This window comes from Spinacia oleracea, chromosome 3 (assembly GCF_020520425.1).
Source record: "Spinacia oleracea cultivar Varoflay chromosome 3, BTI_SOV_V1, whole genome shotgun sequence".
Taxonomy (NCBI): Eukaryota; Viridiplantae; Streptophyta; class Magnoliopsida; order Caryophyllales; family Amaranthaceae; genus Spinacia; species Spinacia oleracea.
In genome coordinates, this window is record NC_079489.1 from 149,061,233 (window position 1) to 149,205,411 (window position 144,179).

The 144,179-nt window shown below is 38.9% G+C and overlaps 5 protein-coding genes across 7 annotated transcripts; 1 reads left to right on the forward strand and 4 right to left on the reverse strand.

Moving 5' to 3' along the window:
- Positions 1-13,926: 13,926 nt before the first annotated feature.
- On the forward strand, positions 13,927-24,901 carry LOC110790343 (BTB/POZ domain-containing protein SR1IP1). Of its 2 annotated transcripts, XM_021995128.2 has the most exons (6): positions 13,927-14,165; positions 19,018-20,858; positions 21,024-21,093; positions 21,212-21,826; positions 22,788-23,327; positions 24,126-24,901. In XM_021995128.2, exons 2-6 carry the CDS (start codon positions 20,761-20,763, stop codon positions 24,699-24,701), a joined length of 1,899 nt encoding a protein of 632 aa, XP_021850820.2. In that variant the 5' UTR covers positions 13,927-14,165; positions 19,018-20,760; the 3' UTR covers positions 24,702-24,901. The 2 variants fall into 2 exon arrangements, with proteins under 2 accessions (XP_021850820.2, XP_056696890.1); XM_056840912.1 differs by lacking the exon at positions 13,927-14,165 and having other exon boundaries at positions 20,800-20,858; positions 21,207-21,826.
- A 26,088-nt stretch (positions 24,902-50,989) lies between these two features.
- On the reverse strand, positions 50,990-51,427 carry LOC110790335 (uncharacterized). Its single transcript, XM_021995118.1, has one exon. It carries the CDS (start codon positions 51,425-51,427, stop codon positions 50,990-50,992), a length of 438 nt encoding a protein of 145 aa, XP_021850810.1.
- Positions 51,428-56,246: 4,819 nt separating this feature from the next.
- Positions 56,247-59,575, reverse strand: LOC110790342 (uncharacterized). Of its 2 annotated transcripts, none has more exons than XM_021995126.2 (3): positions 59,016-59,575; positions 57,671-57,845; positions 56,247-57,220 (listed from the first exon to the last, which is right to left on the reverse strand). In XM_021995126.2, exons 2-3 carry the CDS (start codon positions 57,755-57,757, stop codon positions 56,501-56,503), a joined length of 807 nt encoding a protein of 268 aa, XP_021850818.2. In that variant the 5' UTR covers positions 57,758-57,845; positions 59,016-59,575; the 3' UTR covers positions 56,247-56,500. The 2 variants fall into 2 exon arrangements, with proteins under 2 accessions (XP_021850818.2, XP_021850819.2); XM_021995127.2 differs by lacking the exon at positions 59,016-59,575 and adding an exon at positions 57,957-58,314.
- A 27,811-nt stretch (positions 59,576-87,386) lies between these two features.
- On the reverse strand, positions 87,387-89,129 carry LOC110790334 (uncharacterized). Its single transcript, XM_021995117.1, has one exon. The coding sequence runs from the start codon at positions 89,127-89,129 to the stop codon at positions 87,387-87,389; it is 1,743 nt and encodes a 580-aa protein (XP_021850809.1).
- A 43,862-nt stretch (positions 89,130-132,991) lies between these two features.
- Positions 132,992-135,067, reverse strand: LOC130470168 (uncharacterized). The gene has a single exon (XM_056839794.1). The coding sequence runs from the start codon at positions 135,065-135,067 to the stop codon at positions 132,992-132,994; it is 2,076 nt and encodes a 691-aa protein (XP_056695772.1).
- Between the last annotated feature and the right edge of the window lie 9,112 nt (positions 135,068-144,179).

A 144,179-nucleotide genomic window follows, 5' to 3' on the forward strand; every position in this document is an offset into this window, starting at 1 on the left:
CTTCCTTGACTGGCAAAGGAACTTGCAAATAGTTCTTATGCAGGAAGAAAAGGAGTATGTCCTAGATGAGGCGATGCCCGAAGCTGCAGGCGACGGGGTCACTCAGGCAGCCCTCAATCGTTGGATTGATGCCAACAAGGATGTGAAATGTCTAATGCTCGCCACCATGAGTGCGGATCTGCAGAAAACGTTCATCAACTCAGATGCTTTCACAATCATCAGTGAGTTGAAGAACATGTTCCAAGATCTGGCTCGAGTCGAAAGATTCGAGACTCATAGGCAAATTCTTGAGACCAAGCTTAAGAAAGGCGAGCCCGTAAGTCCACATGTTCTCAAAATGATTGGACTCATTGAGAATATGAGTCGGCTGGATCAGCAATTTTCTCAGGAAATGGCTATAGACACCATCCTCCATTCTCTTCATAGCGGGTATGATCAGTTCAAACTGAACTACAGTATGAATAGTCTGGACAAAACGCTCATTGAGCTTCACGGTATGCTGAAGACCGCTGAAAAGACGCTCAAAAGTGATAAGCAGGATGTGCTTATGGTGCGTGGGGGCAAGTTCAAGAAATCTGGAAAGAAGAGGAATGCTAAGAAAGGTGGCAACAAGGCCAGCCCAACTAAGCAAACTGGCGCCAAATCTGCAAAGAGGAAGGTCAGTCAACCCACTTCTGAATCCGAATGCTTCTACTGCAAGAAGAAGGGGCATTGGAAGAGAGATTGCTTGAAGCTAAAGGAAGATCAGAAGAACGGAACAGTCGTTCCATCTTCAGGTATTTTCGTTATAGACTGTATACTTGCTAATTCAACTTCTTGGGTATTAGATACAGGTTGTGGCTCACACTTATGTTCCAATCCACAGGGACTAAGAAGAAGTAGAAAGTTAAGCAAGGGTGAAGTCGACCTACGAGTGGGAAATGGAGCACGGATTGCTGCATTAGCCGTAGGAACTTACTATTTGTCGTTGCCCTCCGGGCTAGTTTTGGAACTAGAAGAATGTTTCCATGTTCCAAGTCTTACTAAAAACATCATTTCAGTTTCTTGCTTAGATGCTAAGGGATTTTCCTTTTTAATAAAAGACAATAGTTGTTCGTTTTATTTTAAAGAGATGTTTTATGGATCTGCTAGATTAGTCAATGGACTTTATTTATTAGATCACGACAAACAAGTATATAACATAAATACCAAAAAAGGCCAAAAATGATGATTCAGATCTCACCTATCTGTGGCATTGTCGATTAGGCCATATAAACTTGAAACGCTTAGAAAGTCTTCAAAAGGAAGGAATTCTAGAACCATTTGACTTAGAGGATTATGGTAAATGCGAATCATGTTTACTTGGCAAAATGACAAAGCAACCTTTCTCTAAAGTTGGAGAAAGAGCAAATGAACTATTGGGTTTAATCCATACAGATGTATGTGGACCAATGAGTACAAATGCTAGAGGTGGTTTCAGCTACTTTATCACTTTCACTGATGACTTCAGTAGGTATGGTTATGTCTACCTAATGAAGCATAAGTCTGAATCCTTTGACAAATTCAAGGAATTTCAGAGTGAAGTAGAGAATCAATTAGGCAAGAAGATTAAGGCACTGCGGTCTGATAGAGGCGGTGAATATCTGAGCTATGAATTTGATGACCATCTGAAAGAATGTGGAATTCTATCAGAATTGACTCCTCCTGGAACACCACAATGGAACGGTGTGTCGGAACGGAGGAACAGAACCTTGCTAGACATGGTCAGGTCAATGATGGGTCAGGCCGAACTTCCATTAGAATTTTGGGGACATGCACTAAATACAGCTGCACTCACTATAAATAGAGCTCCGTCTAAAGCTGTCGAAAAGACTCCATATGAATTATGGTTTGGAAAGCCTCCAAATGTGTCTTTTCTTAAGATTTGGGGATGTGAAGTATACGTCAAACGATTAATTTCAGACAAACTTCATCCAAAATCTGACAAATGTATCCTTGTGGGCTATCCAAAGGAAACAAAGGGGTATTACTTCTACAATACATCTGAGAACAAGGTGTTTGTTGCTCGAGATGGTGTCTTTTTGGAGAAGGATCACATTTCCAAAATGACAAGTGGGAGAAAAGTCGAACAACAAACTCTAGAGAATGCTCAAGATGACATTCAGGATGAAACTCAGAGATCTTTAGAAGAATCTGGTGAGAATCATGGTCAATCTAGAAATGTTACCCCGCGTAGATCGCAAAGATATAGATCTCAACCGGAAAGGTACTTAGGTATTTTGACGAACGAGAGCTATGACGTTCTATTACTTGAAAGTGATGAACCTGCGACTTACAAACAAGCTATGACGAGCCCTAGCTCCAAGCAATGGCAAGAAGCCATGCAATCTGAATTAGACTCCATATCTGAAAACCAAGTATGGGATTTGGTCGATTTGCCAGATGGCTACCAAGCCATTGGAAGCAAATGGGTTTTCAAACTGAAAAAGGACAAGGATGGGAAACTTGAAGTTTTCAAAGCTAGATTGGTCGCAAAAGGTTACAGGCAAGTCCACGGTGTGGATTACGATGAAACCTTTTCACCAGTTGCAATGCTAAAGTCTATTCGGATAATGTTAGCAATCGCTGCATATTACGATTACGAAATATGGCAGATGGATGTCAAAACTGCTTTCTTAAACGGCGTTTTAACAGAAACTGTGTTTATGACACAGCCTGAAGGTTTTGAGGATCCAAAGAATGCTAAAAAGGTATGCAAGCTAAAGAAGTCAATCTACGGATTGAAGCAGGCATCCAGGAGCTGGAATATACGTTTTGATGAAGCAGTCAGTGACTTTGGTTTCATCAAGAACGCGGACGAATCTTGTGTATACAAGAAGGTCAGTGGGAGCAAAATTGCTTTCCTAGTATTATATATCGACGACATATTGCTTATCGGAAATGACATTCCTATGTTGAACTCTGTCAAGATTTGGCTTGGGAAATGTTTTTCGATGAAGGATCTAGGAGAAGCACAGTACATATTGGGCATCAAGATTTATAGAGATAGATCTAAAAAGATGATTGGACTTAGTCAAAGCACTTATATCAATAAGGTGCTTGATAGGTTCAAGATGGCGGACTCCAAGCGAGGCTACCTACCCATGTCTCATGGAATGACTCTAAGCAAGACTCAGTGCCCAAAAACACTTGATGAGCGTAGACGAATGAATGGGATTCCATATGCATCATTGATTGGTTCAATAATGTATGCTATGATATGTACACGCCCGGATGTTGCGTACGCACTCAGTGCTACGAGCAGATACCAGTCAGACCCAGGAGAGGCGCATTGGACTGCTGCCAAGAACATTCTGAAGTACCTGAAAAGGCACAAAGATGACTTCCTGGTCTATGGTGGAGATGATGAATTAATTGTTAAAGGCTATACGGACGCAAGTTTCCAAACCGACAAAGATGATTTTAGATCACAGTCTGGGTTTGTCTTCTGCCTCAACGGAGGAGCAGTAAGCTGGAAAAGTGCTAAGCAAAGCACCATTGCGGATTCTACAACTGAAGCGGAGTACATTGCTGCACATGAAGCAGCAAAGGAAGCTATATGGCTAAGGAAGTTCATAGGAGAACTTGGTGTAGTCCCCTCCATTAAAGGACCAATAGCCCTGTATTGTGATAATAACGGAGCTATTGCACAGGCAAAAGAGCCTAGACACCACCAGAGAGTCAAGCATGTACTTCGTAGATTTCACCTTCTACGAGAGTTCGTTGAAAGAAAAGAAGTCGAGATAAGCAAAATTGGAACAGATGACAACATATCAGATCCATTAACTAAACCTCTGCCGCAGGCGAAGCACAACTCGCACACTGCAGCTATGGGAATCAAGCATATTGGAGAATGGCTTTGATGTCTCTGTTTAATGTTTTAAAGTTTTAGAGTTTAAATCTTTGTAAAACATTATTGGTTAATCATTCACAATAAATGAAAAGAATTCATTTTTCCATTTAATTTGTGGTTTATTAAATGATGAGTCCCTTCAATTTGACGATATATTCAAGATAGACTGTCAGGACCAGTCCTGTGACTAAGAAATGTCTATCAAGTGAACTTGAATGTCAAAGGTTGAAAATGGTCCCTAATCGGAGTTTTCCATAAAATTGGACGCATAGAAAACGTTAGACGATTAGAATGCAAGATGACTAGTAGTTCTGTTTCTTGAACTATGTGGACATGGCAATGTCATAATCATTTGCATAGATACTTACTTTGGGAAGACTAGTATCGGACAAGACCTATGAAACTTTACTGTAAGAGATGAAAATCTGTCATGAGTAAATTTCATTAAATTATTAGACACTAAATCCTCAATACCTGAGTGATTTGAGATTACTTGTTTGAGAACTGGTTGCTTTGACGTTGACCAACCGTCGCACCGTAAAAGGAGGCTATAAAGGCAACGCTCAGGTAATCACCTATCAAACGAAGTCTAATCTCCAGATCGCAAGATTGGGATTGTCCTCCCATAAATCGGGATGAGATGCTTAAAAGTTGTACAAGGCCACTCGGAGAGCTAGAAACTGTGAAATGCATGGCCGTGCTCGGATGAATCATAGTCTATGATTATCTGTTTATTTGATCAGTTGAACTCTGAAACCGAGGAACACCTCTGGACGTAATAAGGATGACAACTCTTACCTTATGTTCAAGAGCAAGCATCGAGCGACAAAGGAATTAGGAAATGCACACTTGTCCCTAAGGACAAGTGGGAGACTGAAGGAAATAATGCCCTTGGTCCAAGTATGCATTCTATGTTAAGTCTAATAAATGCGGTTCAGTATTAATTAACAAGTTAATAATTCAGTGAGATCAAGTGAGCTGAATGCCTAGCTAGAGGCCGCTTCAGTTCAAGTGGAATTAATGATATTAATCCACAGCTTACTCTTGACTGAACCCGTAGGGTCACACAAATAGTACGTAAACGGATCAAGTATTTAATGGCATTAAATACTCCATCTATGAATATTCGGAACCGACGGATCTTGGTTTCAGTGGGAGCTAAGATCGTCACAAGCAAGAAATGAATACTCCGGAAACGATGATATTGCCGGAAACGGAAATATGGATCGTATCGGAAATATAAATATTATCCAAGTCGTAGATGTTGCCGGAAACGGAAACATGGTACGTATCGGAAAATATTATCGGAAATGGAAATATTGCCAGAATCGGAAATATTGCCGGAAACGGAAATATTGTCAGAATCGGAAATATTACCGGAATCGGAAAATAATTCCGGAAACGGAAATATTAAATATTGTTCGTATCGGAAATGAATTCCGGAATCGGAAAATTTAATCGGAAGCGCATCGTACGAATAAGCATCGGACGAGGCCTGCCGGACGAGGCCCAGCACGAAGCCAGGCCATCGCCCAGCAAGCCAAGCGCGCCGCACAAACAGCCACGCCAGGCCCAGCGCAAGGCCAGGCCCAGCAGGCTGCGCAGCGCGCACAACGCGCACAGCACGCGCAGCGCGCAGCGCGCGCGGGCGCTGCGTGGGCTGCTGCTCGCGCGCACGCATGGGGCCCATCGTGGCAGCCGTGCGTGTGTGTGCAAGTGTTTGTGTTCGTGCACGTTTCCTAAAACATGCAGAGTTCGGTTAATGATTAAATTCCTAATTCTATTTGATAAATTAATTAAATTAGAGTTCTTGTAGGATTCTAGGTTTAATTAATTTGTATCTGAATAGGATTTCGATTCCCTTTCCATACCCCTATAAATATGAGGCTAGGGCTCACAATTTATAACAAGTTTCAAAGTATTCAAAAGTGAGTTTTTTGAGAGAAAATTAAAACACACATCTTGCTCATAAAGTGCCGAAATTTTCTAGTACCTTAAGGGCGATTCTAGTTGGTCAATCTTAAGGCGGATCCGGACGTGCTGTGGACTATCTACGGAGGGACGACACTTGGAGTCCTAAAGACTTGTTCTTGTTCGGTTCGGGCGCAGCTAGGGAGGGCACGCAACAAAGAGTATGCATCTAAATTATGCTATATGATTATGTGTAAATAATATGTTGTCCTGGGTTAATGGTTGTTTCCGCATGATTTATGTAATATCATATGTATCATAACCTAACAAAGATATCATACCAAGTTATGAGGATAACATACCATGATCCAGTACTACAGCGTTCTCCGCCGCCCTGCATCAATAGGGACATTTCTCACAGAACTTCCAGCTATCCAATACCTATGTCGACTTTTGCAGAAGTTTCTTGGTTTATTGACATTGTAGTCATTGAAGTAGCAGAATTTAATATCTGAATTGTTACATTGTGGACATGGAAGGATTTTTTCCGGTCTTCTCATTATTTTTTGTTCTCCTGCACAATTAGAGTCCTGTTGGTGATCCTTCGGCTTAGTTGTTTGTGCAGTTCGAATTTGCCAAACAAGAGTTACCCAGTTGTCAAAATGAACCTTGCTATTCAAATTACCAGCAAAAATAGCGTAAATTGAATACCCACCAACATATTTCACATCAACATCAATAAAAATTACATCTTTAAAATACTCAGTGTTCTAAGAATAATTTCAACAACCAGTTGGTGTGAAAAAAAAAATTAATAAACCTTTTTACTCAGAAGGGTTGAATTTAACCTTTGAGTGATTTATCGTGAGATCTGCACAATAATGGAAACGCAATTAAATTTTTATTTGGAATCAGGTTTGTCAAAATATTATACTTACGTTTGAGAAAAGGAATGAGAATCTAGCTATTGCGCTACCACCTCTTGTTGTTGCCTCGTCGGAATGTTGTCGGGAATTGGTGAGCCCCGGCCCAAAATCGATTGTGTGTTATTTCATCTACAAAAAAAATAAACGAAAAATAATATAAAAACAATTAACAGGAGGAGATGAGTACAAAATAGCGGTTGTGAAATAAAAAAATTCAAACTCAAACCCTAACTTAGAAGGTTGTTGAAGACAATGAAAACAAATCAGAAGGTTGAAGATGATTGAAATAAACCAAAAGGTTGAAAATAAAGAAGTAAATTAGGAGGATAGGAGCTAAGATGAAAAAGAAGAAGAAGCGCCATGGGGGAGATGAGGAGAGTGGGCGAAGAAACCAGAGAAGGGTCACCGAAGACGAAGAAGGGCGAAGAAACACGAGAAATATAATGTAGAATCAAGTCGTATAATAGAGGATGTGTAAGGCAGCGTGGCAAGATCTGGAAAGGAGGGAAAACCATGTAAAATAGAGAAGAATAAAGGGTATTATAGTTGCTTAACTATTACATGAATAGTAACTAATGTTTAAGCCTTTCTATGTGTTATGTTCCTAATATGAAATTTAACATTATTACAAGATAGTTAAAATGAACAAATCGATCTTCAATATCAACCTCCTCCGCCGCTAACTCAGTGTCGAAGAGCGGAACATCATCACTGTCTACTATAAAACACATCGGGTCTCTAGCCACCTCTTGGAGAATCGTTTGTTCAAAATCGAACTAAAGGGAAGGGCTAAGATGGAATTTGAATCCTAAGCGTCGTGTCGTTGCATAGATAAGGAAGAGGAAATAATGAAAGATGAGGAAGAGATGAAACAAAGATCCGAGGACTGAGAGGGATAAACAGATCGGAGAGAAAGAGATCTAAGTGAGGAGAGAGGAACGGTGAGGGAAAATGGGGAGGTTTAGCGTTTTAAATTTTATTTTTATTGGAGAAAATGAGTAGGTTAGGAGTTGGGCTATTAATTTAGGTTTAGATTTAAGTTTGGGCCTAGTTTTAAGAGGGATGTTATTAAATTCCGATTTGGTTCACTTTTATTGGATCTGGATCTCTTCAATCTAAACCGAACCGGAAAACCGAATTTCAAAAAAAAATGGAGTCCAAACTACACCGAAGTAAAAAAAAAAAAAAATAAACCCAAACCGAATTGCTAATTTGGTTCGGTTCGGCACGGTTTTTCTCTACCAAACTTTCAGTCCTAGTACAAGTGATATTTGGTCGGTTCGGTTCCGTAATTTTGGTTTCATTAACTTAAATTTTAAAAATAATCAACCTAAGGCTATATTCCCTTCACCTGGTTTGATCTGATCTTATCTGATTTTTTCAATTTCTAATCTGGTTTGATATGCATTTTTATGGTATGGATGTGTCTTTTTTTTTTTTTTTGCTATTATATGTTTTGTTTTTCCTAGTCTAGTCTGGTTTGATTTTAAAGCAAATATTTTCGTACATTGAATCTGAAGTTGTGCGTCATTTGTTTCAAGTGTTCTGCATTGGTTTCGGTTTGGGGTGTTACTATTCGATGCTCACTTTTACTAAAAACGTCTGCCTTAACTTTGTCCCACCGAGCCACCAACGTTGCATCATCACCACCACCTAGAATAACATTACTAATAATAACTTCAACAACATAATCTAATTTTAGATTTTTTTTGAACATTTAAATAAGTTCTTAACATAAAGAATCAAATTGGCAAAACATAAATTAATTCATAAAAAAACTAATAAACGCTAACTAAATTAACATTAATAGACGAACTTAACAAAACCAATAGAAAAAATTATTTCACAAATATAATTGTACTATTTTTGGTCGGAAGATCACTAGAATCGGGTTAGATCTCCACCTGGTCAAGGCTAGGGGTATTCAATTTCGGATCGGATCGGATTCGATATCAGATTTGATCCGATCTGATCTGATCCAATATCGGATCCGATCCAAAATTTCAGATATCCGAAATTTTCTCCCTTTTGTTTCGGTTTCGCACTCAGCCAACACCACCACCGTTCGTCGCCGCCGCACCGCCAGCCACGCAGCGACGGTTAGCCACGCAATCGGTAACTCCTCCCCTTCCTCTCCTCTTTTTCTTTCTCTGTTATCTTCGTTTTCCCCTCCTTACTCGTGTGTGTTTGCAGTCAGCCACCACCGCGAACATCCACCTTGCTCGCAGCCGCCCTTGCGACCACCTGCCGTCGTGACTCAATCCGTCGGCCGCTCAAACCCACCTCTTTCTTGGTTATTTCTTGAACTCTAAGTAATTGAATTACGTATTTTAATTTAAATGTTATTAATTTAAGTTATAATTTAATTAAATTGAATCTATGATTTTATGATTTAATTAGAATTCAGAATTTATATTATGTTTAAATAATATATTTAATTTTCAGATTATATAAATACATTGAAATATTGATTTTGATTATTTAAAGTATGAATTTCAAGGTTTTAATGGTTGTAATCATGATAGGACAATTGTGGATTATTAAATTTATTGTTTCGATGTTCTAAGAACGTAGATTGACCTTGGTGAAGTTTTTAAACGAGTTTATATTGCTGAAAATTAAAGTATGATGTTTGCGAAGAGTTTTCAACAAATTTCAATCTTTAATTCAAGAATTGTTATGCTAGTAAATCAAATATTCAAGTTTTGATATTGGGGAAAGTTCTAAATATGTTTAGGATGTATTTAGAATGCTTTATTATAGTCGTGACTGATTAGGAATTGATTGGGAGTATTTGTTGGTTGTTTTAGGCGGAGAATTCTCGATCTTTAGGAGACTTTTGAAAGTGTTAAAGTGGCCTATGAGTTTGTTTACACAAGGTACGTACATACCTGTGTGCTTGGTGATGTGTGTGATTATTGAAACCATGTTGAATTGGTCGGTGGACTTGGTTATGTTGAAATTTACATGTTTAATATTGTTGGATGAACATGTTGAACATATATTTCGTTATGAGGATTATAACATGTTAGTATGGATGATTGATGCAAACATGTTGGTTGGGAACACTGGATTATTATATATATATTTGTTTAGATCGATTGATCGTTGTTCCCTTTTAGCTTTTCACTACTTTATGAGGGTCGAGGACCTTGTTTAGTAAGTTGAAACCTTATACCCATATACAGGGGTTGATCATTGTTAAAGGAAATGTTGAATTAATTTGGAATGAGTCTTGATTGATACCTTTGTGATCACTTGCTTAATTCCAAGATAAAAACAGTTGTGAATAATTGTTGATTGTATGACTTATGTGATTGTTGAGTCATAACAAAGTTTTAATCTGTAAATCATGTAAGTGAAACTGGGTAGCAATAGCTTTAGACTGTGCACGTCTGAAGTGACGGACAAACATGAGTTGGGGTTCATGGTGGTAGCCCATGGCCTTTTCTGGGACCGGATTGATCACCGTGTTCTATTTTTATTCAAAAGTTCCTCGATATCACAGGTCACTGATTTTGCGGAGTCGCGCCCGTACCTTGTCTTCCTTAGTGAAGCTTCTAGCTAGACAACTCGGTCCATTGACTAAATCCATTTAAAATAATATTATTGTTATAAAAGTCTAGTCCAGTCTAGCCTAGTCTAATCAAGTGTGTCTTCAGATTAATATGTTTTGTTTGCCCTTACTTATGTTTTATTAGTATTATGTTAGGATTGTCCGTTCAATAGAATCATGTTAGGATTATTATTGTTTTAGTATGTAGTACTCAGTTTTGCTGATTACGTGCTTTGTTTGTGTGTGTTTAGTATGTAGTACTCAGTTTCGGATATCCGGATTTTTCGGATCGCATATTTCGGATCGGATATCCGAAAATCAAAAAACTATCCACTTTTTTAAAAAAATTAAAATAATCACGTTTTAAACTAATTTTTCCGGATATCCGATCCGAAATATCCGAAACCTTAAATCGGATCGGATTATCGGATTTTTCTATTGTTTTTTTTAAAATATTGAAATACTTTGGATATCCGAAAAGACAAAAATATTGATCCAAATCCGATCCGAAAATTCGATTTTTTTCGGATGTCCGATACAAAATATCCGAAATCTTAAAACCAGATCGGATATCCGAAATTTTGGATCATCGAATTTTCGGATCGGATCAAACGGATCAGATATTTTCGCACACCCCTAGTCAAGGCAGAATCGGCCGGAATACTCGGTTACTTGCCTAGCCAAACCGGTAACCCTCCTCGATTCCGCCTAGACCAGATCGGGTTCGTAACCCAATTGCACCTAGGCTGATTGAGTTCCTAGCTCGATGAGTCGATTCCAAGAATTTTCATTTTATTTTTTGATTTTTTTTATTATTCGTAAAAATAAACAAATTCGATGATTAGTTTGTTATAAAGAATTTGCGAGATTATGTTTATTGCGTTTTACTGAAATTTAAGGATGTTAGGTTAGTATTTTCATATATATTAATGTTAACATTTTCGTGAAATTATTTTTAAATAAAAAATGTGAAATTTATTAATAAAAATTGTGTACAATTATAATTTTCCTGAAATTAATTTGTTAAAACATATTTGTGATCGACGTGTGGTGCCAGAGTCGGTAGGGGGTGGTTGTGGTGGTGGAGCCGTTAAGGGGTGTGATGTTAAAGAGAGAGTGAGTACTACCTCCGTTTCAAAATGATTTTTACACTTTCCATTTTAGTCCAATTCATAATGTTTTTAACGTACACTTTGCTGTATTCTATTTTTGGACATGAAAATTTACAACATTACCTTTCTTACCCCCACAATATTTATAATTTTTCCATTTACTTGTTTTTAATTTATACATTTATTACTACACCCACCTACATTTTCACACATACTCTTACTTTATCCATATTTTATTTTATTTAACCAACTTTTTCTTTTTGTCTTAACTAGAATGTGCCCGTGCAAAAGTACGGGATACATATAATGTTGCAAATAAAAAATATGGTTATTGATTAGACAACAAATGAATTTTAAACAAAAACATGGGATATATAGAATGTTGTAAATAAAAAAGGTATATACAGAGTATTCAATTTTAAAATGATAATAAATTACAAATAAAACCTCATACAACCATATACTCCTATTTAAATAATTCAACATTTTTGTCTTCTGTCTCCTCAAATAGTAGAATTTTTTTTCCCATCTTACTCGCAAAACCGATGCAACTACGATATCATCACTGTTTAGCTTGGGAACATGTAGTATAAAAGTGAAGGAATTCATCAATTAAACGCTCTTTCAAGTGGTCCTCCAAAATGATGTCTCCAAATTCCTAATTATGAATAAATGGTCCGGTTAGTATATGTTGTAATCCAAATACAATACATTTGAAAAAAAAATTAAAATTATACTTACATGATTTTTAAATTCTTTAATATCTGAAACTTTAAGACCGATGATCATCTCAGCATATTTTCCAAAAAGTGTAACGCGCTTTGCACTTGTATGATCAATAATTCTTACGTTTACTCTTAATCTGTTATTATATAGGATAATACAAATATTATAATGTTTGTAGTTTCTTACAAAGTTTGGAAAAAAATATAATTACCTTGTCTTACTAAAGGAGGGGTCACATTGTGAGCATAGATCGACTCTCGTTGAGTGCCCAACACATGATTCATACCAAAGAGGCTCCGAAGAATCAATATCTAGTATTCATACTAAGTTGCTAGTACTCGAAAGTATTTCACCTGAGAGATAATAAATGTAATTATTAAAGTTATAAACAATAACCAATTTATTTTCTTAAAAGGATATATGTAATACATTAGGAAATGGTGAGTATTGATGTAACTTGATTCTTCTGGCATTAAACAACATTTCCATCTGGAAGATGTCATTTGCTAAGGTTTGAGTCCAGTTTATATGTTTTTGTACATATCCATCATCGGCATACTTGTGTGAATTAAATACATACTTGTAACATAATATTCTAATGGTTTGTTGAAGTACGTAAGACTTACCATCCATAAATATCATCACTTCCATCAATATCTGGATCAATAAAGAGTCTACTACGTTCAACTGTCGAAAGACATGCACCTGTACAACAAATAATACAAACTAAGTATAGGTAAAATATTAAGTTATTGCAATATAATTACGCCAGTCATATTTTATTTAATTTTTACCATTATAGGAGCCGATTGATACCAAAGATGCACCTAATACATGATCCTGATTAAGCTCGTGGAGTAAGAAACCACCTTGATTGTGAGCAAATTTTTCCCATAAAGTTTACCTTATTGTTTTCATGCTGCACAACCAGGTATTATAACAAATTTATATAGTCAATTTAACAATGTAAAAGTAAACTAAATCATATTGATGAGTTTCTTACTTTGTGTTACATAGTAATACATTTCTCTTTAATACTTGCCCTTCAAGGGCTCTAACACTGTATGTTTGGGACACGTAAATAACCAATCCAATAACATCTGTATAAAATGGATTGGTTAAGATGATTGACCCAAAAAAATTAACTTAAATATAAAGAAAATTAATCCTATATGTATAAAGAAGTACATACCAATGCGAGGAGAATCTTTCATGTTCATGTATTGTGGAATGGTAGCAAAGTCTACAAATCTAAAATTGTACTTTGGTGTTTCATCACAATCATCAAGAATGTTCAAGATATTTGTTTTTCTTCCAAACTTAAGTCCCTCTTAATCTAAGTAAATTATGAGTGTCGAGTAGCATGACACCTGGGTTTTCAAGATTTTCTGTGGAAATAGATACGTAAAAATCTTTCAAAAGGTCTTGCGCGCACTAGGTGTACAATAAATTTATTGTACACCAAGATAACTTTTACCCAATTTTTTGTAACTTTAACCTAATTTTGATTAACTTTTATATTAGTAATAAAAAATTTGATAGATAAACATTTTAAAGGGTTAAATGATTAATTTTATACATTATTTGTCATTTTAAAGAAATAAGTTTTACTAAAATTAAAAAATTTAACACAAAAAAATACATAACTTTTACATATATAAGCTTAACTTTTAAGCATTTTGAGTTAACTTTTACTTTGGTGTACAATATTTATTGTACACCCATTGTAAATAAGAATTTGTGAAAATCTTTATGAAACGAGGTAGTACTCCGAAAATCTAACTAGGGACTCCGTGGGGGCGTGGGATTTATAGGGTTAGTAACGGATTTTCACCCTTAATTCAGGGTGACATAAGTAAATCATGAGTGTCGAGTAGCATGACACCTGGGTTTTCAAGTTTTTCTGTGGAAATAGATCTATCTCCGGCTGCCTGGCGACACAACAATTGCAGATTGGCAGTTTCAACATATAGTGTTAGAGAGAGGAGCAGATTTGTGGTTTTCCGATGACTTTCCCGCGTTTCATTGGTAACCAATGGCATCCTCAGTTGAACCCTTAGCTGGTATGAAACCGCACTGTTTCCTTTGTTTTATCAATACTACTATAGTATTATGCATACGATCAGATATCCAGCTTCTTGGATTATGTTCTAGGTTAATTTCAAAACTGGAAATCAATTCTGTGGTGGTATAATTACTCATTATTTCAACTGCATTTCGTTGTTAAATTCAGGATTTTCATTGTACAATTTTCAAATTTCAATTTGTAGGGTTAACTGATTATTTATGGTGGTAAACCTAATTGCATTTCGAGAAGAAATGAACTTAGCAGTTGATTTTTTGTGAAATAAAAGCATTGTCAAAGTTGATGATGTTCCCCACTTTTTTGTTGTGATTCAATTAGGGCAAAACTTAAATCAATATGACAAGGTAGGATCTTAAGTTATTAACCTTATTCCGATTCTCCAATTACAAATATTGGCCTCCCCGGAATAATTAAGGTGGGATTTAGAGTAGTGATTATGAAAATTGCCCCACGAGGTCAAGTTTTGATTACATTCCTCCGGAAGTTTCGCTAGACTATAGTCACTATACTATGTATCTCACTTCACACCAAAAGAAGTTTTGTATAGACTCTTGATTGAATTAGAAAATTATATAGGTTGGGCGTTTTTTCTTACTTTTTTTGACGATTGGCCTACACTAGGGTTTTCTTTCTTTTTCTTCGTAGCGAAAGAGATGTTTTGCTCCTTTCATACCGAAGCTTGTGGACGTAAAGAAAAGTACCCTAAAATATTTCCTTTAAATTATGTTCAATTATTAAACCCTTCATAGAATTTGATCACAATGATGAAGCCACATAAAGTACCAACCAAAAGATGAACAAGGAGGGCACATTGCACCAATTATTGTCTTAGCAAAAAAGGAGAAGTTATGAGAATAGGCCAACAGGGTAGATGTTGAGGTTTCATGTGACTTGACGGGGAATTGTATTGTTACATGATGTTAAAGGGGAAATGGCCTCCTTAGGTTAGAAATCTAAATCAAGGTTGGAGATACTGAATTGAACAACATTTAGGAGATATTTGACACCGACTTTCGGCACTTTGTAAGAGAAAGAGCCATGTGAGAAAACCTTTATTAGACAGTAGGAGCAATCATTCTATAAGACAAGTGCACAATAAAAGTGAACTGACATTTACAGGAACTGGTGAGTTCGACCTACTGGTAATATTTTCAAGGAGGGGTCGGGAAATGAGGTGATTTGATCATCTATGTATACTCCTATTTTGTACAAGAATCTGTAGGGAAATAAAACACCCACCCACTAAGGATATGTCAATGTCACTTTCAAAGGATCTGATGGAAATTCTACCTTACATCCTCACAACTCCAAAAGTAAGGCCATGTTTAGTTTGTTCGTTATAAACTAATAATGTGATTGTGTTTGATTATTTCTGTTCAAACATGGTAGATCTTGTGTGTTTGCTTTTGTTTGATTATTTCTGTTCAAACACGGTATAGTGATATGATCTTACGTTATCTTGCATTATTTGCTTTTGTTTGATTATTCATGTTCAACCATGGTATAATGGTAGATCTCATGTTATCTTGTGTGATCTGCTTTTGTTTGATTATTTCTGTTCAAACATGGTATAATGGTATGATCTCATGTTATCTTGTATGATCTGCTTTTGTTTGATTATTTCTGTTCAAACATGTTTTTTCTTTTGTGGGTGCGAATGAGCTAAACCTGAGCCCATGCCCCCAGTCTTAACCACTAGGTCAAGACCTCACTGGGTGTTCAAACATGTTATAATGGTATGATCTTATGTTTATCTTGTATGATTTCATCTGATAATTTTTTTTATGGGTCTTGTATGTTTCTGAAACTTGAATGGTTTTGAAGTTGTTTCCGAAGTTAGGTGATTAGAAATTGGGACTAATGTGATTTTGTTACTTTCCACCTGATGTACTAAGCAATAAAGACCTAAAATAAGGTGAACTGACATGCCATGACAAGGGATAATATGGTGGACAAAGCTTCTTAGGGAAGCTAAAACTACTTTGGTAACATCTGTTTTCTTGCATAGGTAAAATGCACCATCCTTAGCTCATGTACTGCAGCAAACACCTGCCACGTACGTATATATGTACCCACGTGAGTAGACAATGACAGCCTGTGTGCCCCTTACCGTGTTCAATACTTATCAAGACGTGTTCTTTGTGTCCACAATGAAGAATGAACCCATGTTAAAGCCCATATGAAAAGTTGAAGCGCCATAGATGTGAGTCATATAGGAACAGTGATAGAGAAATAGCAATGATCGCTCAATCGGGAATTTTGTCCTGACAGAAGTGGGGCCTACCTCATTTTCCCAACAATTTGTCCCCAATGTGATAGTTACTAGTACTATAGTAAAATAACTAAATAAGGGGGGTGGCCGGGGGCCTGGGCCCCAATATATTTGGAAAAAAACGTATATGATTGCTGGTGGCTGTAAGTTGTCAATCATGCATAACAGACGTGTGTTGAAATTATTGCATTGAAAATTTTGCCCTTATCATATAGACGTTCCTGCAACTAGTGTACCCTGTAAAATAAATCCTGCTATTCAGCTGTATTGAGAAATCATATAGTAACGTAGCTTATATGTTGTATAGCCCTTGTGGTAGTTAATTAGTTATCATTCAAATGCCAACTTGGTATTATGTTTTCTGAGGCTGTCAGGGTTGGTTTTAAACTTATTAGTACTTTGATTATTCTCTCCTTACGCTTTGTCTGGTGTGTGTTAAAAAGCTAGCAATACATGGAGATCTTAATGTCTAGTGGCAAAAGAACAACAAATTATGAGTTCTATGCTAGTCATTATGTGGTGGATTAGAAAGTCCAATTTGATAGCTGGACTTAGAGTTAATCATTTTAAGAATCCTCACTCAATCTCAACAAAAATATTGGCAGTCAGAGTGTACTGGATATTTTGATGTGGTGAAACAAAATTTTGTAACTACATCTGGTTTGGTCCTGTTTGTCTGCGTTTTTAGTCTTTAGTTGCTAACATTTCTAATTCAGAAAACCTAACTCTGGATTGTGTCATAGTGAAACTGTTCTGGGAACTGGTCACCATATAGGTGTAGGCGTGTAGGTGTTGTATCATGCATGTTTATGCTCTTGTTAATAGGCTAGAGCCTAAGTCTAATGTATCACACATTCGCTTACTTTATCATGGGAAAAATTTCTTAATGTTTAAAGACTTTGAGTTTGTATAATGCAAATGTTGTTATTTGCAGTCTTTCCAATTTTGATTACATTCTTAAAGTCCCGCAGCTAGGAATTAGAGCTCCTAGCCTCCAACATTTTACAGTATATAATGTTATCAACATCACCAAACCACGAAATAGTGTGGCCTTGCTGATGCAGGATTTTGGATGGGTAAGATATATTTTTCACAGAGTCAGAGAGGTACCTCATTGTGCATCGAACATATGTGATGCTGTTGGCATGCATGTCTACACATGTGAAATTGTTGCTGCTGGTTGATTCTACTAAAATCTTTTTTTTTTCCCCTTTGGGTTATTTGCAGTTCTAGTTAGGTGCCGTTTTTTCAAATGAGATAGGTAACAGTGTAGCACCTAGTGATTTAACTTTTGAGTCTTCTTATTACATAGAATGTCTAGCTTATTGTAGTAGTCACTCGAGATGTTTAGGACTCCAGTTGCATCATCTTTTGCCTCATTCTTAGAAGAGGGTTCTTCTTTTCAATGCAAGTTTGTTGAAACATTGGTTGATGCTTTGTGCCACTTAGGAAAAGATGATGAGTAGCAATAGTTGTTGCCTCTACTTTTAAGGTTTGCGATATATTTTATCAATTCTGAAAGGCCCAATGTTCAGTGCAGGTGAAAATTTAGTGTCTTATGTGCTTTCCCAGTTCCTGCTTCAAGGACTGATATTGTAGGTGCATGATTTTTACTTTCTCTTATCATGTCAAAGCTGTGCAAGGCCCTTCTCTCCAGTTATAATCCTTCTCTCCTGTCACTTGAAAATTGAAATGCCCATTTAAAACATAATTCTGCCGGATTCAAATGATTAATTATTAGTACTCCATAGCCTTTTGTGCTTAATTACACGAACTTGTTGTAATTCCAACACATCTTTTGTCATCTTTGGCAGTCTCTAGTCATTTATATGCTTTTTGTCTTGGTTGATAAATGGCATTTGGGATTGTGAAGGGGAGGGAAAATATGCATATATAAAGTAGTAGTTGAGCTTTTAATTTCATAACTTTCATGGAATGAGAAAACACAAACTTAAATCTTCATGCATTTGGCCTTGTTTGTCACAATAATGGATGTATATTAGTGTTCTTAATTGGATGTATATTTTTCTGTATGGGTGCATACCAATAAAATTCATGCTGGTAGTAAATAAGAAAAGCACCTTGCCAATTAAAAAGAAAAAAGAAAAGCAGTTAGCCTTTTTTTTTTCTTCTCTTGCTGGTGCTTTTTGGAACACTTACAGCCCCTTCGCTTGGAGCTGTTGATGTTAGTAAATAAAAAGTGATTGTATCCACTTGCTCTTGTGCTAGCTGGTAGCTATTTAGACGGTGCTTTTCTCTCTCTCTCCCCTCTGGATGTACTAATTCTTTTCTAGGTGTGAAGAATCCAAAAACATTACGTGACACACTAGTAAATTTACAGGCTTACAGGCCAGCATATGATTTATTTCTGTATCTGTATAATTGAATAACAGCAATGTGTCCTGAAGGACCCCATATATCTGCATGATGTGATTTGACTCAAACAGGATTTTTTTGAGCTTTAATATCATTTCACCCCCTCTTTGTTAACCACCAGCTACTCCTTTTCCCTGTTGGTAATTATAAAATTTGACACTCCATACGTTCTAATTTACAGGTACATGGATTAATCCAGAAAAATTGACAGCATCAAAATAGTCTGCGAACCTGAACATTTGGTACGAGTTGGCTATGGTATGATGTTTACATTTTACCATGGCTATTTCCTCTTTTGGATTGAGTGGTGGGGGATGGAAGGATGCAACTGCTGATTATTTGTGGTTAGGCTTGAAAATGATGAGTTTGGTTGTTTCAATACAGACTGCACCGAAGTACTGACCCTGCATTTTGTTATGTCGGTTCTTCGATCTTGTTCAGGAAACCCCTCTGATAATGTGCGTCATCTTGATACCTGTAATGGGAGAAAAATACCCTAATTTTTATCTGGTGCTGGATTTCCTGTGGGGCAATTTTCGAATTGGGTCACTTTATTTGTGTCTCGTAGATTTTATAAACGAAAATGAAAGAAAACCTTTTTTCTGGAGAAACCTGCATGATTCTATCAATAATTATTTCTAGAAATGAAAAAAGTTCTCCGGTTATACCAGATCTGGGATATGCAATCAATTCCAGCTTATATTGATCGAATTATGCTGTTTTTCCTTGTCCTCTACCTTGCAAGGAATTTTTAGTGTTTGTGAAGATCCAAACAAATCAAACTGTGGAATGTGGATGCATGTGGATACTCAGATCGGTAAACTACAAAAGTGGGGTAAATTATTTCATGCATCCGAGAGTATCCCAATCGGTGCTTATGGTTTGACACGTGCACATCACGCATGCCATGGAGAGGCGTTTGTTTGTGATGAATAGAGCATGTTCATGTTGGTATAACGTAGTGATTGTCTGCATTGCTGCTGCGACTATTTGCTAACTATTACATGCATTTCTGGAGCCTATCTGCCACTATATGCGGAGAAATAAATGTCGACTGAGACATATTTTCAATCCAAGATTCTGATACAGTCATATGTGTAATCTTTCTGCAAGGACTTTTCCGGCTTATCACAATCATTTTGTACTTGAAACAATCTCTTTTTGATGTCCTTGTTTTTATACATGTAACTTTGTAAAAATCTTTTAAAGGATATGATGAAACCAGGTTTCTACCAACTAAGCTACTTGACATTCACGTCACATACCAGAGTGATGTGAAGTTACAACTAGCTTTTTGCGTGACGGTACTATACTTCTAACATTCTTCAAATTTGATTATTAAGACAGATGAATATGGGTAGTACTTCTTTGGATTTGAGATGTTCCCCACATGGAAAATTCTGAGTAAGAATTTTACATACATGGTCTTATTCAGCAATCACCCTATCTGATCCTATTTTGTTATCTTCCCCAGCTTACCACCACACATTTATGGAGGGATTTTGATGGACACCCTTCATTTGACATATCTGCCCCTTTCATTATCTTGAATCCCCACCAAGATGTGACCCTTCCTTTGGTGGCTTTAATCCTCATACCAGAGACCCACATGAGTAATTTCATAGCTTTGATTATTGTGTTATTATCATACATTCATACTCCACAATTATTTCTTTCCTGACAGATTTCTTCACTGCAGCTTAAACTTCTACTGTCATAGAACTAATTCAGTTGCAGGACTTTACTGGAAGGTGAAAAAAAGAGTGTAAAAAACATAGTAGTACCCAGAGAAGTAATCATAAGAGTTTGATTGACTCTTTTTTAGTTGTCTGCTTTATTGGTACTTTTATGGCTTTATATTATAACACGGGTGCAGTATTATGTAATTTATTATAAAAGATATCGGTTTCCGATCCTTTTCACGATGGGACTTGATCAAGAAGAAGCTGATCTTATTACTGTTGACATGTCCTCTAAGAAGAAAGAGCTGCTCACTTCTGCCATGAAGAGAACTAATGAATGGTTTGCCTCTTTTTCTCCTATATATCTATTTATGAGAATATATTTGTAATTGACAAAAATGTAACACCGAAAATTGAAAAATGTTTGTCTCTTGAAACTGTCATAAGAATGATAATTCTTAACCAACAGTAGATTATTTACTGATGTACTTTTTTGTTATTGCAGGATAATCTCTCAGGAAATTCCTAGTGATGTAACTATTCAAATTGGTGATGCTTCCTTTACCTTGCACAAGGTAACTAGTCTTATACAACAAAACATTCATGCTTATTTCTGTAAGTAGAAATTTGGTACTTATTAATTTGAAACATAAGCAAAGCTGAAAATTTATATTCTTTCAATGTCAAGTGCAGTTCCCACTAGTATCAAAATGCGGATACATAAGGAAATTGGTATCAGAATCTAACGATTCTTATATCTGCAACGTTGAAATCCGTGACATTCCAGGAGGAGCAGAAGCTTTTGAACTTGCAGCAAAGTTTTGCTATGGGATAAACTTCGAGATAGGCACTGAAAACATTGCCATGATTCGATGTGCAGCAGAATATCTTGAAATGACAGAGGATTTTGCAGTAGAAAACCTTGTTGGAAGGGCTGAAGCATACTTAGATGGAGTAGCATTAAAGAGCCTTTCTTCCTGTGTTTCGATTCTACTTACATCAGAAAACCTGCTTCCTATAGCAGAGCAAGTAAAAGTGGTGAGCCGTTGTGTTGATGCTATAGCTTTCTTAGCCTGTAAAGATAGCCAATTCTCAGGGATTAACAGGGAAGATGGGATTGAAAGTGGATTCTCCTCATTAATTCCTCAGCAAAAACCTATTGTGGAGTTTTGGTGGGCGGAAGAATTAACTACGCTTAGAATTGATTTGTTTCAAAGAGTTCTTATAGCAATGACTGCCAGAGGATTTAAACAATTTGCTCTTGGTCCACTACTCATGCTCTATGCTCAAAAGTCTCTTAGAGGTTTGGTGAGATTCCCTCCTCAACTATAAGTTTTTCGTTTTCTGTTTTCTTTACTATTATTATTATAACGTGTAAACATTTTACATAAAGTTGGATGGGAGTCTAGAAGCAAGCTGTGCTCCCACCCCCTTCTGAATGAAAAAACTCAATCAGTGAAAGATAAATGCACTACTCTTAGCATTGTTATCTTTATAGGTGATTAACTTCCTTCCATATGCATTGTTTTTTTTTTTCGGTTTTCACTTTCTGTTATTTGATGGTATAAAATGAGAAAGTTGGGAATAGGATTTCCGTGTTATATTTTATGATGTAGTTACATCACTTACATGCTCTGATTCAAATCAGAGTTGTATAGTATATACCCTTCCACTCAGATAAGTGTTTATGCCCTTGATTCCTTTAGTAAAAGTTCGTGATAATCTTATCCTACCAACTATAAATGTTAGGATATTTGTATCTCAAGAAATATTTTTCACCCAACCAAATGAAGTACACAAGGGGAAAACATTCTACCAGATTTTCAGACAAAAACGAGCCATATGATAGTAAACCAATTAGGAATATTATTCTAGGCATTGTATTTGATAATTCACAAATTTTTGTTTAAAGGTGGTGTACAATAAATATTATATATCGGCTTAGGGTTAACTCAAATGCTTAAAAGTTACCTCAATATAATGTAAAAGTTATCTAACTTTTAGTGATAAAATATTTCGTTTTTTAATAAAATATATTCGTTCAAAATCAAATGTATAAAGATAACCATTTAACCTTTTAAAATGTTTATCCATCAAAAAACAATCACAATATAAAAGTTACTCAAAACATGATAAAAGTTACAAAAAACTGGGTAAAAGTTATCTCGGTTAAATAAATTTATTCACCTTATGCGTGCAAGACCTTTTGTTGATTATTTCCCCCTATCTCTTGTAAAAGCTCACTCAAGGTTATGATCTTGTGTATCAGGAGGTGACCAATAAGGGGAGAAAGAAGTTGGAACCCAAACAAGAACATGAAAAGAGAGTCATCTTAGAGACTATAGTAAGCCTTCTTCCAAGGGAGAGAAATGTATTATCAGTTAGTTTCTTAGCCACTTTGCTTCGAGCTTCCATATGGCTCGAGACAACAGTTGCTTGCCGCCTTGATCTGGAGAAGAGGATGGCCTTACAACTTGGTCAGGCAGCCCTAGATGACCTTTTGATACCTTCATATTGTTTCACTGGGGACACCTTGTTTGATATGGATTCAGTAAGGAGAATCATGATGAACTTTCTTGAGAGTGAAGTGGAGGGAAATCATCTGGGTTACGGTGCAGGAGAAGAACATGTTTCTCCTTCATCAAACGACTTGGAAAGAGTGGGCAAGTTGATGGAAAATTACCTTGCTGAAATAGCCTCTGATCGGAACTTGACAGTTTCTAAGTTTACTGGTTTAGCTGAGCTTATTCCTGAACAAGCTAGGGTCACTGAGGATGGGATGTATAGAGCTATTGACATTTTCCTCAAGGTATGTTATGTTCTTTTCGTTATACTTCATTTTTCTTTTTCTGTTCTGTTTTAGTCGCACCCTTTACTGTTCACCTCAAGTTTTGTAATGCATGTGGTTATGTAGTAAATTATATTCATGACCCATTTTTAGATATATATTATGGGAAAGGTGGGTTGTTGAATATGTATGAGCGTAGTTTGGTAAAGTCCAAGTGGGTAAAGTTACCAAAATAGAAAGATTGCAACTAAAAAGAAATGACACAAAATAGAAATGTTGCAACTAAAATAGAAAGGAGGAAGTACATACTTGTGTGGTAATATTATCATCTGCGTATCTATTGCTATTCTATTGATCAAAAAGCTGTTAGTTCGAAGTGTTATCTGTGAGATCAACTGTTCCTCACAAATTTATAGTCCAAGTATTCCAAGTTCATACTTCTCCTCTACTCGAAGAGTAGATCGTAAGATTAATCATAAATGATACATCCATCACCTTCAAAACCAACACAAGTTGGTGGAGATCGTGGGAAACTCACCTTGTGACTTGGAAGTCATAACTCACAAGGTCGAGGCCCATCAGCTGCGAATATGCTCGGGAGTGGCTTAAGCATTGACCTGCGTAGCTGGCTGACTAACCTGAGATAAGTGTTGTCTTAAGTTAGCTCTAGATATTCAATATATGAATCAGAATTTTCTTGATTATCACATGGTAATCTAAGAATTACAAGAAAAGAACTCTGACCATAAACTAAAATTGCATTTTGATTTTTAATTGGAAGCAAAATTTGTGTAAGTTGTTCTTGTCAAAATTTTGCAGGCTCATCCTACACTGACAGACATAGAAAGGAAGAAAGTGTGCAGCTCAATGGACTGCCAAAAGCTATCACGTGAGGCATGTGCTCACGCTGCTCAAAACGACCGCCTACCTGTCCAAACGGTTGTTCAAGTCCTCTACTACGAGCAGCAACGCCTTCGCGAGTCCATGAATGGCAATTCTTTCTCCTCTGAAGTCGCCGCCATTGTCCCTACCAAAACTCTGAACCCTTACTCCACAAATACACCCTCTTCAGATGAACTCTTGAAGCTTAAACGGGAGAATGAGGACCTGAAATTAGAGCTACTTAAGTTGAAAATGAAGTTGAAGGAAGTTGAAAAACCTAAGATTATTACTGACAATAATAATAATAATACATCTGTTACCAGTGTTACCAGTGTTACCAGCAGTCCTGTAAAGAGTGTTGCATCAGTTTCTGATCAGAAGCCACCATTGCCTAGGAAGTCTTTTATGAACTCTGTGAAGAAATTTGGGAGGCTTCTTATTCCTGTTGATGGTGTGCTTACACCACCTCGTCGTGTTAAGGCCAGTAAAGGTCGCCGACATTCAATATCTTAAAAGCTCTTGATTCTGTCTTGTAGGACTTTTTTTTGATAATGTACAGTTTGAGCATAAACTTCAGTTGGTGTTGAGAGGGTTGAGGATTAAAAAAAAATGCAGTTTCTTTCTTCAGGTTCTATTTGCTGATATTGTTGTATTTGTATATTATGTGGAAAATTCATCCGATATTATAAACATGGTATAATTCATTATTAGTAGGATTGTTTATCTTGGCTCTTTTTTTTTTTTTTTGCTACTTCCGCATATAATAAATTGTTGCACTTCACATAATCGGCCGTATTCTTTACTAGACTTTCACAAAGTTTGGTCTTCTATTTTCATACTTTGACTACGGTTGTGTTCTCTTCACCTCATTCTTATAACTTGTTAAATCATATCAGAAAATCAGCTTAGATCAGTTCAGAAAAAGCGAAAATCACTGGCAGACCAGATCAAACTAGTTGAAGAGTACAAAGTTGTAAGTCCAATTAGGTTTCATTCTAAAATCATTTAGCACTTTATATGTTCTCGCCGCGATTATTCTAAAACCACTCGCTTTCCCTAGATCAGAAGTGGCATTTGACAAACAAAGTAGTGGAATTTACAGTCATAATTTTCATATTTTTGACACATATCTCGAAGTTTTAAAAACTTTCGGGAACGGAGATATTATACGTCTACAAATAGTCAAATACCAGGATAGTGGGATACCAATTACTCCCAGCCCAGTTTACTGATCAAAGTAATGTTGGGCTGAACATGTCTTTGGATCAGTCGTGTAGCAGTTTAACGGTCAAAGTGATGTTGGGCTGAACTTGCTAAAGAACTGTAAGGAATAGTTAATCCTTTGGGCCTGATAAACGGCCCAACTTATTCAATAGCCCATCGTATAGTCATTTCACCCATTTGTTTGATTCGTCGATGAAGGGTTTTTGTGTGATCAAAACATATTCAATTTTTCGGCTACAAAGCCTACAATAAAACGAAAGAGATGAAAATAATATTCACGCAAAACAAATATATTCCATCTTTGAAAGATGTAGGAAACAAGTGACAAGCAACGTGATGAAATCATACAAACTCCATGAATGAAAGCTTAGAAGGAACGCACCAACAATGGACCTCAGCAACTATAAACTGAGTTGCTGAGGGGAGAGAATATTTTGTATTAAGAAGTTGCTTACAATTCAAGCAATTAGCATAAAACGTAATAATGAAAATAATACATGAGATAAGCTTATATAGGGAAGCAATGAAGCATAGCCTAGTTGTCTTAACCAATCAGGAATCAGCAGTAGTACTAGCAACCAATCAAAATACACCGCTCTAACAACCTAGTTGCTGAGTTGCCACATCAGCCAAAGCAGTTGCAAGGGGAAATATCATGTGAGGAATGGTGTATGTATACTATGGTGAGCCTGCACTGTACTTGTGTCTTGTGATCCAAGCCACCATCACACTACAGGATATTGTATTAACCAACACCCCCCCCCCCCCCCCCTCAAGCTAGGGGTTGCAGATGAAAGACCTAGCTTGGAGAGAAATTCAGAAACTGAGGAGAAGGCAAAGCTTTGGTAAACACATCAGCAAGTTGAGAGTGAGTAGGAAAATAAGTTAGTTGGAGAAGACCTTCCAAAACCTTGTCTCTGGTGAAGTGACAGTCTATTTCAATGTGCTTGGTACGCTCATGAAAGACTGGATTCTTCCCAATATAGATGGCTGATTGGTTGTCACAGTGCGTGTAACTAGTTTGAGATTAGTAACCCCAAGTTCCTCTAGTAGCCTAACAAGCCAAGTAATCTCAGAAGCTGCTGCATGAAGGAAATAATGCCCTTGGTCCAAGTATGCATTCAATGTTAAGTCTAATAAATGCGGTTCAGTATTAATTAACAAGTTAATAATTCAGTGAGATCAAGTGAGCTGAATGCCTAGCTAGAGGCCGCTTCAGTTCAAGTGGAATTAATGATATTAATCCACAGCTTACTCTTGACTGAACCCGTAGGGTCACACAAATAGTACGTAAACGGATCAAGTATTTAATATGGATATTCGGAATCGACGGATCTTGGTTTCAGTGGGAGCTGAGATCGTCAAAGGCAAGAAAAGAATACTCCGAAAATGATGATATTGCCGGAAACGGAAATATGGATCGTATCGGAAATATAAATATTATCCAAGTCGTAGATGTTGCCGGAAACGGAAACATGGTACGTATCGGAAAATATTATCGGAAATAGAAATATTGCTGGAATCGGAAATATTGCCGGAAACGGAAATATTGTCTGAATCGGAAATATTATCGGAATCGGAAAATAATTCCGGAAACGGAAATATTAAATATTTGTTCGAAACGGAAATTAATTCCGGAATCGGAAATGTTAAATATTGTTCGTATCGGAAATGAATTCCGGAATTGGAAAATTAATCGGAAGCGCGTCGTACGAATTAGCATCGGACGAGCTTGCTAGACGAAGGCCCAGCACGGAGCCAGGCCCACGTCCAGCAAGGGAAACGCGCGCCACAACACGCCAGCCCAAGGCTGCGCCAGGCCCACCGCAAGGCAGGCCCAGCGCGCGCCCAAGGCTGCGGCAGTCGTGGGCTTCGCGGCAGTCGTGGGCTGCGTTGCTCGGGCTGTGCGCGCGCGCGCATGGCGCCCCTCGTGGGCTGCTGTGCGTGCGTGTGTGTTTGTGTTCACATACGAAACCTAAAACGTACAGGATTCGTTTAATGATTAAATTCCTAATTCTATTTGATAAATTAATTAAATAAGAGTTTCATTAGGATTCTAATTTAATTAATTCGTATCCTAATAGGATTCCAATTCTCTTTCCATACCCCTATAAATATGTGGCCTGGGTTCACAATTTATAACAAGAGTTTTCAAGTATTCAAAGTGAGTTTTTGAGAGAAAAATTCAGTCACATACCTTGCCTAAAAGTGCCGAAATTATTAGTACCTTAAGGGCGATTCTAGTTGGTCAATCTTAAGGCGGATCCGGACGTGCTGTGGACTATCTACGGAGGGACGACACTTGGAGTCCTAAAGACTTGTTCTTGTTCGGTTCGGGCGCAGCTAGGGAAGGCACGCAACAAAGAGTATGCATCTAAACTATGCTATATGATTATGTGTAAATAATATGTATTCCTGGCTAAATGGTTTTTCCGCATGATTTATGAATTGTCATATGTATCATAACCTAACAGTGGTATCACGAGCCTCTTATTATTTTCATAATCTAAATTGCATGAACATGGTTAAATATTACAAATTTGCAAGAATTAAAAGGGGTGATTAATTTTCGTAATTGTTAATTAATTGCAAATTGCGTTTATTTAATTATACGTACGCAGTTTTTCGGCAGTTTCTTCGTTACTCATCCAAATCGAGTGATTTTTGTGTCAATTCCGCATGTAAAAGGCATTCTAAAATTTTGACAAAATTAGTATTTTTCTGCCGAACCCAGAATTCTCAAATTCGAAGCCTAACTATGACTTTTCGAAGGTTTTAGTTTTTCGAATGCAAAATTTCGTAAATTTAAGATGTTAAATTAAATATTTGAGATTCTTGTTGATAAATCTTGAATTTTTTATTGACCTACAGTATATGTTTAACAAGTTTGAATGCCTAGCCTTGTTAATTATGCAATCTAATTTGTAATTATGATTAATTTGTTGAAAATTAGAATAATTTAGAATTAATTTGATTTTCATAATTAATTATAATTTAATTAGATACCTATGATTAAAAACCACCATAAAAATTGTAAATTTATGATAAATTTTAAATTTTTATGACCTAGACTTGAATCCATGTTAATCGGAAATCAATTGAATAATAAATTTTCGATTTTTCGCCCTAAAATTATGAAATTAATATTAATTTATTAATTTGTCATTAATTTTAAATATAAATTTTTTTAAATTTTATGCGATTCGTTCATATAACTTGCACGCACAAAGCAATAGACGCTACGTGTTACCCTTAAGGGGTGTTGTATAGTGCGGGCATGCGACGACGAGCAAGGGAGCTCGTCGCCCATGCGGCACGAATGCAATGAGCAAGGGCATGGTGCACGAGCACAAGGCAGCAGCCCTGCCTTGTGTCGTGGGCTACGAGCAATGGACGAATGGGCATGGGCGAAGGCAACGCACGGCAGTCGCGTTTGGGCAGCAAGCGAGCTGCGCCACAACGCGCACTGCCTCGCGCAAGCGCGCGCAGCCTCGCGCGCAGCGAGCGCAAGCTCGCGTGCCACGAGTGCTGCGCCCAGCGTCGATGCCTCGCGCATCGAGCGCTGGCTCGCACAAGCAAGCGCTGGCGAGCGCGCGCAGCGAGCGCTGGCTCGCATCAAGCGAGCGCTGGCGAGCGCGCACATCGAGCGCGCACAGCGAGCGATGGCTCGCGTGCATCGAGCACTGGCGCGCGCGCAGCGAGCACCAACTCGTGCGATGGCTTGCTAAGGGTAGAAGCAGCAGCTATGCGACGCAGCGCATGGGCTGCGCGCACATGGCCAGCGATGGCTGTGTGCGTGTGGCCCATGGGCGTGCGATGCGTAGGGTGTTTGCGTTGCGATTAGATCGTTTTGAATGTTTAATTTGAAATTTTCAGTTTACGTAATTTTAATTAATTTTAAAATTAATAATTTAAATTATTTTCTTGGATTTTAATTTTGAATATTGTAATTATAATAAATTTTATTTATTCTAATTATTTTACTAAAATTAAAATCATGAATTAATTTAAATGCGACTGAAATTAAATTAAACTTTTTGGATTCAATTATAAATTTATATGAGCTTTAAATTTTAATTAAATTTGTATGTTTCCGGTTAGACTAGAAATACATTTTTATGTTTAAAATTAGTAAAGCATATGAATTTATTGGTTTGAGTGGGAGCCCTTTTTAGTCATAAACTCTTGATTAGGTCTACAAATACTTAAGGTTAAAACAACTTGATTAGAATTAATAAGGACTGAATAATTGGTAGATTATTGGTGCCCTTGATTAATTGTTGCAAATGTTTACGTGATGCATAATGTGTTTTACTAACCAGCTATGTGGGCCATTCATGATAATGAATGGGTGAATGGTATATATTGTATATGTACTGTTTTGCAGGTTATGAAGTGACTAGTATGGCCCAAATAGGATAGAAAATATGGTCTGCGTACCATTAATTTGAATGTAATTGGTCTAAAGTACCAAAGTTGTTTTTCAATTCAAATATGGTCTGCGTACCATCAAATAGTTGTAATTAGTTTTAATTATAGCTTATCCTATTTGAAGAAAATGGTGCCTCCCACGGAGATTTTCAAGACGGACTTTGAAGTTAAAGCTTCAAGATGAAGTCGGGCCATACTAGATCACATTTATCTTATGCATGTTTTAAGTTATTTATTGCTTTTAAATATGTCTTAAAATGCATGAGATCAAAAGCTTGATTGTGTTGCATGATTAAGGATTTTAGTTCACTTAAAATCTAACCAACATAGTAAGAGCCTTAAGTTCCAAACTTAAAAATTGAGTTAAAAGGTGCCATGCCAAAATATACACTTGCTTGGATATCCTTTACATCAATCTAGTAATAGTTTTCGCTCAGCGAGGTGTTACTTATTGGTCCTAAAGGGGCAAGGTACACAAATAATTGTGAGTACATGTTAGTTTTGGTGAAACTCAACGATATAAGTAAGGAGTCCTTTTATGTCGTGGCAAAATCGATAGGTTTACCTAATAAGTTCTTAGACGTACCTATCAACCAAGAGTAGTTTCTAGACTATTAGCAAAAGGCTTTTGCTTACCTAAAATGTTTTAGAATTGAGTCGACAAACTGTGCTTAATTCTTCAATGGTTTTAGGGTCTTGGAATCATTTTATTCACACCTGCCGGAACACATAATTCGAATAAAATGCTAATCACTTGTTTAAATTGCATGATTGCTTTCATTTTCAAGTTATTATTCATGATAAATGTTTAGACTTTGCATGCTTCAATGTATGTTTTAATTATTGTTTATAATTAAATATCTTGCACTGCAATAAATCCTTTTAGAAAGGTAACAGTAAATTTCCTCGATTGGTAGTGAATCCAAGAACGATTCACGGAAATGAGAGAAAATGAGCAATTTAAAATGTACGTTTCTTATAGCGACTCTTATGGTTGTTTTCGAGTATCAAAATCGAATGGCAAACCAATTGGTGCTTGTGAATTCAAAATACACTGTAGTTTTGAGATCATAAAGCATTGAGCTTAAACGCTCAGCTTTACCAATGGTTAACAACCTAAACATCTTTGTCCATTTAATTCTCGAATGAGTCTAGTCCCTAGACATTCGAATAGATCGATGCTTAGAGAACTTTAGAAGCTTCTGGTAAGATCATCTAGTTGAAGCAAAATATTCAACATAAATTAAAATGGTAAAGAACCTTGTTGGTGACATTGGACATGTCTAACAAAGTATAAAAGTCAACACTAAAGAATTCAATTCTTAAGACTATAAGAAAGGGTACAAGAAATAGGAAAACAAAGGAACAAATGAAAGGAATTTATAATTCCGTTTCTACCTATAAGTTTATGTTTAAAGAGAAGTGACCTAGCAATCAAACTTCCTTGGTATCATATACCGCTTGAGGTTCTTACTTCAGTAATAACTCAAACAATGGAAGCTAGGATACACAAATGACCTACAGGTGGAAAATGAAGCATGGCAATGCTACATTAGTTGTAGGGTCATCTAGTTTGTTTTAAGTCCTTTCAAAGGCTGGAACTTAATGGCTATTTTGTTCCATAATCAAAATACCTAAATTTCTGTTTTCAAACACAGAAAGACTCACATTCAAGAAAAACAAAAACAATGTTTGTTTGTTTATTTGAATGAAATGGTCAATTACAGATGAGTCAATATGCTTGATTAAAACAAACAACTCTTTAAAGAACTTTACTAGGTTCAAATCAACCCCTTGATTTGAGTTCCACTAATCTTTGGCATTGTTGCTTAGACCATATCAACAAGTTAACATTCAAAAGCTCTATTTTGATGGACTTTTGAAAGTTGATTGATTTCTAGATCATTTTATGACAACTAGTCTTACTTGTTGAAAGTAACAAAAGATATGAACTATTGTTAGAACGCCTAGATGATAGAGTTCAAAGCTAAAGAAAGGTTTTATGACTTTATTATTTCACATGGATTTGAGTGAATATAGGTTTATTTACTCAAATGTGATATAAGTTGAATCTGTTTGGCTAGTTCAAATATTCAGAAGTATAAAATCCACTTGGCAAGAAATCATAAAGATCTAGGTTAGATCATGTTGATGATTACTTGGGACCAAATATGATCATCAATGATTGTGTGTTGTAATTTCACAATCTAGCTCCATAAGATATGGCATATCTACATTGGAATAATCGAAGTCAATTAGTACTTGATTCGATCAATGATGAATCATAAAGACTTTTCCTATAATTTCTAAAACAAAATGCTCAACTACCACCAAACTAAACCAAATTCGTCAAAGCTATTGAAAAGTAATTTCAGAATAACTTTTCATAAAATATATCTAAAGAGTTCCTAAACTCAGTGGGAGCTTAGTGTTTGTTATTCAACAAACTAAGGCCCCAAGTATAGATATATGTTTCATTGTGATTTATTCAAATGAGACACAAGGGTATTGTTTCTACCACGAATTTTTGAGAACATAATGTTTGTTTGCTCGAAATAATGTCCTTTTTGGAGATTCGTTTCCAAAATGACAAGTGGGAGAAAATAGACCTCGAAAGTCTTCGAGGCGAACAACAAACATAGACGGACATTCCGGAGGCTTTTCGAAGTTCTTTAGAAAATCCGAACACGTATTCTTTAAGGACTTTAGAAGTGGCTTTTAAAGAATAGACATCTCTTAGAAGACTTTACAAGTGCTTCAAGGAGAACAGAATATTCAAAGGACTTTCAAGTGGCTATTGATATTCTATTGTTTGATGTTCTATACCCTAGTAGGCATAGAGTTCAAGTCACTGGAACTATGAGATTCTTCTATTAGATAGTGAAGAAACATGGAGTTCAGGTCATTGAAGCTATGCGATTCTTCCATTAGATAGTGAAGAAACCTACAACTTGCAGTCAAACTATTATCATGTAGATTAATGAGTTTGTGACTTGTAAGAAAGCTATGACGAAACCCAGATTCCCTAAAATGGTTAGAGGCCATATATAGACTCAAATGTTTTAAATGGTTAGAGGCCATAAAACATACTCAATGTTTTGATGACAAAATTGAAATTTTGTTGATTTGCAAGAATAGTTTCACACCTATTGGTTGCAAAGTTTGTTTTAAGGATAAAAACCATCAAACATGAAATTGTGTTCACAACACAAAGCTAGATTAGTTGCTAAAAGGTTACAAGCAAATTCATGGCATGGATTGTGTTGAAACCTCATGCATAATCGTAATGCTCAAGTCTATAAATCAAGCAATGATTGCATATTGGTACATATGGCAATTGGATGACAAAACATATTCCTCAATCAAATGTTGGAAGAAAACTATGTACATGGCATGTCATAGGATTTGTGGATCCAAATAATGCTTGAAATGAATGCCAGCTTAGGAAATCTAAGTACAGATTTAAGCAAGCAATTGGGAATTGGAATTGTATTTTAGTGAAGCTAATAAGTATTTTAGTTTCATAAAATATACATGATTCTTATAGATATATAATAAGTTTAGTGGGAGTACGTAAAACTTATTTGGTCCTATGTGTATCACACATATCTCTCTATTGTGAAATAACATTCAAATGCTAATGACTTAGGTTTGAAATTATTCATCAATGATGGACCAAGGCGAAACTTAGTACATACTGGGTACTAAGATCTATTTACAAAGATCTTATAATATTGTTTTGGATTAAGTAATGACATTTACTAAATCAAACACGAAATACTCCATTGGAGATATTCGACCCATGTGAATAAATCTAAGTAAAAGAATATTTGAACTATGTATAAGCATTTACTAAGTTAAAACATCAAAGGATCTAAGTGAGATTCTTGACCTATATTATATGTCAAAGAATTTAGCTGGATTCAGTATCTACTGAAATTGAATGAGCTAAAGTTACATGAATACAATTCAATTGAGAATTATTCTGCAAAAGAATTTATCATGTATGATATAATATGAGGATCGCCAAAAACGTATCGTATGACTTTAGGCATGACGAACATATACCAATCTCTATTGATCTAAGTGAAGATCAACTAGATTGAGATCAAGAACACTTATGGTACTTGAAAAGGTACATAGGAATAGTTCTTGATTCAAGAAAATAAAGATATGCTAAATATTGATGCTACACGCATAAACACTGGCAAAGGATCAAGCAAGACCCTTTGGAGTTAACCATTGACAAGGACGAGCTAAAGAGCATCGTGTTTTGAAATGGCAACATGGATTGAAGACCATGAGTTGTTGCGTGGGAAATTAAAATATTAATTTCTATGTTCTAAGATACAGCTGGAAAGTCTTCCACATATCTGTGAACTGCTTGGATAAGCAAATCCAAACAAAGCATCACTAGCAACCTAAACAGTTGAAGTAAAAGTACATATTGCCTAAGAAGCAATAAAACAGAGTTGTTTATATTAATGAGTTCTTCATTGAACTTGGGAAGATCACATGTCTGTTGACTTAATGGTTCTTCATTGCAAAATGCATAGTACCACTAATGTAGCAAGAAAGACTAGATCACAAAATAAACATACTCAAAAAGATCTTATCATCCTATCTCGAATATCATTCGATGAAAAAGATATTAAGATTGGCAAAGCATGATAACTAAACCTATGCAACAAGTGAGAAGCAACACTCACGTTGTAGCACTGGAAATCAAGCATAGCTTTGAATTCCATGAACTGTTTTAAAGATGGGTTTGAGGCCCATGGTTGTAAAACAATGGGGTTGAACATTTATCATATATGAAATGTATTTTCATATTCCATTTAATCTTGGTTTAGTATTAAATGATGAGCCCCTTCAATTTGACGATATATTCAAGATAGACTGTCAGGACCAGTCCTATGACTAAAAAATGTCTATCAAGTGAACTTGAATGTCAAAAGTTGAAAATGGTCCCTGGTCGGAGTTTTCTATAAAATTGGACGCATAGAAAACGTTAGACGACTAGAATGCAAGATGACTAGTAGTTCTGTTTCTTGAACTATGTGGACATGGCAATGTCATAATCATTTGCATAGATACTTACTTTGGGAAGACTAGTATCGGACAAGACCTATGAAACTTTACTGTAAGAGATGAAAATCTGTCATAAGTAAATTTCATTAAAATTATTAGACACTAAATCCTCAATACCTGAGTGATTTGAGATTACTTGTTTGAGAACTGGTTGCTTTGACGTTGACCAACCGTCGCACCGTAAAAGGAGGCTATAAAGGCAACGCTCAGGTAATCACCTATCAAACGAAGTCTAATCTCAAGATCGCAAGATTGGGATTGTCCTCCCATAAATCGGGATGAGATGCTTAAAAGTTGTACAAGGCCACTCGGAGAGCTAGAAACTGTGAAATGCATGGCCGTGCTCGGATGAATCATAGGCTATGATTATCTGTTTATTTGATCAGTTCAACTCTGAAACCGAGAAACACCTCTGGACATAATAAGGATGACAACTCTTACCTTATGTTCAAGAGCAAGCATCGAGCGACAAAGGAATTAGGAAATGCACACTTGTCCCTAAGGACAAGTGGGAGACTGAAGTAAATAATGCCCTTGGTCCAAGTATGCATTCAATGTTAAGTCTAATAAATGCGGTTCAGTATTAATTAACAAGTTAATAATTCAGTGAGATCAAGTGAGCTGAATGCCTAGCTAGAGGCCGCTTCAGTTCAAGTGGAATTAATGATATTAATCCACAGCTTACTCTTGACTGAACCCGTAGGGTCACACAAATAGTACGTAAACGGATCAAGTATTTAATGGCATTAAATACTCCATCTATGGATATTCGGAATCGACGGATCTTGGTTTCAGTGGGAGCTGAGATCGTCAAAGGCAAGAAAAGAATACTCCGGAAATGATGATATTGCCGGAAACGGAAATATGGATCGTATCGGAAAGATAAATATTATCCAAGTCGTAGATGTTGCCGGAAACGGAAACATGGTACGTATCGGAAAATATTATCGGAAATAGAAATATTGCCGGAATCGGAAATATTGTCGGAAACGGAAATATTGTCTGAATCGGAAATATTATCGGAATCGGAAAATAATTCCGGAAACGGAAATATTAAATATTTGTTCGAAACGGAAATTAATTCCGGAATCGGAAATGTTAAATATTGTTCGTATCGGAAATGAATTCCGGAATCGGAAAATTAATCGGAAGCGCGTCGTACGAATTAGCATCAGACGAGCTTTCTAGACGAAGGCCCAGCACGGAGCCAGGCCCACGTCCAGCAAGGGAAACGCGCGCCACAACACGCCAGCCCAAGGCTGCGCCAGGCCCACCGCAAGGCAGGCCCAGCGCGCGCCCAAGGCTGCGGCAGTCGTGGGCTTCGCGGCAGTCGTGGGCTGCGTTGCTCGGGCTGTGCGCGCGCGCGCATGGCGCCCCTCGTGGGCTGCTGTGCGTGCGTGTGTGTTTGTGTTCACATACGAAACCTAAAACGTACTGGATTCGTTTAATGATTAAATTCCTAATTCTATTTGATAAATTAATTAAATAAGAGTTTCATTAGGATTCTAATTTAATTAATTCGTATCCTAATAGGATTCCAATTCTCTTTCCATACCCCTATAAATATGTGGCCTGGGTTCACAATTTATAACAAGAGTTTTCAAGTATTCAAAGTGAGTTTTTGAGAGAAAAATTCAGTCACATACCTTGCCTAAAAGTGCCGAAATTATTAGTACCTTAAGGGCGATTCTAGTTGGTCAATCTTAAGGCGGATCCGGACGTGCTGTGGACTATCTACGGAGGGACGACACTTGGAGTCCTAAAGACTTGTTCTTGTTCGGTTCGGGCGCAGCTAGGGAAGGCACGCAACAAAGAGTATGCATCTAAACTATGCTATATGATTATGTGTAAATAATATGTATTCCTGGCTAAATGGTTTTTCCGCATGATTTATGAATTGTCATATGTATCATAACCTAACACTGCAGCCATGGCTCTGTACTCTACTTCAGGAGAGCTTTTAGAAACAATAGTTTGTTTCTTAGATTTTCAGGAAACAAGAGAATTCCCAAACAATAAAACATAACCAGTGATGGATTTTCTGGTGTTGGGACAAGCTGTCCAATCACTATCAGAAAAGGCCTACAAGGTGAGAGAATCTGTAGCTTGGAGGATAATGCCTTGTCCTGCAGTGTGTGCTACATATCTGAGTACATGATGCAAAGCTGTGACATGAGGAACTCTAGGCATGTGCATGAACTGACTTAACAGTTGAACTGCAAAGCATAAATCTGGTCTGGTGTGAGTAAGGAAATTAAGCTTTCCAACCAGTGTTCTATAATGTTCAGGTGCATCATGAAGGGTTCCTTCTTCTGCATACAGTTTGGTGTTTATGGAAAGAGGAGTAGCAGCATGTTTGTGTAAGTCAAAACCACAATATGATAATAAGGACTTAGTAAACTTCTTCTGTGTGAGAACCACCCCATCTGCAAGATAACCAACTTCTATGCTAAGAAAGTAGTTCATGATCCTTGATGCTAAAAACAACATCCAAGTGAGCTTTGAGAGTGGTGATAGTGGGAAGATGATTGCCTGTGAGCCAAATATCATCAACATAAACAACAGCTATAGTGAGATGATCACCATGTCTTTTAATGAACAAAGAATAGTCATTCTTTGACTGAACAAAACCTTGATATTGCAATTCTCCCTGTAGCTTTGCAAACCATTGCCTAGATGCTTGTTTGAGTCCATATAAAGATTTCTTTAATCTGCAGACTTTATTTTCTGGATTTGGAATTCCCTCAGGCATCCTCATGTAAACTTCTTCATGGAGATCACCATGAAGAAAGGCATTGTTTACATCTAGCTGATATATATCCCACTTCATGCTTGCTGCAAGGGCAATTATACATCTGTTAGTAGCCATCTTGACCACAGGAGATAAAGTCTCCTCATAGTCAATGCCATACTTCTGTGTGAAGCCTTTGGCAACCAATCTGGATTTACACCTTTCAAGAGACCCATCAGATTTAAGCTTCACTTTGAACACCCATTTGCAGCCAATGGGTTTCTTTCCAAGTGGTAAAGCAACTACCTCCCATGTGTCATTCTGCAATAAAGCTGTAATCTCCTTTTCCATGGCTTGCACCCATTCAGGTTTCTGTGCAGCTTCCTTATAACAAGTAGGTTCACTGATATTGTCAAGCAGAACCACCATTGCATGATGATTTGGAGGTAGATTCTGGTAAGAAACCATGTTGCATCAATGTGTTGCAGTAAAACAGTGATAATCTGTCAAATAGGAAGGAATTTTGTGTGAGCTGGTAGAAGCTCTTATAGGTGGTGGTGCAGGAACATGAGAAGGTTAGATAACAGGTAGTATAGGAGATGCAAAGGAAGAGATGGGTGAAAGAGTAGAGGTACAAAAAGAGAAAGGAGAAGAATTAGGAGTGGAAAGAGGTGAAGAATTTGAGAAAGAGAGAGGAGTAGAAGGTGCAGTGGATGGTGGTGAATCATGATGAAGAGTAGGATTAGTATGTGGCAAGGTAGAAAAGGGTATGACAGTGTCTGGATCAGGTAGGAGGGGAGTATGAATAGGTAAGAAAAGGTAAGGAGGGAACTCAGAAATAGATGGAGAATTGGAGGCATTGCCATTTTCAGAATGGTGAAAAGGGAAATGTGTTTCATGGAAGACCGCATCTCTTGATACAAAGATTCTGCCTGTGTTTTTGTCTAACACTTTATATCCTTTCTGGGATGGATAATAGCCAATGAAAATATAAGGTGTTTCCCTAGGATTAAATTTGGTTATGTGGGCTTTAGAGGTGGATACATACACTAAACACCCAAAGGCTCTTAAGTGATCATAAAGAGGCTTATCACCATGAAGTTTTTCATAAGGTGTGATATTGTTTATGAAGGAAATAATGCCCTTGGTCCAAGTATGCATTCTATGTTAAGTCTAATAAATGCGGTTCAGTATTAATTAACAAGTTAATAATTCAGTGAGATCAAGTGAGCTGAATGCCTAGCTAGAGGCCGCTTCAGTTCAAGTGGAATTAATGATATTAATCCACAGCTTACTCTTGACTGAACCCGTAGGGTCACACAAATAGTACGTAAACGGATCAAGTATTTAATGGCATTAAATACTCCATCTATGAATATTCGGAACCGACGGATCTTGGTTTCAGTGGGAGCTAAGATCGTCACAGGCAAGAAATGAATACTCCGGAAACGATGATATTGCCGGAAACGGAAATATGGATCGTATCGGAAATATGAATATTATCCAAGTCGTAGATGTTGCCGGAAACGGAAACATGGTACGTATCGGAAAATATTGTTGGAAATGGAAATATTACCAGAATCGGAAATATTGCCGGAAACGGAAATATTAAATATTTGTTCAAAACGGAAATTAATTCCGGAATCGGAAATATTAAATATTGTTCGTATCGGAAATAGATTCCGGAAATGGAAATTTAATCGGAAGCGTATCGTACGAATTAGCATCGGACGAGGCCTGCCGGACGAAGGCCCAGCACGAAGCCAGGCCATCGCCCAGCAAGCACGCACGCCACAGCCCAGCGCGCACAAGGCCGCGCATGCGTGGGCCGCGCTGCGTGGGCTGCTGCTCGCATGCGTGGGCAGCCCTTGTGGCTGCCGTGTGTGTGTGAGTTTGAGCTCATGCGAGATTCCTGAATCTGCAAGAGTCAGTGTATGATTAAATGTCTATTCCTATTGGATAAATTGATTAAGTAGAATTCATGTAGAATTCTAATTCCAATTAATTCGCATCCTACTAGGATTACGATTCCTTTTCCATAACTCTATAAATAAAGGCCTAGGGGTCATAATTTATATACAAGTTTCAAAGTATTCAAAAGTGAGTTTTTTGAGAGAAAATTAAAACCCATCTTGCCCCAAAAGTGCCGAATTTTCTGAGTACCTTAAGGGCGATTCTAGTTGGTCAATCTTAAGGCGGATCCGGACGTGCTGTGGACTTTCTACGGAGGGACGACACTTGGAGTCCTAAAAGACTTGTTCTTGTTCGGTTCGGGCGCAGCTAGGGAAGGCACGCAACAAAGAGTATGCATCTAAACTATGCTAAATGATTATGTGTAAATAATATGTTTCCTGGGTTAATGGTTGTTTCCGCATGATTTATGTAAATGTCATATGTATCATAACCTAACAGTGGTATCACGAGCCCCTTATTATTTTCATAATCTAAATTGCATGAACATGGTTAAATATTACAAATTTGCAAGAATTAAAAGGGGTGATTAATTTTCGTAATTGTTAATTAATTGCAAATTGCGTTTATTTAATTATATGTACGCAGTTTTTCGGCAGTTTCTTCATTACTCATCCGAATTGAGTGATTTTTGTGTCAATTCCGCATGTAAAAGGCATTCTAAAATTTTGACAAAAATAGTATTTTTCTGCCGAACCCAGAATTCTCAAATTCGAAGCCTAACTATGACTTTTCGAAGGTTTTAGTTTTTCGGATGCAAAATTTCGTAAATTTAAGATGTTAAATTAAATATTTGCGATTCTTGTTGATAAATCTTGAATTTTTGATTGACCTACTGCATATGTTTAACAAGTTTGAATGCCTAGTCTTGTTAATTATGCAATCTAATTTGTAATTATGATTAATTTGTTGAAAATTAGAATAATTTAGAATTAATTTGATTTTCATAATTAATTGTAATTTAATTAGAAACCTATGATTAAAAACCACCATAAAAATTGTAAATTTACGATAAATTTTAAATTTTTATGACCTAGACTTGAATCCATATCAATCGGAAATCAATTGGATAATAAATTTTCGATTTTTCGCCCTAAAATTATGAAATTAATATTATTTATTAATTTGTCATTAATTTTAAATATAAATTTTAAATTTTTATGCGATTCGTTCAAATAACTTGCACGCACGAAGCAATGGACGCTTCGTGTTACCCTTAAGGGGTGTTGTATAATGCGGGCATGCGACGACGAGCAAGGGAGCTCGTCGCCCGTGCGGCACGAATGCAATGAGCAAGGGCGTAGTGCACGAGCGCAAGGCAGCAGCCCTGCCTTGTGTCGTGTGCCACGAGCAATGAACGGATGGGCATGGGCGAGGGGCGAGCCAAGGCAGTCGCGTGTGGGCAGCAAGCGAGCTGCGCCACAGCGCGCGCTGCCTCACACAACAGCGCGCAACCTCGTGCGCAGCGAGCGCAAGCTCGCGTGCCACGAGCGCTGCGCACAGCATCACTCGCGCGCACAGCGCGCGACGTCGCCCGCCCAGCGAGCGATGTCGCGCACCAGCGAGCGATGGCTCGCGCGCGCGCAGCGAGCGATCTCGCGCCCCAGCGAGCGATGGCTCGCGCGCACCAGCGAGCGATCTCGCGCACCAGCGAGCGATGGCTCGCGCGCGCGCAGCGAGCGATCTCGCGCGCCAGCGAGCGATGGCTCGCGCGCACCAGCGAGCGATGCAGCGCCCCAGCGAGCGATGGCTCGCGCGCACCAGCGAGCGATCTCGCGCACCAGCGAGCGCGGTAACGCGCGCGCGCTGCGAGCGATAGCTCGCGTGCGGTGGGCGCTGTGCGGAGGCTTGCGTATGGGACAGCAGCAGCTATGCAACGAGCGCATGGGCTGCGCGCACATGGCCAGCAATGGCTGTGTGCGTACAGCCCATGGGCGTGCAACGCATAGGATGTTTGCGTTTCGATTAGATCGTTTTTGAATGTTTAATTTGAAAATTTCAGTTCACGTAATTTTAATTGATTTTAAAATTAATAATTTGAATTAATTTCTTGGATTTTAATTTTGAATATTATAATTATAATAAATGGCATTTATTCTAATTATTTTACTAAAATTAAAATCATAAATTAATTTAAATGTGACTGAAATTAAAATTAAATTTTTGGATTCAATTATAAATTTATATGAGCTTTAAATTTTAATTAAATTTGTATGTTTCCGGTTAGACTAGAAATACAATTTTATGTTTAAAATTAGTAAAGCATATGAATTTATTGGTTTGAGTGGGAGTGCTTTTAGTCATAAACTCTTGATTAGGTCTACAAATCCTTAAGGTTAAAACAACTCGATTAGAATTAATAAGGACTGAATAATTGGTAGATTATTGGTGACCTTGATTAATTGCTGCAAATGTTTACGTGATGCATAATGTGTTTTAACTAACCAGCTATGTGGGCCATTCATGATAATGAATGGGTGAATGGTATATATTGTATATGTACTGTTTTGCAGGTTATGAAGTGACTAGTATGGCCCAAATAGGATAGAAAATATGGTCTGCGTACCATTAATTTGAATGTAATTAGTCTAAAGCACCAAAGTTATTTTTCAATTCAAATATGGTCTGCGTACCATCAAATAGTTGTAATTAGTTATAACTTATCCTATTTGAAGAAAATGGTGCCTCCCACGGAGATTTTCAAGACGGACTTTGAAGTCAAAGCTTCAAGATGAAGTCGGGCCATACTAGATCACAAATATCTTATGCATGTTTTAAGTTATTTATTGCTTTAAATATGTCTTAAAATGCATGAGATCAAAAGCTTGATTATGTTGCATGATTAAGGATTTTAGTTCACTTAAAATCTAACCAACATAGTAAGAGCCTTAAGTTCCAAACTTAAAAATTGAGTTAAAAGGTGCCATGCCAAAATATACACTTGCTTGGATATCCTTTACATCAATCTAGTAATAGTTTTCGCTCAGCGAGGTGTTACTTATTGGTCCTAAAGGGGCAAGGTACACAAATAATTGTGAGTACATGTTAGTTTTGGTGAAACTCAACGATATAAGTAAGGAGTCCTTTTATGTCGTGGCAAATTCGATAGGTTTACCTAATAAGTTCTTAGACGTACCTATCAACCAAGAATAGTTTCTAGACTATTAGCAAAAGGCTTTTGCTTACCTAAGATGTTCTAGGATTAAGTCGACAAACTGTGCTTAGTTCTTCAATGATTTTAGGATCTTGGAATCATTTTATTCACACCTGCCGGAACACATAACTTGAATAAAATGCTTAATAAACATTGAATTATGCATGAATGCTAGAATTTAAGTTTATTAAGAGAAACTGTGAATGGTTATTTATTTGTTTATTCTTTTCAATTGTAGTTTTTAATATGGCAAACAACAATTCATTCAACATTCGATCAATTCTCGAAAAGGAGAAGTTGAACGGGAAAAACTTCCTTGACTGGCAAAGGAACTTGCAAATAGTTCTTATGCAGGAAGAAAAGGAGTATGTCCTAGATGAGGCGATGCCCGAAGCTCCAGGCGACGGGATCACTCAGGCAGCCCTCAATCGTTGGATTGATGCCAACAAGGATGTGAAATGTCTAATGCTCGCCACCATGAGTGCGGATCTGCAGAAAACGTTCATCAACTCAGATGCTTTCACAATCATCAGTGAGTTGAAGAACATGTTCCAAGATCTGGCTCGAGTCGAAAGATTCGAGACTCATAGGCAAATTCTTGAGACCAAGCTTAAGAGAGGCGAGCCCGTAAGTCCACATGTTCTCAAAATGATTGGACTCATTGAGAATATGAGTCGGCTGGATCAGCAATTTTCTCAGGAAATGGCTATAGACACCATCCTCCATTCTCTTCATAGCGGGTATGATCAGTTCAAACTGAACTACAGTATGAATAGTCTGGACAAAACGCTCACTGAGCTTCACGGTATGCTGAAGACCGCTGAAAAGACGCTCAAAAGTGATAAGCAGGATGTGCTTATGGTGCGTGGGGGCAAGTTCAAGAAATCTGGAAAGAAGAGGAATGCTAAGAAAGGTGGCAACAAGGCCAGCCCAACTAAGCATACTGGCGCCAAATCTGCAAAGAGGAAGGTCAGTCAACCCACTTCTGAATCCGAATGCTTCTACTGCAAGAAGAAGGGGCATTGGAAGAGAGATTGCTTGAAGCTAAAGGAAGATCAGAAGAACGGAACAGTCGTTCCATCTTCAGGTATTTTCGTTATAGACTGTATACTTGCTAATTCAACTTCTTGGGTATTAGATACAGGTTGTGGCTCACACTTATGTTCCAATCCACAGGGACTAAGAAGAAGTAGAAAGTTAAGCAAGGGAGAAGTCGACCTACGAGTGGGAAATGGAGCACGGATTGCTGCATTAGCCGTAGGAACTTACTATTTGTCGTTGCCCTCCGGGCTAGTTTTGGAACTGGAAGAATGTTTCCATGTTCCAAGTCTTACTAAAAACATCATTTCAGTTTCTTGCTTAGATGCTAAGGGATTTTCCTTTATAATAAAAGACAATAGTTGTTCGTTTTATTTTAAAGAGATGTTTTATGGATCTGCTAGATTAGTCAATGGACTTTATTTATTAGATCACGACAAACAAGTATATAACATAAATACCAAAAAGGCCAAAAAGGATGATTCAGATCTCACCTATCTGTGGCATTGTCGATTAGGCCATATAAACTTGAAACGCTTAGAAAGACTTCAAAGGGAAGGAATTCTAGAACCATTTGACTTAGAGGATTATGGTAAATGCGAATCATGTTTACTTGGCAAAATGACAAAGCAACCTTTCTCTAAAGTTGGAGAAAGAGCAAATGAACTATTGGGTTTAATCCATACAGATGTATGTGGACCAATGAGTACAAATGCTAGAGGTGGTTTCAGCTACTTTATCACTTTCACTGATGACTTCAGTAGGTATGGTTATGTCTACCTAATGAAGCATAAGTCTGAATCCTTTGACAAATTCAAGGAATTTCAGAGTGAAGTAGAGAATCAATTAGGCAAGAAGATCAAGGCACTGCGGTCTGATAGAGGCGGTGAATATCTGAGCTATGAATTTGATGACCATCTGAAAGAATGTGGAATTCTATCAGAATTGACTCCTCCTGGAACACCACAATGGAACGGTGTGTCAGAACGGAGGAACAGAACCTTGCTAGACATGGTCAGGTCAATGATGGGTCAGGCCGAACTTCCATTAGAATTTTGGGGACATGCACTAAATACAGCTGCACTCACTATAAATAGAGCTCCGTCTAAAGCTGTCGAAAAGACTCCATACGAATTATGGTTTGGAAAGCCTCCAAATGTGTCTTTTCTTAAGATTTGGGGATGTGAAGTATACGTCAAACGATTAATTTCAGACAAACTTCATCCAAAATCTGACAAATGTATCCTTGTGGGCTATCCAAAGGAAACAAAGGGGTATTACTTCTACAATACATCTGAGAACAAAGTGTTTGTTGCTCGAGATGGTGTCTTTTTGGAGAAAGATCACATTTCCAAAATGACAAGTGGGAGAAAAGTAGACCTCGAAGAAATTCGAGTCGAACAACAAACTCTAGAGAATGCTCAAGATGACATTCAGGATGAAACTCAGAGATCTTTAGAAGAATCTGGTGAGAATCATGGTCAATCTAGAAATGTTACCCCGCGTAGATCGCAAAGATATAGATCTCAACCGGAAAGGTACTTAGGTATTTTGACGAACGAGAGCTATGACGTTCTATTACTTGAAAGTGATGAACCTGCGACTTACAAGCAAGCTATGACGAGCCCTAGCTCCAAGCAGTGGCAAGAAGCCATGCAATCTGAATTAGACTCCATGTCTGAAAACCAAGTATGGGATTTGGTCGATTTGCCAGATGGCTACCAAGCCATTGGAAGCAAATGGGTTTTCAAACTGAAAAAGGACAAGGATGGGAAACTTGAAGTTTTCAAAGCTAGATTGGTTGCGAAAGGTTACAGGCAAGTCCACGGTGTGGATTACGATGAAACCTTTTCACCAGTTGCAATGCTAAAGTCTATTCGAATAATATTAGCAATCGCTGCATATTACGATTACGAAATATGGCAGATGGATGTCAAAACTGCTTTCTTAAACGGCGTTTTAACAGAAACTGTGTTTATGACACAGCCTGAAGGTTTTGAGGATCCAAAGAATGCTAAAAAGGTATGCAAGCTAAAGAAGTCAATCTACGGATTGAAGCAGGCATCCAGGAGCTGGAATATACGTTTTGATGAAGCAGTCAGTGACTTTGGTTTCATCAAGAACGCGGACGAATCTTGTGTATACAAGAAGGTCAGTGGGAGCAAAATTGCTTTCCTAGTATTATATGTCGACGACATATTGCTTATCGGAAATGACATTCCTATGTTGAACTCTGTCAAGATTTGGCTTGGGAAATGTTTTTCGATGAAGGATCTAGGAGAAGCACAGTACATATTGGGCATCAAGATTTACAGAGATAGATCTAAAAAGATGATTGGACTTAGTCAAAGCACTTATATCAATAAGGTGCTTGATAGGTTCAAGATGGCGGACTCCAAGCGAGGCTACCTACCCATGTCTCATGGAATGACTCTAAGCAAGACTCAGTGCCCAAAAACACTTGATGAGCGTAGACGAATGAATGGGATTCCATATGCATCATTGATTGGTTCAATAATGTATGCTATGATATGTACACGCCCGGATGTTGCGTACGCACTCAGTGCTACGAGCAGATACCAGTCAGACCCAGGAGAGGCGCATTGGACTGCTGCCAAGAATATTCTGAAGTACCTGAAAAGGCACAAAGATGACTTCCTGGTCTATGGTGGAGATGATGAATTAATTGTTAAAGGCTATACGGACGCAAGTTTCCAAACCGACAAAGATGATTTCAGATCACAGTCTGGGTTTGTCTTCTGCCTCAACGGAGGAGCAGTAAGCTGGAAAAGTGCTAAGCAAAGCACCATTGCGGATTCTACAACTGAAGCGGAGTACATTGCTGCACATGAAGCAGCAAAGGAAGCTATATGGCTAAGGAAGTTCATAGGAGAACTTGGTGTAGTCCCCTCCATTAAAGGACCAATAGCCCTGTATTGTGATAATAACGGAGCTATTGCACAGGCAAAAGAGCCTAGACACCACCAGAGAGTCAAGCATGTACTTCGTAGATTTCACCTTCTACGAGAGTTCGTTGAAAGAAAAGAAGTCGAGATAAGCAAAATTGGAACTGATGACAACATATCAGATCCATTAACTAAACCTCTGCCGCAAGCGAAGCACAACTCGCACACTGCAGCTATGGGAATCAAGCATATTGGAGAATGGCTTTGATGTCTCTGTTTAATGTTTTAAAGTTTTAGAGTTTAAATCTTCGTAAAACATTATTGGTTAATCATTCACAATAAATGAAAGGAATTCATTTTTCCATTTAATTTGTGGTTTATTAAATGATGAGTCCCTTCAACTTGACGATATATTCAAGATAGACTGTCAGGACCAGTCCCGTGACTAAGAAATGTCTATCAAGTGAACTTGAATGTCAAAGGTTGAAAATGGTCCCTAGTCGGAGTTCTCTATAAAATTGGACGCATAGAAAACGTTAGACGATTAGAATGCAAGATGACTAGTAGTTCTGTTTCTTGAACTATGTGGACATGGCAATGTCATAATCATTTGCATAGATACTTACTTTGGGAAGACTAGTATCGGACAAGACCTATGAAACTTTACTGTAAGAGATGAAAGTCTGTCATAAGTAAATTTCATTAAATTATTAGACACTAAATCCTCAATACCTGAGTGATTTGAGATTACTTGTTTGAGAACTGGTTGCTTTGACGTTGACCAACCGTCGCACCGTAAAAGGAGGCTATAAAGGCAACGCTCAGGTAATCACCTATCAAACGAAGTCTAATCTCAAGATCGCAAGATTGGGATTGTCCTCCCATAAATCGGGATGAGATGCTTAAAAGTTGTACAAGGCCACTCGGAGAGCTAGAAACTGTGAAATGCATGGCCGTGCTCGGATGAATCATAGGCTATGATTATCTGTTTATTTGATCAGTTGAACTCTGAAACCGAGGAACACCTCTGGACATAATAAGGATGACAACTCTTACCTTATGTTCAAGAGCAAGCATCGAGCGACAAAGGAATTAGGAAATGCACACTTGTCCCTAAGGACAAGTGGGAGACTGAAGGAAATAATGCCCTTGGTCCAAGTATGCATTCTATGTTAAGTCTAATAAATGCGGTTCAGTATTAATTAACAAGTTAATAATTCAGTGAGATCAAGTGAGCTGAATGCCTAGCTAGAGGCCGCTTCAGTTCAAGTGGAATTAATGATATTAATCCACAGCTTACTCTTGACTGAACCCGTAGGGTCACACAAATAGTACGTAAACGGATCAAGTATTTAATGGCATTAAATACTCCATCTATGAATATTCGGAACCGACGGATCTTGGTTTCAGTGGGAGCTAAGATCGTCACAGGCAAGAAATGAATACTCCGGAAACGATGATATTGCCGGAAACGGAAATATGGATCGTATCGGAAATATGAATATTATCCAAGTCGTAGATGTTGCCGGAAACGGAAACATGGTACGTATCGGAAAATATTGTTGGAAATGGAAATATTACCAGAATCGGAAATATTGCCGGAAACGGAAATATTAAATATTTGTTCAAAACGGAAATTAATTCCGGAATCGGAAATATTAAATATTGTTCGTATCGGAAATAGATTCCGGAAATGGAAATTTAATCGGAAGCGTATCGTACGAATTAGCATCGGACGAGGCCTGCCGGACGAAGGCCCAGCACGAAGCCAGGCCATCGCCCAGCAAGCACGCACGCCACAGCCCAGCGCGCACAAGGCCGCGCATGCGTGGGCCGCGCTGCGTGGGCTGCTGCTCGCATGCGTGGGCAGCCCTTGTGGCTGCCGTGTGTGTGTGAGTTTGAGCTCATGCGAGATTCCTGAATCTGCAAGAGTCAGTGTATGATTAAATGTCTATTCCTATTGGATAAATTGATTAAGTAGAATTCATGTAGAATTCTAATTCCAATTAATTCGCATCCTACTAGGATTACGATTCCTTTTCCATAACTCTATAAATAAAGGCCTAGGGGTCATAATTTATATACAAGTTTCAAAGTATTCAAAAGTGAGTTTTTTGAGAGAAAATTAAAACCCATCTTGCCCCAAAAGTGCCGAATTTTCTGAGTACCTTAAGGGCGATTCTAGTTGGTCAATCTTAAGGCGGATCCGGACGTGCTGTGGACTTTCTACGGAGGGACGACACTTGGAGTCCTAAAAGACTTGTTCTTGTTCGGTTCGGGCGCAGCTAGGGAAGGCACGCAACAAAGAGTATGCATCTAAACTATGCTAAATGATTATGTGTAAATAATATGTTTCCTGGGTTAATGGTTGTTTCCGCATGATTTATGTAAATGTCATATGTATCATAACCTAACAGTTTATGCTCTTCAATGGCATCCTGTTTATCAAATAAGTAGCACAGAGAACACATTCTCCCCAGTATTTCATTGGTATTTTAGATTGAAAGTGCAAGGCACGAGCTGTTTCAAGCAAATGTCTATGTTTCCTCTCCACCACACCATTTTGTTGTGGGGTTCCACTGCAACTGGTTTGCTGGATAATCCCTTTGTTCAGTAGTATTTGTTTCATGTTACCTTCACACAGTTCTAAAGCATTATATGATCTGATGCACATAACTTTAGAGTTGAACTGAGTCTCCACCATGTTCAGAAAAGAAATAAGAACAGGAATTGCATATGTTTTAGACTTTAAAAGATGAGTCCATGTTGTTCTTGTAAAATCATCCACTATGGTAAGAAACATAGTACATCCAGTATGGGTCTTATGCTTGTATGGCCCCCAAGTGTCCAAATGTATCAACTGGAAAATTTTTGTACTCTTTATACTACTAATTGGAAAAGAACTTCTAGGTTGTTTAGCTATAGGACATATCTGACAGATGCTATCATGTGTCAAAGGAGTGGCTAAGCTATCAACTACTAGCTTCATCTTATTGTAGGGGATGTGTCCCAATCTCAAGTGCCAAGTCTCTGCAGCAATCTTGTTGTCATTAGAAGCCTTGAAACAGGTAGCAGAAGCAGATGTACCATCTGTTTGTAACTTGTTATCATCAATGTTGTACATCCCTGACTTCACACTACCAAGAACCTGTGGCCCTTTCATTGAATGGCCCTGAACATAGCATTTGTCAGCAGTGAATGAAACTGTACAACTTTGGTCATTGCACAATTTGTTGATTGATAGCAAGTTGTAATGAAAATCAGGCACATGCAGCACATCTTTCAGCTGTATATGATCATTTATAGTAATTGTTCCTTTATGGTGTACTGCTACTTTTCTTCCATCAGGTATAGTTATAAAATCATTATCATCAAGAACAGCCTCATAAGTATTAAACATGTTCAAATTGGCACACATATGATCTGATGCTCCACTATCTAGCAACCAACTGGATTTTGAACATGTAAGAAAACAGAAGGTGTTACCTGCCATAAAAGCATGAGCTGAAGTTTCTCCTTCCTCATGTTGAGTTTCTGGTGTGCATGACTTATCATTCTGTTGTTTTTTCAGGAGGTTCAACAATTGTGTGCATTGTTCTGCAGTGAGGAAACCTGGTTGAGATTGTGACTGCACTGGACATTCCCTTTCTGGAGGATAGAATAATTGTTGTTGTTGATATTCTGTCATATCTTCATCAGTATATCCTTCATCTGTGTAAGCAACTGTTGCAGCTCTCTTATCAGTCTTAAATCCAGTAAAACCAGGTGGAAACCCATGCAGTTTAAAACACCTCTTAGTACTATGTCCATTGACTTTGCAGTGGTCACAGAAGTAGATGGAAGGCTTTTTGTATACAGCTGATTTGCTTCCTCCAGTGTAGTTGTTCCTTGTGTTATGATAGGGTTGTTGATTCCTGTAAGAATTATGAACTCCCCTATTATAGTTGTCATTGAACCTTCTTCTGTCAGCTCCAAAAGCATGACTCTCATGTTGTTGTGAGCTTGCACCTAACTCTCTTTGTCTTTCTTCCTGTGCCAGCATTATATAGGCATGTGAAATTGTAGGCAATGGCTGCATCATTAAAAGGCTACCTCTAGTTACAGCCAGATGTTCTCCCAATTTCATGAGAAATTGCATCAGTCTTTGTTCCTGTTGCATCTTAAAGACTCTTTGTGTCACATTACATATACAGAGATTGCAAGTACATGTTGGCAAAGGATTGGCTGCACTAATCTTATCCCATATGGATTTTATTTATGTGAAGAACTCGGCCACATTATGATTTCCTTGTGAAATTTCTACTGCTTGTTGTTCTAAGGAAAATGGTTGTGGTCCAGATACAAAACCAAATCTATCCTCTAAGTCTAACCAGATTTCCCTAGCAGTATGAAAATACAGAACACTCTTAGATATGGATCCATCAAGGTTGTACAATAACCATGAGATCATCATATCATTGCACCTCATCCAAGCCTGGTAAGTATCATGTGTAGGATCTGGTTTAGCAATTGTACCATCAACAAACCCTAGCTTGTTCTTAGATGACATAGAAATCATCATACTCCTTCTCCAGTCACCATAACCTTCACCTTTGAACTTAATTGAAACCAACTGACTAGCTGTGTTATCAGTTGGATGAAGGTAAAAAGGACTAGCAGGATCCTGATTTGGAGCCAAATTTGGTGTAGTCATTTTGTTTTTATAGAATTCTGGGTTTATGCAACAAAATCTAAGAAGAACGATATCAAACAATTATCCAGCAAAGTAATTCCAGCAGAAATAGTTCAGAAACAACAGCATCAATAATTCCTAATCAATCAGCAATTAGGAAACAATACCAGAAATGAGGATGAACAGACCTTCAAGAACAAAGAACTCAGAACTTTGATTGAATTATATCGGCGGAATCGGAATAGGAAACTGAACCAGAATCTTGATCTTACTGCTCTGATACCATGATGAAATCATACAAAATTCATGAATGAAATCTTAGAAGGAACGCACCAACAATGGACCTCAGCAACTATAAACTGAGTTGCTGAGGGGAGAGAATATTTTGTATTAAGAAGTTGCTTACAATTCAAGCAATTAGCATAAAACGTAATAATGAAAATAATACATGAGATAAGCTTATATAGGGAAGCATAGCCTAGCTGTCTTAACCAATCAGGAATCAGCAGTAGTACTAGCAACCAATCAAAATACATTGCTCTAACAACCTAGCTGCTGAGTTGCCACATCAGCCAAAGCAGTTACAAGGGAAAATATCATGTGAGGAATGGTGTATGTATACTATGGTGAGCCTGCACTGTACTTGTGTCTTGTGATCCAAGCCACCATCACACTACAGGATATTGTATTAACCAACACAACGTTATAAAAAAAAACCTGAATAGTGTTCAATATTAAACTATAGTAGTTTTGTCGAAAGTAAGTTATGTAAATTTTTGTTCCAAAGTTTGGTGATGGCCGGACAAGGTTTGCTCTTAGAAACTACTCCCTCTCTCCCGAATTACTTACACCATTTAGACTTTTTGCACTATTCACACAATTCATTTTAAGCATATTTAATTTATAGTAACTGAAAACAAATGTTAGGGTGTAATACGAAGTACGGAGTATATTTTTGGCTTCATCTTAATGTATCATTTCAAAATATTACGGAGTAACATTTTATAAGGTTTTGTAATAGGTAATTAAAGATATTGGTGGTCAAAGTTGTGTGTTGGCAAACGTGGCTAGTCAAACTGGGGCAAGTATTTCGGGACAACGGAAATAGTTCGTAATTTTTTTAGATATGAAACCATTATTTCCTGGAATTGATTTTGACACACCTTGTGTAAGTGAAGCCCAATTTCTTTATTCTGTACCAGTAGTATATCCAAATTAACTAAGGCCCTATTCTATTCGACTTATTTTGACTTATTTCCAACAAAATAAGTTCAGTTAAGTTCAGATAAGTTCAGCTAATATAAGTTCAACAAAAATAAAAAAAATTTCAGACATTTTCACACACAAATAAGTTTTTTCATATAAAATAAGTTTAGATATGATCAGATAATATAAATTCAGTCAAAGTAAATCCAATATAAAGGAATCCTAAAATTAGTTTGCAAGTAACAATAATTCTTTCTATATCGCTAACTGCTATACCCGGGTACAGCCAGCTCTGGCTGTACCCCCCAAAAACGACGCGCTCATATTGTTTGTTCATTCTTGTCGACTGTTTGTTCTTTTTTATTATACTGTTTGTTCATTTTTATTGTACTGTTTGTTCTTTCTTGTTGTACTGTTTGTTCTTTCATGTTGTTTTATAAATTCATCATCAAATTTTCATAATTGTTGTATTTTTTGTTCTTTCTTCTGGAATTTTATGTTCTTTTTTATATTGTTTGTTCTTTCTTATTTATTTGTTTGTTTATAATAATCATATGGTTAATGTTCATAATTAAACTCTTCATTAATCTTTTATTCTTTCTTTTTGTATTGTTTGTTTTTTCTTGTTGTATTGTTTGTTTTTTCTTGTTGTTTTTTAAATTCATTCATCAAACTTATTGTTGTATTGTTTGTTCTTTCATGTTGGCTTTAAAATTCATCATAAAATTATTCATAATTGTTGTATTGTTTGTTCTTTTTTCTAGAATTTTATGTTCTTTTTTATATTGTTTGTTTTTTTTTGTTGAATTATTTGTTCTTTCTTGTTTATTTGTTTGTTCATAATAATTATTTGCTTTATTGTTTGTTCTTTCATGTTGGCTTTAAAATTCATCATAAAATTGTTCATAATTGTTGTATTGTTTGTTCTTTTTTCTGGAATTTTATGTTCTTTTTTATATTATTTGTTCTTTTTTGTTGAATTATTTGTTCTTTCTTGTTTATTTGTTTGTTCACAATAAATATATGGTTAATGCATGTTCATAATGAAATTGTTCACTTCATTGGTCTTTTATGTTTTTATAAGCGCCTTATAAATAAATAAATGTTCATTTCCACAATAGTAAATATTCATTCCAAATAAATAAATAAATGTTCATTTCCGAAATAGTAAATGTTCATTTTTGTACCAGTATTTGTTCTTTCTTGTTGTATTGTTTGTTCTTTCATGTTGGCTTTAAAATTCATCATAAAATTGTTCATAATTGTTGTATTGGTTGTTCTTTTTTCTGGAATTTTATGTTCTTTTTTATATTGTTTGTTCTTTTTTGTTGAATTATTTGTTCTTTCTTGTTTATTTGTTTGTTCACAATAAATATATGTTTAATGTTCATAATGAAATTGTTAACTTCATTGGTCTTTTATGTTTTTACAAGCGCTTATATTGTTTATTTCCAAATAAATAAATAAATGTTCATTTCCAAAATAGTAAATGTTCATTCCAAATAAATAAATAAATGTTCATTTCCGAAATAGTAAATGTTCATTTTTGTAGTTTATTTCCAAATAAATAAATAAATGTTCATTTCCAAAATAGTAAATGTTCATTCCAAATAAATAAATAAATGTTCATTTCCGAAATAGTAAATGTTCATTTTTGTACCAGTATATTAATGTTCATTTTAAACAACACAAAACGACATCGTTTTGGATGGGGGTACAGCCAGCCCGGGTACAGCCAAAAATTTGCGGTTCTATACAGATTTTTGTGTTTTTTGGGCCGGGGACTTGGGAGTGTAAAAAAACATTAATAAGATGAATATTGTGTAAAAAAATAGGTGAAAAGGCTGGGCACATGGTGGAGAGAAATGAAAATTATGAGGACAGGGAAGAGGCCCCTCGTTAATGATACTCCGTAGTAAAACAATAATTAAAAATGAAGATAGGGGAATCTATTGTTACCATTGGTGGCAGACACACTAACAATTGATTTCTACTATTTCCGCAGGCTCCTCTATTCCAACTGTAATACTGTGTATTAGACAACCCACCCAGCTAGACCATCATCATTCAGTATTACTCTTGCTAAAACAGGTGAAGAGAATGCATTCTAAATTATTCAGGGAGCAATATAAATATGTATTCCACAATAATCATATTAGAGTTAATAATTAATATTAGAGTTAATAATTAATTTTCACTTGATTAATTTGAATGTACTCGGAAAATTGATATCAGTTGAGATCCCGCATAAAACTTTATCAAGGAACCAATTCTACATAAATCCACTGAACGACAAACCAAACAGACTAATGAACAAAGACGAACTTCGCCTATATGGTGAAAATTTATTGAATTTAGGATACAATAACTGTATTAAATGAAGGAAAAGGGTCGGAAATAGTCTAATTTCCGAAGAAATTAGACTATATCCGGCCTATGGCGGCCAAAAAAATATACCCTAGAAAATAAAAGAGGGAGAGAGGATGAGAGAGCGGCAGATCAGTTAAAAATTACAATGCAAAATAACTAAATATTACTTAAATATTATTTTTCCTAAATTATCATTTTCTAATTTATTTTTTTCCATCTAAAACTCATATAATCACTCTAATATTCAATTGACACCAATGGTAAACTACACAATGCTGATTATTTTACTGTAAGTAATATTTGCAAGTCGGATTTTTATTTAATAAAAAAGGTAGTCAGATTTCAACAAATAAAGAGAACCGAGATGAAATTCCCACTAAAAATAAACAAAATTAAGGTTTAAATGCGTGGATAGTGTAGCCATGGTGGAGCAAGAGTTTAACAGGGAAAGAAGCAATGTATGAGGCAACCTTAACAGTGTAGTCATGGTGGAGCAAGAGTTTAACAAGCAAAAGAACAATGGTGGAGCAAGCGTTTTACATCTTAACCCGGAATAACTTTCCTACCTCCGGTAATGCTATCCGGCAACCTTACCGTACCTCCTGTTTATTTTTCCGGCAGCCTCGCTATACCTCCGGAAAAACTATCCGGCACCTGAACTCTACCTCCGGATCAAAGACCCGGCACCTGGACTTCACCTTCGTATCCAAAACTGAAGTTCATTATTCATTTATTATACATAATTTGAAAGATTGAGCAATATTTAAACAGCAAATAAAACAATTAAACCACAAAAATCTTAACTTAGCGAAGAAAGATTGACTGACTGCAATCAATTGATGGTATTTGTTGAAGAAGGAAGGAAGTATGGGAAGAAAACGGAAAGGAGTTCGCGGGGTGAAAAATGTATGAATAAATAAGGGTATTTTTGTCTTTTAAATTGTGTCATTAACTTAGTCTACATTTAGGATATTTTTTAGCACCTGCACATTTTTTCTGAAGAAAATACAATATAGGAGTATAGGACAAGAATTATTGGTTATATACTTTATTTTTATCAACGTCTAAGATAAGCGGGCTCATCATGATACCCGACCTACCATCTTTACTTGGTAGTTGGTACCTATCTCCCTATATCCAAACCTGCAAAATTGTAGTGTTCATTTCTCAGGGCACAACAACTGACTATATTTGTCCATGTTCTTTTGATAATATATGAATATAATATAATTGATAAAAAATCTGAAGTAATTACCAACTCAACTGCATGCCTAATTCAAGATTTCAAGGTTGCATTAGATAAACAATTTAATTTTTAATTAAACTTTTTACAAAAAGGCCTGATCTTCGAATGCCTGAATGTCAAATACTTTCTCCATCATTCTCCAAGCTAGTAAACTACCACCATTAAAAAAAATTAACATAAAAAAGAAAAGCAAAAAAAAAAAAAAAAAAAAAAAAACAACTCCACACAAACTGATTAAAGATGAACCTAGTAATCAATTTCAGTTAATTAAGTCATGTCAGCTTCAAGCTCAAAGCTTGGTACAACCATGGAGGATTACTATTTTGTTGCCCATTTGAGAATCCGGGTTCGATCCCGGATCCCTGCGGAAAACCACCCCATGTTGTCGTCGTCGTCGTTGAGCTTCTATGATTATTAGTAGTAGTAGCATTATTATTCTTTGGGCTTGTTTTTCGGGTTTGGCTTGACCCGGTTGAAGTAGATGATGATAGGCTTTGACCCGAATCCGACTTGTTACCATTTTTCCGTCGTCGTCTCGGGTTGTAAGTTGATGGGCCTAAACTTAGAGCTAACTCAATCTCATCAGTCTCTGCTTCTAACATCACTAATTTACCGTTGGATTCTGCAATGTGTTCATGTGCGTCGGATAATGGTCTTGGACCACCACCACCACCACCGCTACCGCCGCCGCCGCCGCCTGTTGTTACACTTAATCCCATCATAATATTGCTGCTGATTTTTGTATTAGCGTTGATAATATTATTAGTACTACTAATTTCCCTTTGTGCTTGTGCTTGTTGTAGTATTAATTGTTGTTGATAATGATCGATTGTAAACCCATTTTTGCTGCTCTCAATCAAATTATATCGCTCCAGTTTTTCCTTCTGTTGTTGCTGTTGCTGTTGTTGCAGTTGTTGTTGTTGTTGTTGTCTGATTCCAACACTATCCATTAGCATCTTCTGAATTCGGTAAACACGATGAAGTTCACTAACCTGTACCATAAAAAAAATTTATGTTAAAAACAACACTATGTAACAGAAAATGATAAACCCCATTCGAAAACTTTAATCAATTTAGTTTAAACATACAGGCTCTGTTTGGTTTGACGGAAAACATTTTCAATGAAAAAAACTTCTCACGAAAGTTCCGATTTCTCCTTTCTCCCATCTCATGTCAACCAACAACGTTCTTCACCTCATAAGAATTTTCACTTTTCCCTCAATTACTTGCAACCAAACATCCCCTAAAAAACCAACAAGGTTCCGACCTACTGGTCTAGTGGTTAAGAACGAGGATCAGTGTATGACAGATTGACAAGTTTCAAATTCGAATCCCATTTTCTATTTGTAATTTGTGTTGTCCGACTCATTTGCAACCAAAAAAAACTATCTCCTTAAAAAAAATTACTTTGATTTAAAGATTAGTATGTAAAATAAAATTACCTGTTCTCTAAATGTTTCTTCATGCTTTAGCATTGCTATTCGCATGAACTCCCTCTCATCATGATTGGACTTTAGGGTCTTCTCCATTTGTTGAAATAAGAAATGCAAACCAATATTTAACTAAAAAAAAAAAGTTTACACTCTTCAATGATCAGAAGCTTCTTCGATCTTGTTCCTGAGAAATGAAGAAAAAGAAAAAAAAAATTAGGAAGAAAAACATGACAATTCAATCTCAATCAAGGAAACTTCATAAAATAGCTACTATTAGACATTTATTATTTTGTACCTCAATCTTATACTACGAGTACATATTTCGTATATGAAATAATGAATTTGGTGTAACTAAACTCGTTGGTTTCTTTTCTTTAACTCTCTATAACTCGGTTCATTTTCATAGTATTATCTCTCTATTTAACTTATATGAGGACTATTTTTTAGTTCCATATTTCATGGACTTAAGTTAATGATGGTGATGTTAATAGTTACATAATTCTTTTTATAGGTGTCGTAACGGGATAGGACACACGAAGAAGAATATTAATTAATTGGCCCCCTACAAAGTTTCCAAACTCAAGTAATATCATTCTCCCCCACACCCATCAAATTGTAGGGGCCATGTAAATATGTAATACTACTTCCAAATGAAAACACACCTTAGGTTATATGATTGATATGTTGTATCAATATGTATGGTGTTAGCCATAATAGTTAGATATTTATAATATGGTAAATGACATATCATTCTCATCAAGTTTATATCACACACATGCTCATCTCATTTTTTTTTTCTCTTTCATTATCAGAATCCTGTCACTTTGCATGCTTCTATACAGTATCAAACTACCAATTGTGGACATTATTCATTCTTTAATTTTCCTTCATAAGTGAGTACAATGAAATTCGGAGGGATAGACAGATACTGATTTTGACACACCTTTTAGTGTAAGAGTACAGAAACGTGTTCTGTTCACATGAAATCTATACTGATAAAATGGAAACTGATTATAGCACACCACTTAGTTCATTTTGACATTTATATCATGATCGAACAAAACTAATTATAACACACCACTTAATTGATATTTACACACCCTTTATAAAAGGGGTACACACCCTTTGTGAAACACAGAAACAGTGCTCTACTCACATGGTATATCTAGTTTTTATCCTCCCAAGTTTTAGTGCAAAAATCCACAAGGATGAAACAAAAGGCTAAAATTCAAAAATTTCAAAGACATTTTTTTTAATCATTTTTAAAGAAATATTATTTCAGATATAATAATTCCAAGTGCATATAATATAAAGTAAGAAAGCTAGAGAAAATAAGTTGAAATTTTCTTCTTACCTGTGAAAAATGTCTTGGATATATACTTGATCTAGCAAGATAGGAAGATCGGCGACGATATTTAATCTCCGTATCTATTAATGAACACTTTGTCTCTTAATTAATGCGTTTATAACAAACTGTTTCCTCTAAAAATAAGGATATGCAGATGATGATGACGACGACAACGATGATGATATTTTTGAGAGTGAAAGGATTAGATCACCTGATCTTGAACCAAATCTTCAAGTATATATATATAGCAGAAGAGGAAATAATAGAAGTTAATGAAAAAAGAGAGGGGCCAAGGGAAAAAAAGGAAGGGATATAAATAGGAGTATAATTAGCACAGAAATCAATGAGAATTATTGTTGGTTAAGAGTTTGGTGTTCCAACTTTTGGGCATGCCAAACAAATCCCAGATTAAAACCTTTAACCAATCTGATTATAGATTTGTGAGGGAAGAGAGAAAGATGGGTTTGACAGTACCAGCAATTTCTGCAGGCTTTATTCTAAACTCTGATCCGTTTTTAGTTTAATAATACCATGCCGGCCTTCCTAGATATACACACTCATTTATTTAGGATTTGGATTACATTATCTACCCTTTTTTTAATTATATTTATGGTTTCCTTTTTCTTTGGAGGCCGGTGTTAAGAATCACCAGCTAATCAAATGGTTTATAACCATTAATTTCCCATTAATGATTCTGTTAAATACGGGTCTGGTCGCATCGATCATTGAGAGATCGAGAGTTTATTTAATAAGGCCGTAAGAGATATTACCTTAAAACTATATGGAAATAGACGGAATAGACACATACCCTTATTAAGTGATTAACCTTTCGTCTTTTATTAATGTGAGACACTCACATGTATTATTTGGGAATGCTTGTTTTAGTAGATTCTCATAATTCTAAGCCGTAAAATTCCTAAAACATCATTTTAATCAAAACTAATTATTAGTATTTCATTGACAAAAAGTTAGAACGGGTAAGGAGATGGATCATATTGAATCATCACATATCTTAAGTTAGCTAGTCCAGCTAAGTCGGTCAAGCCTTAAGCCACTCTCAATCATAATGATTCAGCTTGAGTGCTCGACCTTGTGCCCTCCAAGTCATAAAGTGATCAGTTTCTCAACAATTCCACCAACTTATATTGATCATAAAACTACTGCGTATTTTTTCTTATATACGTAAGAAATAAGACCTTACTAAATCAACATTTATCTCATGTCAAATTGTCAACCAGTTCAACTATGCATGTCAAGCATTGAGCCACTCCTACATATAACACTTCAGCTCGACCTTATAACCTTCAAATCATATTATGAATTCTCCACCAACTTCATCAACTTGTGTTAGTTATAAATTCCGTATTGGAGTATTGAATTAATAGAGCATACTTTCATGTATATAACAAAAATTGAAAATAATTTATTTATTTTTAAAGGAAAAATAATAGAGCTAAGAGTAGTCCAGCTTAAGCAGGCTAGCAAGACGGCCAAAGCCAATAAGAGGATCACATGGAGGCAAGTAATACTCCGTATGTATATAACCAGATACAGTTGGCTAATCAATACTAATTAGATTGATCAATTAATGATTAATACTAGATAATACTCCCTTCGTCCCGGAATACTCGACCCGGTTTGACCGGCACAGAGTTTAAGGGACTTGAATTGACTTATTTAATTTAATAGGTAGTAGTTGATAGTGGGGTATTATTTTAATGTAGTTAGTGGGAGGTGGGTTAAGAGGTGGGGTTGGGGGAGAGTAGGGGTTGAATTTTTAATTATTTTTTGTATGGAGTAGGGGGTAGGTGGGTTAATAGGGGTGGAGTGAGAAATAATATAATATTGTTAGAATATTTCCATTTTTAGAAACAGATCAAGTATTAAGGGACGGCTCGATAAGGAAAACAGGTCAAGTATTCCGGGACGGAGGGAGTATAGAAGAATGTCATATGTTTAATGATAATCCAAAGCAAGACCAAGTTAGTGGCATCACCCACCGGGCCCGCCGACACATTGATCCTCACCGTACGATCATACCCAAGTACCTCTTCGAATAGTCCAAAAGTTCTAACTCTGGCCGCTGGATCTTCATACTGTATAATTAATCCACCACTACTACCTTTAATTTGATACCAAATCATCATACTACTCCGTAATTATTTTATTAATTAATTAATTTAATTGTAAGATGCAACATTTAAGGGAGATCGGATTATTAGGAATAATAATAAGGTGGGTTAGTGCTTATATAATGGAGGGCTTATATTTATGCATCATCATATTATCAACTACTCCGTACAGTTTTACGTTTGCTAGAATATGCATTAAATCGGCCAATTCTTTAGGTCAAATCTAGTTGTATACTTGTATTGCTCCGTATGTAATATATATTTCTCAAAATTAATAAAGTTTTCTTCGTATATAGCTAACACAAATACTTTGTAAACCACATAAAATATAGCTATTTGTGTTTTATTTACGTTCTTAATTGTCTTTCTTACTTTCGGTATAATAATATGTTTTTAATTTTTTTTATTATTATTATTATTATTGTTGTTGTTTTTATTTATAAGTAGGTATGATTGGTTGGATTTGAATGGAAATAAATCCAAGCACAATGATTGTGGGTGTTTAATAGGAGCATGTGGATTGAGTACTAAGAAAATCAATCTAAGATTACAACCCGGCCATGTACTTTCTAACTGGCATCCAGCTTATATTATTTATCATAAATCATCATTCTTAATTATGTCAATTAATTTGGTCAAACGTAATTTTACAAATTATATCCCTTAGGCCTTTAATCTTGTAATATCATTCTTTTGATTTTTAAAAATAGCAAGTATAAACTATATATTGTTATACGTCTAAGAGCTCCCCCTTATTCATGCTCTAACCATCTACTCCGTATGTAGTAGCTTAGGCTGTGTTTTATTCACCTGATTTCCACTTATTTTTCCCGAACTTATCTTATCTGAACTTATCTGAACTTAACCGAACTTATTTGAACTTATTAGAACTTATCAAAACTTATTTTAGTTATAAATTGTACTTGACCAAACCTTATTTTTCCTGAACTTATCTTATCTGAACTTATCTGAACTTATCTGAACTTATCTAAACTTAACTGAACTTATCTGAACTTATTTTTCCTGAAATAAGTGAAAATAAGGTGAACAGAACAGGACTTTAATACGGAGTACAAGTTAATTAGTTTATCTTGGGAGTTGGTAGGTTCATCAATTTTTTTTTTAAATGTACATTACTAAATCTAGTGAAGACAGATGACAAATCAAAGTTATACTCCACTAGTAGTAAATTTTGGTGTATATGAGATTGAGTATTATCTCAAGTGGTCCAAATTAGTGTAACATAGGCTTTCTTCTAGTATGAGATTGAGTATTATCTCAAGTGGTCCAAATAGGTTGACGAGTTTATCTTGGGAGTTGGGAGGTTCATCAAAAAAAGATTAATGTACATTACTAAATCTAGTGAAGAACAAATGACAAGGTTCATCAAAAAAAAGATTAATGTACATTACTAAATCTAGTGAAGAACAAATGGCAAAACAGACTACACTGGTAGCTAGTAAAATTTGGGGAAACCAGGGTATTTTGAGGTGGTTTGCTCTCTTTATCTGATTCTCATTATTTATTAGATTAGACTAGAAAATCAGTTCATATCAGATTAGAGCAGACTAAAAAAAACGCAAAAAACACTCACATAAAACATTCACACCAAACCAGACATAAAATAAAAATTAGACCAGAACAGGCCAAGAGAACAAAATAGTAGTTAGACCAGTAGCCAATACTCCATCCGTATTTATTTAAGAGATACACTTGTCATTTTTAGTAACTTATCAACTCCACCATCTAATTAAATATTACATTTAATTCACCCTATGACCCACCATCCTATTAAACTCACCCAGGTCCCACCCCCCCAAAATGACATGGTCGCCATTTGTTTACTTATTAAAATATCTACTCAACCCGAATTGCTTTATTATTTTATCTCATCCAATTCTTCTTCTTGATACATGTATTCGTCCATATGTATCTCTTAAATAAATACAGAGGGAATAGTAAAGATGGATGTGGGCTGGGCTAGGCTAGGCTTCGGGCCAGGTCCATGTCAGGGCCACTCTCCATCGTGTCGGGCATGGCTAGGCTGAAAATTCAAAACAGGGCTCAGGCCCACGGGCTGTCGTGTCTAAGCCTAATTTTACTTCATTTAACGTGTTTTGTCATGTCAGATCGAGTAGTATCGTGCTTTGTTTTATTTTTTTCCAAAAATATGTGGCCCGGCCCCAACCCACGACTCTATGGGCTTTGTTTTTTTCGTCTTTAGCCAGTAGGCTAGTAGTCTAGTACTCCATAGTCCGTACTATTAATGAACTTAGAAAAAAAAATTGAAAAAAATTGAAAAAAATGGGTAGGGTTAAATAGAAAAACTGAAAAAGGAAAGGTTCACATGGATGTAGGCCTAAAGTAAGTGCAGGATATAGCGGGTATCGAGGAGAGAGACGACATGAATATTAAGGCACGCGTTGCCGGTGGACGGAGGCGCAGGGGCCAGGGGGGTGTCACAGTTAGGGGCCCCCCTTTTAAAAGGATATATGTGAGTCACGACAATGCTAAGCCCTACTACTACTACGCCCCCCCTACTTTTAAAACCTTAGCTTTGCTTTCTGGTCCCAATATTTTTCAACTCCCATGAAAAAATGGATCTTATTTAGGGACCAATAACAGAACATTACCCACACACGTTATGCATATCAAGATTCAAAGAGTCGTGTTGAGTTTAGTTTTAGTTAAGATCCATGGGCAATACTATAATTTAGGTTTCTTTTGGTAGTGTGTAAAATATTTCTATTGAAAATAATTTTTATACTTTTCAATTATTTCACGTCGTTTTGATTGGGTAAAATATAAAAAATAATTTTTCATAGTTCCTTAAAGGTGAAATTTTTTTTCCAGTTGAAAAGGAGGGAAATTACTTTTCCTTTTTTCTTCCTTACCTCCCTCTCATTTCTTTCCCTGGATCTTCACCATCTTTTTCCATTTTCTTTTAGTACAAATTGTTTTTTACCATCTACAAAAATCAAAATTTTGTTTTTTTTACCCCTAACAAATTAAAACTTGTATTTTATCACCTAAAATTAAATTAAAACTTGTATTTTATCACTTAAAAGAGAAAAATAGATGAAACTTTTATGTATGGCTACCTAATTCAATTTTCCTTCAATTTTTTACACTCACTATGTGATTTTCTTTAACTCTTTCACCCTTCTCTCTTTACTTTCGTTAAATTTTTTCAATTTTGTTAGTTAATGATGGTGAAAAATTATGTAAATTCGCGGAACATAAGGAAGTTGGGGAAGAGAAAAGAGTTAAATAAATGAAATCGTGGAAAAGATATAACATATAAGAAGTATTGCCTTTTTTGTGCCCCCTACATAACATTTTCATATTTTTTTTCATTTTTCGTGTGGTAAAAAACAAAATTTAAATTTTTTTTAGGTGGTAAAATATAATTTTTAGTTTTTTAGGTGGTAAAATACAATTTTTTGTTTTTTTAGGCGGTAAAAAACAATTTATCCTTTCTTTTAAAGAACCAAAAAATGAAAACTAGGTTGGAATTGCGTTTTTCCTCAAAAAATATTTTCCATGGAAAATCTTTTCACAATGAAAACGTTTTACACCAAACCAAACAAAGCCTGAAACACTTGGACCGTAATAGTATTATATTAACTCCATTTTAAAATGGTGTTCACAGTTATTATTTACACAATATTTAGACTAGTACTAAAAAGTAAGTGAATATAATAAAATACAAATAAATAAGAGAAATAGTGTAAAAAATATGGTTGGGTGTAAGAGAAAATGAATATCATTGCAAAGTGTAAAGAACTTTATTAAAAAATACTCCCTCCGTATTTTTTTTAAGAGATACATTTGGCCGGGCACGGGTATTAAGAAGAATAATTGAATGAAATAAAATAATAAAGCAAGTGGGTTGGATAGATATTTTAATAATTAAATATGTGGGGACCATGTCATTTTGGTGGGTGGAGGATGGGGTGGGTTTATGAAAATATTTGTTTAATAGGATGGTGGGTGATAAGGTATATTAGATGTATTATTTAATTAGATGGTGGGGTTGATAAGTTACTAAAAATGGCAAGTGTATCTCTTAAATAAATACGGCCGGAAAAGACAAGTGTATCTCTTAAAAAAATACGGAGAGATTATATATTTTTACAAAAATCGAAATCGTATTTAGATTTTATAAATTTTGAATAATTATTACAAAGTAATTATTTATATTATTAATTATAAATTTCAAAAATGTTGTTTTAATATTTTGTAATAGCGAAAATCTACGGTTAAAATTCATAAAATTTAACCATAAAAATTAAGGTATGACCATAAAAAAAAAACGGATACAAAAGTTTCTTACAAGTGTCGGATAGATAGGAATAGAGTGTGCGGGGTCAACTTTCGAGTATCGACCCTGAATCCTGATGGACTGACTTGGTTGTAAGGGTGAAAGAAATCTAAAAGGTGTTACTGTTGGCCGTGGGAGAATCTAACGCAAGTAAGCAACTGCTGAGATTTTTGGGCGCATGCAATTTATGTTCCCTTGACTATCTTTGCCTTCTTGTCTCTTTGCTTTTTATCCCAAATTAAAGTAGTGTGTGTAGGTGTAACACCAATATTGGTTTATGCACTTATCAGTTACCATTATTTACATCCCGTCAAAAAAAAAAAAAAAAAAAAAAAAAAAAAAAGTTACCATTATTTACATGTGTGTCAATTCGGATGACCGGATGGAGTTTGGGTTTGACCTACAACGAGTCAGTTTTATTCAGATGGGTCGAATCAAGTCAAGTCGACTCTATTTTGATCCAAATCAAAGTCGGGTAATGTTGGGTAAATTTCGGTTGATCAACGACAGTTTATGCTAGCTAGTTGCCTCGTAGGGTCTTAATTATCGATTTCATGTAAACTTGGACCAGTTCTATATGGGATTTTATGGATCACTTTGTTGGTGTAGACTTTGGGTTTGGGTAGATTTTGGATCAAGTTATTATATTAGTGTCAAGTCGAGTTCAATTTGGCTCATTTCGGATAAATTTTAAGTTGGATCACTTCGATTTCGATTAGATTTCGAGTCGGGCAATTTCACTTTTGGTTAGATTTTGGGTTAATCATTTTCGTATTAGGTTGATTTAAGTTCGAACCATTTCGGTGTCAGGTCTATGTCAGTTTGGGTTTACTTTGATATTAGGTTTATTTTGGTTATAATCATTTAGATTTCCATTATGTTTTGGGTCGGGTTATTATCAAATATCGAGTCAATTCTCTATAATGGGTTACTATTGACTTGTAAACGAGTCATGCTATAGATCGAATCTTTGTTCGGCCACGTAAGTTAGCATCAGACCAAACTAGACCAGACAAGTAATTAACTTTTAGACTAGATCGAACAAACAACACAAAACAAAAAAAATTCTTACCAAACCAAATTAAGGAAAAAATTGACCTTAACATATCAGAAAACTAGATAAATAAGACATCAGACCACGCTAATAGAACCGAGCTTTAACATTATGATTGATTGCAACTTAATTTGCAATATTAATAAATAAATGACTTTATTATTAAAATGAAATCGATTATTAATGACGCATTATCATATAGTTGGATATAGAGAGTACAACTACAAATACATAATAGTAAGTGATAAACTGATATTATGAAGTGATAGATAATAAAATCATGAGTCATAAGCCATAAGATATTAAGAGGTTAACAGTTTAAGACTACTCAAAGCTTCATAAGTGGTGAATACTTTTTGCTCTTCTTTTTATCAAAACTACTCCATTCCCTTATTAAGTCACCTAACAAAACCTGTGTGCATATGAAAATATCAAAATAGTGTTTGACTCTTTGATATTCACAATTTAAGTTCATAACATGTTTTGAACATATTATATTGATGGAGAACTAAATTTTTTTATTTTTTTTTGGTGCGAATGAGCTACAAGGGCGGGGATGAGAATCGATCCCAAGATCACCTGAAATCGGGATGGAAGCTCTAACCAAATGAGTTATCCATCACTAAATTTCTTTATATTTTCTCTTCAAAGTAATATCATATCTTTCCATTTTTTATGATTTTTTCCTAAACATAGTCATATTCTCAGCTTAAATGAAAATGACGTGACAAATTGACAAGGACATGGTGCATAGAAAATTGTATAAACCCGATTGAAAGAAAGAAAACGGAAAAAAGCCTCCCATTAAGAACAAGTAAAAACTGAAAAGGTTCCCTTCATTCAAGCATATTAATAATAGTCCATTAAACAATGTCTTTAAAAAAAATGTAAGAAATGATAACCTAATCTTAAATCTTAAACTAATGCCTTAAATCTTAAACTAATGCCTTAAATGGTATTGCGAATCCAATCCAACTAGACATTTTTACTTTAAGTACACCACAAAATTGCATATTCTCTCTATAAAATCACATTGCTTCAAACGTTCATGAATCTGATTCATGTTCTAGGCAATTAATTATATGAGATATTCCTCATATTATTAGGCGCTTGAGTTTGCTGATTTTGTGTCACAATTCTAGCAATCCAATTACTCCTAATTAAAATAATAAAAAGATATATACACAATAAAGTTAGATACTCGAGCACATAAGCTTGAGATCTAAACCACAAATAATGAAATTTAATTTACAATTAATTTCTTTATGAGCAAACATCCACCAACATGTAAAGATAAATGGAAGTGGGTCAAGTTGGGCCGTGCTTTGTACCAAGTCTGTGTGTTTTGGGCCGGACTTATTTTAAGCTCACTTGTTTCAGGTTGGGTCGTGTCGAAAATTTCAGAAGTGCGGTGACGCAGTCGGAATTATCAAAGAAAAGCAAGCGCTAATCTTTGGAACGAACGAACAGATTTACGAGCGATAAATCTGTAGAAACTCCGGAATCCACCAGAAAAGAGATAAACTCTCAGAATTTATTATCAAAATAATAGTTGGTTTCTAATGACAAAAATAAAGTGTTTAAATAGTTAACACAAAACCTTAATACAAAACGGAATTAAAACAAAAGTCGGAAACAATTAAAAAACAGTTTTCGAGCCCTAAACGAACTCGGATGGCCTAAAAAGCCCATTAGTCACGGCATAGCTGTGAGTTGAACTTGTGGGCCCATTTTCTTTCCGGAAACATATTATTTTAAGCAATCGGACACCGGATGCCCGACTAGTAGAAATCATTTCAACAATTTTCGACGATTTGCTTCTTTGTCGAATCATGCAGCCATCCTTCCTACGTCATGTGGCCCAGACACTGTCCATGCCCACGTCCCCTTGTGTCATGATGTACCATGCCTAAGACTAATTGGGTCAGGTTGTGTCTTGTCATATTTTTTCCAAAACAAAATGCGTCATCAGCTCAACCCAACCCAACCCAACCCACAACCCACAATTTCATGCCCCGTTTTGGGCCGTGCATTTTTCATGCTGGACCATGTCGTATGCAGGCCCGGCCCGACGCAATGTCATCTTTAACGATATGTAACGAACTTTAGAAGTATAAAATGGTCCTAACTCCCAAGTACTCCATTATGGGAGTATATTATAAATTTATAATAAGGGTAGGGTGTTCCCCGAAGGGCAAACTTGCCAGCTCCAATTGCACCTTCATTTGTTTGATATGCTAAAAAAAAACAATTCCCCCCAACAGGTTCATTGGATCAGGAGTAGGTTCTAATTAAATTAAGGGCACCTTAATTAATTATCTAAAATCATTATTCAAATTGAGGCGTGGGATGCGTCACCAACTCATATAATTATTCCTTTTTCTGACCTTCCCAGAAGATCAAGGATCGAGTACTAAAGACACCTTGATTAATTACAACAAAATTATAGTACTCCTTCCGTTCCTAAATAAGTGTCCATTTTGGACATTTACGCGGGATTTAATAAAATTGAATTGTGTGTGAGAGGTATGTTTTTTTATTTTTGGGAAAGGAAAAATTAGATAATTGTTTATTGATAAAGTACAAATAAAAGTGGATGTGGTGATTGAAAAGTGGGAAAAATGTAGAATGTGTAAGAAAAAGTAATAATGATTTATGGAAAGTGGGAAAAGTATGTGGAAAAGTGGGAAAAGTGTATGTTCAAAAATAGAAAGTGGACACTTATAAGGGAACACTATTTTTGGAAAGTGGACACTTATTTAGGAACGGAGGGAGTATTGGATATCTATTAGTTTTTTTAATTTTATGTTGTCATGATCACGGGCACATTATGATATGATATAAGCCAGTAAAAAGAAGAAGAAAAGTTAATAATTAGTTTAATAATTAAATTTATACACCTAACTATAGTAATCATGGAGGATGAATGAAAGGAATCTCTCGTAGTTTTAATCTAAACAATTCTTTTTATCTAATTAAATAATTTGTTTTTTATTTAGATATATTAGGTGGATAAAGATGGTTATGCTATGTCATTGGTTTATTAGAGAATCGATCATTTAGCTAGTTTTTTTTTTTATCTTTTTTGTTTTAAGAAATCCGTAAAACTTATTGGGGAATGGATCTCTGAAGCACATTCCTTGCGTGCGAGTAGTATAATGCCTAGTTTTGAAATTCCCGTTAAATGGCGGATTGAGCGGTACTAAAATATTCATTCCAATATCTAGGGTCGGGTCAAGATTCAGGCTGATTTTTGGTGTCTAAAACCTATAATTCAGGACAAATAATGGGCTTTTAGGGCGGACTAATTATGCAACAATAAATCAGTTTTACAAATTAAAACCCCCCAAAAGGAACTTAAAATCGGGCTGTGCCTGAAATACTGGCCCAAAATCCGTCACTTTTTGGGCTGGGTTGGTCAATGGGACATGCTACCTTTGATCGGATCTACTAAATTACTAATAGAGATTATACATTCACAAGAGGGTGATTTGACTTGGGAAATTATGTTTGGTCTTTTTATATACTTCGTACTTTTTTGGAGGTAAGATGAAGTGTCCTATCGAGTCGGAACTCCACACGGGTCACCCATCCAGGTTAGCAAGCTAGACATATGGGAACCTCCCTCAAAGTGTCTCTAATGGACATTGAACCCTAACCTTTTGATTAAAATGTAAAATTCTTTCCATTAGTCCAAGACATAACTTGGTTATGTACTTCAATTCGTAGTTGTAACTTTCTATCTAACCCTTTTTAATGCGGAGTACTCTTTAGGAACTAAACTAGTATAGGACCCGTGCGATGCACGGTTTATATATTTTAACTTTAAGTGTAAAGTTAAATTAATTTAGAAAAGAAACATAGAAAAATACGTACATTTTTTTTTTCTTTTCACGCATCACCCATAATTTCATGTTAGGTATAAAATCAGTTATCATCCTGTAATATGAGCTGAGAGATGTCAATTCTTAACCTGAATCGTTGGACCCGTTGGGTTGGTCTGATCATTTAGAACCCAAATTGTTATTAACCCGCGAGTTGTAACCCAAGACCAAATCAGATTATATTCAACCCAAATCGACCATAAAATCTTAACCCCATTAGGATCTGAAACCCGATAACAAACTCGTTCTGCATCAACCCGATCCGTTTCAACCCAAACCGATCGAATGGATCTGAAACTCGTTATAATGCCCCAATCCAATCCAAACCGTTTGAACCCGAGGAAAACGATTTTACAAATCCAAACTGTTTTAACCCGTAACGCGCTTAATCAGAAACGTTTACAACCCGTAACCCGCTTAATCAGAACCATTTACAACCCATAACCCGTTTATTTTGAATCTTTTACAACTCATAACCCGTTTAATTCCGCTACTGATCCTAAATTCTTAACAATTTTAAAAGTTAGTTCTTACCTGTGTTCCCTAATTAAGGCCTCAATATTAGAATTTATAAACGTACTAAAATTTGTGATTTTATAATTTGGAACTGAATTCACATGACCCGAGTACAACATCATCTACCCATTTCACTACCCTGCTGATTTATCCACATTGTATGCGCCTAAACCAAGATAAACTTGAACCCGATGTAGCCTAGCGATACTTGTTCAATCCGACCCATTTCAGATCCGACATTAAGTTCAAATACTATCTTTTTTTTTTTTTTATTGTGTTACATGTACCCATTTAAGTACCCATCCAATCTCAAGTTCATTCTCTTGAAAACAGGTCTTATCAAATCCATAAATTTCATTAGATTTAATCAGGTCCAAGTCCAATAAGTTTATAAAAGTTCAGATAAGTTTGAAAATTTTATTTCAAATAAGGTGAAGAGAACTCACCCAACCTCCATTTTTCTTTGATCCATTCACTTATAATATATGTGGTCAAAATAATAAATAAGTAAATAAATAATTGATTGTACTTTTTGGAGTATTTATGAAATAAATAAATTATGTTTGCTAAAACTCAAAACCAAAACAAACCCACCACATCACCAAGAAGAATACAATTTTATCTCTATATCCATCACTCGTCGAGTCACTACATATATATTATCGTCTAATAGGGTGGAGACAGACAAATGTTCATTAAATCCGCTTCACCGATTTTATTATTTTAATTGTGATATAAAATATTTTATAGAGATATTGAAGATAATAATATCATATAAATTCATTTGATCTTCATCCTTTTCATCTACTCCTTCGTTCCACAATGATGTTCCAATTTAGAATTTTGACTGAACATAATCTTCTAAATTACTTCCGGTACATAAGAAAAAAAACATATTTATGTGGGGGTCTTTCTTGGTTCTCTCAATTAATAATTTAATAATATCAAAAAATTAATATTTTTTACAAATACATAATTAGAGATATAAATGATCCAAAATATGCATTGGTAAACGTGAAAAGTATAAATTGGAACATCAATATGGAACAGAGGGCCGGAATATTACATACCCGTTTAATACCCATTTTATGTATCCACCACTCATCTTATTATGATTCTTTACATAATTGTGCAATAACTTTCTTTTATTTTATTCTTGACGATATAAACATAAACAAAGGGAGTATTTATTTAGTTACCTTTTTGTGTCAACATTATGAAATATAAACCCTTAATTATAAGATATAACCATTATAAAATCTACGATGGCTTATCGAGTTAGAAATTCCAAAATCATATTTGCCCCTTCACCCCCAATATGATATAATATGATATATTGTTAGTAGATCAAATATGTTACATTACGATGTGTACCCACTTTATTCGACCAAATATTCATTCAAAAATGTCATACTCCACCCTCTTAACTCAATTGACTCATTTAAAAATTTATCTTATTCATCAACTTTTAAATCGAACTTAAAATAAATCGTAAAATACAAAATTAATTTTTTTCACAGTTATATGTATGTATATGCTCACCTATCTTATCTTGTTATGTCTTTTTTATATTATCTTTCGATTTTTATTACACTTTTTTTCAAAAAAATTTAGAAAACAATATAAATCCAATCGATCTTCTTCCTTCTCATCTATTACTTACCCGGCCAATGCCTATTTTATGTATCCCGGCCCTCCACTTATCTTATTATGATTCTATCCATAATTGTGCAATAACTTTCTTTTATTATGTTCTCGGCAATATAAACATAAACAGATGGAGTATTTATTTAGTTAAATTTTTGTGTCAATATTACGACATGTACTTTTATTAAATTAGTTTTGCATGGACATAATATGAAACCGATCAGTTGCGTTGACATTTACACCGTATGTCGTAGTAATACCATTTAATGTTTACTACTTCACCTACACATAAATATAAAAGATAATTTTTAGTTTGGCAACAATATCTTTTAAAAATATACTTCGGAATAAGATATTGAATTGAAGTATTTATCATCCACATAAATGATTTGTTTAATTAGGAAGGGGAAAAGAACCAGAAATTTTTTTAGTATGTTTATTATCAACATAATCTTTAGGATTTATAATGAAAATCAATAATATTTTTCATTAATTAAAGTGTTTTAGTTATTTTTATTTAATTAAAAGAGAGGTCAATCAATGAGTGACAAATGTTATCACCACATTGATTTCCTCTCTTTTAGTATATTATATAGATTATATAGATATGTAGATATATAGATAGATAGATAGATAGATATATTAAGTTTATCAATTATTCCGTGCTAAAGTTTAGTTCTTATTCACAATATAACCTTTTTCTTAGTTGAATTCAAGTACTCCGTATTCAATTGCATGCCTATGTATTAAATTGATCTTAATTCGACAACTGCTCGATATCTCTTTTCCTCTCTCCTCGTTGTTTACATAAGCACGGAATAAAATCTAAATATTAATATTGAATATTGACAATTTATATGTCAAAAAAAATATTAACAATTTAATATATACAAAGTACGTAGTAGTATATAGGCTATATATTCATAGGAGGGTGATTTGACTTGGAAATTATGTTTGGTCTTTTTATATACTTCGTACTTTTTTGGAGGTAAGATGAAGTGTCCTATTGAGTCGGAATTCCACACGGGTCACCCATCCAGGTTAGCAAGCTAGACATATGGGAACCTCCCTCAAAGTGTCTCTAATGGACATTGAACCCTAACCTTTTGATTAAAATGTAAAATTCTTTCCATTAGTCCAAGACATAACTTGGTTATGTACTTCAATTCGTAGTTGTAACTTTCTATCTAACCCTTTTTAATGCGGAGTACTCTTTAGGAACTAAACTATTAAAAGGTGAAGTAACATTTATGCCGGCATGGAAAATTATGGAAACATTAATAAGGGGCCGGGTTTGGCATGCACAATCATGTCTTTTCATGGGCCTCAGCCCTCAAGGTAATTTTCTTTAATTTGCAAGATATAATTTTAATTTTGGAACACTTTCTCTAACTCATCTCGATGAGATGGGATACCCATAAACCGTAGTAGTTTTGAATTAGTTTGTATGAACACATTCCCCCAAAGTATTACTAATTTGACGGAGCTTAATTTGCTATAATATCTTTGCCTAACGTCTCCCTTAAAAAAAAATCTTGACGAGCTCCACTCTCAATCCGTTTGAGTAGTCAGCAAGCAAACAGTACCGTCAATGATCCATAAACGGAGAAATGAAGAAGCATCATCCACATATATAACAAGGTGGAGCGTTGGACTATTTGTATTGATGGTCATATAGACCTGGCCGGGTCGGACATCCAATATTATCGTGCGATTTTAACATATCCTAATTTGAAATTCTCGTTGACATGTCCGATGTATAATTAAGATTTTTAAAAGTTTACAATCATGTGACAATATTCATGTAGTTAATTAAGGGGTCTCAAAATGGTTAAAATAACTGTTTATGCCAAATTTCGTCTAGGGGCGACTTTCGGCTAGGATCGACACTAACTAAGCGATTAACAAATGAAGCAAATAGAAGAAACACGACACAGAGAAGTGTTGACGCGGAAAACCCAGGAATAAGGTAAAAAATCGCGGATAGCTATGAGGCTATCAATCCACTAAGTATTCTATCTGATTGTTTATGTATCTTTCTAATAATCAATGCGAGGAATTAAAGAGCTAATATAAGGGTAATATGAATGTTTGATAGCTTGAGAGTTTGAATGCTTGAGTTCACTTGTCCTCTAATATGCTGCCGCTAAGCTTTTATACGCGGAAGACAACGGCTTCATCGGTTAGGAGAATCCCTAAAAGATAGGGATTTTCCACTGATCGTTGCCCATGACCGTTTCTGGTCTCCAACGTCTTGCGTATTCCTTGGCGACTTCTTGGACCCATTCTGTTTGTATGGCGGCGCCAGCTATCTTGGGCTTTGGGCTTCTGATCTTAACCTATCTTCACCTATCTTCTTCGTCGATCGTTGCTACTTCTTTGTCGCTAGTATCCTGTCGCAAGTCTTATGTCGCCTGGACCTTGTCGACTGTTGTCATACTCGACGTGCTCGTCTGACGCGATGTTTACCTGTGACACGACGATACCTGGAAGACACGACATGATCAAACGTCAAAGCAGTTATGTCGTTAGTGCAAAAAGTGGGATAACAGTTTGCCCCCAATTGCGGTTTTGCGGAGTCGCATAGAGCAAAAGAGGCAATTTAAATTCAAAAAGTAAACCGACGGTAACCACCTCGATCGTGGGAAACTGCTGCGAAAATCTAAAGGCAATAAATAGAAGTTAGAGACATGCAATAAATTTTCGTAAGAGCTTTCAAAAAAACTTTTCAGATCTAAATCGCAAGAGAGAGAAAAAAAAGGGAGAGGAATCGGTTCTTTTGCTTCAAGTTAGCCGAACCCAGGTAAAATTCGCTCATTTCTTTTGATTTTCTTGTTGAAACTACTAGAACGATGGTTAAATCCAAGTCTGTTGTGGTTAAGGGTAAGGGGGATGCTGAAGTTAGTCAGGTTAAGTCGCTCAACCCGATCTATTCTACTGTTGAGGATCCGATGGCTTTTATCAATCTCGCCGGTCTACCGCCGTCGGCCGAAGTCAGAATTCCTGGCCAAGAGGAAGAGGCCTTGAATGGCCCGGAAGGTTATGTGGTCATGTATGAGTACCCATTTACACTGGGGTTTTCGTTTCCTTTTACCCCCTTAGCTAGGTCCTTTGTCGAAGTGTTGCACTTGAGTCCAGGTCAACTGATGCCTCAGATCTGGCGTATTTTTACTGTGATACATAGGGTTACGTTGGGTTGGCGAGTTCCGTTTGACTTGGCCGATCTGATGTACATCTACGATTTGTCGTTGAAGGACTGTAGTCGCTATACATTGGTGACAAAGAAAGGGAAAAAGAAATTTGGGTGTCGGGTTGGCTGTGAACGATAGAGGTTGGCAGAGTCGCTTTGTTTATGTTAACAAGGCGTCTTTGGGAGAGATAGGGAGTTTCTTAGTCGAAGGGTGGACGACGGAAGGTAATTTATGTTTTATTATGCTTGGTTTTTGATATTTTACTCAACGTCGTCTTACTTGGCTTTGTTTTGCAGTTGTGAACACGTCGCTGGCTGGTTTGAACTCGGAGTCTAAAGACAAGTATTTGAGGTTCTTTGGTTATTCTGTCGAGGAAAGGTCGTTTAGTCGCGACGGGGGTCGCTTGGAAGGTAGTCAGGCCGGTGACGTCAACGAGGAAGAGGCTGAAGAGGAAACAGTTGGCCTAGTTCGTCGTCGAAGGAGGTTGGATTTGTTTGAGGAGGTAGTCGCGAATTCGTCATCTGCGGAGGAGGAAGAGGGTGACATGGCTGATACTTCAGGTATTTTGTTTTGTCTTTGGTATCTACGTTTGGGATTTTTTATGTTTGGGTAGGTTCCTAATGGTTTCGACTTTTGTTTGTCGAAGAACATACGCTTTCATCCAAGCCCGTGTCGAGGATGTCGCAAAGCGAAATGATGGAACGGGCGAGGAAACGGTTAAGGTCGAATAGTGATGTTGGTGGGCAAGGTTCGTCGGCTGCGTCTGGTAGTCAGGCGATGCCCCTTGTGCCTCGTTACTCTTCGATAGGTGCGTCGTTTGAGACGCCTATTGTCATAGGGGGTGAAGGCTTTCATCCTCTTGCTTCGTCGTCGCCTCCGAAGCCGTTTAAGGTGTCGTCGATTGTTGTTGCTGCTGCTAGGCCTCCTGCTGTGTCGGCCAAGAAGTGTCCTGCTGACAAGAGCTTTGTCGAGGATACGGTTGTCACTCTGCCGCCGAACTTCTTGGGCGATGGCGAAGGTGCCGTCGTCTGGCCGTACGCGGATCGATTGATTTTGCCTTCGACGTATCAGCGCTATCATGAGGTCGTGCCTCTTTCTGTCGCGTCAGATGCTGCTGAACTTAGTCTGCGGGTATGTTTGTTTGTTTTTCGTGTAACTTTATTTAGTTTGTGGTATGTGGACGTTATTTGTTGTCTAATGACATGTTTCTCTTTGCAGGCGTCTCAGGCCGCCTTGGCCGTGTATAGGCAGTGTTCTTTGTTGTGCGATGAGCTTACCAATTCCGCGAATCAGGCGGCGGTGGCGAAGAAGGCGGCGGCTTCTTGGGAAGCTAAGTGGAGGGCTTCCGAGAAGAAGTCGACCGACCTCGCTATGGTGGTCAAGTCAAAAGATGAGCAGCTGAAGGGCAAGGACGCGCAGATTGCTGATGCGTCGAAGGAGTTAGAGAGAGTGAAGGGGGAACTGGCCTCGACTGTGGAGGAGATGGAAGGGCTGAAGATCTTGTACGAAGCTTTGCAAGAGGAGTACAAGGATTGCGAGGCGTTGGCCGTGTGGAGGACGAGGGCGCAGATGATGTTCTCATGTTTGAAGGGGGAAACCAGTGTTTGGCCATGCCAGAAGGAGGTGGATGATTATTTGGCCAATGGTGGTACCCTCGACGAACTGTCGGTGTCGGTGGTGAACGTAGAAGAGCTGGCGATGGAGGCCGACACTGCTGGTACAGGCGTAGCCGCCGTTGACGTTACTCCTCTGGATGAGGGCGTCCCTTCTGCAGATCAAGGAGGGGAGGTTCTCATGGACCGATGCGAGGAAGATGTTCCTGTCGTCGTTCCTCAAGAGTTGATTTTGGCAGAAGCGACGGCTGTGGCTGACGTCGTCGTGCCCCCAGTCCAGGAGCAAGAGGCCTCTATTCCTGCCCAAGAAGAGCAAGTGTAATAGTTGGTTGGTTTTTGGCCCTTTTGTGTAATAGTTGGTAGTTTGGATAATTTGCTTTCTGTTTTCGTAGCTTGGATGTTTTTACTCGTCGTCGATGGCGGCGACGAGGTGTTTGGATATTATGTGTATTTGTGTTTTGTACTTTAAAGGTCGTGGCCTCAGGGGTCGCGCAGTTTGCTGTCTGTTATGTAAGTGTGTTCCTTTTTTACTTGTGCGTTGTATTTCGAAGTTTTTATCGCGCGTCGTGCAGCATGTGTTTTACGAAAAACAGATATTGAAACGGTAGAACTATGTGTATGTAAAATAGTACCTGCGTCGCTCGTTCGTCGCTTGTTACTTGGGATTTGCTTTCCGTCGTACGTCGTCGATTCTATTTGATATCCGTTATGTGTCGCCTTCTGCAAAAGGAAACATAGGTCGCTAGGAGGGTTGGCCGTTGGGGATGCCAACGACCCTCCGATGCTTAAGTCAGTAATGGTTCCGAATGAAAATAAAGCGATAAAAAGTAATGAAAAGGGTAGAAGTGACGGTACGACAACTGATAAAATTGGCTACGACGAATGTTTAAAAGTGATAGAGTTTAAGATGTGTAGCGTTCCAGCTTCGGGGGACCGACTTGCCGTCTTTGGTGGCGAGTCTGTATGCCCCCTTTTCGACGATTTTGTCGATCAAGTACGGTCCTTCCCAAGTTGGTGCGAGTTTACCTGCGTTTAGTTCCTTTGTGTTTTGGAATACCTTGCGCAGCACCCAGTCGCCTTCCTTGAACACTTTTACTTTGACGTTCTTGTTGAAGCATTTTTCCATGATCTGTTGCTGCGACGCCATCCTTATCAACGCTGCTTCTCAGAAGTCTTATGTGTTGTCGAGATTTTCACTAAGTTCCACGTCGTTCTGCTCCGGTGTCATGAGTCCATACCGTGCACTGGGCAGTGTCACTTCAGGGGGTAGTACTGCTTCGCACCCGTAAACGAGTGAGAAGGGAGTCTGTCCCGTCGCCGTCCTAGGCGTCGTCCTATTGGCCCATAGGATGGATGACAGCTCTTCTGCCCATCGTCCCTTTTTGTCGTCCAGCCGCTTTTTTAGCGATGCGATGATCGTTTTGTTGCTGGATTCCGCCTGTCCATTTGCTTGGGGGTATCTTGGCGTTCACGTCTTCAGCTCGATGTTCCATGTCTTGCAGAAAGCCCTAGTCTTGTCGCTGATGAATTGTGATCCGTTGTCGCATATGATTTCTGATGGTACTCCGAATCTGCATATAATGTTAGTCCATATGAACGAGCATACCTTTTTGTCTCTTACTTGTTGGAACGCACCTGCTTCTATCCACTTAGAAAAATAATCCGTCAGAGCTAACATGAAGACCTTATGTCCTAGGGCGACGGGTAGTTTACCGACGATGTCCATTCCCCATTTCATGAAAGGCCACGGAGTTAAGGTGGGGTGTAAGAATTCAGATGGTTTATGTGTCATACCTGCGTGTTGTTGGCATTTGTCGCATTTAGCTACGTACCTCATCGCGTCTTTGAGCATTGTTGGCCAATAGTATCCGTTTCTTTTGATTTTGGTTGACAAGCTTCGTCCTCCTTCGTGTCCGCCACATTCTCCTTCGTGGTATTGTTTTTGTAACCTTTCCCATTCTGTTTTTTCTGCGCATCGCATCAACATTCCGTTCGCTGATTTCTTAAATAATATGCCCTGCAAAATAACATATCGTGATGCTTTGAAAAGTATCTTCCTGGCTTCGAGCTTGTCGTCGGGTAGGGTTTCGTGTGTTAGGTAGTCGAGAATGGGCTTGGTCCAACTGTCCGTGTTTGTGGTTGATAGGACGAGGCTGGCATCTTGTGGTATGTCTTTTTCAATAGCAGGTGACAGTAGGTGTACTAGAGGTATGGTCGAGAATGGTGATTTTCTGAGTGCGGATCCTAGATTGGCAAGGGCGTCGGCTTGTGTGTTCAAGTCTCGTGGCACTTGTTTAATGGAGAGGGGTTTAAATTTGGAGGCTAGTGTTTTTGCTTTTTCGAGGTATAAGGTCATTTTCAGGTCTTTAGCCTCATAGTCGCCGTTGATCTGGTTGACGATTAATTGTGAGTCGCTGAATATGTTGAGTCCGCTTGCCCCCAATTCTTCAGCTAACGTCAGTCCGGCGATTAACGCCTCGTATTCTGCTTCGTTGTTTGTCGCTTTGAAATCGCAGCATATGGCCTGTGCTATCATGTCCCCTTGTGGTGACTTTAGCACGACGCCTAGACCTGCACCGCGAAAGTTAGATGAACCGTCGACGAAGAGTGTCCATACCTCTTCTACGTTATTGATGAGTTTGACTTCGTCGTCCGCTATCTTCCCCAAGTCGGGGCTAAAGTCTGCCACAAAGTCTGCTAGGGCCTGCGATTTTACCGCCGTTCTTGGTTGGTACTTAATGTCGAAGCTTCCTAGCGCCATCGTCCATTTCTCCATTCGACCTGTTAGTTCTGGTCTACGCATCACAGACTTGATTGGATAATTAGTCATCACCACTATTTGGTGAGTTTTGAAATAATGCCTTACTTTCTGGCTGCAGTAACGAGTGCTAAAACGAGTTTTTCGAGGGAGGAATACCTGGTTTCTGCTTCTAGTAGTGACTTATTGATGTAATAAATAGGCAGTTGTTGCGTTTCGTCTTCTCGAGCTAGGACCGCGCTAACTGCTGTTGAGCTGACGGCTAGGTAGAGTTGTAGGACTTCGCCTTCTTTGGGCTTGGACAAGAGGGGTGGCGACATCATGTATTTTTTGAGGTTTTGCAAGGCTGTTTCGTTCTTGTTAGAAAATACAAAAGAAAAGAGTGTAAAAATGGGAATAGTGCTTTTGTCCCACATTGAAAGAGTTCCTCATTTCCTCTTTGTTTATATATTGGGTTGAGGGTGTAAATCTTGTCTTGAGAAAGTGCGAGAATGGTATGGATAGACATATAGCACTCACGCGCTCGCCGGCTGGCTCGGACTCGGGCTCGGGCCACGGGTCTTGGGCCTTTGGGCTCTTGGTAATGCGATGCGCGGGCGTGGGGTGGGTTTTGTGGGCCTTACCTATTCTTTTAGTTACCGGGTTGTTTGGTTGAAACCTTGTTACGGGAATCTGTAATTGATTACGTAACTGTTGGTTTAATTAGCCTTAATGGCGGCCGTTACAGCTTCATTATGGTTCTTCCCGTTTTTGGTCGTTGTCATTCCAAGAGATTGATTATTTAATCAATCTCCTTCTCATTATTTATACACAGAGATCATACACAATATCGTAACTCTCAAAAACACATTTCTTTCTCTCAAATTGCTCTCGGTTTGGGCATATGTTCTGACTCCATTCGGGTTTGTGAGTGCACACAAATTCGGAGCTGTGTTAATCCTGGAGGGCGACCGCTTTTGTTCTACTGCACCAGGAGGTAGTGCGGAATCGTCTTTTAGGACAGTGGTATCCCACGGCGCAGTAATTGTTCGTTACATGTTCAACTGATTGTTCGCATCTTCCAGATAAGTCTATTCTATCTACATTCTTATAGCAACATTATTTTTATATTGTGCAAATATGCAACAATCTAAAAGACGATTGATATATGTTGCGTATTACGTATGGTTTTTATGTTGTTGTTATAGATGTTGACTCCTTAAGTTGAGTGGACATAGAATCTGGTATAGATGAAGATTGTTTATAGTGTCCGCAATTGTGGCATTTGAGGAATCACGTATATCTGGACAAAATGGCAGTACGTTTAATTTCTTGTTCATTATAATCTGGAACTTTGGATCGAGTAAGTATGTTTTTTTTACTTCGAATTGAGATCATGTGATTAAAATCATCAGATCCGTATAAGACAGTATGCATGATCAGGATGCAAATCAGTTATCCTGTTGTTGTACAGAAGAGCTTCTTGTCAGCAATACCATAATTTTGGTTCTGAAATGCTTATATCTGATTCTTGAATGATTGCTCAGGTTAGCATATTTTTCATTCTTATTTATTTTTCATATGCGCTACCTTTAGATGCCTATGTCCTTATTTTATATAGTATCCACACTAAGGTGACAAGCAGCAGTGGTTGCTTGGTTCTCGTTAATACCATGGTGGCCTCTATGTTGATTATTTTTCTAGTCAATTCTACAAAGGATATATTACGGTTAAACAAAGCAATTTTCAGCATTATTGATAAACTAGTCATCCGTTTCGTATACCTTTTTATTTTCGGTTGCTTTGTAACTTCTTCTTTTTTATTAAGATGGAATTAAAGTTTATAATGAAACGGTAGTAGTACTTGACCAGTAGGATAGAATTGATGTTGCCTTGTTTAATGGGCATTTGGTTTTTATTAATTAAGAAGCTAATAGAAATTATTGCTGCCTTGTTTAATGTGCATTTAATTTTTAGTTAAGCCGCTAATATAAAGTTATGGTCATGATATGTTATTTTTGTAAATTATGTAAAGGGATGCAATTTATGGTACCACCAAGATGTCGTCCGGATCAATTTACCGGCCTTGTCCGGAATATTATATTCTAATTGTTCTTAATGGTTAATCTTACCGTGACTTTATTTTTTTGTTCATCTTTAAAAGTTTATGGATGATAATTTATTTGGAAATGGTTACATTCTCGTAACATTTTCTTTTAATATTGATTTCTTGAGTGGGTTAAATTACTATTTGTTGAAATCGACTCATTTGGTTTTGTTTAGTATATTACATGAGTTTTTTCAAATGGTAGATTATGTTGAGTTAGATATAAAGTTATATATTGTAACTAAGGAGATTAATCAAGGATGTCCGGAGGAGAAAACGATCCGTGAGTCTACACCATCGTGGGTGATCGGAGCAGTAGTGTTTGTGATATTATTGATGTTTCCTTGGCCTTTTTGACGTATTTATATATTATCTTGGCAAGTAGCTACAGGTTCGCCTTGTATGGTTTGTTTGGGAGTCCCAGTTAATGCTTAGCTGTTGTCTTGCATGACTACGTGTATTGTGGTCTTCGTTAGCAATGTCATCCATATGACTATTGGTTGCAATGGTACAATAATACAGGTCAGGGACTTGAAAACACAGTCGGTCAAAGGTGATCAAGTTTGTATGAACAACCTTAGCATTCCGTCAATTTTGTGCGGTAAAAGAGGAGTTCCTTCTCGATCTTACTATTGACGAACTTTAACTTATGTGCCCTCTAATATTTTAGTGGGAAATGTGGGGGCTAAAGTTATAGTTTGATCACTAATTAATAAGTAAGTCGTGGTCCGAAATTGATCGCTAGTAAGATTGTGTAGGTGTGTTGGACGTACTCAAAATTTGATATGCCTACTCTTATGCGATGCTAGCAATACTAATGTGAGATTGCTCATATACTGCTTGGTAAACAGGTGCAGTGATGGTAGCATACCCATCAAGCACGGTAGTAGCTAGGGAATTCATTGATTTCGTTATAATATAGTCTTCAAACTATTTTTGTTCATATATGTTCAATTTGTGCCCCCTCTTATGCATATTATTTATTTTGGTAAATAGTTGGGCAATGTGGGGGTGAGCTAGTTTTTGAGACTAACTGATAAGTTAGTTACAAACTTGGTTATGGTGAGTACATATATGTTTGTAAAGCTACAAAAGGATTGTTACAAGCACCTAAGTACATAGTGGTATGAGAAGTCTTACTGGATACTACTCCTTTTCTTGGCTTATAATGTTTGAGATTTATTACATGTAGTCTAATTAAACTATTAGTTTTGAGTGTGCCAATATGAATTGTGGTAATCATATGTTGTTGGTTCTCACACGCTATAATGATGTTGATGAGACTAACGTTTATAATATCTTAAGCCAATATGAAGGTTCGAGGTCAATTATATGACTCTTGATAACTTGGTAAGGCTAATGAGTTGGTACATGCACATTTAATCTTATTATCATGGCATGGAGAATATTTGGTAATTGTCAACTACCTAATATGCGCTTGTTGTAGTTCTAGCATATTATTATTAGGTTTGAGGAAGAACATTATGTTAATGTGTTTTGCAGCGATCATTTACTCTTGTTTTGTTGTTGCTTTGCAGTTGAAACGATCGTATCATTACTAGTAAATTTGTTTTTCACTAGGTGATAGTGTGTAATGTTATGAGAAGATGCAAAGCATAAGTATATTTCTCTTTACACTATGAAGTTGAGTTCATAGGACTAAATCTAAGTGTCAAGAAAACAAGGTTTGTAAATTGGTTAAGTCGTACGTTGAAGGACTTAAGCAAGCTCCCAAATGACGACACTACAAGTTTGACAAGATTATGTCTGGTAATGTTTTTTTTAAGGTGACTCTTGTGTTTATCCTAAACATGATTGTCTTGATTGTGTGATCGTTTGTCTTTATATGGATGATATAATATGTTTGAATCTAACTTGGATCGAATAAATGAGATCAAAGAATTTCTAAATTCAGAATTTTGAAATGATAAATCACATGGATGAGGCAAATGTGATCTTGGGAGTAAAATTCTAAAAGACACCAAATGACATTTGTCTTATTTTGTCTCACTAAGCTGAAAATTTAACTAAAACGTTTTTCTCATTTAATGTCGATCAAGTTAAGACTCCTTTTGATCCAAACATCCACTTAAAGATAAAAGTGATCTAGTTTGTCAAATCTGAATATGATAAGATTGTTAGTAGTATTATGTTTTGTATGAACTACCCTACGCTTGACATTGATTATTCCGTGAGTGGTTTGAGCAGGTACAATCATAGCCCAGGTAATGATTATTGGGATGCTATAAGGTGATTGCTTCGGTACCATGTAGGTACCATGGATTGGAGTTTGCACTACTCCAAATCTCCAGGAGTTATTGGAGGGATCATGTGATGCCTATTTGGTATCTGATAATTATAAAGTCCACTCCAATAGTTGTCATTCATCATCTTAGGGGGTGGAGCTGTATCTTGGAAATCTTGCAAGCAATCTTGTACAGACTGTTTTGACTAATATGGAATATGAATTTCTTGCTATTGAATTGGCAGGTTATGAGGCAAAATGGTTGAGGAATGTGCTTGTAGATATTCCAGTGTGGGGGAAGCCAGCTCCTTCAGTTGCAATTGTTATTGCAAAGAACCATGCCTATAATAGAAGAAAGACACATTCGTTTGAGGCATAAGGCCGTCAAAGATATGTTGTCTATTGAGTAAATCTTTAGACTGTGTAAAGTCTGAAATGAAATGAATAAACCGGATCCGTAAACGAAAGGCCTATAATGAAAACTAGTTTTGGAAACATTGGAAGGGATGGGCTTGAGGCCCATTGGATGAATTGTAAAGTAATGAACTCCTACTCTCAGAGTTCAAAGGACGACATTATGATACAATTCGGAAGCACAAAATTTTATATTTGTTCATCCCCTAGATGTTATTACGTGCTTGCTACAATTGGAAAGAGGTTGAGCATACGGCTCTTAATGAACCCATATCCATACTTTTGGTGGTGTGAAGGTAGCTCACACTTGATGGGATTCACCTACGTAGGTGTGGAAGTGTGGCCGCTTTCTATGAGAATTGCGATATGGGCTATTCTCTAGAGCACCTATGAGCATATCCAGGTCGGACGTATGGCCGGTATAAGGCGTCACTTTATTCGCGGAGTCAGAATTTCATACATATTCAGTTGCGTGCTTTGAGTGACGGGTTTCTAACTCCCTATCAAGTTCAATACGAAAGTCACTTGGTAGGAAAGAGATCATAGCTCAAAAGTCACTAAGTGTTAATTCAAGTGAAAGACATTGACACCTATTCAACTGGTATGTTTTGTCCAAAACCGATTCATTCTTTTCTTTCTTTTTCTCATCTTCGAACCTGTGGGGGATTGTTGGAAGTTCTTGTTAGAAAATACAAAAGAAAAGAGTGTAAAAATGGGAATAGTGCTTTTGTCCCACATTGAAAGAGTTCCTCATTTCCTCTTTGTTTATATATTGGGTTGAGGGTGTAAATCTTGTCTTGAGAAAGTGCGAGAATGGTATGGATAGACATATAGCACTCACGCGCTCGCCGGCTGGCTCGGACTCGGGCTCGGGCCACGGGTCTTGGGCCTTTGGGCTCTTGGTAATGCGATGCGCGGGCGTGGGGTGGGTTTTGTGGGCCTTACCTATTCTTTTAGTTACCGGGTTGTTTGGTTGAAACCTTGTTACGGGAATCTGTAATTGATTACGTAACTGTTGGTTTAATTAGCCTTAATGGCGGCCGTTACAGCTTCATTATGGTTCTTCCCGTTTTTGGTCGTTGTCATTCCAAGAGATTGATTATTTAATCAATCTCCTTCTCATTATTTATACACAGAGATCATACACAATATCGTAACTCTCAAAAACACATTTCTTTCTCTCAAATTGCTCTCGGTTTGGGCATATGTTCTGACTCCATTCGGGTTTGTGAGTGCACACAAATTCGGAGCTGTGTTAATCCTGGAGGGCGACCGCTTTTGTTCTACTGCACCAGGAGGTAGTGCGGAATCGTCTTTTAGGACAGTGGTATCCCACGACGCAGTAATTGTTCGTTACATGTTCATCTGATTGTTCGCATCTTCCAGATAAGTCTATTCTATCTACATTCTTATAGCAACATTATTTTTATATTGTGCAAATATGCAACAGTTTCGTGGTCGTCGGACCAGCTAAAACCTTTGTTTTTGCGCAAGACGTCGTAGAATAGACGACACTTGTCCGACGACCGCGAGATAAAACGATTTAGTGCCGCCACTCTTCCTGTCAAGCGCTGTACCTCTTTTATGTTCCTGGGGGATTGAATGTTGATGATTGCGCGCACCTGGTCGGGGCTGGCCTCGATTCCTCTTTGGGTGACGATGTAACCTAAGAATTTTCCTGCAGACACTCCGAAAGAACATTTAGTCAGGTTAAGTTTCATACCGTATTTCCTCCATATGTCGAAGGATTGTCGTAGGTGTTCGACATGGTCGTTAGCCTTCCTTGATTTTACTAGCGTGTCGTCGATGTAGACCTCCATCGTGTCTCCAAGTTGGTCTTTGAACATTTTGTTGACCAATCGTTGGTATGTCGCACCTGCATTTTTGAGACCAAAAGGCATGACTTTATAACAATAAATTCCTCTGTCTGTTACAAAAGATGTTTTTTCCTGGTCGTCTGGGTGCATAAGGATCTGGTTGTATCCGGAGTAGGCGTCCATAAATGTTAGTAGCTCGTGTCCGGCAGTGGTGTCGACCAGGGCGTCGATGTGCGGCAGGGGGAATGGGTCTTTGGGGCATGCTTTGTTGATGTCTGTGAAATCGATGCAAACTCTCCACTTTCCATTCTTTTTACTGACGACGACGACATTTGCTAACCAATCTGGATACTTGACTTCTCTGACTTTCCCGGAATCTATCAGTTTTTGGACCTCTTCGTCTATGATTTTATTTCTTTCAGGCGCGAACTTTCGTCGTTTCTGCTTCACTGGCTTAAAGTTGGGGTCGACATTGAGTTTGTGGGTGATGACGTCCGGACTGATTCCTGTCATATCCTCGTGCGACCAAGCGAAGCAGTCCGAGTTTTCTCTTAGGAATGACACTATCTGACTTTTGATGTTGTCAGGCAGCGACGCTCCGATCCTTACTACTCGATCTGGCTTTGTCTGATCTAGTATTATCTCATCGATCTGTTGGTCGTCGGGGTCGTCTACCGTCGACCCTGGCTGTAATTGCTAGATGGATGATTTTGATGGTTTCAGCGCCGTTTCATAACATTTCTTTGCGTCCCTTTGTTGTCCTTTGATTTCCATGACTCCCCATTTGGTTGGGAACTTGATCGACTGGTGGTATGTCGATGGCACCGCTTTCATTTTGTGGATCCATGGTCGTCCTAAAATGACGTTGTATGCTGATGGGCAGTCGACGACGTTGAACTTGGTCATCACATTAACACCCTCTGCGTACGTAGGCAGCGATATCTCCCCTACTGTTCGTAGCGATTCTCCACTGAATCCTACTAAGACTGTCGACCTTCTGATTATACTCTTTTCTTCTAGTCCCATTTCTTGTAGAGCCTCTAAGAACAGTACGTTTGCTGAACTGCCGTTGTCGATCAATATCCTTTTGATGAGAGCGTTGCCTATTGGGAGCGATATGACTAGCCCGTCATGGTGTTCCTGTTGTGTGTCGGTTGAATCTGAATCGTCGAAGGTTATTGTCATCGCTGCTAATGACTTGTCGAGTGCTACTTCATCTTCAGTCTGCCCCTCTTTGACGGCTTCATATTCGCCTCTGTTGATTTTTTTAGCTGCAGAAGAAGTTAGTCCACATATATCTGAACCACCAGAAATAACATTTACCACTTTTTCGAACATGGGCGGGGCCGGTCGGTCGCCGCTTGGTGCTGGGCTGGGTTGGGCGTTGCTGTCCTTGTTGTACGTCTCCTTTCCTTTGTCGCTCAGCAGATCCTTCAGATGGCCTCTTTTCAATAGATACGCTACCTCCTTTTTGAGGGAGATGCATTCCTCGGTTGTGTGGCCATTGTCGCGGTGGAAGTCGCACCACCTGCTCATGTCCTTCATGGAGTCTGGTCTGTCGCTCTTCTTAGGCCATCTGACGGTACCACCTACATTGTGAAGGGCGTTTACCACGCCTCCGATGTCGACGTTGAAGCCATACTCGGAGATGGTAGGATAAACGACCCGTTCATTCCTGTAAACATTGTTAGTGTCATCGTATTGATTGACATTTTGTACCTGGTTCTGCCGGTTATACGGCTGGTGTCGCCAGCTGCTACTCCTTGGGGTGTACGATCTCCTGTCGTTGCTGCCCCCTGTTGAGCGTTGGGACGCTGTTCGGATGACCTCGTCGTCTTCAATCTGCATTTGGGCGGTGGCTCTCGATCGCACCTCCTCGAAGGTTGCACAGGGGTACTTGGTTATTTCCCGGTACAGTTCCGAGTTAGGCATGAGACCTCTTTTGAATGCCTCGATAGCTGTCCTGACATCACAGTTTTTTATACTAATTTTTTCACAATTAAAGCGGTTAAAGTAATCGCGTACCGACTCGGTTGGTCCTTGAACAAACCGATAGAGGTCACTGGTTTGCTTTTCCAATTGGCGACTGCTGGCGAACTGTTGATAAAAAGCGTTGATTAGGTCGGACAGGCAAGAGATGGATCCGGGGGCGACGTTCATGAGCCATTCCAGAGCTGCTCCATCGAGGGTACCGCCGAACGACTTGCACATGACAGGCTCGACCAAATCGTATGGGATTCCGATCTGCCACATGCGCTGCTTGTAGAAGTTGACGTGTCGGTAAGGATCAGACGTTCCATCATACAGGGTGGTCCAGGTAGGGAGTCGAAGTGTGTGTGGAACCGTTACTCTGGCGATCGCTTCACAGAATGGTGATGCCGCATATCCGTCGGTTGGTTCGGTCTCTACTGGTGTGGGTGCTCCGGGTAGTTTGATCATTAGCTTCATCAGGAGATCGAGAGTAATGCTTTGTCATGCGAGTATCCATCTTGTTCAGGCGCTGGGTCACCGGGTCTGGGTTCGATCCGTCTTACTCACCTTGGGGCTCTTCGTCGTCGGTCAGATCTTCGAAATCGTCGGGCATCTCGAATGTTATCTTTCTCGGCTTCCCACCAGTCTTGAAACGCGACTGGTATTTTGAGCTCTTCACAGAATCGAGCTCCTTTTGCAAGATTTCAGTGGATGCCCTTTCTTGGGCCAACTCTGCTTGGGCCTTTTCGTAGGCTGCTTTCATCTCTGCGAGCGTCATCTCTTCAGTAGACATGATGTGAGGGGTGATTTTGTGTGAAACCTAGTTAATGTCCCCACAGACGGCGCCAAACTGTTTATGCCAAATTTCGTCTAGGGGCGACTTTCGGCTAGGATCGACACTAACTAAGCGATTAACAAATGAAGCAAATAGAAGAGACACGACACAGAGAAGTGTTGACGCGAAAAACCCAGGAATAAGGTAAAAAACCGCGGATAGCTATGAGGCTATCAATCCACTAAGTATTCTATCTGATTGTTTATGTATCTTTCTAATAATCAATGCGAGGAATTAAAGAGCTAATATAAGGATAATATGAATGTTTGATAGCTTGAGAGTTTGAATGCTTGAGTTCACTTGTCCTCTAATATGCTGCCGCTAAGCTTTTATACGCGGAAGACAACGGCTTCATCGGTTAGGAGAATCCCTAAAAGATAGGGATTTTCCACTGATCGTTGCCAATGACCGTTTCTGGTCTCCAACGTCTTCCGTATTCCTTGGCGACTTCTTGGACCCATTCTGTTTGTATGACGGCGCCAGCTATCTTGGGCTTTGGGCTTCTGATCTTAACCTATCTTCACCTATCTTCTTCGTCGATCGTTGCTACTTCTTTGTCGCTAGTATCCTGTCGCAAGTCTTATGTCGCCTGGACCTTGTCGACTGTTGTCATACTCGACGTGCTCGTCTGACGCGATGTTTACCTGTGACACGACGATACCTGGAAGACACGACATGATCAAACGTCAAAGCAGTTATGTCATTAGTGCAAAAAGTGGGATAACAATAACCATGTGACATATGCTAATATGCAAAATCTTAAGTCGAGAAAAGAGGGTGCACATTTTATTGTACAAAGTTGTTGGTTGGTCACAATCTTATCTCCTCAAAATTTGGAGGGTATCAACTTTTTTTTTTTTTTTTGTCACTACATACTTCTTCCATTTTATAATCATTACAATAAAAGAAATTTAATGTAATCTTTTACACTGTAAATACACCTAGTCGTGTGTTTATGCACTGGAGAGACCGTTTTGAATAAAACAGTGTCGATAACTCTTAAGCTCATCATCCTTTCCCTAGGTATACGTAATAAGTAACATATTTTCCTTTTTAAAACGAAGAAATTAGGTGAAAGTTGTGTAGATTTAACATGATATCGTAATCGATTGGAATTTCAATTTGATAGTGCATGCTGAGGTAGTTGTAGATATGACTTGTGTATACTCTTGTGTTTTGCATGGATTAGTTGCGTCGTTTTCTCACCAAGGGGACCTCTTATTGGTCCAATTAATCCAAGCTAGGGTTAATTTTAAGAGGATATCTTACATGGACTTTTACACCACTTCATATATTTTTTAATGATTTATCTTTTAATTAATTTATCACACTTCAGCTATTGAGGACTTTGCTAAAGTCAATATCAGCCGACCAGTTGTTAGTTTACGTACTTGCATGTATTGCAGCTAGACCTGTCAAAAATTGATCCGATTAAACAATTCTACACAATTAACTAATATAATTAGCTAGTAGTTAAACTAGCAAATACAAACATGTGAAATCTAAAAAGTAACAGAAACAACTAAGGGGCATTCTTTTCGCCTTAAGAAAATGAACTTCAGTTCCATATAGTTGAGATACGGCTCAATCCAATCCAATAAGTGCATTCTGCTTCCCGGCGAAAAAAGATTCGTTCGAGCGGCGGACGTCTTCCGATTAAGGAAAGAGAAAGATCCAATTTAATGTCCATCTGCCCTCGCAAAATCCGCTTTTGACCCCTTTTATCAGTTGAGATAAGTCTCATTCTAATCCAATAAGCTAGTTTCAATCATGTGCAATAAATTTGTTCTCGCGAGTTTAATGTCTTAAAATTAATTCCAATAAATTTATCTTCACAACCTTACTTTCTTTTAATCAGGTTCAACAAGTTCATTTTTTCAAGTTCACTCTCTTCCAATCATGTCTAATAAATTTTGAAAAATGATAAAGTTTTTCCATGCTGAGAACACACTCCAAATAAACAACTAGCTAGGACACATAAATTATTAACTTTTCACATGTCCCGCATAGAGAATAAAATTTTCTAAAAGTTCCAATTATAAACAATATCCAATCGGATTAATTGATTATTTAGCACAAGAAAGTAAGGATGATTTATATATAATCATATACCGTATAAACACCAAAAGAAGATTAGTTGTATAGTAATACCTTTTACCTAATCGACCTAACTTATCAAGTCGAGTCCAACGAATCCTTGGTGATAAAAATAATATAGTGATTACTGATTAGGGCTTAAGAAAAAGACAATTAAAATCTTAAACAACTGAAATTAACGGCTAATAATTGGAGGATCACACATTCACACCATTAAGTTAATTAATTTGATTAAAAACAAATTAAGATGGGGGCAGCATCATCATTCATCTCTCACTACTCAGTAGCCAACCAAAACCGAATATTTATCATCTTATTGCTTTGTATTGTTGTTTAAGGGGTGTCACATCTTCAAATCACAACCTTATAATACCTAATTAATTTTGTTATACAAGTACAAAGTACTAAAGTAGTAATAAGTTTTATTTTAACCAGAAAGAAACTCATCCATGATATTGATATCCTACGACTCTACGAGTATAATAATTGAGTAGGGTTAGATACTCTTGCATGAGTTCCAACTTCCAAGCCACACATTTCAGTGTGTCAAGTCATCACGTAATGTTCCATTCATATTTCATAGGATGAGAGGACAAATAGTAAAATTTTAGACGAGGGTATTAGAGGTGTGGCTTTTTCACGTCCATTTCTTTATGGGTGTCTTTGTTTTTTCTAATTTTGTACTACACCTGTTTCAAAAAAATCTTTACATTTACTATTTGCACGGGCTCCGATGTAATGTTTTACCGTTAATATATTCAATTATGTACGACAAACAGTTATAAAAATTTGATATTTATAAAATACATTTTGAGAATAATCTAACAAGATATCTCGTGATAATTTTGATAGATATAATAGTGAGAATTTTGTGGTCAAAGTTTTGATCGTTGAACACATTTTTCAAAGCGTAAATAATTTAATGAAACGGAGGTATTAGCTTCTTTATTTGGATTTTAATCCACATTGCATCAAAAGAAGTTCGTATGGACAAAACAAGACTGGTAATTTAGTTCGCCTTTTGTCTCTTATTGTTTGTCCCATTTATCAAAAGTGATTTATTACGAGTTGGGTTGGTGAAATTTAGAGGAGACAAATATGGTGGAACTAAATTTATTTTATACTACATATCCTAAACCCTTCTAAAAGCAAGAAATTCCTCATTGGAACAGTGAATTGATAGCCTTGCCCCTAAAATCCTTCTTTGAAATAATCAAAATTTGACCTCTTAATAATCGTGTATTGTCGGATTTGCTCTTACACACTTCAAGTACAATTTAGCCCTCTGTTTAGACATATCTCTTGCCATTAGGTATGACAACAGGTCTACCTAGGATCGGACCTAACAAGACCCGTAGACCCAATTAATAAAAGGACCCAATGTTAGAGTCCGAGTCCGACTTGCTAGCCTCCGATTTCGGATCCATCGAACTTTCAAACCTCCGAACTAGCGACCTATGAAACTATCCGGCTATTGCGATAATAATATTTTATAAATTGCTATAAAAATTGCTATAAAAATTGCTATGATATGCTTCTTCTAATTTTACAAGTTAGACACATGAGTAAGTGTATAATAAGAAATCCAGAAAAGGGACACCAAGTTTTCAAGAGTTCTCTCATAAAATAGGAATATCATTAGCTTTTTGGTATAACACATTGAAATTTTATGAGATTTTTTTTTTATTTGATTCAATTGTTACCTATTTCATAGGTCCAATTTTTTATCAATAAATTAATTTTGTTACAACTAAAAATCACATTGCGAAAGGCAAATTGGCCCACGTGAAGAAACGATTCAGCCCAAAACCATTAGTATCGAATCGCAATTGTCCTCCAAAATAGAAGATGGGCCAAAGCGTCAAATTGCTCGCATTTGCTATTAGAGCTGGCAAACGTGTCGTGTCGGGTCATGTTCGTGTTCGTGTCGAATATAAACGGGTTGGAAAATTCTCAACACTAACCCGACCCATTTAATAAACGTGTCGTGTCGTGTTGACCCGTTTAACTAATCGTGTCATAATCTCTTGACACTAACCCGTTTTTTTCGTGTCCGGTTCGTTTCGTGTTGTCGTGTTTGTTCGATAAAGTTGACTTTATTATAAGGTTTGTAACCGAATACAATAAATTATTGGTTGATTATTCTTAACCGGTTGAAGTCGTGTCAGTTTCGTGTTGAGAATTTCAACAATAACCCGACCCATTTAAGTAAACGTGTCGTGTTGTGTTGACCCGTTTAATTAAACGGGTCGTAAACCTTGACACTAACCCGCTTTTTTCGTGTCCGATTCGTGTCGTGTTATCGTGTCGTGTCAGATTTTGCCAGCTCTATTTGCTATGCGAAAGCCCAGAAAAATGCCTTTGACATAAAGCCCACGAGAACTTTTCATGCTTCTTCGTAACACACTCCAAAATGGAAAATTAATTTGGCACTCTTGACTTTTGAGCTCTTGTTATTGATATTGACACTCTTTTGGAGCGCTAACACTGTAGACCAGGGGCAAAATCAGAAATTATATATTGGGGGCAAAACTTAACATATAATTTTGACAATGTAAAACAAAAGTAAAAGAAAAAAACAAAGTAATAAAAGTAAATTTGGTAGTATTCAAACCCTGTACGGCTGTATAAAGATGATCATGGGTCGGCACGGGCTTAGGACCGAGCCCACGGACCGTGGGCCTAACCGGGTCGGGCCCATGCTAGGGCCACGTTGTATCGGGCCAGGCCAGACCGGGCCGAAAAAGTTCAAAACAAGGAACAGTCTCGGGCCAAGCTCATGGGCTTTCGTGCGGGTCGGGCCTGACCACCCGTCGTGCCCAAGGCTAATTTTACTAAATTTAGCGAGTTTTATCGTGGCGGGTCGAGTCGCGACGTACCTTGTCGTACTTTTTCCAAAAAATTAAGGCCCAAGCCCGGCCCACGACTTCGGACTTCGTGCCGGACCGGGGTTTTTTCGTGCTCGGGTCGGGCCGGGGTTTTCTCGTGCCGGGTCAGGACGGGCTTCGGCTCGGCCCACAACCATCTTTACGGCTGCATCCCTTACTAGTTACAACTTCTAACTTCCTAGAAATTGTGCTCTCACATTAGAAATGACAATCATTTCACTCCAAATTAAGCAACTTCAACCTTAAACCTTATTTGGAGCCTCATTTGAGTATCGGTAGGTTGATTTTAAGCCTAAGGTTCTGTGAAAATAGGGATTAAGTTTTACTTAAATTTTAGTGATAGATTATTCCGCTTACGGGCTTAGTATCATTCTATTTCACATTTAGCCGACATTAAGATGAATAATCTAATCTAATATCTCTATTATATAAGGGAAGAGGTGATGTTATTTCAGTAATAACACTTTTGGTGTCCTATATCTAAAACACTCAACTACCCTCAATTACTTTACAATTTGATTAATTAATTAAAAAATAACAAATGTCATTCTCGTATACCAATACTTTCATGATATATATGCATGCCCCTAATTACTATATTAAAAAAAATATATAAGATAATTAGAATCATTAGTCAATGTGGAAAACTTCATCAAAAGATTTTAAGAGGGGTGTTTATATACTTCATAGAATTGTTTTTTCTTTAGATGATCGAACTTTGTAAATAATTTTTTCTCGCTTATTATTTGTGGTGATTAATTGCAATAACACAATTTTAATTTTTTATTATCTCGCACGCATTGCGACATAGATATTTTAATTAATTGTAATAACACAATTATTTAGGTGCCACATAGATATTTTAATTAATTAATGACATATATATATATATATATATATATATATATATATATATATATATATATATATATATATATATATATATATATATATATATATATATATAGAGGAAGGCTCTCGTGAGAACACTTACTTACGGTGAGAACACTTCCTTACGGTGAGAACACTTTCTATAATGGCATTATCGTAATTTTTATAAACAAATACCCAATTTGATTATTATTTCCCCATATTTTTTTTCATATTTTCGGTGCTCTTTCTCTCTCTTCAATTCCTCTCTCTCTTCCGTTTTGGAACACCACCACCATCCGGCGATTTTCAGTCGTAGCCACCACCGCATTCGGCCATTGCAGCTCTACCTCCGACCGTTGCCTCTCGATAATCGTCGCTCGCCGGTCGTTATTTCATTATTTCTGGTGCTCATCATCTCTCTTCAATTCCTCTCTCTCTCTTTTTCGAACACCACCAACTTTCAGCCACGCCTCTCGCTGCCGCCGCCGCCACCGCTGCTCCCTCTCGCCGGTGGTTGTGGTTCGCGAATCAGGTAAACACAATTTTCAGTTCAGCAATTCTCATTCGATCCTTCGAAATCGAAATCGAGTTTAATCCGCTCTCTTCTCGATCTGTTTGGTTAACCTGATTCAAATAATTAGAAATTAAAATCTATTTCAAAAATTAGAAATTAAAATCGATTTCAAAAATTAAAAATTAAAATCGATTTGAATCGATTTCTCAATTCCAAAATTAAAATCGATTTTCAGGAGTTTCAATCTCGCCGGTCGCCGGTCGTAGCAAGTCGGCGCCGCTCATACCTCACCGGCGACGTTGACGTCTCCTCCTTCCTCCTCCAATTCCTCAATTTATCCGAATTCATGTTTTAAATTAATCCGAAATTTATCCGGATTCATGTTCTAAATTTCAATATTTATCCGGATTCATGTTCTACATTCCAATTCCAATTCCTCAAATCAGATTGATGTTCTAAATTTATACGGCGACTCAGTCGAATGAGGGTGGAGTGGCGGTGAAGATGGAGGTAGATGTTGAGGAGAGAGACAGAGAGACGACTGTGAGGGAGTTTGGAGAGCTGTAGTAAAGTTTGGAGAGGTTTATGAGCTGGAAATTAAACAGGAATGTAATTGGAGACGTAGAGGATATAGTTGGCTAAAGAATTGGAGCTTTAGAGTCAGATTAGAACATGCTTGAATTAATTTAGAACACGAGCTTAAATTTTTAGAACATGTATATATGTTTATGTGTTGACTAGGTTCTCATGTTCTAAATTTAGAACATGCTTGAATGGATTTAAAACATTCTTGAATAAGTTTAGAACATGCTTGAATAAATTTTAAATACAATGAATAAAGTTAGAACATGCTGAAAGTTTGAATAAATTTAAAACTTGCTTGAATAAATTTAGAACATGTTTGAATGGATTTAGAACAAGCTTGAATAAATTTAGAACGTGGTTGAATAAATTTAGAACATGCTTGAATAAATTTAGAACATCGTTGAGTAAATTTAGAACATGCTTGAATAAATTTAGAACATGCTTGAATAAATTTAGAACATGCTTGAATAAATTTAGAACGTGGTTGAATAAATTTAGAACTTGGTTGAACAAATTTAGAACATCGTTGAATAAATTTAGAACATGCTTGAATAAATTTAGAACATGCTTGAATAAATTTAGAACGTGCTTGAATAAATTTAGAACATGAGCTTACAAAATTTAGAACATGGTTGAATAATTTTAGAACATGCTTGAATTAATCTAGAACATGAGGTTAAAAATTTAGAATATGGTTGAATAATTTTAGAACATGCTTGAATTAATCTAGAACATGAGGTTAAAAATTTAGAACATGGTTGAATAAAATTAAAACATGCTTGAATAAATTTAGAACATGGATGAACCAATTTAGAATATGGTTAAATAAGCTTAGAACATGGTTGAATAAATTTAGAACATTAGTTTGAAAATTTAGAACATGCTTGAATAAATTTAGAACATGAGCTTACAAATTTAGAACATGGTTGAATAATTTTAGAACATGCTTGAATTAATCTAGAACATGAGGTTAAAAATTTAGAACATGGTTGAATAATTTTAGAACATGCTTGAATTAATGTAGAACACGAGGTTAAAAATTTAGAACATGGTTGAATACAATTAAAACATGCTTGAATAAATTTAGAACATGGCTGAACCAATTTAGAATATGGTTAAATAAGTTTAGAACATGGTTGAATAATTTAGAACATGAGTTTGAAAATTTAGAACATTGTTAAACAAATATAGAACATAGAGAGTGTAAAAGTGTTCTCACCATAAGAAGTGTTCTTACATAAGGAGGTGTTCTCACCGGATCCCTCCCCTATATATATATATATATATATATATATATATATATATATATATATATATATATATATATATATATATATATATATATATATATATATATATATATATATATATATATATATATATATATATAAAATCTTAAATAAAATTCATCTAAAATCAAACACTTATCTAAAATAAAATTCAATCCAAAATCAAACATTAATCCAATATTAGAGCGTCACGTAGGAAACTTATTGGTATCGGCCAATGAAAATGAGATTTCGAAATTATTTTTGAATTAAAAAAGTCGAGCGCCACATAGATAAATAATTAGGTGTCACGTAGATATTTTTATTAATTAATTATTAATATTACGCATATACAATTTCATCCAAAATCAAATAATCTAATAATTAAAAAAATAAAAATGAAATTCAATCCAGAATAAAAAAAAAACTAATCAAATCTAATCTAATACGAAGTATATAAAATATACAATTTGAATATATAAGAGTTTTATTTTAACTTAACAATGTTATAGATTTTGTGCATCGCACGAGTTAAAATCTAGTTTATTTAATTTTAGGCAAAACTTATAATAGATGATATGTTGTGTTGGCCCATCTTTCCTAGACATTAAGGGCGGGCAAAATAACTAAATTCCCTGCCATACTAGATCATAATTCCTCTCATGGCCTGTTTGGGAACCAGAATTTCATTTGAAATTCTGGATTTGGCCCAATTCTCTTGTTTGGCAACACTTGGAATTTGTAATTGAATTTGGGCCAAATCCATCCATTACAAAAATAAGGCCAGTTTTTAGAATTTTAAATCCCACCTTCATTGTTGTCATTTCAATTCCACAGATATACACCTCTCTTACTCTCACACCCTTCGTCCCTTCCCTGCCCAATTTTCTTAACAACTCACTTTCTCTCTCCTCACCCAAATTCACACCGCCACAAAAGCCCTCGACCACCACTCCATCTCTGTTTCATCTCTTGCTGTCAACAACCATCTTCACACCGACCAACTCCACTACCGCCTTTACACCGACCAGCTCCACCACCGCCTTCACATCGGCCACCTACATAACCACCCCCATCCACCTACCTGACAATTTCCTAGCTGCCTCCACCTTCACGACTGCGACAACCACCTCTAATCATCTTCTTCGTTGCTATCACCGTGAAATTCAAGAACTTTGCCCCACTCCTTCGCCGGCGTTAGAACTTTAATTTCCAGGATTTGCTCAATTATTTCTATTTTATTCTTCTATTTGTTGTTCCAATTCATTACTTAGTATGCATAAAGCTTAAATGAGTAACTTCCAATTGCATATTGATATCGTTGCTCACTTTCAATCAAAGAAAATCAATCTGATTTTCCCCTGTACACCACTCTCTCTCTCTTCGTTTTTTTTTTTGTTTTTTTTTTAAAAATGATTATTATTATTGTTATTTTAACTGGAACTTTTAGAATTCAATGTCAATTAAATGTAAGCTATGCTATACACATTTTCTACTCGAATCATTAAAAAAAATGGAATTATAAAATTGAAATATCAAAAACCAAACTCTATGGTGAATTTGAAATTATGAAATTGAAATTATTGGTGTTTGCCAAACACTTTATTTGGAATTCAAATGTAGCATTTCAAATTCCACATTTGAATTCAATTATTTCAAATGAAATCTAAGTTATCAAACACTACCTCATGTTAATTTGGTTTGGGTTAACAGGGTAGATATTTTCAAAAATGGGGAAAAAATAAGGTAATATTTTCTCCAAATATCCTATTAGAGTCTTGGATATAAGAAGGTAGAATTATTTTCACTATGCCAAACTTTACGTGGTGTTTTACACTCCGTAGTGGCTATGTAGCAAAGCTTCAGCAATCATTGCTCAATAAATGTCTCAGAAATTGTTCCGGGTGTGGAATGAGAACAGCTGACTGTGGGGTACTGGATTCCTGTTGAGAGTGCCGGTTGATATCTGCACAACAGAATGGATTAACTAGCCTCGGGGGTGGTTCGAAGATCCCCCCTCCGATGCTTAAGTAAGATTACTGAGAGATTAAGAGATGATTAAGAGATGATTAGAGAGCAAGAAAGAAGTGTGTTTAAGTGTTTGTGTACCTCATAGCAATAAATGAGGTGCTCCTTATATAGACCAATCCAAAGGTACGATCAGGTAGGTCCCTTGTGGTTAGATAGCGACCTGTTGATAGTGACCCTTGGTTGGTTGTCTTCATGATAATGCCGGTAGGGGGTCTTGCAAATAATGCCGGTAGGGGATATTTACCTAAGATGACCAGATTACCTGCAGGTTAAGTTTACCTACGGGGAGTTCTGCCGGTACCCAATGGTGCCGGTAGGATACCCCGTACAACTAGCCCCCTCAGAGTAAGCGCATATATGACAATTGCTGCGCCTTGCTCTGAATAAATGGGAAAAATATAAGTACTATTTTGATACCTGGTGGTACAACTAGCCCCCTCAGAGTGAAGCGCGGGCGTTGACTGTGTTGCGAGTGTTTCTGAGGAAAGACCGCGAACAGTTTGCCGACTGCCTTCGCTTTGAATGAAGAATTTTGTTGCTAGGTCCTTTGGAAAAAAGATCTGGACGACTAGCCCCCTTAAAAAAGATTTGGACGACTAGCCCCCTTGAAAAAGATTTGGACGTCTAGCCCCCCTGAAAAAGATTTGGACGACTAGCCCCCTTGAAATAATTTTGGACGACTAGCCCCCTTGAAATAATTTTGGACGACTAGCTCCCTTGAAAAAGATTTGGACGACTAGCCCCCTTGAAAAATATTTGGACGACTAGCCCCCTTGAAAAAGATTTGGACGACTAGCCCCCAAGATTTGGACGCCTAGCCCCCTCGAAATAATTTTGGACGACTAGCCCCCTTGAAATAATTTTGGACGACTAGCTCCCTTGAAAAAGATTTGGACGACTAGCCACCTTGGGAATACTTCAGATGACTAGCCACTTTTTGAATTTTTACCCTACAAGTTGCGGGAGATTGCTAGCCACGTTCTTCCACGTGGCCTTCATCCTGCGCCTCATTTTTTGTGCCTATTTTGGGCCGTTGATATCGATCGTAACTGTCTTTTCAACTGCTCGATTTAAGGGACATGACCTTTCACATCCCCCCCTTTGACCTATATGACCCAAAACTTCTTTGAGAATTTACTATTTCAAACATTTTTACTTCTTTTGAATTTTCGATTTCTCTCTCTTCCCTTGCGGTTTTGCGTTGAATTCCGTTGCTGTTTTACCAAGCCCTTGCTGTTGTGGTGATTTGAATTTGCCAAGGTTACTAGCCTCCTTTCCTTTTGCTACTGAATTTTGGGTTTTCCTTCCCCTCTTTTATCTTTGTGGTTGATTTTTTCTTCGTTTCTGTGTTTTTTGTAGGTTTGTCCTGTGTTTCTCTTTCACGTGGTTCATTGTATTTCAAACTCCAGAAAACTTGTAGGTATCCCCCCTTCTTTTCTGCTCCTCTTTGATTTCTTAGCTTTTTGCTTTTTTGCTGTGTTAAACTTTTTACTACCCGCCACCTTCAAAATGACCAAAACTTTGGGCGGGGACAATCCTTCTTCTCAACCTTCTGGGTTTTCTGGTTGGAGTGTTCCTCGAGAGAGTAACTGTAGTTGGGCCCGGGAGGAGCCGTACTTTAAATCTAACTTAAGACGGACTGCCATTCGTGAGGTGTATGACGAGGGTTTGAGTCAGGCTGAGAGAGAGCGTTGTTTTGCCCTACATCAACTGCGGGCTCGAATGATAAGGGAAATGCAATCTCATGAACGCCCTACTCCGGCTACCGAGCCCGTTTTAGATGTTTCCCCTATTTCAGTGCGATATCACATTCGCTCTTATCGGGAATTTTTGGATTCCGCCGGTAGTGGCCATGGGCAGTATGGAACTAATACTGGCAACTTCGGTGTTTCTTTTGGTCAGGATGATAGGATGGCACCAGAACAACCGGCTAGCACTAGCGGCCGCCGCCCTGGTAAAGAGCCTGTTACTGATGATGTTGATATGGCTATTGGCGAATACTCTGATGGTGACTCCATTTTTGAGGATTCCGCCGGTAAGGGTGTTGACGAACACAGAAGTGGTGGTGGTGATGAAGCCGGCGTATCTGGTAGGGATGGTATGGAAGCCAACGATGATGGTATGGAAGCCAACGATGATGGTATTGGCTCAGATGATGATGATCCTGCCGACGTTATAGTGGCCGAAGTTCTTGCGGATGAGGCTAAGGAGCAGCCTTATTTTACCGACGACGCCACGGATGTTCACAGGAAAGAAGAGCTTCCCCCTTTAGACACTCTTCCTCGTACGACAAAGATTTTGACGACATGGCGCGATTTGATTATCAAGAAAAATCATGTGGTTCATGGGGGGGTTTTCTTGGCTTATCGGCTGAATATAAATTGGTAGTGCCGCCTGAAGGTGCTACAATTTTTGATTGTCCTCCCGGCCATATTGCTGTGTACGCGAAGCATTTTGATTTTGGGCTTCGCTTTCCTTTGCATCCTTTCGTTGAGAAGATATTTCGAGCCTGGAATGTCTGTTTGGCCCAGGTTACACCTACTACTATCAGAACCGTTATTTCTTTTGTCTGGCTGTGTCTGTTTAAGCAATGGCCGCTGACGTTGAATTTATTCAAGCGGTTGTTGTGGTTAAAGAAGGACGGTGAGACAGGATGGATGTCGGCATACAGTGCAACAAAGAGGAAGACTGTGCATCCTCCTATGTCGAGCTGTAAAGACTGGCAGGATCGTTTTTATTTTGTTCAAGTTCCCGACGATTTTCTTCTTCGGCGGACCTTTACCAAACCTAGGCCTCGAATGGAGCAGTATAACCAGCGTGGTTTGGGCCGTCGGGAAAGAAAAGCATTTGATTATTTAGAGTGCGACATTCTTGATGTCGGCCTCAGCAAAAAGCAGGCTGTAAATAGAAATTGGCTTCCTAATGCCTATTATATTTTGGGTAGCCAACCGTTGTCTGCTGTCGGCTTATGCAATACTCATTGCTTTGGTAAACACACCATTAGTTGATTTGCCAGCTCTTATTATTATTTTTCTATGTATTATTTCTTTATTTTGCTTAGTTAGTTTTTATTTTTTATTTTTTTTATTTTGTACAAGTGTCTTTCCGGTATTAATTCCTTTGTCGTCTTTTTCAGGTACGAAAACCTTGGATAGAGATATTCTTGGTTTTGACGAGAATTGGAGACCTGTGTGCACGCAGCCTCCTCAACCTAAAGCTAAATACGACACGATATCAACGTATTCGACACGAGCTTCTTCTCGTCGCTCTACTACCACTGTTGCGAAGAATCGTGTGAGTGCCGCCTGCAAATCCAAATCCTCCTCTGTTATTGTTTCTAAAGCTCCGCCATCATCCACAATGCAATCCAATCCTACAGGCCGAGGTGGAACTCGCCGGAAAAGGTCGTCTCTTAATACCAGCCGGTCTAATCCGACTAAAAGGGCAAAGGCCACCGGTGAGGATGATGTTCTCGCCGATCTTGAGAAGAATGAGCCTGTCTTGGAATCTGCCGCCAAGAAAACTGCTGATACAACCCTTCAGGTGCAGTCGTCTCCTCAAGCTTCTATTGAGATTTTGGACAACGAGGGTCCTGTCGGCGGCTTTGTTGAGAATTTCCACCGCCAAGCTACTTCTGCTGCTGTTACCGGTGGTAATTCTAGTATGCCTCCTGTTAGTCGCAGCGAGAACAAATCTGGGGATTCTAGGCTGAATTATCACCTACCCTTGCGTACCGGTGGTTGGATCGAGGATACTCCTTTCAAGATTCCACCGCAAATGAAGTCGTGGTTCGAGACTCCTGGCGGTGAACCTACCGATCAATTTTACCCCACCATTGACTTGCTGTGTGGGGAGTCGGTGGCCACTGACTCAGCTAAGGACGGTGGTGATTTAGGCTACCGTGCTTTTAAAGATTTGATAACGCCTGCTGACAGGCCACAAGGTCAGATTGATGCCCCTGCTGCTCAACACTTTAATGACCTCTACAAGGTATGTTATCTTGTTTTTTGTATATACATTTATTATATATATATTTTTAATTTGCAATATGTCCATTCGGTTGAGGGCCGTTTTGATTCCCTTCCTTGTTTTATGTTCAGGCCGTTCAATCCAGCATGGACTTGTACTATGTTTACCGCTGGAATCAGCTGCAGCTGACTCAGAACAACATTGATATGGCCGACTTAAGGAAGCGGGCTGAGGATGCTGAGTCTTTGCTGGAAGACAGCAAGAAGAAGTTGGATACTGTGACTTCTGATTTGGAGGCGGCTAATAAACGACTCAAGGATATTGAGCCTAGGCTGCAGGCTGAGATTGAGAGGGCAAACGGCTTGGATCAACAGTTGACGAGTGTTAACGAAGGTTTTTCGGGAGTGAAGAAATCTGCGGCCAAGAGGGCTGTTGACAAACTTCTTCAGTCTGACTGGTTTAATGACCTTCTGACTCTGCGCCATAACGGTGGTTGGTGTGCTGCGCATCGGGTCGTTTGCCATGTGAAGGAGCTGGACGAGGATGGGTGGCAAGAATTTGAGGATGGGTATGAGGAAAAAGAGTTGTACAAGGTTGCTACCGGCTTTGAGCCTCAGGAGCTACCCAAGGCGGTGATCTGTAATGCTAATCAGAGGACCCTGCCTCCTTTGCAGGTTCCGGAAGCAGCCTATTGGTCTGATGATGAGCATGCCGTTTGACGGTTTCGGCAGTCATCACCTCCCTCCTCTTGCGAATCTTATTCTTTTCCCAGTCGGCCTCATACTTGTTAGGATTTTTATTTTTTGGGCGGCTGGCTTTTGATTTTTTGGCAAATGCTGTTAGGGCACTTTAATGTTGATGTAATTTTAATTTAGAACATCGTATTATCGTGGCGGTGTCGGTTTTATTCGGCATCCCTTTGTGCCTTGTTATCAGCTAATCACTTCGCAAGTTTTTTGGGTGATGGCTGTCGGTTTTTCGTGTGTTTCCTTTTGTAGCCATGTATTTATAACAAGTAATTTTGATTTCATATTTACTTCATTTTGCGTATGATACTTCCAATTATGCCGGCATTACTACATTGCCAACTTGTTGAATGTTATACTTCGAAATGAATGTTCCTCATACTGATATGATTTGCTTAACTTGTTGAATGTTATACTTCGAAATGGAGTGCATCTTAACGGCGTTCATTTTCTCTAAAGCTATTAATCATAACAGTTTATTATGGATTGCTACGCTTCACAGTAAAGTGCCCATACGGCATTTGTTTTCTTTACGGCTATTGATCTCATTTTTACACTTCGTTGAATGCTACGCTTCACAATGGAGTGCCCTTTAACGGCATTTATTTTCTCCAAAGCTACTTATCACATCCATACACTTCGTTGAATGCTACGCTTCACAATGGAGTGCCCCTTAACGGCATTTATTTTCTCCAAAGTTACTAATCACATCAACTTATTATGGACTGCTACGCTTCACAGTAAAGTGCCCATACGACATTTATTTTCTTTACGGCTACTGATCACATCCATACACTTCGTTGAATGCTACGCTTCACAATGGAGTGCCCCTTAACGGCATTTATTTTCTCCAAAGTTACTAATCACATCAACTTATTATGGACTGCTACGCTTCAGAGTAAAGTGCCCATACGACATTTATTTTCTTTACGGCTACTGATCACATCCATACACTTCGTTGAATGCTATACTTCACAATGGAGTGCACCTTAACGGCATTTATTTTCTCCAAAGTTACTAATCACATCAACTTATTATGGACTGCTACGCTTCACAGTAAAGTGCCCATACGGCATTTATTTTCTTTACGGCTACTGATCACATCCATACACTTCGTTGAATGCTACGCTTCACAATGGAGTGCCCCTTAACGGCATTTATTTTCTCCAAAGTTACTAATCACATCAACTTATTATGGACTGCTACGCTTCAAAGTAAAGTGCCCATACGGCATTTATTTTCTTTACGGCTACTGATCACATCCATACATTACCTTTGCGTGTTGATTTATGCAACCTTTGTTTTTTGCTTTTTTCTTCCTTCATTTATGGACTGGTCGTATTTGAGGACCGCCCTAATTATACATAACAGCAAAATGCAGACTGTTATTGCAATCAGTCTGCTCATACATCATCTTTACAGTTTTTTTTTTTTTTTTTTAAACATAGTACTTTCTCAGAGTACTGGCGTTCCAGGAGTTTTTGAGCGCGGTACCATCCATTTGCATTAACCGGTATGATCTAGGAACAATTTCCTCCCATATCTGGTATGGTCCTTCCCAATAAGCTGTCAGCTTTCCTTGAGCATTTCCTTTTCCTGTTGCCGCCGTTCTTCGCAGTACCAGGTCTCCTACTCCTAGAGGCCGGTGTTTCACTTTCTTGTTGTATGCTCTGCTCATTCTGCTTTTGTGTGCTGCCGAACTGATTTCTGCTTTCATGCGGATTTCTGGCATGAAATCCAACTGATGTCGCAGCAGCTGATCGTTTCTTTCCTCATCGTAATGCTGGATTCGCATGGTTGGCAGAGCCATTTCTGCCGGTATGACCGCCTCAGACTCGAAGCTTAACTTAAACGGACTCTCGCCGGTAGCCTCCTTGATAGAAGTTCTGTTGCACCACAAAATTTCTGGCATAAGATCTGCCCATTTGCCTTTACAGTCTTCTAGCTTCTTTTTCAGTGCAGCCAGGATTTGCTTATTCGCCGCCTCTACTTGCCCATTGCTCTGTGGGTGACATACTGATGAGTGAGCCAACTTTACTCTGTATAATCCCAGGAAGCATTGTATGGGTGCACAATCAAACTGTGATCCATGATCAAAGACTATTGCCTGCGGCAGTCCGAATCTTGTTATTATATTTTTCCATATGAACTTTTTCACTTGGTTTGCCGTTATTTTTGCTACCGGCTCTGCTACTATCCATTTGGTGAAGTAGTCCACTGCTACTATTAAGAACTTGCGCCCTCCAGCCGCCATTGGGAATGGTCCAACAATATCCATTCCCCATTGCGCGAATGGGATTGGGTTCAGAATGGGCATCAAATCATTAGCTGGCAAGTTTATCACAGCTGAAAAATTTTGACACTTCTCGCACTTTTTTACATATGCTCGACAATCTTCTAACATTGTTGGCCAGTAATAGCCTTGTCTTTGACAGATGATGGCAAGGGGTTTTCCGCCGGCATGGTTCCCACATGTCCCTTCGTGCATCTCTTCGATCAGCCTTGCTGACTCGAATGCTGTCAGGCACCTTAAGAATGGCAGGTGTTGTGGGGTTTTTCCGGTGAGATACCTTGGAGGTTTCCCGGTAACTTCTGAGGATTTCACAAGAATGTATTTTTATAGAGAGAGAAAGTAGAGAGAAGGCAGAGCAGCAATTGCTCTTGATTGTATTGATTGTGACCCCTTTTTCTAGGGAAGTGGGACTATTTATAGTACTAGGTTTTTGTGGGAATGACCTAATATTCCCTTTACATGATTGGTTGGGGTATGGGAGGAGGACACGTGTCCTTTCTCTTTACAATTCTCTGGCCCCTTTTGGCAATAGTGGGCTATTTGGGCCTATTGTGCTTATTCATTCACTTGGGATACTTACTAATTAAGCCCCTTTTTCAGGTATAGGTATAATACATACATTTATACACACTTAAGTACAAATACACATACATTGTAGATACATATATTAATACTCATGCTCCGGAGTAGACTTCGTTTGGTTTCTGCTTAGGGGGCGTAATACGTGCCATGTGTCGCATCCTCATTGGTACACGAAGGCATGGTTATTTTGCCCACAACATTTGCCCCTCAAGAAGGGCATTTCTGGAAACACTTTCCGGGTATCGCTTCTTGACCTTTGATCTACATCTTCGTCATTGGGACAGGTGTTGAGGTGGTGACACGTGTCACCTTTCTCCATTTTTCCCCTCCCTATATATAAAGGGGGGGTAAATTTCATTTATTACATTTCGTTTTCACAGAGCTATACACAGGCAATTTCCGGCGTACTTCCCCCACCAGCAGGCGATTTCCGGCCACCGCGAGACTCAACTTGTTCTTCACCAAACTCAACCTGTTCTTCATCAAACTCAACCTGTTCTTCACCAAGTACTTCACAGATCTTTCAAGGTTAGTTTTCTCCTTTCTTTCTTGTTTTTGTTATCCCCTCGTCATTTTTCTCCTTGTTAGCGGCCGGCCTCCTAGTACTAGGTAAGGGTTTGAAGGTTTTAATTGAGATTTTTCCGCCGTTCGTCTTTTGTCGGGGCGGACGTCCAATCGCGTCTTTTTCTTCATTGTTGGTCACTCCTAAGCCGTGCTTCGTTCACTATGCAGAAGGCATGGCTAGAACCAAGCAAACGGCAGATCCTACGCGCCTGCGCTTGCGGGACGAAACATTCACACCCCCTAGGGAGAGATATTCTTCCACCGCCCCGGCAGCCGACGAAGAATATGCCGAACTCTTTCAAGAGATCGACGAATATGTCGAGGTGGGGGAATACGGCAAGCTCGTCAGGGGGTACAGCGAGCCAGGCAGTGGGGGAGTCAAGTGTCGCTCCATTGCCATCGGCCGCCGAAGAGCAAGAGGCTGCTCCCCAGCCTATTAGGCCCAGAGGACGGGAGGAGGCCCAACTGCTTCCGTCGGAGATCCACCCAGACATAGGCTGGATGCGGTGGCTAGACAGGCATGGGGCCAAGATGAGGGACGACCTCTGCGTGGGGGAAGGGTACCAGATGCGTGTGCCGGCCGGTCTGGACTCGATCGTCAGCCTGCTTGCTGAGGGAGAATTCCCAGTGTATGCCGCATCCATCAAGCTCGGCATGAGATTCCCTCCACACCCCTTCGTTGTGGAAGTGTTAGATGGTTTTAACATTGGGGTGGCCCAGCTGACCCCCAACTCGTGGGCTGATATCTTTGGCTATATTGCCAAATGTGCGCTGAACGACGTGGAGCCGTCGTTCAACGCTTTTCTGCATCTGGTCTCCCTCTCTCGTTCCCCCAGTGCCGCCAAAGGGTGGTTTAATCTGAGCAGCCGTGGTACATATCAGACAGTGGTCGGCAAGCTCAGCAAATGGCATATGTAGAGGAAAAGGTGGGTCGTGTTTTACACGGACGACCAGGAGATGTATGACAGGATGAGCCGCTGGAATCGCAACGCCAACTATATGGACCGTGACGAGCCCCTTCCATCCCTTACTGCCGAGGAGTGGGATCAAATAATGGTCCTGTTCAAGCCAACACTTACCACTTAACCGTTGACAAGACATTCCATGTGTCGGCCGAGTGGTTGCCGCACATTAGCCAGTTTTGGAATGAGGCCTTTCTAGCGACCGTAGGCCTAGGATATTCTATGACTCGAGGTTGTATGCCAAATTGTATGCCGTTCCGCGTTGGTCTATTCATATTTTCTAACTTTGGGTTTCTTTTTGTTCACAGAGGAAGGGATGAGCAAATTGTCGGCGGCGGATATTGGGAAGGGCGACATGACCGATTGGATGGCCGACATCTATGAGGCCAAGATGCAGAAAGCCAAGGCCGAGTTGGAGGAGAAGGTGAGTATTCTCTTAAGTCGTTGTCTTTGCAAGTTAAGATTTTCCCGTCCAGTGTTTACAGTGGACGTCTTTTTTAGTGACGAGCCGTTATCTTGACATGTGACTCGTGTTTGCTAAGGTAGGCCTCGTCACTTTTTAATGACGTGCCCTTAAGGTAGTATTTTTCTTGTGGTTTCCAAGGTACGCCTCGTCACTTTTTAAGACGGGCGTCCCTTTGGTGACGAGCCATTTTTCCACAAGTGACTTGTGATTGATAGGGTACGCCTCGTCATTTTTGAGACGAGCGTCCTTTTTAATGACGAGCCACTATTCTGTGAGTGACTTGTACTTGATAAGGTACGCCTCGTTATTTTTGAGACGGGCGTCCTTTTTAATGACGAGCCACTATTCAGTGAGTGACTTGAGATTGATAAGGTACGCCTCGTCATTTTTGAGACGAGCGTCCTTTTTAATGACGAGCCACTATTCTGTGAGTGACTTGTACTTGATAAGGTACGCCTCGTCATTTTTGAGACGGGCGTCCTTTTTAATGACGAGCCACTGTTCAGTGAGTGACTTGTACTTGATAAGGTACGCCTCGTCATTTTTGAGACGGGCGTCCTTTTTAATGACGAGCCACTATTCAGTGAGTGACTTGAGATTGATAAGGTACGCCTCGTCATTTTCAAGACGGGCGTCCTTTTTAATGACGAGCCACTATTCAGTGAGTGACTTGTGATTGATACGATACGCCTCGTCATTTTTGAGACGAGCGTCCTTTTTAATGACGAGCCACTATTCTGTGAGTGACTTGTACTTGATAAGGTACGCCTCGTCATTTTTGAGACGGGCGTCCTTTTTAATGACGAGCCACTATTCAATGAGTGACTTGAGATTGATAAGGTACGCCTCGTCATTTTTGAGACGAGCGTCCTTTTTAATGACGAGCCACTATTCAGTGAGTGACTTGAGATTGATAAGGTACGCCTCGTCATTTTTGAGACGGGCGTCCTTTTTAATGACGAGCCACTGTTCAGTGAGTGACTTGTACTTGATAAGGTACGCCTCGTCATTTTTGAGACGGGCGTCCTTTTTAATGACGAGCCACTATTCAGTGAGTGACTTGAGATTGATAAGGTACGCCTCGTCATTTTCAAGACGGGCGTCCTTTTTAATGACGAGCCACTATTCAGTGAGTGACTTGTAATTCATCACGAGACCAAATATCTGACTTTCCTTTTCGTTCCTTTTTAGCAAGCTAAGGACGCGGCTAAGGCGTCAGGGAAGAAAAAGGGGACGACTCTGTCCCAATTGAAGAAGAGAGCCGTGCCAGCTGGCTCGGAGACTCCGAGTACCTTCAAAAAGCCCAAGCCTATACCCGTCGTCTTGTGAAGAAGGACGAGTCAAAGGCTGCTGAGGGGGGTCGCCCTGATGACGATGAGCTTGGCGTGGACAAGCCGTCTCTGGTTGTGGACTTGGTGTCCAAATCAAAGTCTAGTGGGCATCCTGACGAGTTGGAGGACCCTCTTTCTGGAATTCCGGCCGACGTCCGTTCCCAGATACCTGCGGAGGTGGCCCGCCGAGCTAGGTCATCGGGCGGTAAGTATTATTCGAACGTCGTTCAGACGTATCAAGCCTCCTCTGGCAGTTCTTCTTACTCTCCGCGTCATCCTAAGGCCGTTGTTTTTCCTATAGCTAAAGACAAAGGGAAGGAGGCAGCTGCTGCAGAGGACGAGAATGTACCCGCTACTCCTCACTATTCGTCAAAGGATAGGGTGGCTATATGCCGTAAGGTATTTAAGGCCGTCCCCACGGAGTATGTTGCTTCTCTTCCTGGCCGCAAGACTGACGCCCAGTTTGGTGCAATCCAGGCCACTCTACTCGACATGAGTCTATTTCCCATTTTTGCTTGTACTTGTTTTCCTTTTCAAGTCATTTACTAACATGTAGCCCCTTTTGCAGTTGTTCTACCGCATGGAATTCTGCAAGGGTTGGAAGACCCGCACTGCTGAGGAGCTCAAAGCCCAGGTGGCTGAGTCCACCCACCATGGTGACTATGCGTTCAAATCCATTGAAGAGGTCCGCCTGCAGATGCAGACGACCATAGACCTTCAAGCAAAGGAGGTAGCTTCATTGAGGTCTGACAAGGCCGAGCTGCTAAAGAAGATCTTGGAGCAGGACAAGGATATGGTGGCGATGGTCGAGGAGGCCAAGACAGCGGCGGCGGATATACGGACGCTTCAGGACCAGTTGCGGGAGTACCCTCAAGTCAAAGAGGCGGCTGGGGAAGCCGAGCATCTTCGCGGGGAACTGGAGACGGCCAGGTCGCAAGTTCGCACCTTGCGCGAGCGTCTTCTGGAGTCCTATGATAAGGGGGAGCAAGCGGCCAAGGACGCTGTTAAGCATGCCTGGGAAAACCACATGCCGGAGTATGATCTTGCGTGGTTCCAGCGGCGATTGGAACACAGTGCTGCTGTGTTGGCTGCTGAGCGTCTCGGTCAGCCGCCCCCAGAGTTTGTACCTTCTGACGATGAAGACGATGCGGCTGCTCCCTGACTTGCTTCCCTCACAGTTTTTCAGAATTTGATTCAAGTGTTCTCATGCCTAAGGGCTAAAACAATTATTTTGTCAAGTTTGAGCGCCGCTGGCGTCTGTATTATTGTGCCTGCTGAGCACACAACAATTTCTTTTTTTTTGTTTTTGGATTCTGGGCTACTTTTGCACGCCTTTCTACGGGCGTTGTTTTATAAGTAAATAGGTTATTTTTGTTGCTTCTTTTATCTCGCATTTATTTTTTCTTCGTAATTTGATTATTCCTTAATCAATAGGTATGGTAGCCAAGGTGCAACTGAGTATACACTAGGCACGTTGGTGCCGCATGCAAGTGAGCATGCGCTAGGCACTACTGTGGTCGTCGCTTTCTTTGGCGAGCGTGTCTATAATGATATTGATTGACGCAAGTCAAACAATAGGTATGATTGCCCTTAGACATGCTCGTCAAATGGGATGGACGGCCAAACATTCTGCACAACCAACCTTTTTCCAAGGACGTTTGTGCCGCCGAACTCTTGAGCAAACAATCTTTGTTTCAAAGTTATTGGTGCCGCAGGTAACTGAGCATGCGCTAGGCACTACTGTGGTCGTCGCTTTCTTTGGCGAGCGTGTCTATAACGATATTGATTGACGCAAGTCAATCAATAGGTATGATTGCCGCTACACATGCTCGTCAAATGGGATGGACGGCCAAACATTCTGCACAACCAACCTTTTTCCAAGGACGTACGTGCCGTCGAACTCTTGAGCAAACAATCTTTGTTTCAAAGTTATTGGTGCCGCAGGCAACTGAGCATGCGCTAGGCACTACTGTGGTCGTCGCTTTCTTTGGCGAGCGTGTCTATAACGATATTGATTGACGCAAGTCAATCAATAGGTATGATTGCCGTTAGATATGCTCGTCAAATGGGATGGACGGCCAAACATTCTGCACAACCTACCTTTTTCCAAGGACGTTCGTGCCGCCGAACTCTTGAGCAAACAATCTTTGTTTCAAAGTTATTGGTGCCGTAGGCAACTGAGCATGCACTAGGTACTACTGTGGTCGTCGCTTTCTTTGGCGAGCGTGTCTATAAAGATATTGATTGACGCAAGTCAATCAATAGGTATGATTGCCGTTAGACATGCTCGTCAAATGGGATGGACGGACAAACATTCTGCACAACCAACCTTTTTCCAAGGACGTTCGTGCCGCCGAACTTTTGAGCAAACAACCTTTGTTTTAAGGTTATTTGTGCCGCTGAGATTTTGAACAAACAACCTATTTTTTAAGGTTATTTGTGCCGCTTAGCTCTTGAACAAACAACCTATGTTTTAAGGTTATTTTTGCCGCTGAGCTCTTGAACATGACATACTGGTTGGCCAGCGGCTTGCTATACTGGGAAGGAAGTTGGATAGGTGATCAGCCTACAACTTGGTGCTAATCTGGGCCACTTCTTTGGCTTCAAACAATTAGTCTTGCTGAGTTTTTGCTAATCTGGGCCACTTCTCAGGCCGTCATACAATTAGGCTTTGATTATGCATTTGAGTGTATATTTTTGTATTCATTGTGCGAGCAATAGATATTACGAGACAAATAGAGTAGTATTATTTATAACTTTGCTAGGCGAATTTAGCCGGTTACAAAAGTAATTACTACCCTATTATGACCATTAGAGGCCGCCCCTTGGGCAATGGATCGTGGTAGGTAAGACAAAGCTAACACATATCTAGAAGAAATATTTCTTGAGATTGTCGGCATTCCAAGTGCGCAAAATTGGTCGGCCCTGCATGTCTTGAATGCGGTAGGTTCCATCTCTAACCTCATCATAGATCTCATAAGGTCCCTCCCAGGTGGGCGTCAGCTTACCCTGTTCGTTTGCTAGGCCTGTGGCTTCCATTTTCCTGAGAACAAAATCTCCTACTTTGAGCACTCTATTAGAGACTTTCTTGTTGTATTCTCTTGCCATTCTTATCTTGTACAGCTGTTGTCTGAGCGCTGCATTTCCTCTAACCTCGGGCAGAAAGTCCAGGGCTGCCTTCATTGTCTCCCAGTTGGCATTTTCGTCATACAGCATGACTCTCAAAGTTGGTTCACACATTTCTATGGGTAGGACGGCCTCGGCGCCATAGGCTAGCAAGAAGGGTGTTTCACCGGTTGAATTCTTAGCCGTGGTGCGGATGGACCATAAGACATTTGGCAGCTCATCAGCCCATAGACCTTTGGCTTCGTCGAGCTTCTTTTTCATCCCTTCGGAGATAATTTTGTTGAACGCTTCAACCTGGCCATTGGCTTGGGGACGTCCGACTGATGCAAAGCAAGTGTGTATGCCGTGATCTGCCAGCCACTCTTTCAGCTTAGGCGTCTCAAACTGAGGCCCATTATCGAAGACGATAGCCTGTGGAATCCCAAAGTGAGTCATGATATTCTTCCAAATGAATGCTCTCACATCAGCAGTTTTTATGTTTTTGAGCGCTTCTGCCTCCACCCATTTGGTGAAGTAATCTACAGCAACGATGACATAACGCCTCCCTCCTGGTGCGGCCGTAAATGGGCCTAAAAGATCCATCCCCCACTTAGCAAATGGAATGGGGCTCGTGATGGGCGTCAAAACTCGTGCCGGTCGGTGTATTAGGTGAGAAAAATGCTGGCATTTGTCACACTTCTTGACCAGTGAAATTGCTTTCTCTTTAAGAGTCGGCCAGTAATAGCCGGTTCGAAGTGCCTTTTCAGCCAAAGCCCTTCCACCAATATGCGAGCTACACAACCCCTGATGAAGGTCTTCTAGAATTTCCTGCCCTTTCTCAGGCGTCACACATCTTAACAAAGGACGGGAGTAGGCCTTCTTGTAGAGGGTGCCGTTCCACATTTCAAACCAAGAGCACTTCTTCTGAAGTTTTGACGCTTTCCTTGAGTCTTCTGGCAAGACTCCATTCATTTTGAAGTTTACTATGTCATCCATCCATGTGGATGTTCTGTCAAGGGTTTCCACCTCCCTTTGCTCAACACTTTTGTGCTCCTTTACCTCCCAAAACACGTGCCGAGGGGTATCACAAGACGCGGAACTTGCCAATTTTGACAGGGCATCAGCTTGGTTATTTTCCGAGCGAGGGACTTGCCTTACTTCAAAACTTTTCAGTGGTTCTACTTCCTGATGGACGGCCTGCATGTATTTAACCATAGTCAGATCTCTAGCCTCGTAGGTTCCATTAACTTGGCTCACAATCAGTTGGGAGTCAGATAGTGCTACAATCTCCTCGGCGCCTGCCGCCTTACACATTTTTATGCCACAAAGCAGGGCTTCATATTCGGCTTCATTATTTGACGCCTGAAAGTTAAATCGCATCGCAAGTGTGTCCACACCCTCCAAACTTACTTGACGAGGAATCCATTCTCGCGAACAAACACAACTCCTACACACACCTAGGAGCACCCCCGGCGCGAACACAGTGGTCTCTGACCAGGACCAGGAACCAATTCGAATTTGACTCTAAAAAAAGGGATTCCAATCCCATCTTATTCAGTTGGAAGATCTCAGTTGTCCTGGACTGTGGACAAGCGTGGATTTTCAAAATGATAGAACTGGGATTTCATCCCCGCTAGGTATAGATTTACCCTGGGGTTTTTCTTGGTGAAATTTCTGTTGATGATAGAAATGCTACTCAAAAGTATCTCCTTCTGGGGAGTGACAGATTATCCCGGCTCCACATCCATTCTGCGTGGACGAGCCATCTACATACAATGTCCACACCGTCTTTGTATTCTTGGCAAAGTCTGGCCTTGTCATTTCAACAATAAAGTCGGCACATGCCTGCCCCTTGACAGCTTTCCTCGGCTCGTAGGTGATATCAAAGGCATTCAGCTCTATTGCCCAATTCAGCATTCTTCCTGACGCCTCCAGCTTTGTGAAAGGGAGTTTGAGCGGTTGATCTGTGTAGACCACTATTTTGTGAGCTAAGAAATAAGGATGGAGCTTTTTGCTGGCCATGAACAGGGCTAAGCCAAACTTTTCCACTGTGGGATATCTAACTTCAGCATTTTGAAGAACATGACTGACAAAGTATACCGGCATCTGTATTCCCTCCCTCTCTGTCAGTAGAACGGCACTCAACGAGTGCTCGGACACGGCGAGATACATGTACAAAGTCTCTCCTAGCAAGGGGCTAACAAGACGAGGCAAGGTATGCAAGTCCTCCTTTAATCTGACCAACGCCGCCTCGGCTTCGTCCGACCATTCAAACTTGGCCTTCTTTCTGACTGCCCTAAAAAAGTAGTGGCACTTGTCTCCATCCCGGGAAAGGAATCTTCCCAGGGCGGCCAAGCAACCTGTGAGCCGCTGGACCTCCTTCACTGTCTTTGGTGAGCTCATATCAATTACTGCCTGGATTTTGTCTGGGTTGGCTTCAATTCCCCTTTCATCAATCAAGAAATCTAAGAATTTGCCTGCCGTCACCCCAAACACACACTTCTTAGGATTCAACCTCATGTTGTAAGCTCGAATAGTCTCAAATGTCTCCCTAAGATCAGTTATGTGTGCCGCCCGCAGCTTACTTTTTACGATCATATCATCAATATAAGCTTCAATATTTCTGCCGAGCTGCTTTATGAACACAGTGTTAATAAGACGTTGGAAGGTGGCCGGTGCATTCTTTAACCCAAACGGCATCACTTTGTAGCAGTAAAGGCCTTGTTCAGTAACAAATGACGTTTTTTCCTGGTCGTCAGGCCACAACGGAATCTGATGAAACCCTGAGTATGCATCCATGAAGCTCATCATAGCATGCCCTGCTGTAGAGTCGACGAGCCGGTCAATCTTAGGCAATGGGAAACTGTCCTTGGGACATGCCTTATTGAGGTTGGTCTAGTCAACACACATTCTCCAGGTACCATTAGGTTTCTTGACGAGGACCACATTAGCAACCCAGTCGGGGTACTGACTAGGCCTGACGAACCCTGCCTCCATCAACTTTTGTATTTCCTCTGCTGCCGCCTGATTTCTATCTTCCCCATGGTTCCTTTTCTTCTGACGAACCGGTTTGAAGTTTGGGTCCACATTCAGCTTATGGACGGCCACAGCAGGATCAATACCCGGCATTTCGTCCACTGTGAAAGCAAAGATATCTTCAAATTCTCTCAGAAGGTGGACCAACTCTGCCGCCAGCGGGTCGTCAGGAGAAATCCCGATGGGCACTACTCTGTCAGGTTTATCTGTGTTTAATACCACATTGAAATGAGCCCCAACAGGCTCTGGGCGTCTCTCTTCCATGTGCCCTGCTGAGATAGTTAATGTTTCTTTGACGATCTTGGGTTGTGTGCCGCCACATTTTCGTTTGTTTCCCGATGTCTCTTTCTCTTCACCCGTCCCCCCATGCTTCTGGACTCAAGGTGGTTAGGTAGCAATCTATAGCTTGTTGCTGATCACCATGTATAGTGCTGACACTCCCATCGTCACAAATAAACTTAAGAAGCATCAGATGAGTCACAATGACAGCCTTTGCCCTATTCAAGGTGGGACGCCCCAAGATGATGTTATATGCCGTCAGGTCTTTCACTATGAGAAAACGGACGTCCATTTGTCGAGATTCCTTTTTATTTCCCATCCTCAGAGGAAGAGCAATTATGCCGACTGGGTGGATGATACTACCTCCGAAGCCTATAATGGGATAGTGGATTTTCTCAATCTTTGAAGAATCATGCTGCAGCCGGTTCAAGCACTCTAGACTAATTATGTCCGACGAACTTCCTGTATCAACCAAAATACGCCTAACCCTCAGATTAGCAACTTTTAACTCAATTACCAAAGGATCGTCATGCGGAGTGGAGATTTTCCCACGGTCGGCTTCGCCGATTTCTACTTTTGGAAACGGGTCGGCTGTGGCCTTGCCGGACAGCATCACTTGCCCCAATCGCTTGGCATAATCCTTCTGGCCCCTCATGGTCGGCCCGCCGGCGGCCAATCCTCTGGAGATGACTGCTACGCACTCTGGGTCAGTACGATTCCCATCTTCCTCCGAGGGAGGGGATTTGTTCTTCTTGTAGAAGGGTTTGCCAGAACCTCCCGTGTTCCTGCTGATATAACTCTTTAAGAATCCCTTAGCGGCTAGGCCGTCCAGTGCCCTTTTCAAGCTCTTACATTCTTTGGTGTCATGCCCAATGTCACTGTGAAAGTGACAGTACAGTTTGGGGTCCCTACTTTCTGGCGGCGACTTCATGGGAAATGGACGATCAATGTCATATTTGGACCCGACGTCCATCAGAATTGTGTACATGTCTATGTTATACTCAAATCGCTCCCGATCATAAGTTCTGGACCGTTTTTGGCCTGCCGCCCCGGGAGCCCTGTCTGACTCTTTTGCAATAGCCCACGTCCCGTTAGGCCGGCTCTTCTTTTCAAATTTCTCCTTTTTTGCCGCCGGCTCGGCGGTATCACTTCCTCTGGGATCTTTCGGGACGCTGCAAATCTCTGTTGCATGGATTAAGGCCTCGGCCTCATCCAGCACTTCTGCCATTGTTCGGACGCTTTTCTTTACCAGATCAAACTTGAAAGAGCCCTTTTTAAGCCCTCGAATGAAGTTATCGAATGCAACACCATCTGGCTGAAGGAAATAATGCCCTTGGTCCAAGTATGCATTCTATGTTAAGTCTAATAAATGCGGTTCAGTATTAAATTAACAAGTTAATAATTCAGTGAGATCAAGTGAGCTGAATGCCTAGCTAGAGGCCGCTTCAGTTCAAGTGGAATTAATGATATTAATCCACAGCTTACTCTTGACTGAACCCGTAGGGTCACACAAATAGTACGTAAACGGATCAAGTATTTAATAGCATTAAATACTCCATCTATGAATATTCGGAATCGACGGATCTTGGTTTCAGTGGGAGCTGAGATCGTCACATGCAAGCAATGAATACTCCGGAAACGATGATATTGCCGGAAACGGAAATATGGATCGTATCGGAAATATAAATATTATCCAAGTCGTAGATGTTGCCGGAAACGGAAACATGGTACGTATCGGAAAATATTATCGGAAATGGAAATATTGCCAGAATCGGAAATATTGCCGGAAACGGAAATATTGTGAGAATCGGAAATATTATCGGAATCGGAAAATAATTCCGTAAACGGAAATATTAAATATTTGTTCGAAACGGAAATTAATTCCGGAATCGGAAATGTTAAATATTGTTCGTATCGGAAATGAATTCCGGAATCGGAAATTTAATCAGAAGCGTATCGTACGAATAAGCATCGGACGAGGCCTGCCGGACGAAGGCCCAGCACGAAGTTGGGCCATCGCCCAGCAAGCCAAAACGCGCGCCCAGCCAAACGCGCGCCCAGCCAAACGAGCGCCCAGCCAAGGCAGCGCCCAGGCCCACCGCAAGGCAGGCCCAGCGCGCGCCAAGGCCATGGCCTCGCTGCGTGGGCTGCTGCTCGCACGCACGCGCATGGGCGGCCCATCGTGGCTGCCGTGTGTGTGTGTGTGAGTTTGTGTTCATGCACGATTCCTAAAACGTGCAGAGTTCGGTTAATGATTAAATTCCTAAATCTATTTGATAAATTAATTAATTAGAGTTCTTGTAGGATTCTAGGTTTAATTAATTCGTATCCTAATAGGATTCCAATTCCCTTTCCATACCCCTATAAATATGTGGCCTGGGTTCACAATTTATAACGAGTTTTCAAGTATTCAAAGTAAGTTTTTGAGAGAAAAATTCAGTCACACATCTTGCTCAAAAGTGCCGAAAATTCTAGTACCTTAAGGGCGATTCTAGTTGGTCAATCTTAAGGCGGATCCGGACGTGCTGTGGACTATCTACGGAGGGACGACACTTGAAGTCCTAAAGACTTGTTCTTGCTCGGTTCGGGCGCAGCTAGGGAGGGCACGCAACAAAGAGTATGCATCTAAATTATGCTATATGATTATGTGTAAATAATATGTATTCCTGGGTTAATGGTTGTTTCCGCATGATTTATGTAATATCATATGTATCATAACCTAACAGTGGTATCACGAGCCCCTTATTATTTTCATAATCTAATTTGCATGAACATGGTTAAATATTACAAATTTGCAAGAATTAAAAGGGGTGATTAATTTTCGTAATTGTTAATTAATCGCAAATTGCGTTTATTTAATTATACGTACGCAGTTTTTCGGCAGTTTCTTCGTTACTCATCCAAATCGAGTGATTTTTGTGTCAATTCCGCATGTAAAAGGCATTCTAAAATTTTGACAAAAACAGTATTTTTCCAGCCGAACCCAGAATTCTCAAATTCGAAGCCTAACTATGACTTTTCGAAGGTTTTAGTTTTTCGAATGCAAAATTTCGTAAATTTAAGATGTTAAATTAAATATTTGCGATTCTTGTTGATAAATCTTGAATTTTTGATTGACCTACTGTATATGTTTAACAAGTTTGAATGCCTAGCCTTGTTAATTATGCAATCTAATTTGTAATTATGATTAATTTGTTGAAAATTAGAATAATTTAGAATTAATTTGATTTTCATAATTAATTATAATTTAATTAGAAACCTATGATTAAAAACCACCATAAAAATTGTAAATTTATGATAAATTTTAAATTTTTATGACCTAGACTTGAATCCATAACAATCGGAAATCAATTGAATAATAAATTTTCGATTTTTTCGCCCTAAAATTATGAAATTAATATTATTTATTAATTTGTCATTAATTTTAAATATAAATTTTAAATTTTTATGCGATTCGTTCATATAACTTGCACGCACAAAGCAATGGACGCTTCGTGTTACCCTTAAGGGGTGTTGTATAGTGCGGGCATGCGACGACGAGCAAGGGAGCTCGTCGCCCGTGCGGCACCAATGCAATGAGCAAGGCACGGTGCACGAGCACAAGGCAGCAGCCCTGCCTTGTGTCGTGGGCCACGAACTATGAACAAATGGGCATGGGAGAAAGACAAGCCAAGGCAGTCGCGTGTGGGCAGCAAGCGAGCTGCGCCACAATGCGCACTGCCACGCGCAAGAGCGCGCAGCCTCGCGCACAGCGAGCGCAAGCTCGCGTGCCACGAGCGCTGCGCCCAGCGTTGCTCGCGCGCACAGCGAGCTATGTCGCGCGCCTAGCGAGCGATGTCGCGCGCACAGCGAGCGATGGCTCGCGCGCACAGCGAGCGATGTCGCGCGCCCATCGAGCGATGTCGCGCGCACAGCGAGCGATGGCTCGCGCGCACAGCACCACAGCGTGCGATGGCTTGCGATGGAAGATGCAGCAGCTATACGACGAGCGCATGGGCTGCGCGCACATGGCCAGCAATGGCTGTGTGCGTGCGGCCCATGGGCGTGCAATGCGTAGGGTGTTTGCGTTACGATTAGATCGTTTTGAATGTTTAATTTGAAAATTTCAGTTCACGTAATTTTAATTAATTTTAAAATTAATAATTTAAATTATTTTCTAGGATTTTAATTTTGAATATTGTAATTATAATAAATTTTATTTATTCTAATTATTTTACTAAAATTAAAATCATGAATTAATTTAAATAAGACTGAAATTAAATTAAACTTTTTGGATTCAATTATAAATTCATATGAGCTTTAAATTTTAATTAAATTTGTATGTTTTCGGTTAGACTAGAAATACATTTTTATGTTTAAAATTAGTAAAGCATATAAATTTATTGGTTTAAGTGGGAGCGCTTTTTAGTCATAAACTCTTGATTAGGTCTACAAATCCTTAAGGTTAAAACAACTTGATTAGAATTAATAAGGACTGAATAATTGGTAGATTATTGGTGCCCTTGATTAATTGCTGCAAATGTTTACGTGATGCATAATGTGTTTTACTAACCAGCTATGTGGGCCATTCATGATAATGAATGGGTGAATGGTATATATTGTATATGTACTGTTTTGCAGGTTATGAAGTGACTAGTATGGCCCAAATAGGATAGAAAATATGGTCTGCGTACCATTAATTTGAATGAAATTGGTCTAAAGTACCAAAGTTATTTTTCAATTCAAATATGGTCTGCGTACCATCAAATAGTTGTAATTAGTTTTAATTATAGCTTATCCTATTTGAAGAAAATGGTGCCTCCCACGGAGATTTTCAAGACGGACTTTGAAGTCAAAGCTTCAAGATGAAGTCGGGCCATACTAGATCACATTTATCTTATGCATGTTTTAAGTTATTTATTGCTTTTAAATATGTCTTAAAATGCATGAGATCAAAAGCTTGATTATGTTGCATGATTAAGGATTTTAGTTCACTTAAAATCTAACCAACATAGTAAGAGCCTTAAGTTCCAAACTTAAAAATTGAGTTAAAAGGTGTCATGCCAAAATATACACTTGCTTGGATATCCTTTACATCAATCTAGTAATAGTTTTCGCTCAGCGAGGTGTTACTTATTGGTCCTAAAGGGGCAAGGTACACAAATAATTGTGAGTACATGTTAGTTTTGGTGAAACTCAACGATATAAGTAAGGAGTCCTTTTATGTCGTGGCAAAATCGATAGGTTTACCTAATAAGTTCTTAGACGTACCTATCAACCAAGAATAGTTTCTAGACTATTAGCAAAAGGCTTTTGCTTACCTAAGATGTTCTAGGATTAAGTCGACAAACTGTGCTTAGTTCTTCAATGATTTTAGGATCTTGGAATCATTTTATTCACACCTGCCGGAACACATAACTTGAATAAAATGCTTAATAAACATTGAATTATGCATGTATGCTAGAATTTAAGTTTATTAAGAGAAACTGTGAATGGTTATTTATTTGTTTATTCTTTTCAATTGTAGTTTTTAATATGGCAAACAACAATTCATTCAACATTCGATCAATTCTCGAAAAGGAGAAGTTGAACGGGAAAAACTTCCTTGACTGGCAAAGGAACTTGCAAATAGTTCTTATGCAGGAAGAAAAGGAGTATGTCCTAGATGAGGCGATGCCCGAAGCTGCAGGCGACGGGGTCACTCAGGCAGCCCTCAATCGTTGGATTGATGCCAACAAGGATGTGAAATGTCTAATGCTCGCCACCATGAGTGCGGATCTGCAGAAAACGTTCATCAACTCAGATGCTTTCACAATCATCAGTGAGTTGAAGAACATGTTCCAATATCTGGCTCGAGTCGAAAGATTCGAGACTCATAGGCAAATTCTTGAGACCAAGCTTAAGAAAGGCGAGCCCGTAAGTCCACATGTTCTCAAAATGATTGGACTCATTGAGAATATGAGTCGGCTGGATCAGCAATTCTCTCAGGAAATGGCTATAGACACCATCCTCCATTCTCTTCATAGCGGGTATGATCAGTTCAAACTGAACTACAGTATGAATAGTCTGGACAAAACGCTCACTGAGCTTCACGGTATGCTGAAGACCGCTGAAAAGACGCTCAAAAGTGATAAGCAGGATGTGCTTATGGTGCGTGAGGGCAAGTTCAAGAAATCTGGAAAGAAGAGGAATGCTAAGAAAGGTGGCAACAAGGCCAGCCCAACTAAGCAAACTGGCGCCAAATCTGTAAAGAGGAAGGTCAGTCAACCCACTTCTGAATCCGAATGCTTCTACTGCAAGAAGAAGGGGCATTGGAAGAGAGATTGCTTGAAGCTAAAGGAAGATCAGAAGAACGGAACAGTCGTTCCATCTTCAGGTATTTTCGTTATAGACTGTATACTTGCTAATTCAACTTCTTGGGTATTAGATACAGGTTGTGGCTCACACTTATGTTCCAATCCACAGGGACTAAGAAGAAGTAGAAATTTAAGCAAGGGTGAAGTCGACCTACGAGTGGGAAATGGAGCACGGATTGCTGCATTAGCTGTAGGAACTTACTATTTGTCGTTGCCCTCCGGGCTAGTTTTGGAACTGGAAGAATGTTTCCATGTTCCAAGTCTTACTAAAAACATCATTTCAGTTTCTTGCTTAGATGCTAAGGGATTTTCCTTTTTAATAAAAGACAATAGTTGTTCGTTTTATTTTAAAGAGATGTTTTATGGATCTGCTAGATTAGTCAATGGACTTTATTTATTAGATCACGACAAACAAGTATATAACATAAATACCAAAAAGGCCAAAAAGGATGATTCAGATCTCACCTATCTGTGGCATTGTCGATTAGGCCATATAAACTTGAAACGCTTAGAAAGACTTCAAAAGGAAGGAATTCTAGAACCATTTGACTTAGAGGATTATGGTAAATGCGAATCATGTTTACTTGGCAAAATGACAAAGCAACCTTTCTCTAAAGTTGGAGAAAGAGCAAGTGAACTATTGGGTTTAATCCATACAGATGTATGTGGACCAATGAGTACAAATGCTAGAGGTGGTTTCAGCTACTTTATCACTTTCACTGATGACTTCAGTAGGTATGGTTATGTCTACCTAATGAAGCATAAGTCTGAATCCTTTGACAAATTCAAGGAATTTCAGAGTGAAGTAGAGAATCAATTAGGCAAGAAGATTAAGGCGCTGCGGTCTGATAGAGGCGGTGAATATCTGAGCTATGAATTTGATGACCATCTGAAAGAATGTGGAATTCTATCAGAATTGACTCCTCCTGGAACACCACAATGGAACGGTGTGTCGGAACGGAGGAATAGAACCTTGCTAGACATGGTCAGGTCAATGATGGGTCAGGCCGAACTTCCATTAGAATTTTGGGGACATGCACTAAACACAGCTGCACTCACTATAAATAGAGCTCCGTCTAAAGCTGTCGAAAAGACTCCATACGAATTATGGTTTGGAAAGCCTCCAAATGTGTCTTTTCTTAAGATTTGGGGATGTGAAGTATACGTCAAACGATTAATTTCAGACAAACTTCATCCAAAATCTGACAAATGTATCCTTGTGGGCTATCCAAAGGAAACAAAGGGGTATTACTTCTACAATACATCTGAGAACAAGGTGTTTGTTGCTCGAGATGGTGTCTTTTTGGAGAAAGATCACATTTCCAAAATGACAAGTGGGAGAAAAGTAGACCTCGAAGAAATTCGAGTCGAACAACAAACTCTAGTGAATGCTCAAGATGACATTCAGGATGAAACTCAGAGATCTTTAGAAGAATCTGGTGAGAATCATGGTCAATCTAGAAATGTTACCCCGCGTAGATCGCAAAGATATAGATCTCAACCGGAAAGGTACTTAGGTATTTTGACGAACGAGAGCTATGACGTTCTATTACTTGAAAGTGATGAACCTGCGACTTACAAACAAGCTATGACGAGCCCTAGCTCCAAGCAATGGCAAGAAGCCATGCAATCTGAATTGGACTCCATGTCTGAAAACCAAGTATGGGATTTGGTCGATTTGCCAGATGGCTACCAAGCCATTGGAAGCAAATGGGTTTTCAAACTGAAAAAGGACAAGGATGGGAAACTTGAAGTTTTCAAAGCTAGATTGGTTGCAAAAGGTTACAGGCAAGTCCACGGTGTGGATTACGATGAAACTTTTTCACCAGTTGCAATGCTAAAGTCTATTCGGATAATGTTAGCAATCGCTGCATATTACGATTACGAAATATGGCAGATGGATGTCAAAACTGCTTTCTTAAACGGCGTTTTAACAGAAACTGTGTTTATGACACAGCCTGAAGGTTTTGAGGATCCAAAGAATGCTAAAAAGGTATGCAAGCTAAAGAAGTCAATCTACGGATTGAAGCAGGCATCCAGGAGCTGGAATATACGTTTTGATGAAGCAGTCAGTGACTTTGGTTTCATCAAGAACGCAGACGAATCTTGTGTATACAAGAAGGTCAGTGGGAGCAAAATTGCTTTCCTAGTATTGTATGTCGACGACATATTACTTATCGGAAATGACATTCCTATGTTGAACTCTGTCAAGATTTGTCTTGGGAAATGTTTTTCGATGAAGGATCTAGGAGAAGCACAGTACATATTGGGCATCAAGATTTACAGAGATGGATCTAAAAGGATGATTGGACTTAGTCAAAGCACTTATATCAATAAGGTGCTTGATAGGTTCAAGATGGCGGACTCCAAGCGAGGCTACCTACCCATGTCTCATGGAATGACTCTAAGCAAGACTCGGTGCCGAAAAACACTTGATGAGCGTAGACGAATGAATGGGATTCCATATGCATCATTGATTGGTTCAATAATGTATGCTATGATATGTACACGCCCGGATGTTGCGTACGCACTCAGTGCTACGAGCAGATACCAGTCAGACCCAGGAGAGGCGCATTGGACTGCTGCCAAGAATATTCTGAAGTACCTGAAAAGGCACAAAGATGACTTCCTGGTCTATGGTGGAGATGATGAATTAATTGTTAAAGGCTATACGGACGCAAGTTTCCAAACCGACAAAGATGATTTCAGATCACAGTCTGGGTTTGTCTTCTGCCTCAACGGAGGAGCAGTAAGCTGGAAAAGTGCTAAGCAAAGCACCATTGCGGATTCTACAACTGAAGCGGAGTACATTGCTGCACATGAAGCAGCAAAGGAAGCTATATGGCTAAGGAAGTTCATAGGTGAACTTGGTGTAGTCCCCTCCATTAAAGGACCAATAGCCCTGTATTGTGACAATAACGGAGCTATTGCACAGGCAAAAGAGCCTAGACACCACCAGAGAGTCAAGCATGTACTTCGTAGATTTCACCTTCTACGAGAGTTCGTTGAAAGAAAAGAAGTCGAGATAAGCAAAATTGGAACTGATGACAACATATCAGATCCTCTAACTAAACCTCTGCCGCAAGCGAAGCACAACTCGCACACTGCAGCTATGGGAATCAAGCATATTGGAGAATGGCTTTGATGTCTCTATTTAATGTTTTAAAGTTTTAGAGTTTAAATCTTTGTAAAACATTATTGGTTAATCATTCACAATAAATGAAAAGAATTCATTTTTCCATTTAATTTGTGGTTTATTAAATGATGAGTCCCTTCAATTTGATAATATATTCAAGATAGACTGTCAGGACCAGTCCTGTGACTAAGAAATGTCTATCAAGTGAACTTGAATGTCAAAGGTTGAAAATGGTCCCTAGTCGGAGTTTTCTATAAAATTGGACGCATAGAAAACGTTAGACGTTTAGAATGCAAGATGACTAGTAGTTCTGTTTCTTGAACTATGTGGACATGGCAAAGTCATAATCATTTGCATAGATACTTACTTTGGGAAGACTAGTATCGGACAAGACCTATGAAACTTTACTGTAAGAGATGAAAATCTGTCATAAGTAAATTTCATTAAATTATTAGACACTAAATCCTCAATACCTGAGTGATTTGAGATTACTTGTTTGAGAACTGGTTGCTTTGACGTTGACCAACCGTCGCACCGTAAAAGGAGGCTATAAAGGCAACGCTCAGGTAATCACCTATCAAACGAAGTCTAATCTCAAGATCGCAAGATTGGGATTGTCCTCCCATAAATCGGGATGAGATGCTTAAAAGTTGTACAAGGCCACTCGGAGAGCTAGAAACTGTGAAATGCATGGCCGTGCTCGGATGAATCATAGGCTATGATTATCTGTTTATTTGATCAGTTGAACTCTGAAATCGAGGAACACCTCTGGACATAATAAGGATGACAACTCTTACCTTATGTTCAAGAGCAAGCATCGAGCGACAAAGGAATTAGGAAATGCACACTTGTCCCTAAGGACAAGTGGGAGACTGAAGGAAATAATGCCCTTGGTCCAAGTATGCATTCTATGTTAAGTCTAATAAATGCGGTTCAGTATTAAATTAACAAGTTAATAATTCAGTGAGATCAAGTGAGCTGAATGCCTAGCTAGAGGCCGCTTCAGTTCAAGTGGAATTAATGATATTAATCCACAGCTTACTCTTGACTGAACCCGTAGGGTCACACAAATAGTACGTAAACGGATCAAGTATTTAATAGCATTAAATACTCCATCTATGAATATTCGGAATCGACGGATCTTGGTTTCAGTGGGAGCTGAGATCGTCACAGGCAAGAAATGAATACTCCGGAAACGATGATATTGCCGGAAACGGAAATATGGATCATATCGGAAATATAAATATTATCCAAGTCGTAGATGTTGCCGGAAACGGAAACATGGTACGTATCGGAAAATATTATCGGAAATGGAAATATTGCCAGAATCGGAAATATTGCCGGAAACGGAAATATTGTCAGAATCGGAAATATTATCGGAATCGGAAAATAATTCCGGAAACGGAAATATTAAATATTTGTTCGAAACGGAAATTAATTCCGGAATCGGAAATGTTAAATATTGTTCGTATCGGAAATGAATTCCGGAATCAGAAATTTAATCGGAAGCGTATCGTACGAATAAGCATCGGACGAGGCCTGCCGGACGAAGGCCCAGCACGAAGTTGGGTCATCGCCCAGCAAGCCAAAACGCGCGCCCAGCCAAACGCGCGCCCAGCCAAACGAGCGCCCAGCCAAGGCAGCGCCCAGGCCCACCGCAAGGCAGGCCCAGCGCGCGCCAAGGCCATGGCCTCGCTGCGTGGGCTGCTGCTCGCACGCACGCGCATGGGCGGCCCATCGTGGCTGCCGTGTGTGTGTGTGTGTGAGTTTGTGTTCATGCACGATTCCTAAAACGTGCAGAGTTCGGTTAATGATTAAATTCCTAAATCTATTTGATAAATTAATTAATTAGAGTTCTTGTAGGATTCTAGGTTTAATTAATTCGTATCCTAATAGGATTCCAATTCCCTTTCCATACCCCTATAAATATGTGGCCTGGGTTCACAATTTATAACGAGTTTTCAAGTATTCAAAGTGAGTTTTTGAGAGAAAAATTCAGTCACACATCTTGCTCAAAAGTGCCGAAAATTCTAGTACCTTAAGGGCGATTCTAGTTGGTCAATCTTAAGGCGGATCCGGACGTGCTGTGGACTATCTACGGAGGGACGACACTTGGAGTCCTAAAGACTTGTTCTTGCTCGGTTCGGGCGCAGCTAGGGAGGGCACGCAACAAAGAGTATGCATCTAAATTATGCTATATGATTATGTGTAAATAATATGTATTCCTGGGTTAATGGTTGTTTCCGCATGATTTATGTAATATCATATGTATCATAAACTAACACTGGCAAATCCGGAATTTTCCCTGCCTCTAGATTGAATCTCTTCACATAGCTCCTCAGAGACTCGTCTTTCCCTTGCTGAATCCTACTCAGATGCATGCTCGTCTTCTTTTCTTCCTTGTGATCCATGAACCGAGTAGAGAACAATAACTCGAGCTCCGAAAAAGAGCGAATAGTTCCAGCTGGAAGTCTCTCAAACCACTTAGATGCTACTCCTTTGAGTGTGCCCGGAAAATACTTACACCAGGTTGAGTCAGTTGTTCCTTGGACATACATGTGATGCCGGTAAACCAAGAGGTGCATGTCTGGATCTGTGGTCCCATCGTAAGCATCAATGTTGGGCAGCTTGACTTTGGGTTCCCTCGGGGCTCTCATGATGGAGTCTGCAAAAGGGGTGGTGTGTCCTAGGGCCATGTTGGACACCCCCTCCTGAATGTGATACACAGGATCTTGACGCCTTGAGTAGGGTACCCGCTGGGAAGACTCGCGTCTGCGAGTTTGACGGGTTGGACGGGTGACCCCTGGGCACGCCTGGCTCAGGTGCGTATAAGTTGGATGAGGGAGAGGTCTATCCGGCATGACGGGGGTTGACCCAGTGTCAGAAAGTTCAGACTCAGAGTCAGGCAACTGTTCTGCGCGTGGCTGCTCACGTCCTCGGGACGTTTCTCCGATCAGCCGCTGTGGCAATCGGCGTGGTAGGTAAGACATTGCCTAATTAGGCTGACTCGCTGGCGGCTGCCTCCTCAGGTCCTCGCCTGTCTGCCTGGTCCAGACGTTTGGGGGGCGCAAAGAAAGTGTTGGCCTATTGCTTGCCGGTCCCTCATGATTTGCAGCCGCGGCAGTGGTGTAAATCAGCATACTCTTCTGTACCTCAGCATTAACTGTCTTTCCCATATCAGCTTGGAACTCTGCCAAGATAGCCCGAAGAGCACCCACAGAGACAGGCATATCAGGGTTCTCCTCTATTACTGTATCCGCCCGAGGATCCAGGTGTCCTCCAGGAGGGGTGCGATTGGCCTGGTCGTCCTCCTCGCTGAGCACCTCTACCTCGGAAGCGTGACGAGGGGTGTTCCCGGCCGCAAATATACGCGCGGCATCTCCAGTGATTCTCGTGGCCGGCGTATGATGTTCAGTCGGCATTTCTCTTTCGAATGCTCTTGAATGTATTGATTGTGACCCCTTTTTCTAGGGAAGTGGGACTATTTATAGTACTAGGTTTTTGTGGGAATGACCGAATATTCCCTTTACATGATTGGCTGGGGTATGGGAGGAGGACACGTGTCCTTTCTCTTTACAATTCTCTGGCCCCTTTTGGCAATAGTGGGCTATTTGGGCCTATTGTGCTTATTCATTCACTTGGGATACTTACTAATTAAGCCCCTTTTTCAGGTATAGGTATAATACATACATTTATACACACTTAAGTACAAATACACATACATTGTAGATACATATATTAATACTCATGCTCCGGAGTAGACTTTGTATGGTTTCTGCTTAGGGGGCGTAATACGTGCCATGTGTCGCATCCTCATTGGTACACGAAGGCATGGTTATTTTTCCCACAACAGCAGGCTAAATGACTTTTTGTACAACTACCCCCACAGGATGATGTACCAAACCGCGTCCCTTTTTGTCTTTTTGGCTTCTGCCAAATCTGCTGGTAGGGCTCCATTCTGTATGTATGTTTGGATATTATCGTACCATTCTGAGGTAGTCGTGATGGCCATGACCCGTATTTCTTCCGACTCCGTACTTCGCTTATTCATCACTTCCATCATGACTGTTCTTTTCAAGTCGGCGATATTTGAACTTGCTAACTTTGATAGTGCATCTGCCAGCGTATTTTCTGCTCGGGGTACCAGATTAATGCTGAATTTCTCTAGCTGAGCCGACACTGACCTTAACTTTTCCAGGTATTTTACCATTGAAGGTTCTTTGGCCTCGTACTCTCCGCTGAATTGACTTGCTACCAGCTGGGAGTCTGTTGTCAGTGTTACTCTTTTGGCATCTGCTGCGAGGCACATTTGGATGCCGGCGATTGCTGCTTCGTATTCTGCCTCGTTATTTGACGCGTTGAACATGAACTTTATAGCATACTCAAAAATGTCTCCTCCTGGCGATTTCATGATTATTCCAGCTCCACTGCCTGTCTGTGCAGCTGAACCATCCACTGACACCTCCCATACTTCAGCTTGTACTTCATCCTCTTGGTATGACGCTTCAACTATGAAGTCCGCCAATGCCTGTGCCTTGATTGCAGTTCTTGGCCGGAATTTCAAGTCAAATTCGGACAACCCTATTGCCCATTTTAGCAGCCGGCCTGATGTATCTAGCTTGCTGATGGCTTTTTCGAGAGGGAAGTTTGTTAGCATTTCGATTGTATGCGCATCAAAGTATGGTCTTAACTTTCTAGCTGCGATAAGGACTGCATATGCCATTTTCTCCACCAACGTGTATCTTGTTTCTGGGCCGTTTAGCACATGGCTCACAAAATATACTGGCTGTTGCCCTTTGTTTTCTGTTTCGGCTACCAGTACTGCTGCAACTGTTTTTGGCGACGCCGATATGTACAATTGTAATTTTCCGCCCTCTTTTGCCCTTGCTATTGTTGGCAGGTTCTTCAGGTGGCTTTTTAGAGATTCAAAAGCCTCTTGTTCTGCCGGCCCCCATTTGAATTTCTTGTTTTGCCTCAAGGTTGTGAAGAAGGGCATTTGCTTATCTGCCGACTTGCTCACAAATCTGTTCAAGGCGGCCATTTTTCCTGTTAACCGCTGTATGTCTTTTACACTTTTGGGTTGTGGCAGACTGATGATTGCTTCTACTTTTTCAGGGTTAGCGCTATGCCCCGCTCGCTGACCAAGAACCCCAGGAATTTTCCCGATCTTACTCCGAAGACGCATTTTTTTGGGTTTAATTTCATCCTGTATTTTCTCAAAGTCTTGAAAGTTTCTCGGAGATCGGTTATATGATCCTCCTCTTTCCAACTTTTTACGATAGAGTCGTCTACATAGACCTCCACGTTTCTGCCTTTTTGGTCGGCAAACACCTTGTCGACCAGCCTTTGATACGTTGCCCCTGCATTTTTCAACCCGAATGGCATCGCCTTATAACAGAAAACTCCTGCATCCGTGATAAAAGCCGCCTTCTTCCTGTCTGATTTATGCAGACTGACCTGATGATACCCTGAGAAAGCATCTAGGAAACTGAGCATTGCATGGCCGCTAGTAGAGTCTACCAGCCTATCAATCCGTGGAAGTGGATAGAAATCTTTCGGACATGCTCTGTTAAGGTTGGTGAAATCTACACACATTCTCCACGACCCACTCGGCTTTTTTACCATTACTACATTTGCCAACCATTCAGGGTAGTCGCATGGCTTAATAAAACCTGCCGCCAGCAGTTTATCTACCTCTTCTTGTATTGCTGCCATTTTTTCCGTGGAGAAATTACGTTTTTTCTGCCGTACAGGCCTAACATTTCTGTCGGCGTTTAACCGATGGACCATTATCTCTGGATCGATACCAGGCATCTCATCCGCTGAGAATGCAAAGATGTCCGCGTGCTCCCTCAGCAAGCTTATGAGGTTGACCTTCATGTCACTCCCCATTTCTGTACCGATCACGACCGTTCTATCCATGTTTCCAACCTCCAGCTCAATATTTTCTGTCAAACCATCTGGCATTGGTCTTGGTGCTGATACCGGTCTCTCATCAAAGTGTTCCATGTCCAGGTCAGCTCGACCTCTTTTCGTGCAGTTCTTCTTTTTTGGCAGTTGTTCGGGTCTTGCCGGCTTAGTAGTCCAGTTTACTTCTTGCCTTGCCGGCTCAGTAGTCAGGTTTACCCCTTGCTTTGCCGGCTCAGTAGTCAAGTTTACTTCTGGGACCATTCTTCCCGGTGTTCTCAAAGCAGTCAAGTAACAGGATCTTGCCGCCAACTGACTTCCTCTTATCTTTGCCGGCCTTTCCAGGTTCGACATATATATCATTGTCAAGTGATAGGTGGAGACTACCGCCTACACGTCATGTATGAATGGGCGACCGATGATCACATTGTAGGCCGCTAGTACTTTGATGATTAGGAAATCCACCATGAGATCTCGCATTTCAGATCCTTCTCCGATTTTCACCGGCAGCCGTATGCTACCTTCTGGTTACACTGTAGATCCTGAGAAACCGATTACTGGGTAGTTCACCCTTTGAAGCTCGTTCTCTGGTATGTGCAATTGTTTGAAAGCTTCCCAGAAGATGATGTTTGCTGAGCTGCCCCCGTCTACCAGTACTCTGTTCACGTCGGCATTTGCTATATCGATTGTGAGAACTAGCGGGTCATCATGCGGGAAAATGATGCCTCTGCAATCCGATTCCGAGAACGTCATCACTGGTACGCTGGGTGGGTTCGGCCACACTATTGTGTTATGATAGTTTACCATGTGCCTGTGTTCCTCCAAACTTCTGCTGGCGCCGCTTATCGTCCCTCCGTGGACTGGACCGCCAGAAATTACATTCACCGGTGGTTTTTTCCCGCCATCCCTCTGTTCTGCTCTGGCACTGGTTTCCGGCTGTTTTTGCTCGATTCTAGGTGGCTGATATGGCTGTTCTATTCTAGGGTATTGTTGTTGATTTTTCTGTTGTGGCCGGTATGAATTGGCAGGGTTTCCCCCCACCGAGTTGTTGTTACCATTTCCCTGTCTCGCCCTATACTGCGAAAAATACCACTTTCTGACCATATCCTCAATGTTGTCTTTGAGGTCTCTGCGGTCCTCTGTGAGGTGGCCGTGCTCATTATGGAAGTCACAGAATTTCTTGACATTTCTTTCCCTACTCTGCATTGGTGGCGGCCTTCTCCAACCGTCCATCTTGTTGTTTTTGTTGTAAATTGCCGTCCGCGGTGTGTTCAGCGGAGTGTAGTTATCAAAGAGTCCTCTGGACTCCCTTCTGTCTTGTCGGGGTCTCTGCCCCTGTGGATTGGCATTTCTGTTATTCTGGTTTCTCTGGCTTGCCCCTTGCTGATTATTGTTCTGGTGAAAATTGTTTCCTCCTTTTCCCGCCTGGGGGTTATAGCCTGGATTGTACCCGACATTTCCGCCGGTTGTCACTACCATATTAGAGATCTTCATCATTTCATCCCCCCTGATGTACTCATTGGCCTTGTGCAGGACGTCGCCCAGATTAGTGTATGATTTCCGGCTAAGGTACTTCTTGAATTCGCACTCTTGCATTCCCCTCATCAGAGCCAGAACAGCAACCTCCTGCTGCAAATTGGGAATAGTGATTGATTCGTTGTTAAAGCGGGTGAGATAATCTCTTAACGGCTCTCTATCTCTTTGAGCGAACGACATCAACTCTCCCGACGATTTCTTTCTCTTCTGGTTGCTCACAAATCGTGACAAAAACGACGCCTGCAGTTGTCGAAAACTGTAAATGGAGTGTGCCTCTATGCCCTTATACCAGCTTGCTGCAACTCCTAAGAGTGTGGATGGGAATACTTTGCACCACATGGCGTCAGAATCTGTGTACAGCATCATGTGCTGTTCGAATGTGGTGCAGTGATCCTCCGGATCCGTCGTCCCATCGTATCTCCCTGTCGGGATTTTTATCCTTTCCATCCTTTCTTCTAGGATTTCTCGGCACAGAGGAGAATCCTTTGGCTGGATTGTCTGCCGTCTAGCTATCTGTAGAACCGGCGCTCTTCGCTCATATTCCGCGGTTGGGACTTGCTCTGTTTCAGGCCATTCTGTTTCCGCCGGATCCGAGCGCTTTCTTTTTTCTGGGGTGTTTTCTTGATTCAGGGCGGTTAGGAGATCCCTAACGGGTAAGTGGGGAATCGCCGACCTGGTCTTTCTTAGACTGCCGACTGAGCCTGGCTGCTGCGAGGCTGGTAACTCTGACAAAGCGGCCATCACCGCTGACAGTGTTTTCAATTGTTCTCCCGTGAATACTTCCGACAGGGGAGACAGGCGCTCGTGCAGCGTCTGCTCCAGCGGAGTTTTCGGTTGCTCTCTGGCAGGGCTTTCTATTTCTAACTCATCATCGTCCTCCACTGTGAATTCCTTTTGTGCCGGTACCGAGGTGTTTTTTGTTGCTGGGCTTACAATTGATTGTGTTTGTAATGGATGGGCTGGGTTTAGAAGTGAGGGTTGGAATTTTGAGGTTGTCGCCGGTAGTGGAGTTGCTGCTTTTTCCTGACTTTTCTTTGATTTTTTACCGTCTTTCTGTGAGAGATCCATACTGACTGTTCTACCGTTTCAAGGAATGAGGTCCCCTCCTTCTAGCGCCAATTGTTCCGGGTGTGGAATGAGAACATCTGACTGTGGGATACTGGATTCCTGTTGAGAGTGCCGGTTGATATCTGCACAACAGAATGGATTAACTAGCCTCGGGGGTGGTTCGAGGATCCCCCCTCCGATGCTTAAGTAAGATTACTGAGAGATTAAGAGATGATTAAGAGATGATTAGAGAGTAAGAAAGAAGTGTGTTTAAGTGTTTGTGTACCTCATAGCAATAAATGAGGTGCTCCTTATATAGACCAATCCAAAGGTACGATCAGGTAGGTCCCTTGTGGTTAGATAGCGACCTGTTGATAGTGACCCTTGGTTGGTTGTCTTCATGATAATGCCGGTAGGGGGTCTTGCAAATAATGCCGGTAGGGGATATTTACCTAAGATGACCAGATTACCTGCAGATTAAGTTTACCTACGGGGAGTTCTGCCGGTACCCAATGATGCCGGTAGGACATCCCGTACCGAAATAATTGTAGAAGGGTTCAATCGATGCTATACTTTGTCACTGTCTCACTTGAAAATATCAATAACACATCATTTTTGGCTGTAAAGAACAACTTTTAGCTAGAGTGTATATCTTATTCACGAAGATATCTTGAACCAACTTTCGTAATATACGGAGTATCTCGTAGATTCCTATCGCACAGATGTACTATGTAGTATATCAGTATATGTCAATACAACTAGTTTTTACCCCGTGCGATGCACAAGTTTCTTAATTTAAAAATTCAGGTACATCATTTATGTCATTTAAAATAGGATACGCAAATTTTGAAAAATAAAATGTGAAACATTTGGAGTATAATGAAATTAAATTTAGAATGTGAAATGAATAAAAGTATTTTTGAAATAAAATGAATATCTAAGTAATTAAGGAGGAAAATTGGAAATGATGAATATAAATGATGAATTAACAAAAATAAATATAAAAGAGATGACACGTGGCATCATTACATGCAAACATTGTGTTTTAAAATATTAGAATAGATATGAGGAGGGCCTCCTAATTGTATATTTTTCTTATCTACTCCATCCGTATTTATTTAAGAGATACATTTGGTCGGGCACGTGTATAATAAGAAGAAGAATTGAATGAATTAAAATAATAAAGCAAATGGGGTTGGGTAGATATTTTAACAAGTAAACAAGTGGGGATCATGTCATTTTGGGGGTGGGAGGTGGGGTGGGTAAATTAGATGTATTATTTAATTAGATGGTGGGGTTGATAAGTTATTAAAAATGGCAAGTGTATCTCTTAAATAAATACGGCCGGAAAAGGCAAGTGTATCTCTTAAATAAATACGGAGGGAGTATTAAAAAAAAATGTCAATACGGAGTATATATTTAGGTTGCGTTGATTTCAACTGAAAACATTTTGAAACGAAAATGATTATTTTTCATGGAAAATAATTTTTGAGGAAAAACATCAAAATTCAAAACATGTCAAACAAAAAGAATGTAGCAAGTATTTCAATTAAACTAGCTTTTGAGCCCGTTCAAATAATCGGCGGTTATATAGTGATTATTTAGCTTTAAAAGTTATAATTTTATTGAATACTTGTGACTTTAGTGGGAAAATATGATTTAAATAGGAGTGGAATTTAAAGGTACTGTAAGTCATATAACCACCCGTTTTTTGAACGGACTCAAGAGCTAGTTGTCGGAAATGGTGTGGTGGTGGACTGGTGGGAAGGTTAAATGTGAAAGTTAACTAAAACGTGAAACATAAAATGGTGAAAGAAAAGTAAATGCTTACTCTGTAGGTCCGTATATAAGAAAGGGTAATTGAGATATTTAGTGCTTGTTTGGTTTAAGGGTAGTAACTTCCCATGGGAAGTTCCATTTTATGGGAAGTTAATTTCCTTGTTACTACATATTTTCCTAGGAAATAGGTTGATTATGTTTGATAGAACTTTTTTTTTTGAGGGAGAGTTTGATAAAACTTAGGAATTTATAATTGATGGGAATTGACATGAGAAGTATGACTTACCAAGGGAAATTGTAGGTAAGCCACTTCTCATGTTCATAGGAATTTCAATTTACCAAGGAAGTTATAATTCCTCATTACTCCCAATTCATGTCAACCAAACAAGTAGCTAGATATATACCCTTCTTAAAAACTCGTACCCCGCCCCTCTATTTACATGCGATCAAATATCCCCTTAATATGCAAGTTATTTAGTACGACAACTTTTGTGTAAGACCGCCTTACTGAAAAGATCGGTTTGATTGCTTAACTAATTGGTTCCAGTGTTTAACTAATTGGTTCCAGTGTTTAACCAATTAGTTTCAGTGTTTAACCAATTGGCTTCATTGCTTAACTAATTGGTTACATTGCTTAATTAATAGTTACATTGCTTAACTAATTTGTCTTATTGCTTAACTTATACTCGTATGACTCCAAAATGGTATTTTGTATAAGATCGCTGTCAGAATTCTGTTTGAGAGAAAAGATTGAGAGAGCGAAAACTTAAGAAAATAGTGTTGTATGATTGAATTGATCAACTGAATTACGTACAATGAATATAGTATATATATACAAGTTGGACATACACATTCAGTGATGTGTTTAAGCCAATCACAATGCTTGATAGAATGCCTTATAACAACCTCCTGATTTCAAGGGAAATCAGTTAGGAATGCTTCTAGAAGCTGACTTGGAACTTAGTGCATTGCTGAAGTTGTTGTTGTGCTGATGTATGGCTGCATTGCTGATGTTAGTTGTGTTGCTGATGTTCAGTGATTGGTCAACATGGCATTGCTGTAAACCAACACCCCCCCCCCCCCCCCTCAAACTAGGCATAGGGAACACATTAACCATACCAAGTTTGCTTGATAAAGTTCTATGTTGAGCACTAGGAAGAATTTTGGTAAAAATATCAGCTAGTTGATTTTGAGTAGGTAGATAACTTAACTGAAGCAAACCCTCTTTGTCTCGAGTGAAGTGACAATCCACTTCAATGTGTTTTTTCCTTTCATGAAAGATAGGGTTAGTAGCAATATGTATAGCAGATTGATTGTCACAATGTAGTTCAACAGGTTTAAGGTTAGTGACACCTAGTTCTTCAAGCAATCTAATCATCCAGGTGACTTCTCCAGCAGCTTGAGACATTGCTCTATACTCAGTTTCAGAAGAGCTTTTGGAAATAGTAGATTGCTTCTTGGATTTCCAACTGAATAGGAGAGTTTCCCATACCATGTGACAGATCTTCTTGTAGTAGGGAAAGCAGCCCAATCTGAGTCAGAGAAGGCTTGGAGAGTAAGCTTATCAGTTGCTTTTAATATAATCCCTTGGCCTGTAGTATGGCTAATGTATCGAAGAGTGTGAGTGAGTGCCTCAATATGCTGAAGTTTAGGGGAATGCATAAACCGATTGAGGGATTGAACAACAAAAGAGATATCGGGTCTAGTATGTGTTAGAAAATTCAGCTTTCCCACATAGCACCTATAAATTTCAGCATTGGAATAATCTTCTCCTTTAGTAGAAAGTTTAAGATTGAGTGGAAAGGGAGTGACAGCAGGTTTGGATATGTCCAAATCACAATCTTGAAGAAGTTCCTTGGTGTACTTCTTTTGTGTTAGAATATAGCCTTCATTAGTGTGGCTGACTTTAATGCCAAGAAAGAAATTAAGAACACCAAGATCTTTGATGCTGAAAGTAAGATGAAGATGGTTTTTGAGATCAATGATAACAGATTCATTAGAACCAGTGATGATGATATCATCAACATAAACTGCAACTACAGTGATATCAGTTGAGGTATTTTGATGAACAATGAGTAGTCATTTCTTGATTGATTGAATCCCTGAGACTTGAGTTCTTGGTGAAGTCTAGCAAACCACTGAAGGAAATAATGCCCTTGGTCCAAGTATGCATTCAATGCTAAGTCTAATAAATTCGATTCAGTATTAATTAATTAAACAAGTTAATAATTCAGTGAGATCAAGTGAGCTGTATGCCTAGCTAGAGGGCGCTTCAGTTTGAGTGGAATTAATAATATTAATCCATGACTTACTCTTGACTAAACCCGTAGGGTCACACAAATAGTACGTGAACAGATCAAGTACATAAGTGAATTAAATACTCTATTTATGAACATTCAGAAACGACGGATCTCGGTTCAAGTGGGAGCTGAAATCGTCAAAAGGTAAAATATAGAATGCTTCGGAAATGATGATATTGCCGGAAACGGAAATATGGATCTGAAGGAAATAATGCCATTGGTCCAAGTATGCATTCAATGTTAAGTCTAATAAATGCGGTTCAGTATTAATTAACAAGTTAATAATTCAGTGAGATCAAGTGAGCTGAATGCCTAGTTAGAGGCCGCTTCAGTTCAAGTGGAATTAATGATATTAATCCACAGCTTACTCTTGACTGAACCCGTAGGGTCACACAAATAGTACGTAAACGGATCAAGTATTTAATAGCATTAAATACTCTATCTGTGGATATTCGGAATCGACGGATCTTGTTTTCAGTGGGAGCTGAGATCGTCACAAGCAAGAAATGAATACTCCGGAAACGATGATATTGCCGGAAACGGAAATATGGATCGTATCGGAAATATAAATATTATCCAAGTCGTAGATGTTGCCGGAAACGAAACATGGTACGTATCGGAAAATATTATCGGAAATGGAAATATTGCCGGAATCGGAAATATTGCCGGAAACAGAAATATTGTCAGAATCGGAAATATTATCGGAATCGGAAAATAATTCCGGAAACGTAAATATTAAATATTTGTTCGAAACGGAATTTAATTCCGGAATCGGAAATATTAAATATTGTTCGTATCGGAAATGAATTCCGAAATCGGGAATTTAATCGGAAGCGTATCGTACGAATTAGCATCGGACGAGGCTCGCTAGACGAAGGCCCAGCACGAAGCCAGGCCATCACCCAGCAAGCCACGCGCATCACCAACACACGCCAAAGCCTCGACCAGGCCCAGCGCAAGCCAGGCCCAGCCGAAGCCATGGGCGCGCGCGGACAGCGGCATGGGCCGAGCGTTGTGCGCTCAGCGTGGGCCGCAAGGCCTGCCCGGGTGTACGGTACTCGTGCGATGCTCGTGTGCGAATCCTAAAGCTATCGGGATTCGATAAAAGATTAAATCCTAAACCTATTAGATAAAGTTTATTTAAATAGAGTCCTAACAGGATTCTAATTAAATTAATTAGTATCCTAATAGGATTCCAGTTCCTTTTCCATACCTCTATAAATAAGTGCCTAGGGTCATTATTTACAGAGACGATTGAAGTATTCAAAGGGTAAGTTTTTGAAAGAAAATTCAGCCATACACTTGCACAACAATAGCCGAAAATTCCTAGTAACCTTAAGGGCGATTCTAGTTGGTCTAACTTGAGGCGGATCCGGACGTACTGTGGACTATCTACCGAGGGACGACATTTGGAGTCCTAAAGACTTGTTCTTGTTCAGTTCGGGCGCAGCTAGGGAAGGCACGCTACAAAGTGTATGCATCTATACTATGCTAAATGATTATGTGTAAATAATATGCTTTCCTGGCTTTATGGTTTTTCCGCATGATTTATGTATTGTCATATGTATCATAACCTAACAGTGGTATCAGGAGCCTCTTATTATTTTCATAATCTAAATTGCATAAACATGGTTAAATATTACAAATTTGCAAGAATTAAAAGGGGTGATTAATTTTCGTAATTATTAATTAATTGCAAATTGCGTTTATTTAATTATATGTACGCAGTTTTTCGGCAGTTTCTTCGTTACTCATCCAAATTGAGTGATTTTTGTGTCAATTCCGCATGTAAAAGGCATTCTAAAATTTTGACAAAAATGGTAATTTTCGGCCGAACCCAGAATTCTCAAATTCGAAGCCTAACTATGACTTTTCGGAGGTTTTAGTTTTTCGAACGCAAAATTTTGTAAATTTAAGATGTTAAATTAAATATTTGCGATTCTTGTTGATAAATCTTGAATTTTTGATTGACCTACTGTATATGTTTAACAAGTTTGAATGCCTAGCCTTGTTAATTATGCAATCTAATTTGTAATTATGATTAATTTGTTGAAAATTGGAATAATTTAGAATTAATTTGATTTTCATAATTAGTTAATAATTTAATTAGATAACTATGATTAAAAACCACCATAAAAATTATAAATTTGTTTTAAATTTTAAATTTTTATGACCTAGACTTGAATCCATGTTAATCGGAAATCAATTAATTAATAAATTTTCGATTTTTCGCCCTAAAATTATGAAATTAATATGATTTATTAATTTGTCATTAATTTTGAAAATAAATTTTTTAATTTTTATGCGATTCGCTCATATAACTTGCACGCACAAAGCAATGGACGCTACGTGTTACCCTTAAGGGTGAAGGAAATAATGCCCTTGGTCCAAGTATGCATTCAATGTTAAGTCTAATAAATGCGGTTCAGTATTAATTAACAAGTTAATAATTCAGTGAGATCAAGTGAGCTGAATGCCTAGCTAGAGGCCGCTTCAGTTCAAGTGGAATTAATGATATTAATCCACAACTTACTCTTCACTGAACCCGTAGGGTCACACAAATAGTACGTAAACGGATCAAGTATTTAATGGCATTAAATACTCCATCTATGGATATTCGGAATCGACGGATCTTGGTTTCAGTGGGAGCTGAGATCGTCACAGGCAAGAAATGAATACTCCGGAAACGATGATATTGCCGGAAACGGAAATATGGATCGTATCGGAAATATAAATATTATCCAAGTCGTAGATGTTGCCGGAAACGGAAACATGGTACGTATCGGAAAATATTATCGGAAATGGAAATATTGCCGGAATCGGAAATATTGCCGGAAACGGAAATATTGTCAGAATCGGAAATATTATCGGAATCGGAAAATAATTCCGGAAACGGAAATATTAAATATTTGTTCGAAACGGAAGTTGATTCCGGAATCGGAAATATTGAATATTGTTCGTATCGGAAATGAATTCCGGAATCGGGAAATTAATCGGAAGCGTATCGTACGAATTAGCATCGGACGAGGCCTGCCAGACGAAGGCCCAGCACGAAGCCGGGCCATCTCCCAGCAAGGCCAGCGCGCCACAAACGCACCAGCCAAGGCTGCGCCTGGCCCACCGCAAGGCAGGCCCAGCGCGCGCCAAGGCTACGGCAGCGTGTGGGCTTGCGGCAGTGGGCTGCGAGCTCGCGGGTTGCGCGCGCGCGCATGGCGCCCCTCGTGGGCTGCTGTGCGTGCGTGTGTGTTTGTGTGCTACTCGAATCCTAAAGCTACCGGGATTTGTCATATGATTAAATCTAATCCTAAAAGATTTAGTTTATTTAATTAGAGTCCTAGTAGGATTATAATTAAATAAATTAGTATCCTAATAGGATTCCAAATCCTTTTCCATAACTCTATAAATAGGTGCCTAGGGTCACATATTTACATCGAGCATTCAAGTATTCAAAGTGAGTTTTGAGAGCAAAATTCAGTCATACAATTGCCTATAAAGTGCCGAAAATTCTAAGTACCTTAAGGGCGATTCTAGTTGGTCAATCTTAAGGCGGATCCGGACGTGCTGTGGACTATCTACGGAGGGACGACACTTGGAGTCCTAAAGACTTGTTCTTGTTCGGTTCGGGCGCAGCTAGGGAAGGCACGCAACAAAGAGTATGCATCTAAACTATGCTAAATGATTATGTGTAAATAATATGTTTTCCTGGCTTTACGGTTTTTCCGCATGATTTATGAATTGTCATATGTATCATAACCTAACAAAGGGGTGTTGTATAGTGCGGGCATGCGACGATGAGCAAGGGAGCTCGTCGCCCATGCGGTACGAATGCAATGAGCAAGGCTATGGTGCACGAGCACAAGGCAGCAGCCCTGCCTTGTGTCGTGTGCTGTGAGCGATGGGCGAGTGGGCAAGGGCGAGAGCAAGGCAGCGAGCAGTCGCGTGCAACGCGCACTGCCTCGCGCTAGCGAGCGATGCCTCGCGTGCAGCGAGCGCTAGCTCGCGTGCGACGAGCGCTACGCCTAGCATCGAACGACAGCGCGCAGCGAGCGATGGCTCGCGTGCATCGAGCGCTGGCGCGCGCAGCCAGCAGTTGCCTCGTGTGCTTCGATGGTACCTTGCGATGGTGTGCAGCGACGAATGCGACGCAGCACATAGGCTGCGCGCACATGGCAAGCGATGGCTGCGTGCGTGTGGCCTATGGCTGTGCGTTGCGTGATGATGTTGCGCAACTTATGTTACGATTAGATCGTTTTAAAATTATAATTTGAAATTTTCAGTTTACGTAATTTTAATTAATTTTAAAATTAATAATTTAAGTTATTTTCTTGGATTTTAATTTTGAATATTATAATTATAATAAATTTCATTTATTATAATTATTTTACTAAAATTAAAATCATGAATTAATTTAAATACGACTGAAAATAAATTAAATATGTGGATTCAATTATAAATTTATATGAGCTTTAAATTTTAATTAAATTTGTATGTTTCCGGTTAGACTAGAAATACATTTTTATGTTTAAAATTAGTAAAGCATATGAATTTATTGGTTTAAGTGGGAGCCCTTTTAGTCATAAACTCTTGATTAGGTCTACAAATCCTTAAGGTTAAAACAACTTGATTAGAATTAATAAGGACTGAATAATTTGTAGATTATTGGTGCCCTTGATTAATTACTGCAAATATTTATGTGATGCATAACGTGTTTACTAACCAGCTATGTGGGCCATTCATGATAATGAATGGGTGAATGGTATATATTGTATATGTACTATTTTGCAGGTTATGAAGTGACTAGTATGGCCCAAATAGGATAGACAATATGGTCTGCGTACCATTAATTTGAATGTAATTGGTCTAAAGTACCAAAATTGTTTTTCAATTCAAATATGGTCTGCGTACCATCAAATAGTTGTAATTAGTTTAATTATAGCTTATCCTATTTGAAGAAAATGGTGCCTCCCACAGAGATTTTCGAGACGGACTTTGAAGTTGAAGCTTCAAGATGAAGTCGGGCCATACTAGATCACATTTATCTTATGCATGCTTTA

Excerpts from the sequence above, each read along its gene's own strand:
- LOC130470168 (XM_056839794.1), bottom strand. The coding sequence starts at position 135,067 with ATGGATCTCTCACAGAAAGACGGTAAAAAATCAAAGAAAAGTCAGGAA.
- LOC110790334 (XM_021995117.1), bottom strand. The coding sequence starts at position 89,129 with ATGATCAAACTACCCGGAGCACCCACACCAGTAGAGACCGAACCAACC.
- LOC110790343 (XM_021995128.2), top strand. The coding sequence starts at position 20,761 with ATGGGACTTGATCAAGAAGAAGCTGATCTTATTACTGTTGACATGTCC. Across the intron at positions 21,094-21,211 it reads CTTCCTTTACCTTGCACAAG|TTCCCACTAGTATCAAAATG; the intron begins GTAACTAGTCTT and ends TGTCAAGTGCAG. Across the intron at positions 21,827-22,787 it reads AAAAGTCTCTTAGAGGTTTG|GAGGTGACCAATAAGGGGAG; the intron begins GTGAGATTCCCT and ends CTTGTGTATCAG.
- LOC110790342 (XM_021995126.2), bottom strand. The coding sequence starts at position 57,757 with ATGGAGAAGACCCTAAAGTCCAATCATGATGAGAGGGAGTTCATGCGA. Across the intron at positions 57,221-57,670 it reads AAGAAACATTTAGAGAACAG|GTTAGTGAACTTCATCGTGT; the intron begins GTAATTTTATTT and ends TTTATGGTACAG.
- LOC110790335 (XM_021995118.1), bottom strand. The coding sequence starts at position 51,427 with ATGACTACACCAAATTTGGCTCCAAATCAGGATCCTGCTAGTCCTTTT.